The following is a 144,179-nucleotide window of genomic DNA, read 5'->3' as shown; positions in this document are numbered from 1 at the left end:
GCTCCAGGAGTGTCTACGACCAAAATCCGGACTTTGAGGACGGTCGAGTAGTACTGTACTTGGGCTGTAAACTGCTCATTGAAGTTAATGGTGTCACTTCTGTGACTACACAGCCGTGTGTCAACAGGCTGAATGGTTCAAATGGCTCTGAGCACTATGGGACTTAACATCAGAGGTCATCAGTCTCCTAGACTTAGAACTACTTAAACCTAACTAAGGACATCAGAAATATCCATGCCCGAGGCAGGATTAGAACCTGCGACCGAAGAAGCACTGCGGTTCCGGACAGAAGCGCCTAGAACCTCTCGGCCACAGCGGCCGGCTTCAACAGGTTGAAGTACAGGGGATTCCAGGTGGCGATAAGATTGCCAACCTGTGATGGTCACGAAGGTCTCTGTGTGTATCTACAGCTCGATGAGCTTGCTGTTAATGGCTACGATGGGCGACAGAGATTCCTCTGATTGGGGAAGCACATATAAATGTAGACTATGCTTGTTACAAATCTTTTCTTTCATCGACCACCCTTATCCTAGGGGTCCATATGTGTGCTGCAGCCATTAATTTTCAGCGGTGCTTGGCACATTTCACCCTATGTGGATTTTGTTGTTGTTGTGGTCTTCAGTCCTGAGACTGGTTTGATGCAGCTCTCCATGCTACTCTATCTTGTGCAAGCTGCTGCTTCTCCCAGTACGTATTGCAGCCTACATCCTTCTGAATCTCCTTAGTGTATTCATCTCTTGGTCTTCCTCTACGACTTTTACCCTCCACGCTGCTCTCCAGTACTAAACTGGTGATTCCCTGATGCGTCAGAACATATCCTACCAAGCGATCCCCTCTTCTAGTCAAGTTGTGCCACAAACTTCTCTTCTCCCCAATTCTATTCAATACCTCCTTATTAGTCATGTGATCTACCCATCTAATCTTCAGCATTCTCCTGTAAATGTAGAGCACACACTACGAGGCACACGAAAAAGCACATACTTTTTGAAGGTCACCTCGTGAGGGCGGTAAAGCCAACTGGAATCGTGCCCACGTTTTTAACCTGCGTCAGCAGGCCTTGACGAAGTGGTTTTACCGCACTCGGAGGCGCAGTGAATAAAGCGGGCTTCCGATCTCGCCGCGAGATAGGCTCTCATACTCTCCCGTGCGTACGATCGCTTAACGTCCTCCCTGGGAGACCGGAGTAATCCACGCTGGTACGTTTCGACGCGCATCCGGCGGAGCTTCTTCAGGGCGGATCAGCTGGGAGGCGCGGCCGGCGCTACCGCGAAGAATGGCCGCAGGAGAGGAGCAGAGCGCGCGATGGCCCGGCGAGATAGGGCGGCGGGATCTGGCGGAGATCGTCGTGCCGCCGCCGCCGCCGGAAGCCACGGCGCAGCTCTTCGTGACCGATCGGATTTAGTGGGTGGGCGGACCGCGGCGGGCCCACGGAGCGCCCACAAAGGCACCGCGGACGGCCCGCCTGCAGGTGCTCACGGCGCCGACCCGCAGCTCTCTGCCCGGTAACAAAGCCCGCCCCGCTCTGCTCCTCCGCCGACTTTTCCACGGCGTTCCGCCGCTAGGACCACCACTGTCGTCCGTGACATCATTTTAACCCCCACTCCCAGCCACTCTATCACGTTACTGGTGAAACAATAGGAGCCGTACTATTCGGCTAGCGGCTAAGTTCGTAGCGGTTTTCCACACATTTAATTAACACAACACATAGACGTGAGATACTTCAGTCATCTGTAATGTATTCCGCCTCACTACTATTTCTCGTTAGATCTGCCAGATACATTTTACAAAGAACAGATAAGATTAATATAGAATGAGATTTTCACTCTGCAGCGGAATGTGCGCTGATATGAAACTTCTTGGCAGATTAAAACTGTGTGCCGGACCGAGACTCGAACTCGGGACCTTTGCCTTTAACGGACAAGTGCTCTACCAACTGAGCTACCCAAGCACGACTCACGCCCCGTCCTGACAGCTTTACTTCTGCCAGTATCTCGTCTCCTACTTTACAGAAGCTCTCTTGCTATCCTTGCAGAACTATCACTCCTGAAAGAAATAAGGGCTTGTGGTTTGTGAAGAGCATGTAACGGCGGCCGTAGACATACTCACACAACTTTTTTATGACAAATATTATTATGTTCGAGTATAATGTCTTTTCTGGAGACTAGAAATCTACTCTGTAGGAATCAGCATGGGTTTCGAAAAAGACGGTCGTGTGAAACCCAGCTCGCGCTATTCGTCCACGAGACTCAGAGGGCCTTAGACACGGGTTGACAGGTAGATGCCGTGTTTCTTGACTTCTGCAAGGCGTTTGACACAGTTCCCCACAGTCGTTTAATGAACAAAGTAAGAGATTACGGACTATCAGATCAATTGTGTGATTGGATTGAGGAGTTCCTAGATAACAGAACGCAGGATGTCATTCTCAATGGAGAGAAGTCTTCCGAAGTAAAAGTGATTTCAGGTGTGCCGCAGGGGAGTGTCATAGGACCGTTGCTATTCACAATATACATAAATGACCCGGTGGATGACATCGGAAGTTCACTGAGGCTTTTTGCAGATGATGCTGTGGTGTATCGAGAGGTTGCAACAATAGAAAATTGTACTGAAATGCAGGAGGATCTTCAGCGAATTGACGCATGGTGCACTGAATGGCAATTGAATATCAATGTAGACAAGTGTAATGTGATGCGAATACATAGAAAGATAGGTCCCTTATCATTTAGCTACAAAATAGCAGGTCAGCAACTGAAAGCAGTTAATTCCATAAATTATCTGGGAGTACGCATTAGGAGTGATTTAAAATGGAATGATCATATAAGTTGATCGCCGGTAAAGCAGATGCCAGACTGAGATTCATTGGAAGAATCCTGAGGAAATGCAATCCGACAACAAAGGAAGTAGGTTACAGTACGCTTGTTCTCCCACTGCTTGAATACTGCTCAGCAGTGTGGCATCCGCACCAGATAGGGTTGATAGAAGAGATAGAGAAGATCCAACGGAGAGCAGCGCGCTTCGTTACAGGATCATTTAGTAATCGCGAAAGCGTTACGGACATGATAGATAAACTCCAGTGGAAGACTCTGTAGGAGAGACGCTCAGTAGCTCGGTACGGGCTTTTGTTAAAGTTTCGAGAACATACCTTCACCGAAGAGTCAAGCAGTATATTGCTCCCTTCTACGTATATCTCGCGAAGAGACCATGAGGATAAAATCAGAGAGATTAGAGCCCACACAGAAGCATACCGACAATCCTTCTTTCCACGTACAATACGAGACTGGAATAGAAGGGAGAACCGATAGAGGTACTCAGAGTACCCTCCGCCACACACCATCAGGTGGCTTGCGGAGTATGGATGTAGATGTAGATGTAGAAAAAAGGATACACCGGAGACATGGCTTAGCCACAGCCTGAGGAGCGTTTCCAGAATGAGATTTTCACTCTGCAGTAGAATGTGCGCTGATATGTTACATCCTGGCATATTACACTGTGTGCCGGACTGAGGCTCGAACTCGGGACTTTTGCTTTTAGCAGGCAAGTGCTCTACCAACTGAGCTACCCAAGCACGACTCACGCCCCGTCCTCACAGCGCACATTCATATCAGCGCATATTCCGCTGCAGAGTGAAAATCTCATTCTGGAAACACCCCCCAGGCTGTGGCTAAGCCATGTCTCCGCAGTATCCTTTGTTTCAGGAGTGCTAGTCCTCCAAGGTTAGCAGGAGAGCTTCTGTAAAGTTTGGAAGGTATGGGACGAGGTACTGGCGGAAGTAAAGCTGTGAGCACGGGGCGTGAGTCGTGCTTGGGTAGCTCAGATGGTAGAGCATTTGCCCGCGAAAGGCAAAGTTCCCTAGTACAAGTCTCGGTCCGGCACACAGTTTTAATCTGCCAGGAAGTTTCAATGTTAATATAAATCACAATAAACGTTTGGAACTTACAATGTGGAACCAAATTATATCAGTTATTACATTACAATTATGTCAGGGAAACTACCTTATTACATTGAATGGAACAAAAATCACATAAATTGAAGACAATTAATTACACAGTAACATTAAGATTATGGAGCCATTTCCTGGCATTGTCCGTTAACTTGTGGAGCGACATCAGAGAGCCGTCTCTGAAACCATGAATGTTACGTACCAGAATATGGTCCATTATTTGTACCTCTCCACAGTCACAACACGAATCGACTGTATAGCCCCATTTGATTGTTTGCTGTCTGCATCGTCCAACTGCCGTGCGAAACCTGTTTAGAGCCGACCAGTATTTCCTGTTGAGATTGAAGCCTTCAATCCTTTGCGAGTGCCAATGTATAAACAAAACATTATCTCCACATATTATGTTACAGGTCCACTGCCACATTACTACGTTGGGCAGAGTAGTCTTGTATGGCGGCAGCAGCAGAAGTAGCAGTACTTTTATTCACCTATGTAGCACTTTTACGATGATACTGGACGTGTGGTATTACACTGTAGCGACACGAAGAAAGAAACGAGAAAAACGTAATTTACCGGCACTTCCCAACGGAAAATTCAACTAGCATCACGTAGGATCTTTCGCTGCTTACTCACGAGTGCGTTGCGAAAGCCCACTTGGGGTCCAAAGTGCGGCCGTAGTCATGTCGGAATTCTTTTCACATGAATCATCTGAGTACTAATGACAACTCTGCCAATGCACTGCTCTTTTATACCTCGTGTACCCGATACTATCGACATATGGATATGTGGGTATTGTTATCCGATTTCTTTTGTCGCTATAGTGTATATTAAGCGATCTAGACGGTTTTACTATCAAAATGTTGGCCGCTTTGCCAATTTTGTCATCCAGAGATCTGGCACGGGCAAAACGAAGCAGTAGAATTTGCCGTCCCCAGTCTTAAGGCACGGAAATCTTTACATCGTTAGGCTGTAACCACGGTCTTCTCTCCACTTACAGACATAGAAAATAGTTTGCACGTAGTGGCAGATTTATCCACAAGCCTTTGAAAGGTCGACTTCGACATGTGTTACGATTGCTGCATCTCAGCGAATAAAATGCTGTTTACACGATAGCAAATTGATCTGAGTAACGAGTTGTAAAGTTTCATTGTGGATGGATGAACAAGTTTGTTTTGCCGAGAGGAACTCTGAGAAGAAGCAAAAAGAATATAGCAAAAACAAGGCAAGGGCTGGTACAGCATTGACCAACTCTTCTCTGCACAACCAACGGATCAGACGTACTTTAACCAAAAATATCAGCACGCTCCTTGTCGTCACGAAAAGCTGGAATTTTTTAAGGACACCCCATCATCACTAGAAAAATATTCAGTCTCTCTGCTGCCTGTGTCAAATGCCTTATTTAGCGCAATGAAAGCAATAAACAATGAGGTCTTCTATGTACTGGATTTTTCCTGAATTTGATGAATTGTGAAGGTCGTGCTACATGTACAAGCACGTGCAGCCTCTGAGGTCTTGTTTGACAACGATGGGCAGCAGGTAGGTCGCCGTGCCCTACTAGTGCAAACCATCACCGCATTCAGTTGAAGTAATTTACGGAAACCACATGAAACCTAAATCAAGACGGTAGCGTGGCGACTGGGACGTGCATCACTCCATATATAAGCCCAGTCCGTGTAAAACAGCATAAGCCATTCACTTTATCCCTAATGTACAATACCGTTCGGCAAGGAAGTTAGTTAATAAAGTAAGTAGCCAATGCTACACTGTTCATTCGCTACTGAATACCGAACACCGAACACCGCACCCACACTACACACACCAATATATACGTTATTTCATCGTGAGTCATGCCTGGATATTGCAGTTGCTACATACCACCAGTGTTTGCGGACCCCTGACAATTGTTGTGACATTTCCCCCTCCCCACCCACTCCCGCACCCCCCCCCCCCCCCCACCACCCAAAAAAGGTTGGTAGAGCTCTTGTCCATGAAAGGTAAAGGTTCCGAGTTCGAGTTTCGGTCCGGCACAGAGTTTTAACCCGCAACGAAGTTTGACATCATCGCACACTCCGCTCCAGAGTGAAAATTCATTCTGGATTCCGATTACTGTTTTTGGTTAATATTGCTACTGCACCTGGTCCACATGTTAAGTGAGGGTTCGAATCGTTTAGAGACCACCTCTGCAGAGGTTGCTGTTTCTGTTGTTGCTGTCTTCATTACGAACATAGATTTCGTGCAGTTCTTAATGTTGTATATGAGAAGTTAGCATTACACCTCACGAAGGCCTCCAGTCCAGTTTGCATTTGCAGTCACGTTACTTTCAGAGTATGGCGAGACAACATCACCATACTTATGAATGATGTCGCTCGTCGAAATATCCGTATCTAAAGACTTGAAAGCTGCACAAGTCACACGAATAATTAAGAAATGAAACAGGAGTAATCAGCTGAATTACAGCCCCATATCAGTAACGTCGATTTGGAGTAGGGCATCGGAACATACACTGTGTTCGAACATTAAGAATTTCTTTAAAGAAAACTATTTATTGGCAAACAGCCAACTCGAATTGAGAAAATATCATTCTTGTGAAAGACAATTAGCTCTTTATTTCAGAAAGTAATGGGTGCTGTTGACGGGGCATCTCAAATTGATTCCATATTTTTAGATTTCCAGAAGGATTTTGATACCGTTCCTCACAAGCAACTTCTACTCAAACTGCGTGGCTACGGAATATCGTCTCAGTTGTGCGACTGGAGCCTACAAAACAATCTTAGCAACAACAGTGCAGGTATGTATTACACTGTCATAGGTTTGAGAACTATTTCCCTTATAACTTTCGACTTATTATAGATTTCTCCTTCTCCATCATCCCTGAAAGTCTGTAACATCATTAAGGAATCACCCTGTGTGTTCACATACGTATACCGGCGCCGACGCCTGTACCTTTGACGCTCTGGAGCGTTGTTGGACGACGTTTCCCGTCACGGTTTCCTGTCCTTATTTTGTTTCCCAAGACTGCTTCTACATCTGATCGAAGTCTGTCGGTGTAATTCTGAAACACCTTGTATATATGACAGGAAGACATGGAAATGGGAGGTAGTCCGTCACAATGTTTTGTAGAAAACATCCACAATTCTGGATTACTGGACGAGATGCCTCTTCGCTGTATGACAAGGGATGAGACTAGAAAACCACATCAAACACAAGAGGTCTAAACGAGAATACATGGAGTCCCTGAAGAGAGCAAGAGATGTTTAACTGAAACGAATCGAGAGACGAAGTTGATAGCCAAGCGTTGCCTACTATCTGCACAGAGGCCAAACGGCGGGTCTTACCACATTGTGATCAGTGGAGTTGCATTGTCTGATTCTCACGGTGAAAATTCCCATGAGAGCAGCCACCGTAACTGCTGCAAGTTATGTATTATGAACATGCTGACTAAACAGGATGGTTTTAACCATAGGCTATTCCTAAGACGACGGAAGGCCAAAATGGGGATAGATGTCGCACTCATGCTGTCCGAGATGTGTGCTCGTCCAAGATCAGCAACTGGAGCTGGAGACTGGTTCACTGTGCGCCGGCCTCTGTGGCCGAGCAGTTCTAGGTGCCAGTTCTAGGCGCTTCAGTCCGGAACCACGCAGCTGCTACGGTCGCAGGTGCGTGAGATGTCCTTAGGTTAGTTAGGTTTAAGTAGTTTTAAGTCTAGGCAACTGATGACCTCAGATGTTAAGTCCCATGGTGCTCAGAGCCATTTGAACCCTTGGCTCTCCGTGCTGTTTGTAATGTCAGGCGCCGCACTGTAATGTGCTTATACAGTTAACAAATAGGCTCTCGTTTCCATCACGACAGGGAGAGAAAACAAACCGCTCCTACGGGTGGGGCATGGTCTCTTTGAATCTCATGCTCTGATAACTGTTTGAGCGAGATTATTTGTCATTACGCTCAGCTTGGCGGGGCCGTGCCGTGTGCCTGGTGTGCCGTCAAAAAGTCTCCACATTATATCAGGTGGTTATAATTAAAGTGCAGCTACTCACAGAGATCCTGTGAGAGCTGTAATTATCGCCGACAGCGAAACTTCGCAGATATTCTAAGGCGCTAACGCCGAACCGATTCACGCTGCAAAAAAAGTTCAAATTTCAGCCGCCAGATGAAAATCTATGTAGAACAAAAACCAAAAAACAGGCGTGTTTAATCAGTTGTTATTCGTTTTCGTTGAAGCTACCAGTTTTCACTTTTCTGGTGCCAACCTCAGATCATTGTACATTACAACATCAACAAGTGTACAGTGTGGAGTGTGTCTGGTGTATAACAAAAGATAGTATACTGATACCAAGCAAGACCGAGGAAAGTCGCTACATTGTACAAAATGTAACCTAGAGAGATGTAGATAGTTAAACGTGCATACATACCACACTATAACAGAACATGTTCACATGCTCATTGGCGTCAACAAAAACCCACACTACAGAAAAGATATCCGACAGAAGGTAAAAAAGATCTAAATCTACATCTACATTTATACTCCGCAAGCCACCCAACTGTGTGTGACGGAGGGCACTTTACATGCCACTGTCATTACCTCACTTTCCTGTTCCAGTCGCGTATAGTTCGCGGGAAGAACGACTGCCGGAAAGCCTCCACGCGCAATCGAATCTCTCTAATTTTACATTCGTGATCTCTTCTGGAAGTATAAGTAGGGGGAAGCAATATATTCGATACCTCATCCAGAAACGCACCCTCTCGAAATTGGATAGCAAGCTGCACCGCGATGCAGAGCGCCTCTCTCGCAGAGTCTGCCCCTTGAGTTTGCTAAACATCTCCGTAACGCTATCACGCTTACCAAATAGCCCTGTGACGAAACGCACCGCTCTTCTTTGGATCTTCTATACCTCCTCTGTCAACCCGACCTGGTACGGATCCCACACTGATGAGCAATACGCAAGTACAGGTCGAATGAGTGTTTTGTAAGCCACCTCCTTTGTTGATGGACTACATTTTATAAGGAATCTTCCAATGAATCTCAACCTAGCACCCGCCTTACCATCAATTAATTTCATATGATCATTCCACTTCAAATCGTTCTGTACGCATACTCCCAGATGTTTTACAGAAGTAACAGATACCAGTGTTTGTTCCGCTGTCATATAATCATACAATAAAGGATCCTTCCTTCTATGTATTCGCAATATATTAGATTTGTCTATATTAAAGGTCAGTTGATACTCCCTACACCAAGTGCCTATCCGCTGCAGATACTCCTGCATTTCGTTGCAATTTTCTAATACTGCAACTTCTCAGTATACTACAGCATCATCCGCGGAAAGCCTTATGGAACTTCCGACACTATCTACTAGGTCATTTATGTATATTGTAAAAAGCAGTGGATTCATAACACTCCCCTGTGACATAATCAATTAAATGCATGATCATAAATCAGAAAACATGCTTATAGAGATTGTATTTTTTAAAATACAGAAGGTAAGAAACATTCAAGTCAAAGGCGAAAACAATCCTAATTCTATAAAGGAAACAACCATACTTCTTATAAAACGTACGGTTAAAACTTATGAAGTATATTGTGGTGCTAGTTACCTATCATCCACATATTATGCGCCACACATGAAGATAACTGAATCAGCAGTCGCACTATCAAAGAAAACGAATGCAGTGGCAACGCCAATAGTCCTCCCATTGTAATGCGAGGGACTGTACACAATAAACTAGCTTGCAGGAACTCATAAACCTGAACATCATAAAACTTTATACCAGACCGATAGTACGCGAAGCATACTTTTTACATAGATTAATCTCAACTAACTGGAAGACAGATTGTAGGGATGGTCTGACGAGAAGCTCCAGACATGATATCAACGAAGGAGGCAAATCACTTAAAACACATTTTTACAGTGTTGTAAGAAGATTGTGTAAGTACCATTTCTCTTGGTGAATACAAAGTGTCATACAAATTACATGTCTTGTAGAAACAACAATGAAAATGAACACAAGTAGAAACTTAATTGAAGAGGTATGTACGTACCGTAATGGAGATTTTGGGAAGAAAAAGGCTAAAGTAGCGTCGGAGGAGGGTTATATAAGAACCAACAAAAGTATACAAAGTATATGCATACCATTACAGGACCATGGTGGTACAAAAAGGAACCACTTGTGCCAGCATAAGCAGGAAAGTTGCTGAGCATGAAAAATGCCTGAACAGAATAAATACCAACTCTATAAACAAACGAAACGTTCATATATCACGCTCTGGCGGTGATACAAGGCCAAAGAAAAATATAGTGGATACAAGAAGTGAAAAATGGAACTGTGAATCCAAGAAAGACATATGTTAAGTTTCCACATGTAATGGATTGTGATTAAAACGTGGGCAGAAAAGGTGAAACAAACATATTATTGATTTTATTATAAACCACCTCTTATATAATTTGTTCAAGATGAGCACCACAGACGTCAACGAGATGCCATACAGCGCCAGATTTGTGCCTGGTGGCCAAAACTGGAACTATTTTTTTCAGTCTACATCGCTTCCGTATAAACGCATTAACATGTCTACCAAATTTCGCTGCCGTACTATTACTGCAGCCCACTCGTGACCTCTATGAATAGCTGCATTTTAATTATAACCACCCGGTACTTTGTCGCGTCTTGTAGAGTGCATGTTTGCAAGCGGCAGTTTTCTCGCTGCGGCAGTTCGCCGCCTGCTGGAGGGCAAGCGGCGGCAGACCCCAGCAACGGCAGCTTCCCCGGCAGAGCTTCTTAATTACCGCTTAGGCCGCCGCGCGGCGCTGCTCTCCGCTTAATGAGCCGCATCAAGGCGGCAGGCTCAGCGCAGTAGCTCAGCGCCTCGCACGGAGCAGAGTGGGAGCTGAGCGCCGGGTACTTGCTGCAGGACTCACTAGCGCCACGCTTCGTAAGCACCGTAATGCACTGCAACTTGGCGCCCTAAGTGTGTCGCCAAACGTTAAAGGGAGGCGGCACGTCACGGGATAACACAAAGCTTGCGGATCAGTTGGTTAAATAGTAAGACACCAAAAAAGCTCAAAAAACAACTCGTTTTGTGTTATAGCGAAAGAGGGAAGAGTGTCACGGATACGACACGCGCGTTGGAGCGGCAGTCATTAAAATAAAGGCTTTTCTCGTTGCGGCCAGATCTGATCACGAAATTTAAATTAAAAAACGTTCACATGTGTGTGAAATCTTACGGGACTTAACAGCTAAGGTCATCAGTTCCTAAGCTCACACACTACTTAACCTAAATTATCGTAAGTACATACATACTCAACCATGCCCGAGGGAGGACTCGAACCTCCGCCGGGACCAGCCGCACAGTCCATGACTGCAGTGCCCCAGATGGCTCGGCTAATCACGTGCGGCGAAATTTAAATCACCAACTTTCTCCTCCGAATGCGAAAGTATTTTCAAGGCGTACACTTACAAGGGAGAAATGACCATCGTAATAAAATAATAGAAATCACAGTTCTCACGGAAGGATTTAAATGCTTGTTTTTCATACGTGCAATTCGAGAGTGGAACGTTAGAGAGATTGCCTGAAAGTGGTTGATGAACCCTCTGTCAAGCATTTGATTCTGAAGTGTAATGTAGGCGTAGATGCAGTTTATCGGAATTAAGTGGAGCGAGGCAGTTTACAGATTGTGTCTGTGTGATCATGATATTGTATTATTACATGACTGCCATGTACATGCTATTAAATACTCCAGAGAGATAGCCCTGACGTCATGTTTGATAAGGGAAGCAAAACTGAAGAAAAATCAAGACATGTTCATGGAATTCGTCGACATGGAAAAGCGTTGGACAGAGTAACATGGTGAAAAATGCTGAAAATCTGAGAAAAAAGGGGTAAGCTATAGGAAAAGACTGGTAATATAGAATATGTCCGAGAACCAAGAGCGAACAATAAGACTGGAAAACCAGGTACTAAGTTCTCTGGTTAAAAATGGTGTGAGACACGGATGTAGTCTTTCGCCCCTACTAAACATCGAAATAGCAATGACGGAAATAAAAGAAAAGTTCAAAAATGGTTCAAATGGCTCTGAGCACAATGGGACTTAACTTCTGAGTTCATAAGTCCTCTAGAAATTAGAATCTAAGGACATCACAAACACGCCGGCCGCGGTGGTAAGCGGTTCTAGGCGCTTAGTCCGGAACCGCGCGACTGCTACGGTCGCAGGTTCGAATCCTGCTTCGGGCATGGATGTGTGTGATGTCCTTAGGTTAGTTAGGTTTAAGTAGTTCTGAGTTCTAGGGGACTGATGACCACAGCAGTTAAGTCCCATAGTGCTCAGAGCCATTTTGAACATCACACACAGCCATACCCGAGGCAGGATTCGAACCTGCGACCGTAGCTGTCGCGCGGTTCCAGACTGTAGCGCCTAGAACCGCTCAGCCACTCCGGCCGGCAGAAAAGTTCCAGAGTGGAATTAAAATTCAGGGAGAAAGGATATCAACGATAAGATTCCGCGACTGAATAGTCTAATAAGTACAGAGCGTGGATTGAGTGTTAACCGAAGAAAGACGAAAGTTCTGAGAAGTAGCGGAAATGAGAACAGCGATAAACTTAATATCGTAGCGTCGTAATCAGGAAGCATATGAAGTTAAGGAATTCTGCTACCTAGTCAGCAAAATAACCCATGGTTGGCGGAGTGAGGAGGACACAAAAAACAGAGAAGTGCCAGCAAACAGAGAATTCCTGGCCAAAAGAAGGCTGCTGTTATGAAACATAAAGCTCAATTTGATGAATAAATTTATAGGAATGTGCACTTGGAGCACAACATTGTGCTGTAATGAATCACGGACTAGGGGAAAATCGGAACAGAAGAGAACTGAAGCATTTGAAACATGGTGCTACAGGAAAATGTTGCAAATTAGGTGGGCTGATAAGGTAAGAAATGAGGAGATGCTCAGCAGAGTCGACAAGGAGAGGAATATACGGGAAACGGTGACAAGAAGAAGGGACAGGATGATAGGATATCTGGTAAGATAGCAGGGAATAACTTCCATGGCACTAGGGGGAGCTGTTGACTGCAAAAACTGTAGAGAAAGATAGTGATTAGAATACATCTAGCAAGTAACTGAGGTTGTTGTTCCAAGTGGTGTTCTGAGATGGAAAGTTTGGCGCAGGACAGGAATTCATTGCGGGCCGCATCAAACTAGTCAGATGACTGATGACTCAAAAAAGAAAAAAAAAGTAGCACACTGCCTTAAATTGAATAATAATGAATACACATTTTTTTTATTTTGTTACAAGTGTTGCTAGTTCTTAATCAAAAATTCGTCTGTGGAACAAAGAAATTGCACAGAATAAATGAGTGTAGGCTGGATTACTGTTTTTTTTTTTTCCTACCTGTCATATTTTGTGGTCTCGTCCGAAGAACCAGGTCCGATAGCAAAGCTGGCACCTCACGATGGAACCACAAGTAACAGCAGCCGCTGCCAAAAACAGCGACAAATCAGAGATGTGGGCTTAGCCACCCCCTCTTGAGTGTGGTGGCAGCCTATCTTGTCCCTGGTCTCTGGTTCCAGCTTTCATGGTGGGCGGTAAGCGGTAGGGATTTTAAAAATATTTTCATGAAATTTTTATGTCAGGCATTTGTTAAGTATTTATTATATTCTTTAATTTACTGCAATTCTACTTTACAAATACGAGTGTGTCCAGAAAATAAGTTCCAATCGGTAGTGAAATGTAAACTACAGCGGATATCCGATGTAAGCCATTCACGTTGGAACGCGCCCGGCGGTACAAATAGCGGTGAGGGACCCTTAAACTGGTTGTCGTTCATTGACCGTGCGCCCTGTCCACGCCACGTACCTGATAATCCCGCGGCGGTCGTACTATTCTCCTCCACAGCTGCCTGCTGGCTTGCCTGAAATCATCTATCGAAATACGCAAGCGGGTTTAGGGAAGCCACTCAACGTTAAAACGCAGCACTGCCCTGCGTCTGGTACGAACAACTACATTCTGAGATGATAAGAAATCACAGCTTGCTCTGCTTACATTCTAAGTCATAAGTTATGATGCCAAGTTCTATATGATTATCTGTCCATAAAATCACTTGGACGAGCGTACGCGTAACCGACACGACGCCGGTGATTGTCGATGATACGTAAGCCGAATGATCGCACGAAAGTTCAAACGGTCGTCACGCATACACAAATATTTGGTACCAGTCCTCCTTGACACTAGTAATACATTATAATACTATTCAGAAAGTTAAATTTACAGTTTACAGTTCTCAGTTGTACGAGCGAAACCGTCGCGGCGCGGTTGATTAATGATGATGCGGAACGCGATGATCGAACGCATGTTCTCACGATCGCTACAAGACGCTGCCACTTAAATGCTCTCTTTCGTGGTAAATAGTATTACCGATTCACATTAGTTCATTCCTGGAGATCGAACACGCCGCGGATGATTGATGCTGCGCGAAACGCAACGAGAGAATACACAGATACGTTATCGGCGGCATTGCTCATTTTTTAATTACGTCTTTACGCACTTTCCTCCGAATCATTTCCATATTTCGTCACTTTACTGTAATAGCACTTGTAGCGACACTTCAGCTTCCATACTAACACTGCTTCTCACGTGCAGAGCTACCCACAACACCACATAACAGTTCCGTGTCTTGCGGTCGACTCTACTGACGCGGCTGCCCGCAAAGATACACCGCAACCAATTCATGTAGAACGAAGTGCTAACTTCAAGTTACAGCGACAGTTACAAATACGTCATCTATATGGGCAGCCTCGTCTCAATCTCTGAGTCAACAGATGGGGACGTTTGAAGGCAACAACCATCTGAATCCAGGTTCTGTTTACAGCATCATGATGGTCGCATCCGTATTTGGCGACATCGCGGTGAACGCACATTGTAAGTGTGTATTCGTCACCGCCGTACTGGCGTATCACCCGGCGTGATTGTATGGGGTGCCATTGGTTACACGTCTCGGTCACCTCTTGTTCGCATTGACGGCACTTTGAACAGTGGACGTTACATTTCAGATGTGTTACGACCTGTAGCCCTACCCTTCATTCGATCACTGCGAAACCCTACATTTCAGCAGGATAATGTACGACCGTATGTTGTAGGTCCTGTACGGGCCCTTCTGGATGCAGATCTCTCACCAACTGAAATCGTCTGGTCAATGGTGGCCTAGCAACTGGCTCGTCACAATACGCCAGTCACTACTCTTGATGAACTGTGGCATAGTGTTGAAGATGCATGGGCAGCTGTACCTGTACACGCCACCCAATCTCTGTTTGGCTCCATGCACAGGCGTGGGTGAGTACGGAAAAGAACATCTGCTACGTTCTTTTTAAAATAATCGTCCCAGCAATTGCGTTAATCCTTACCTGGTTGATGGGATACATCTGTCCCACTAAAACAATACACAGTTCTGAGATTTGGGACGTCTACATCTAACATCTGTCTATGGATCGCATGCAGCGAGATGCTTTCAGAACTTGGAGAAAAACACTACGGTCTATAGGATGGATGTGTAGAAGGACTTGAACGATCAAATGGGACAGGGTGTGGTAGTAGGTAGCGCAGTGCGTCTGTTTCACGAAAATCAGATGAAATCACCATTTTCTCCATTTCAAGAATGTCTCCCCAAAACTGTTCTCTGCTGTATTGGAAATGGCTATTTCAAAGTTGAGCTGGGAAGGTAAGGGAATTATAATTAATGGAAGAAGGCTTACCAACTTGAGATTTGCTGATGATATTGCCTTACTGGCCAAAGGCTTCGCAGAGCTGCAAAACTTAGTTACAGATCTTACATCGGAATGTCAGCTGGTTGGCTTGAACATGAACCTTTCCATAACAAAAGTAATGTCTAACAAATGGATCCCAGCTGGAGATGTGAAAGTCAAGGACAGTCTACTAGAAGAGGTCAGTGAATATGTCTACCTTGGCCAGACTATAAATATGAAGGGAGACATAAGGCCAGAAATCTATTACGCACCAAGCTTGGCTGGCAACCATTTGGGAAGAATTCAACAGTATTCAGATCAAAAATGCCAGTAAATCTGAAGAAAGCAGTGTTTGATCAATGAATTTTCCCTGTGATGACGTATGGCTGCGAGAACTCATTTACAAAAGGGAAACTTAGGAGAGCACAGAGAGCCATGGAGAGATCAGTGCTGGGCTATACAAGAAACGATAGGAAAAGGCCAGATGACATCCGGTCTGTGACGAAGGTTAATGACATCTTAGAGACAGTAGGTTCCTTGAAATGGCAGTGGGCTGGCCACGTCGCAAGAAGAAAAGACAACAGATGGAAGAAGCTAGTACTGGAGTGGAATCCGAGAGAGCACCGGAGGCCTAGAGGAAGACCACCAGACAGATGGGACAAAGACATCAAGAAGATCACCGAGCGAGGTCAGGGGTTAGCACACTGGACTAGCATTCGGGAGGACGACGGTTCAATCCCGCGTCCGGCCATCCTGATTTAGCTTTTCCGTCCCTAAATCGCTCCAGGCAAATTCCGGGATGGTTCGTCTGAAAGATCACGGCCGACTTCATTCCCTGTCCTTCCCTAATCCGATGAGACCGATGACCTCGCTGTTTGGTCTCTTCCCCCAAACAACCCAACCCAACCCCAATCAAAAAGATCGCTGGTAACACCTGGCAGAGAACTGCCCAAGGCCGTCCCACTTGGAGAAGACTGCTGAAAGCCTACCTGAATCCACGACTCTAAGAGGCCACATCATTTAGATTGAATTGACTGATGATGATGATGATGATGATGATGATGACGATGAATGGCTGATGTAAGTATGTTTTCTTACACAACATAGACATTGTTTTGAAAGGTTACCACACACGTCAGTAATTCTGCTGGTTTGTACATAATTTGTATGCAGTGGAACGTTTATGTTCCACAAAATGTGGTAGAATGTAGAAAACATTGGTGTGTGATATGTTAGAGCCATCTTCAGAAGTTCGTAGAAAACTCATCTGAGGTATTTCATGTTTTTCATTGTCAGGAGAATAGCTGTGTTTTGGAACTGATTTGTTACAAAAATGGTTCAAATGGCTCTGAGCACTATGTGAGTTACCACCAGAGGTCATCATTCCCACCGAGCGGGGTGGCGCAGTGGTTAGCACACTGGACTCGCATTCGGGAGGACGACGGTTCAATCCCGCGTCCGGTCATCCTGATTTAGGTTTTCCGTTATTTCCCTAGATCACGTCAGGCAAATACCGGGATGGTTCCCTTAAAAGGGCACGGCCGATTTCCTTCTCCATCCCTCCCTACTTCAAGCTTGTGCTCCGTCTCTAATGACCTCGTTGTCGACGGGACGTTAAACACTAAATTCCTCCTCCTCCTCATCAGTCTTCTAGATTTTACAACTACTTAAACCTAAGTAACCTAAGGACATCACACCCACCCATGCCCGAGGCAGGATTCGAACCTGCAACCGCAGTGGTCATGCGGTGCCAGACTGAAGCGCCTAGAACGGCACGGCCAAGCGGACGGCTAATTTGTTACACTTTTTCCCATTTGTTTCATTTTGCTAAATCATTTTAAAATTTGAAATTTAACCCTGAAAATTGCAGGTTTACATGAAAACGTGGATCTAATTAGGTTCTTGGGATACATGTATCCCACTTCACTGGTTTGCGAAGTCGTTTTTGGTTGTGGCAGTGTATTATTTATCACGAAGGGAGACAGGTCTTGACCTTTTATGTTTCAAATGTATGCAAAATAAATTTTAACCACAATAGGGTTAAGCGAGTTAGTGAAATCACTAGGTGGATCAAGGCGACAGGTCAGGTACTTGGACATGCGGTTATGAAGATTTGGAGGTAACTTAAGTGAGTCGTGAATGAAGTTCTTGTCTCTGGTAGAGCGCTTGATATTCGCCCAAGCAACAACACGTGTCGACACCAGAACAGCGACGCCGGTGTCGCGACGGTGTAGCAACAGCGATTGGAGGCCTCGAATGATGCGGCTGTAGGACGTATGGAGCCGTCGCCGCCGCGGACACGTATACAATGGGCCAGATCTGGATCGCGCGCACGTGTAGGGCAGGTCGTCTGCGCGCCGTTGTGCGTGTCTCGCGTCTGGCAGCGCGGCCCGACCAGACGAGCGCCCACGAGGGCCCTTCATTACAGAACGGCGTGCTTACGAGGGCGCCGCTACCAGCTACGCACGGCCTGCCCCGCCTGCTGCGCTCCGGTACGGTCTAGTGGGCGGGGTGGGGGGCGCTGGAGGGCCCTCCATGTTCTGCTCTGCTCTGCAGCTGCCGGCGCCCTGAGTCCGTTAGGCGGCAGCGTGCTTGTAGTCGTAGTTGCAGTGGGAACGGCGTTGCTATCGTAGCTGAAGGGCGCGACACGTGTTGCTGCCACTGTCACGACACGGACACTTAGACGTCAGCTCGAGGCACCCATTCTGTGCAATACACCGTGTCCACAAGAAACCTCTCCGTTTTCCTTATACTATAAAATTCTAGACATAGATATTCCCGACATCAGGCAAAGCAAGTCGAAAACTTATGTTTACGTTTTTCTCCTAAAACAAATCCTTTTATTATGTTCTAGGTGCTAAGTAGAATTACTGTGAATATAAATGGATGCACTTCAAAGAGAGTCCAATATGTGATGAGGTCAAGAAGCAAAGAAAAGTCTTCCAGTCCAGATTGTATACCACTTAGGTTTCTTTCGGTCTAGGCTGAAGAAATAGCTTCATATTTGTTGTTGTTGTCTTCAATCCTGAGACAGGTTTGATGCAGCTCTCCATGCTACTCTATCCTGTGCAAGCTTTTTCATGTCCCAGTACCTACTGCAACCAACATCCTTCTGAATCTGTTTAGTGTATACATCTCTCGGCATCCCGCTACGAGTTTTACCCTCCACGTTGCCCTCCAGTACTAAACTGATGATCCCTTGAAGCCTCAGAATATGTCCTAACAACCGATCCCTTCTTCTAGTCAAGTTGTGACACAAATTTCTCCTCTCCCCAATTCTGTTCAATACCTCCTCATTAGTTATGTGATCTACCCATCTAATCTTCAGCATTGTTCTGTAGCACCACATTTCCAAGCTCCTATTCTCTTCTTGTTTAAACTACACTCCTGGAAATTGAAATAAGAACACCGTGAATTCATTGTCCCAGGAAGGGGAAACTTTATTGACACATTCCTGGGGTGAGATACATCACATGATCACACTGACAGAACCACAGGCACATAGCCACAGGCAACAGAGCATGCACAATGTCGGCACTAGTACTGTGTATATCCACCTTTCACAGCAATGCAGGCTGCTATTCTCCCATGGAGACGATCGTAGAGATGCTGGATGTAGTCCTGTGGAACGGCTTGCCATGCCATTTCCACTTGGCGCCTCAGTTGGACCAGCGTTCGTGCTGGAAGTGCAGACCGCGTGAGACGACGCTTCATCCAGTCCCAAACATGCTCATTGGGGGACAGATCCGGAGATCTTGCTGGCCAGGGTAGTTGACTTACACCTTCTAGATCACGTTGGGTGGCACGGGATACATGCGGACGTGCATTGTCCTGTTGGAACGGCAAGTTCCCTTGCCGGTCTAGGAATGGTAGAACGATGGGTTCGATGACGGTTTGGATGTACCGTGCACTATTCAGTGTCCCCTCGACGATCACCAGAGGTGTACGGCCAGTGTAGGAGATCGCTCCCCACACCATGATGCCGGGTGTTGGCCCTGTGTGCCTCGGTCGTATGCAGTCCTGATTGTGGCGCTCACCTGCACGGCGCCAAACACGCATACAACCATCATTGGCACCAAGGCAGAAGCGACTCTCATCGCTGAAGACGACACGTCTCCATTCGTCCCTCCATTCACGCCTGTCGCGACACCACTGGAGGCGGGCTGCACGATGTTGGGGCGTGAGCGGAAGACGGCCTAACGGTGTGCGGCACCGTAGCCCAGCTTCATGGAGACGGTTGCGAATGGTCCTCGCCGATACCCCAGGAGCAACAGTGTCCCTAATTTGCTGGGAAGTGGCGGTGAGGTCCCCTACGGCACTGCGTAGGATCCTACGGTCTTGGCGTGCATCCGTGCGTCGCTGCGGTCCGGTCCCAGGTCGACGGGCACGTGCACCTTCCGCCGACCACTGGCGACAACATCGATGTACTGTGGAGACCTCACGCCCACGTGTTGAGCAATTCGGCGGTACGTCCACCCGGCCTCCCGCTTGCCCACTATACGCCCTCGCTCAAAGTCCGTCAGCTGCACATACGGTTCACGTCCACGCTGTCGCGGCATGCTACCAGTGTTAAAGACTGCGATGGAGCTCCGTATGCCACGGCAAACTGGCTGACACTGACGGCGGCGGTGCACAAATGCTGCGCAGCTAGCGCCATTCGACGGCCAACACCGCGGTTCCTGGTGTGTCCGCTGTGCCGTGCGTGCGATCATTGCTTGTACAGCCCTCTCGCAGTGTCCGGAGCAAGTATGGTGGGTCTGACACACCGGTGTCGATGTGTTATTTTTTCCATTTCCAGGAGTGTATTTATCGTCCACGTTTTACTTCCATACATGGCTTCACTCCATACAAATACTTTCAGAAACGACTTCCAGAAACTTAGAGATCCATACTCGATGTTCTCTTCTTCAGAAACGCTTTCCTTGCCGTTGTAACTGTACATTTTATATCCTCTCTACTTCGACCATCATCAGTTATTTTGCTCCCCAAATAGCAAAACTCATTTACTACGTTAAGCGTCTCATTCCCTAATCTAATTCCCTCAGCATCACCCGATTTAGTTCGACTACATTCCATTATCATCGTTTTGATTTTGATGATGTTCAACTTATATCCTCCGTTCAAGACACTGTCCATTCCGTTCAGCTGCTCTTCCAGGTCCTTTGCTTTCTCTGACAGAATTCGGCGAACCTCAAAGTTTTTATTTCTTCTCCATGGATTTTAATTGCTACTCCGAATTATTCTTTTGTTCCCTTTACTGCTCGCTCAGTAAGCAGACTGAATAAAATCGGGGATAGGCTACAACCCTGTCTTACTCCCTTCCCAACCACTGCTTCCCTTTCATGCCCCTCGACTCTTATAACTGCCATCTGCTTTCTGTACAAATTGTAAATAGTTTTACCTTCCTGTAATTGACCCTTGCCACCTTCTGAATTGGAAAGAGAATATTCCAGTCAATACAAATTCTGTACAAATTGTTAATAACCTTTCGTCCCTGTATTTTGTCGCTGCCACATTCAGAATTTGAAAGAGAGTGTCAAAAGCTTTCTCCAAGTCTACAAGTGCTAGAAACGTAGGTTTGCCTTTCCTTAATCTATTTTCTAAAATACGTCGGAGGGCCAGTATTGCCTCACGTGATCCAACATTTCTAAATTCAATAACTCTTCTCTTACCCAATAGATTGTGGTCAGAGTCCACATGTGTCCCTGGAAATGTCTTACAATTCCTAAATCTCTTTGTTACCATCATATAATCTATCTGACACCTTCCAGTATCTCCAGGTTTCTTCCATGTATACAACCTTCTTTCATGATTCTTGAACGAAGTGCTAGCTGTGATTAAGTTGTTCTCTGTGCAAAGTTTTACCAGGCGGCTTCCTCTTTCATTCCCCAACCCCATTCCATATTCCCCTACTACCTTTCCCTCTCTTTCTTTTCCTACTGTTGAATTCCTGTCACTCATGACAATTAAATTTTCGTCTTCCTTCACTATCTGAATAATTTCTTTAATCTCATCAAACATTTCATCAATCTCTTCGTCATTTTCGGTGCTAGTTGGCATATAAACTTGTACTACTGTGGTAGGCGTGGACTTCGTATCTATCTTTGCTACAATAATGCGTTCACTACGCTGTTTGTAGTAGCTTACCCACATTCCAATTTTTTATTCATTATTAAACCTACTCCTGCATTACCCCTGTTTAAATTTGTATTTGTAACCCTTTATTCACCTGATCAGAAGTATTGTTCCCCCTGCCACCGAACTTCAGTAATTCTCACTATATCTATCTTTAACCTATCCGTTCCTCTTTTTAAATTTTCTAACCTAGCTACCCGATTAAAAGATCTGACATTCCACGCTCCGATCCGCAGAACGCCATTTTTCTTTCTCCTGATGACAACGTCCTCCTGAGTAGTCCCTGCACGGAGATCAGAATGGGGGACTATTTTACCTCCGGAATATTTTACCCAAGAGGATGCCATCATCACTTAACCATACAGTAAAGCTTCATGCCGTCGGGAAAAATTACGGCTGTAGTTTCCCCTTGTTTTCAGCCGTTCGCAGTACCAGCACAGCAAGGCCGTTTTGGTTAGTGTTAAAAGGCCATATCAGTCAGTCATCCAGACTGTTGCCCCTGTAACTATTGAAAAGGCTGCTGCCCTCTTCAGGAACGACACGTTTGTCTGGCCTCTCAACAGATACCCCTCCATTGTGGTTGCATCTACGGCACGGCTGCTGTCTGTATCACTGAGGGACACAAGCCTCCCCCACCAACGGAATGGTCCATTCAAGTTTTAATCAGTCATTGATAAGTGATGGTAGTGATGAAACAATGGAACAGGAAACAATGGATAAGGAGTTTGACTATTAATGACGAGCTATGTATTGTGTCTACACGTCAAGGATTTCATTTTCTGTACTTTAAAATGTATAAAGTGGCCTAATTTTTAATAGTATTGGCAAACCACCATTTTGTTACTGTAACAGGTGTTGGTATCACAGCAAGATTTCACATTACCATACAAAATCATATTTCCTCAATTTCCATTTCCTGACACAACATACACTAGTGGCATGTGCCATTTTTCCACTGGCCCCTCAATTACAGATAATGATTTGGCCACTCAGAGCGCCCTACATGAAACCCATCGGACACTTATGGGACATAACTGAGGTGTCAGTTGGTGCACAAAATCCTGCACCAGAAAGAGTTTCGCAACTACGGACGGCTATAGAGACAGCATGGCTCAGTATTTCCGCAGGGGACTTTCAAGAACTTGTTGAGCCCATTCCACGTCGAGTTGCTAAACCACGCTGGGCAAAAGGAGGTCCGACACGATATTAGGAGGTATCGCATGAGTTTTATCACCTCAGTGTATGTTGCATCACTCGACCGACTAAAATGCTGTTTCTCTTGTAATCTGGAAGCTCAGTATCTGTGTCTCCATCGGAATCACTTTCCTCTTGTCCAGGAAAAGACAGCCGTGACCCCACTAAGTTGTTTCTCTCCACGCAGCTGCCATGCCCAGCGCTGACCATTAGAATGGTCCCGAAAACAGGTCCTTGACCCACCAGCTTGAAGAAGTCTTTCCGTTATGAGTCCCAGTCAACAGACTGCCTCCGGACAGTATTGGCAGTCCTGCGTACAGAACACACAGCATCAGGAGCAGCCACTGGTGGCTGCAAGACAACTTCGTGTGGCTGTCCCTTGCACCACCGAAAAGAAATCGACTGCGCGCTGCCGATGGCATTCCAAGGCCAGACCAGCTGCGCTGTCTGGCTCGCCCGTCGTTCGGTACAAGATTTAGGCTTGAATGCTGGCCAGCGCATGCCTTGTTGCTCGGAGCGGCGTAACAGCGCTACAAACGCCACCCACTGCGTCATCTAACCTAGCGCCAACGCTAGTGTGGCCAGCTGGATGGTGCAGGGAACATGACGTTCCGGGAATTACACATGTATTGCGCGAAGCGTTTCAAAGATTCCAGGTCATATTACATCTCCATCAAATGTTTCGCAAGAAAGAGATTTGTTTGCATTGTTATGACGCTGAGAAAAAATAAAATAAATCTTATTGCAAGAGTCCCTGAACGAATGAGATTCAAAACCTGTCATTTTACAGTTGGCGGTCCACTGGAGCTGTGGGTATTCTAGTTCACACTCGCAACTTTGACCAGGAACTGCCCTTGGGCAGAATACTCAACGCATTTAAGCGCTGTACAACAGAGCATCGGTTGTTCAAATACTGTTCAATCTCTTCCACCCCTCCTAAGACTAAGTGGGTTGATTCAAGTATCTTTAGGATTTGAAGCCTTTTAGGAAAACAAGACTGGCTAAAGTGATGATAATGGCACTGGCTATGAAATGTTGACAGGCTATGAAGAAATTATCAGTGTCATAGATGACCGAAAGCTCTTGCAATGGCGACGAAGACCTTAGCGACAATAAGCGTTCTGAAAAAGAGCTATCAAGTTACGTTTTTCACTGCTTTCAGTCGTCACTGTCTGTCGTGTGTAATACAGTCACATTTAAGTCCTCACAATTTTTGTAAAGCCAATACTCACGGAAAGTTCCGGGTTCCATTTCTCGTCTAGCTCACGTTTACAATGTGTATGGAAGTGTCAGATCACCCACTGTAAACCAGAGGAGGATGCCTGGAGTCTATAAGCCAGTTGAGAACCCGTCCACTAATAAACGATCGATATGTAAGGAAAGTGAAACTTCTGTGGAGTCAGGGGAACACATTGTATAGTAAGACTAAAAATATGAAGCAGAAGAGTCTAAAGTTTCCATTAGTTTGTTATGAGCAAGGTATGTATCTGACAGTTATTAGTTAGAGTTTCGTCTGCAGTTCAGGACCTTCCTACACGGCACAAAAGAATTACAGAGTCACTGTTTCGAAACCCGTCATTTTCCACCACTGAATTGCAGAAGTTTGGGATTTGGCTCAAAGGTGCCTACAGTTTTCCTTTGAATGGTGCAAAAGCGCGCCGGCCGGAGTGGCCGAGCGGTTCTAGGCGCTACAGTCTGGAACCGCGCGACCCCTACGGTCGCAGGTTCCAATCGTGCCTCGGGCATGGATGTGTGTGATGTCCTTAGGTTAGTCAGGTTTAAGTAGTTCTAAGTTCTAGGGGACTGATGACCTTGGAAGATAAGTACCATAGTGCTCAGAGCCATTTGAACCTTTTTTTTTTTTTCAAAAGTCCGGCTCCCTGCGACTTCAGTATTGGGTTCAGTGACGCTTCAGACAGCTAAGTGTCGACACATGCGATAAAAAGAACAGAGCTGAGAAGTTCATTTGAGGTGTAACGTTGGTTAATGATGTCACGCTGGCACTAAATTTCACGACAGTCCTGCCGATGCTAACGTGGACGTGTCATATGATGGGAAGGTTGTCACACCCGTCCTCTCATCTTAACCACGTCTCACCCATTCTCTTGACGTCTATGCGACGAAGATAAGAATAGCGACATCTAGCGCTGAAACCACGTGGCTTTGTTAGGTGTGGTTGAGGAAAACATTTCAGGCACACAGCCACTCGAAAGAGGCGTAAAGGACGTTATTGTAACCACCTTTTCCCTTGCGGCGTTCATTTACACACATTTAGAGGTAGAAAACTGTAGTTTTCAATGAGGTGTCCAACGGAACAACGTTCTTGACAACTTTTGACACTGTGGATCTTCCTCCACCCTATGATTCACTCTTTCTCTGACCTTCTTAGGATGTATACTCCTTACAACTATTGGGCACTGTTAGAAACAATTCGATGAAATCTGAACATGATCTAAAGCAGATAAGAGTGTTTATGCTTTTTTGGCCTTTCTATGTGTCGCTCTCTTGTGGCATGATCACATGAGGGGGTGGCATTGCCAGGTGTATGAATAAAATGAAAAAGGGTCCACCTAAAGCCACTCATTCGGCAATACCCTCAGTTCCACTATCGCACCTCTATTTAGCATTTTAAAAATGTACCTGTACAGTGACCTATTCCTGGGTTCTTGTGGGCAGGCAGCCCGTTTGACACCATACAGCTTGGTGGCACTACGCTTCTGCTGTAGTGCCTGCTTCCCTGTGTGTTGAATCTGAGATGTGTGGAAGGGGTTGCCAGCCCACAGGCGCCTAGAAATCGGTCAAACGTTGTTTCTGTACAGGCAACTATTTAAAGTACTCAACACAGGTGGCGCTGAGAGTGCTGCCAAACTGTTGATCTTAGCAGGATCCTTTGCCGTTTTATTCATGCATGAGTCAATGCCACACCACATCATGATCACACCCAAGGGAAGGGCACGAAACAAAAGAGCTCAAAACCCATAAACACACCTTGCTACTTCGTATCACATCCCAGTTTTGCCGTTTTGAATGGCCCACAGCAGTTCCACGATCTATGCCAGGGCAAACACTGCGATTTCATTACACTCCAAAGGAGTCAATTCATGTTCAGTGGGTTTGCACCCCATGATGTCTTTAGAGAACGGTTGAATCGTCCGTTGGGCGTCAGCAGTGTCAAAGACTGTCAAGAACGTTGTTCCGTTGCGCAGCACACTGGAACTATTGCTTCCGGCCGCGAAATTTGTGTAAAGGAGCACTCCGAGGGAAGGGGTGGTTCCAGTGATACTTTTTATGCCTCTTCCTGAGGCCTTTTCGTGTCGAGCAGCGGTGTTCTGAAATGATTACCTCATCCACACAAAAGAAAACCGTGTGGTTTCAATGCTAGATGTCGCTATTCTGATCTCCATTGGAGAGGCGCAATGAGAAGGGGTGTGGTGTGAGTAAGGGGAGAAGTGGTGGTGTCAAGCTTCCCATCATGTGACATCTCCAAGATGATTTTGACAGAACTGTGGTGAAATTGGTGCCAATGTGACATAATTAACCAACCTTACACCTCACATTAAGTACTGAGCTCTGGCCCTTTTTTTTCATATGTGTCAGCACCTTGCCGACAGCTGTGGCCGAGCGGTTCTAGGTGCTTCAGTCCGGAATTACGCTGCTACGGTCGCGGGTTCGAATCCTGCCTTGGGCAGGTTAGTTAGGTTTAAATAGTTCTAAGTCTAGGGGACTGATGACCTCAGATGTTAAGTCCCATAGTGCTTAGAGCCATTTGAACCATTTTTTGTCGGCACCTTGCAGTTTAAAGCTGTTATAGGCACCTTTGAACCAAATTTCAAACTTCTACGTCGCAATGGGTGAATATTATGGAATTTCAAAATCGTGACTCTTTTACTTATTTTGTGCAGGGAATTTCTTTTATTTAATGTTTACCAGTTATTGTAATATTGAAAGTATCATTGATAAGATTGTTCTAAATTAACTATTCAGCAAACCTGCATCTGACTGAGTCCGTGAACTTGTTTCTTGCACTCCTCCATTTTGCCAGAAATTCAACATGTATCTGACTCAGCTATAAAATTTAAGAGGATAATGCCGTTTGTGCAACGGGAGTAAGATGGTACTGGAAAATTAACTTTTGGCCCTGATGTTGGTTCTTTCATTGGTGGGTAACTTTACTCTACCACTCGTTTTCATATTCAATTAAACAAAAGGATTTGGATTATGATTCAGTCTGTTAGAAACACAATGTTGATCTCAATATATATATTGTTAAAATTTTAAGTCATACACAAAACCTACCATAGCACGAAACACTCTTACAAAAATTTTACCAAACGGTTACTGTGTCAAACCTTGGACATGCAAATCCTAACTCTGAATATTTTCAAACAAAACCCAGTTTGAAATCATTATGTATCTTCTCTCATTTACGTGCTAAGGTTTGGTCTGGAGCAGCGAGCGCGACCTACCTTACAGCTGTCACCACACGTCTGCTTCCTCCGGGCACCTAGCTGCGACTCTTCGGTTTTTTACTGCACGCGCCCGGCTCTCTTAATCATCAAAGAACCTCCTACTCGAAGATATTATACTCGTTCAACCTTGCGGATGGCAACTACCGACTATTTTCTGGAGCTACCCTAATCAGACCTTAGCACATACCTTTCAATATTAGTCACACATCTTAAAGATACATTTAATCGTTGAATTGAAAATCATACGATAAAACAGGAAACAGGTGAATGTTTCTATACATTTCTTTTCACGCAGTTAGTCTGAATTTTCATAGGTTTTCTTTGTTGTTAACTTCAGATGTAAAGGTCTGGTCGAAAAGTTTCGTATGTGTATAGGAACGACTGAGTTCTCCTATAGCATTTAAGTTACATATGATCCAACACTTCTGTCAGAATACCAATCCTACAGCTTCCTCCTGAAATTGGAGTAATGTATTCTGGCGTGCTCAATGTGCCCGTGCAATGGATCGTCGGGAAAGGGGCTCATTGAGTCAGTCTGTCTGCAAAGAAATAGTCGAATTTTTGGTCTCATGTCCGTTGTTCGTCCTGAGTCCCGAGTCCCTTGCAGCAAGAGAGACAGCGCCTGTCTTTAATTACAGAAGACGCTCGTTCCGCGTTTTTCCCAGATTTTAATTAGGGAGTTACTCGGACTGCTAAGGCGTCGGCCGCTACACTTACATTGTGAACATTCATCCTCGTCTTACCCTCTGCAGCAGTCTGTAAAGAGAACTGTCTCTGCGTTTTGTAGCCGTCTCTCTCTCTCTCTCTTTCACTGCTCGAGGAAAACTACAAGGTAATATGTCTGTGTTTGATAATCGTAAAATATTCGTTTGAAAATGCGCCTCCTTGAGAGAATGTAGCCGTACAACAGCGAGGAAATATTCAGTGAGTAGAAAGTAGTCTTAGCTAATGACTTTCGTCTTTCCAGCGTTACTCTGCACTCTGCAGCCTGCAAAAGCGACATCTTTTTTGCGTCTCCAGTGCATCTTTGGTGTAAGGAGGGCCCTGCAATCAGCGCTGTTCGCGGGTACTTGAATAATGAAGTTGCAAAATTGACAGACGGTGACGTGAAGAAAATGTACACCAAGTCCGGACTAATCGTTCTCAGTGCACCTACGTGCCGGCCGGAGTGGCCGAGCGGTTCTAGGCGCTACAGTCTGGAACCGCGCGACCGCTGCGGTCGCAGGTTCGAATCCGGCCTCGGGCAGTGCTCAGAGCCATTTGAACCATTTTTTTTTCACCTACGTCTACACACATACTCTGCAACTCACTGAGAACTATATGGCAGAGCGTGCTTATCAAGGTACTTCACGTATGGCGTGCGGGAAGAATGATTCCTTGAATTTCTCTGTGCGTGCTGTAATTAATTTTAGTTTGTCTTCAAGGTCCCTACAGGAACGATGCGTGGGAGCGTCTATATACTTCCCTTAGTATTCGTTCTCAATTTTTTTTTAAGTGGGCTTTCGTGGGAAAAATTGCCTTATATCTTCATTATCTGCCAATACAGCGTTTTTAACATTTTCCCGACGCCTTCACATGATTCAAACCAACCTTTGACGACTTGTGCCTACCATTTCCCCCTTTTCTAAATTTCAGTGTCCCTTACTAGTCCTATATCATGTTACTTCCTCGCACTTGAGCAATATTATAAGATGGAGCACAGAAGTGATTGATGGACTGACTGCTTTCTCCTAGTAGTATTCTGTCAATGAACCGAAGTCTGTTACCTGCCTTATCTACGATGAGCCTGTGTATGTGATCACCCGACTTCACATCCCTACAAATATTACACCCAGGTATTTATTTGAGCTGTCTGTGTCTAACTGTGAATCACTGATAACCTATTCAAATGTTAGTTAGTTTTGTCGTTTTGTGTACATTTAAAGCTAGCTGCCAATCTTTGAACGACTTTGAAATGGTATCACGATCAAGTTGAATGTTTCTCCCGCTTCTTCCAGAAGGTACTCAATTACATAAAACTGCATCATCTCCAAAAATAAATTTTCAGCCAGATCATTAATGTACAACACGAGCAACAAGCGTCCAAACACATATCGGTAAAAGTTACCGTGTGAGGAGCGAGGAGTGGTAAGGTGCCCTGGCATAAAGAACTTAACAAGGCATCTCAGCCAGAAAAGATCAGCTACTTTTAATTAACGAGTTGTGAAATTTTAGTTTTAAGGCTTGTGAGATTTGACAGGCGCGAATGAGTGTAATTATTTATAACCACCCAAAAAAATCAGCAGTAAGGACTTATTATTTCAAATTTGAATATTAATTTCAAATTTCAAACCCTGACCTTCAGTAAAGTTCTTCATGCACACCGAATACATTTCTATTAACAATTGTTTCAGGTCAGTACATGAAGCATGTATAAACATTTGGTTAACACATTAGTTAACAGCCGTAAATAAATCAGGTCATACCAGGCAATGAGTAACGACAAAAGCAACATAAAATTAAACCTTTACCCAAATCAGAGCATGACTATTGGAACTCTCATGAACAGGTAACGGTTGCCTCCTTAAAGAGCCCGAGGAACAAATAACCAAACACGGAATTAGATGGAATGCAAGTCTCAGCTATGAGAGAATACACCAATGTACGTAACTTGGTTTTAGGTTATGATAACTGGGCTGGTTATAATAAAACGCATAAAGAAAATTTAAACAACAATGCCCATAGGACTTAAAATAAAACGGTAGATAGAAAAACTAAACTTACAGAAATTCTGGATGCCACATACAACCAGCACAAATAATATTCGTAAATTACCAACGGGGCTCAAATCCGACAGACAGTAATTAAACAACAATTTTAGCAATGTAAGTTAGTCAAGCCGGAACCGGTAACCTCTTTAAATAAATATATGAAGATGGTATCTGTTCTTTCGGACATTTACCAAAGAACAGATACCACCTTCATATAGTTTAGGGTAACCGGCCATTGAACTTCTTCTTCTGTTCGGATGCACACGTATTGCTCGAACTCTTACGGAACTCGGTAAGATTGTCTGCCGCGAGTAATGAGTGTAATGGGCAGAGGCACTACGAACGTATTGTGTGGACATCAAGTTGGGAATATGCGTCTCACGGGGAGCGTGCAAGGGATAAGTCCCTGCAGATGGTGCGTCTTCCATGTAAGCACGAGATCCCGGGTTCGAGTCCCGGTCGGAGCACACATTTTCAACTGTCCCTGTTGATGTATGTCAACGCCTGTCGGCAGTGTAGGGTCTTGATTTAATTAGCATTTCTTTAAATAAAATCCGGGTTAACTCAGACGTCCAAACATTGAAAGACACATAGTTGAATGAACCCTACGGCACAGAGGGTAGCTCCGAAAACCGATTCGTACAGTTTACACACTAAGGTGCCTCCAGATAAGTCCAATAAGTGCTCACTAATTCCATTTTATCTTTGAATTCCACAGCGATAAGTAGCAGTCTGATTTACAAGGCTGTCTTCCACCAAATCGAAGCGACGCGTTTCTCAGGCATGTAAGCTGGTAGAATACAGACACACACACACACACATCAGTCATATTATACTCGAGGAAATGCCCATAGCAACCAAGTGCCACATGACTGACAGCTCTTCTCCTTGGAAGGCCACCTGCAGTTAAGGGAAGATTTACTATCTCTTGGTTCAAAAAATCGATTTTTAAAATTGCATTTTTGGATCCATAAAAGTGTTTAGAATCCACCTCTGAAACGGTTTTCTCGAATACGGAACGGAAATGTTTGTTATTCGCGGTTGAACAAAAAGATGCACCTTCCTGAAATCGGCCTTTTTCATGCACCAGTTTTTTGCTTTCGGTGGACAAGTTATTGTACCGGTGCTTGGGAGGAAACACACAAAATTCAAATGAAAGTTTGAACGCGTGTGTTTGTAAGTTAACACCCAAGACTTTGCTTTCTGGTGCGAAGACTGTTGCGACTTTCCTGCCAGTGAGCAGCTTCAACGAGACGGTGTTCAGCAATTCTGAAAACCATGACAACGAGGGACGTCACCCTGGGACTCTATTCGATTCAGTTAGCCAAGCATTCGGACAAACACTGGATTCAAGCGGACGAAAACCGCTTGTCACCGGCCGTTCGAGTGGCTCTGGAGCAGCGCAGGATGGCCCAGATCGAGCAGAACCTCCTCTATGAGGAAGATTAAGGACTAGTTTATGGACCCGGAATAGAAGATTGAACATACGTTGCATAATATTACATTTATATGTAGTCAAAAACTTCAAACGCGTTTTTGTCGAAGTGACTTTTTTTATCGCACGGTATGGTAACTTCAAATCTACTGAACTAATTGGCATGATTCTTTGTTTCCTACGAAGCTAACTAAATTTTCTATGAGTTGTGCCACTTTTATTCCGATCCATCAACTATAGCTATTATTACTTGGCCGACGAAGTCGAAAAATCGATGAAAAAGACTCTTCTTTTTTCCAATGGCCTCCATTTTGTTTCCTATGGTCCAAACTAACTTAAGCTAATTACAGTTCCTAAAGAATCTTATATACTTCTCTAACATCAACTCAATTTTGATTTCAGACGAGCCGGGTGACCTGTGACATACCGCGCGTGAAGGTCTACATATAAATTTTGTTTCGTTCCAACCGTACTTCCGTCTTTGATCTTCGATATTTTCGGTCGAAAAAAATTCCAGTTTGTAGAGGAAATGTCAATAAACGTTTTGACGAAATTTGACATTGATGTGTATAGTACATTCCGAGAAAAAAATTCTCAAAGAATATGCTTTTTGCGGACCAAAGATAGGAAACCTCCCCATAAGTCGGTATAGTGGGGAGGGCAATCCCCCTGGCGTGATGCAAAGGAGGCAGTTGTTCAGCTACACAGACAAAGAGATTACACCAACCTTTCGAGATCATATCGTACGGACCAAAGTTAATTTTACTACTTTCGATGACTCTCCATCAAAGATAACATGCTGCACCTTGCTTACCAAGGGATAATGAAGCCAGTCCAAACAATTTGTTCGATACGCTATGTAATCGTGCTTTAGTTACTGAACGATGGGGCTATACCGAATCATACTGATTTGCTTGGTTGAGTATGACACGTGAAAAAAGGGAAAATTTGGTTTCGAATTATCGATGTTTTCGGAATCTATTCGATGGCATGGATGTCATTTTCTTTGAGATACCGCGTTCTGAGATTTGAAACCCGCGAAGATTAAATATTACAGTGTTAATATTACAGTGTTATTTTATCAGATGATTATGTTACGTAGCATTTTTTTTGTGTAAAATGCCAATTGACGCTAGGAAAAGGATGATAAATTGGACGAGTGGTTGCTGCAATGTTGGGCAGAATCGCTTGTGCGTCAAAGTAATGTGTAATAGACGGGGCTGCGTCCACTTTCAAATGTTCTTGAATTTTTTTCCCGCAGCTCCCCTAAGCGTGCAGCATGTGCCAAACACTTGGGATCAAAATTACGTATAAGGCAGAGGAGTACAAACTCAGTGCCGACATGATGAACTAATGGTTGGAAACATACACAAGTTACACTGTATAACAAAACCTTAAGGCTCATGTGAACTGTTCAAAGTGACGACCACCAGGCTGACGGTCAATTGCTACCTTCCATCTAGGATGACATGTAGTGGTACGAATATTTTGATTCTACACCATACAGCTTGGGTGCGTGATGCCGCGGCAATATTATGCGATTATAAATGTTCTGCCGAAAATAAACTGCAACGCCCTCAAGGACTGTGCTCGGAGGCACCAGGTAAAATAGGAGGGCGTGCTGAAAAGTAAAGCCTCTGAAATTCTTGTTCTGTTCTCAATATCGGTCGACGTATTACATGACACGCATATTACTCGGTCACCTTTCCTGCCTTGCTGACGCAAGTTGCAACCCTGTGGCTCTAGAGGGTTCCGAATTCTAGCGTTTAACATGTAAGTGTCTAACGTAACTATGTTGGGGCATGAGAAACTGCTTACTGTAATAGAGTTTCTAATAGCAGAAAACATGCCATCACTTGAAACCCAAAGAAGAATAAACGCCGTGTATGGTGATCATTGTATTGATATCAGAAAGGTGCGACGTTGGGTTGAGGGTGATCGTAATGATGGAAACGGTGGTGCATACGTCATCGCGTGTGACAGAGCTTCGAGTCTTTTTGAGTGTTAAAGAACACCTTCGATGGTTTCAGTTTGATAGTGACGAAGCGGTGCAAGCAGGGGAGAGGTTGTGGCTCTGTCAACAAAATCAGAAATTCAGGAAAACTGGTCTCTCGTTGGGAGGAATGTGTTTGACACCAGGGTGACTATGTTGAGAAATAAGTAAGTAAAAGTGAAGAATAAAGGTGTACAGCGTTAACAATGTTGGTTTTATTAAAAAAGTCGGAGGCATTACCGTTCAATACGCCGCCGTCGTATGTATATATTGTTGGCGTTAGGAGGCCTGTGTGTGCGCTGTCTGTCCTGACTCTGATGGCTTTACGTTTAAGATACAAACATGCCCCAATAATGTGTGTGTATTCCTGTTGATAAGATGTATCCATCTGAGGTGGGATTATGGACTTGCGGAAAGCTAGAAGCACGTATCGAGGGTTTGCAACTCATGATGAACACAGCGTATTGGTGGCGAGCCGCTGCTTTAAACAGTGATCTGTGGAACATTCCAACACCAGGTCCTGGACGCCCGCGAAGAACAGGAGCACGTCAAGATCGACGCAATCTATGAGCAATGAAGGCCGACCGAACATCATCAGGGGACGAAATCCGCACACTTACCGCACCTGGTTCGTCATAAGGCACCATCGGGAACAGACCTCTTGCAGTAGCACTAAGATCACGTTGCCAGTAGCCAGGCTACCACTAACACCACGGCACCGCCAAGCATAGCTACTCTGGTGTTGTGAAAGAGCTGACTATAGAGTGGAATGGCGCTCTGGTGTCTTCAGTGATTAGAACAGGTTCGGTCTGCATGCGAGTGTTCTACGTACTCATTTATGGCGTAGACTTGCCTATTTCAGAGTCCATTCACCCACGACGCACATGTCCCATCCCAGGCTTCATGGTGTGGGATTATCAGTTACAAGTCGCTCTCACATTTGACTTTTCTACAAGGTAAATCAGTGCCCCTCACACTGCATACTCTGTAAGATGTTCACACCTTGCTGTTAATATTTTAAAGCCGGCCTCGGTGGCAGAGCGGTTCTAGGCGCTACAGTCTAGAACCGCGCGACCGCTCCGGTCGCAGGCTCGAATCCTGCCTCAGGCATGGATGTGTGTTATGTCCTTAGATTAGTTAGGTTTAAGTAGTTCTAAGTTCTAGGGGACTGATGACCTTAGAAGTTAAGTCCCATAGTATTCAGAGCCATTTTGTGATATTTTAAAAACAGGAAGCCTGTTTGCACGGAATAGTACATGTCCGCGTTTTCGCCAGAGGGAGATACACTGGTGCGTTCATGCGACTGTCTGAGCAACCTTAACTGTGACATTCGTGTTTCGTTTGGTCTAAGGCGATATTACACAATGCTTGTATCTTATGGCGGGAAGTGACGGTGACGCCGTTAAGGTGGATGTTGGTGAAGATGACAAAATTCATGTCTCAAGCCTTGTGCGATATCGACATTATTAGCAAATTTGACGGACAGATACTTCTGTCGTACCGTTGGCAGGAATGTGCCTGTGATACCAATAGGATTGGTGGCCCGGGAGAAGCTAAAGCAACAGGTTTCTGGATTACACCGAACTCAGTTGTAGACAGACAGTGTTAGAGAGGGGATGGATCGTGCAACAGTCTCCATGAAGAACGGGGCTTTGCTTCCGACGCAATGTGCCTGAGGTCGGCATCGCTGCTGCAGAAGGTAAACTCCCGGTTTGTTGCAGAAACCTGGCGCAATAGTCATTTGATTTTTCCCACGTTCATAGAATTTCTCATGTGTGCCAGCTGTAGAGCCTGGGAAGTTGAGCGAAATGCAGATAAAAATTTGACAACAGAACCCCGCTGTTGGTCGTCACTTCAAATTAATTAATTGTACATGACACATTATTTCGACTGCGCCTGTATGGATAGCTCTGACAGAGCTACAGTTTGTGCAATAAATAAATGTAAACGTCATGTGACTAGGGCCTCCCGTCGGGTAGACCGTTCCCCGGGTGCAAGTCTTTCGATTTGACGCCACTTCGGCGACTTGAGAGTCGATGGGGATGAAATGATAATGAGTAGGACAACACAACACAACACCCAGTCCCTGAGTGGAGAAAATCTCCGACCCAGCCGGGAATCGAATAAGGGCCTTTAAGATTGATGTTTTGTTTCACTGACCACTCAGCTACCGGGGACGGACAGTTTGTGCAATGACATGCATTAAGAATATATAACATTACGATATAAATTATTCAAACTGAGGAGGTATATCAAGAACTAAGAGAGGCGATTCGAAGAGGGGAATAAACATGGAATTAGTTTTCTGGTGAAGCTTCGCAAAAGAGCAGTGAAGAACAGAAGAGATCCAGAATTGTTTAACGGCTGGTGGCAGCTACGTCGAGTTTGAAGAATTTTCAGTAACTATTTGCACTGTGAAGATGGGAGCGATGAAAGGAAAATAAATGGGCAATTGTATTCACAGGTAATTATTTTTTACTTCGACAACGCGGAAGATATAAGCAGACAGCGTCGTGAAGACAGACTTGCAAACGAATGAACCGTAATATGGGCTACTGTTACGTGAGTTTTCATGTTAGACAGACGAATTAATATCTGTGAGGACATAGTATTGGTTTTGTGGAAAATAATAGGTTAAAATAAATTAGCAAATGTATCAGTCATACAGCTCCACATTGTAAAAAATGAGTTGCATATTAGTCAAAATCCGCATCCTAAATTCCTTCAAGGGCTATCCACCAAGAACTACCCAAAACATTTTCTGTATATCCAACTATTGTTTCGAGGGGAATCTTCGCTGTGCCAATTTTCAGCCGAATTTTGGTATTCTAAATTTTCGCAGCCACCCCAGGCAAGCGACCGCAGAGCGGTCCAGCGATACGCCACATAGCATCCTGCAACCAACAACTGTCTTCAGCCAGAGGTAAGAACTTCTTGAAAATACAATTTTGACGGCATTCGGAAAAAGGTAAGAAAAACATATTCACTAAGAGTCCGAAAGTCGCTGTTATCAAGAAATAAGTTTAGATACATGAATTAACTGACCCTCAAGACATTTATATACAGCAGAAAATGAAATACTTACTTACGCTTCCTCTCCTGGCCTCATAAATCGCAGTCGGTTTTTGGCTTCGATAAGTGGGCTCTTCCACAGTATTCTGTCTTCGGCATCTTCTTTCCTTGCTCCCAGTACCTGGAGACCCTGGCCAACCTGATCTCTCCGTCTCATTTTCGGCCTGTCTTCCGATTTATTCTCAGACACTTCTCTCAGTAAAGATCCCTGCTCTCTTCTATAGACGTGGCCGGCCCTTCTTAGTCTTCTTGCCTCGGCTTCTTTAACTACATCTTGTTCAGTGTAAGGCTTCTTGAGCTCCATCTTCTTTCTTCTTCCTCACAGAATGGTCCAAATATCTTTCGCAGGCTTTTATTTTCATAAACTTCTATCTTTCACTCCGTGCCTTTCTCTCTCTTGAATTTGTCGGCGGTTCCACGAAGGGATCTGCACTCTGATAATCATGTTGTTGCTCCATTTCTGCACTTCTATCTTCAACATCTAGAAAATCCTAGCCGCGCGGGGTAGCCGCGCCGTCGGAGGCGTCTTGTCACGGTCCGTGCGGCTCCCCCGTCGGATGTTCGAGTCCTCCCTCGGGCCATGGTGTAGGTGTTGTCCTTAGCGTAAGTTAGTTTAAGTTAGATTAAGTGCTGTGTAAGCTTAGGGACCGATGACCTCAGCAGTTTGGTCCCATACAACCTTATTACAAATTTCGAAAATTTAGAAACTTCCCCCATGAACCATGGACCTTGCCGTTAGATTAAGTGCTATGTAAGCTTAGGGACCGATGACCTCAGCAGTTTGGTCCCATACAACCTTATTACAAATTTCCAAAATTTAGAAATTTCCCCCATGAACCAAGGACCTTGCCGTTGGTGGGGAGGCTTGCGTGCCTCAACGATACAGATAGCCGTACCGTAGGTGCAACAACAACGGAGGGGTGTCTGTTGAGAGGCCAAACAAACGTGTGGCTTCTGAAGAGGGGCAGCAGCCTTCAAGTAGTTGCAGGGACTACAGTCTGGATGATTGACTGATCTGGCTTGTAACACTAATCAAAATGGCCTCGCTGTTCTGGAACTGCAAAAGCCTGAAAGCAAGGGGAAACTACAGCCGTAATTTTTCCCGAGGGCATGCGGCTTTACTGTATGATTAAATGATGATGGCGTCCTCTTGGGTAAAATATTCCGGAGGTAAAATAGTCCGCCAATCGGATCTCCGGGCGGGGACTACTCAAGAGGACGTTGTTATCGAAAGAAAGAAAACTGGCGTTCTACGGGTCGGAGCGTGGAATGTCAGACCCCTTAATCGGGTAGGTAGGTTAGAAAGTTTAAAAAGGGAAGTGGATAGGTTAAAGTTAGATATAGTGGGAATTAGTGAAGTTCGGTGGCAGGAGGAACAAGACTTTTGGTCTGGTGATAACAGGGTTATAAATACAAAATAAAATAGGGGTAATGCAGGAGTAGGTTTAATTATGAAAAAAATAGGAGTACGGGTAAGCTACTTCAAACACCATAGTGAACGCATTATTGTGGCCAAGATAGACACGAAGCCCATGCCTACTACAGTAGTACAAGTTTATATGCCAACTAGCTCTGCAGATGATGAAGAAATTGATGAAATGTATGATGAGGTAAAAGAAATTATTCAGGTAGTGAAGGGAGACGAAAATTTTATAGTCATAGGTGACTGGAATTCTAGAGTAGAAAAAGGGGGAGAAGGAAACGTAGCAGGTGAATATGGACTGGGGCTAAGAAACGAAAGGGGAAGGCGCCTGGTAGAATCTTGCACAGAGCATAACTTCATCATAGCTAACACTTGGTTCAAGAATATTGAAAAAAAGGTTCTATACGTGGAAGAAGCCTGGAGATACTAAAAGGTATCAGATAGATTATATAATGGTAAGACAGAGATTTAGGAACCAGGTTTTAAATTGTAAGGCATTTCCAGGGTCAGATGTGCACTCTGACCACAATCTATTGGTTATGAACTGTAGATTAAAACTGAAGAAACTGAAAAAAGGTGGGAATTTAATGAGATGGGACCTGGATAAACTGAAAGAACCAGAGGTTGTACAGAGTTTCAGGGAGAGCACAAGGGAACAATTGTCAGAAATGGGAGAAAGAAATACAGTAGAAGAAGAATGGGTAGCCTTGAGGGATGAAATAGTGAAGGCAGCAGAGGATCAAATAGGTAAAAAGACGAGGGCTAGTAGAAACCCTTGGGTAACAGACTAAATATTGAATTTGATTGATGAAAGGAGAAAATATAAAAAAGCAGTAAATGAAGCAGGCAAAAAGGAATACAAATGTCTCAAAAATGATATCAACAGGAAGTGCAAAATGGGTAAGCAGGGATGGCTAGAGGACAAATGTAAGGATGTAGAGGCTTATCTCACTCGGGTTAACATAGATACTGCCTACAGGAAAATTAAAGAGACCTTTGGAGTAAGGAGAAGCACTAGCATGAATATAAGAGCTCTGATGGAAACCCAGTTCTAAGCAAAGAAGGAAAAGCAGAAAGGTGGAAGGAGTATATAGAGGGTCTATACAAGGGCGATGTACTTGAGGACAATATTCTGGAAATGGAAGAGGATGTAGATGAAGATGAAATGAAAGATACGATACTGTGTGAAGAGCTTGACAGAGCACTGAAAGACCTGAGCCGAAACTAGGCCCAGGGAGTAGACAACATTTCATTAGAACTACTGGCAGCCTTGGGAGAGCCAGTCCTGACAAATCTCTACCATCTGGCGAGCAAGGTGTATGAGACAGGCGAAATACCCTCAGACTTCAAGAAGAATATAATAATTCCAATCCCAAAGATAGCAGGTGTTGACAAATGTGAAAATTACCGAACTATGAGTTTAATAAGTCACAGCTGCAAAATACTAACACGAATTCTTTACAGACGAATGGAATAACTGGAAGAAGGCCCCTCGGGGACGATCAGTTTGGATTCCGTAGAAATGTCGGATCACGTGAGGCAATACTGGCCCTCCGACATATTTTATAAAATAGATTAAGGAAAGGCAAACCTACGTTTGTAGCACTTGTAGACTTGGAGAAAGCTTTTGACAATGTTGACTTCAACACTCTCTTTCAAATTCTGAAGGTGGCAGCGACAAAATACAGGGACGAAAGGTTATTAACAATTTGTACAGAAACCAGATGGCAGTTATAAGAGTCGAGGGGCATGAAAGGGAAGCAGTGGTTGGGAAGGGAGTGAGACAGGGTGGTAGCCTATCCCCGATGTTACACAGTCTGTATATTGAGCAAGCAGTAAAGGAAACAAAAGAAGAATTCGGAGTAGGTATTAAAATCCACGGAGAAGAAATAAAAACTTTGAGGTTCGCCGATGGCATTGTAATTCTGTCAGAGACAGCAGAGGACTTGGAACAGCAGTTGAACGGAATGGGCAGTGCCTTGAAAGGAGGGTAGAAAATGAACATCAACAAAAGCAAAACGAGGATAATAGGATGTAGTCGAATTAAATCGGGTGATGCTGAGGGAATTAGATTAGGAAAGGAGACACTTAAAGTAGTAAGGGAGTTTTGCTATTTGGGGAGCAAAATAGCTGATGATGGTCGAAGTAGAGAGGATATAAAACGTAGACTGGCAATGGCAAGGAAAGCGTTTCTGAAGGAGAAGAATTTGTTAACATCGAGTATAGATTTAAATGTCAGGAAGTCGTTTCTGAAAGTATTTGTACGGAGTGTAGCCTTGTATGGTAGTGAAACGTGGACGATAAATAGTTTAGACAAGAAGAGAATAGAAGCTTTCGAAATGTGGTGCTACAGAAGAATGCTGAAGGTTACATGGGTAGATCACATAACTAATGAGGAGATATTGAATAGAATTGGGGAGAAGAGGAGCTTGTGGCACAACTTTACTAGAAGAAGGGCTCGGTCGGTAGGACATGTTCTGAGACATCGAGGGTTCACCAATCTAGCATCGGAGGGCAGAGTGGAGGGTAAAAATTGTAGAGGGAGACCAAGAGATGACTACACTAAGTAGATTCAGAAGGATGTAGGCTGCAGTAGGTACTGGGAGATGAAGAAGCTTGCACAGGATAGAGTAGCATGGAGCGCTGCATCAAACCAGTCTCTGGACTGAAGACCACAACAACAACAACAACAACAACAACTCGAAATATTGCCTGCAAATTTCCATGCCCTTGGATCTTACCATAACAGTATTGTCACTTTTATCTGTAATGCCATACATCCGTGGTATACAACTTTTCTGGGAAATCTGACTGATCTGTAAAAGTCTCTTGCATTTCCTGCATTTTTGTCCTCCTCTGCTCTTTTGGTTAAACTATCCATATGTTCTCTCTTTTTCCTTCTGAGAACATTTTTGGTTTCTCTACTAACATTATCATATGCCTCTTTACTTTCGTTGGAATCCTCTTGTACGTGTTTTTCCTTCGCTCCTCTTCCTTCTTTCGCATTTGCTCACATTCTTCTGAAAACCACAGATTTTTCTTCCTTCTTTTTCTTTTTCCTCGTACTTCTAGTGTCGCTTCTTCTACATTTGTTTTTATCCTTTCACAGTGGGCTTCATTGTCAACGTTGGCTTCCATTGTTAGAACATAAAATTTGTTTTGCATCTTAATGACAAACTCCTGCGCTTTGTCGTTATCCTTCAATCAGTGTCTGTCAGTGTTATGGTCTGTTGTATCCCCCCTCCTCCCCCCACCCTTGGATTTTCTATGGCTTTTGTTTGGCGTACCTCTGCTACGAGTAGATAATGGACTGTGCCTGCCTCTGCTCCCTTTATAGTTTTCACATTCACTATACTGCTTTTATGTATTTAATCTACAGGACATGGTCTATTTTGTTTTTTGTTCTTCCATCTGGTGATACCAAGTTACATTGTGGATGTTACTCCCAGGAAAGTATGTGCTCATAATCCTTAGATTGACTGCACTTGCACAGCTTAGTAGCCTCATTCCACTTAATCTACCAGGACATGATCTATTTGGGTTTTTGTTCTTCCATCTGGTGATACCCAAGTCACCTTGTTGAAGTCCTTCCCAGGAAAATTGTGCTCATAACCCTTAGGTTTACTGCACATGCACAACTTAGTAGCCTCACTCCATTACCATTACTTTCAACATGTATGATTTCAGTCCCAGCTTTCCTTTCCAGATGATATCCATTGAAGCTTCAGCATGGGCACCTCGCCCAATGAGTTTCTTACCATGTTCTTGTGTCTTACTAATTACGTCTTCGAGAATTTCATAAAACTGTCTTTCTTTTCGTTCTCCGTTTCCTCGGTCTGAGTAACTATTGTTATATTTGTGAATCTACCTTTTAGTCTCATGACAGCTATTCTGTTATCAGTCGGGTGGAACTCATTTCCTGTCGCTGCTAAACTTTTACTGATTATAAAACCTACTCCTTTCTGGAACTTTCCATCTTCCGATCCAATGTAGTATGGAGTGTGCCTATCCGTTTCCTGTTTTCCTGTTCCTGGATGTCTAACTTCCTGTAATCCTACAAGATCCATTTCATAACTATATGAAGATAGTAACTGATTTCGAAAGAACAGATACCATTGACGACGGGGCAGCTTCTCCAGAATAAATGATAATTACTTGAAACCCTCAGCTTCCGACAGGTGTTGATGATATACCTCGATGGGGACAGCTGAAAATGTGTGCCCCGACCGGGACTCGAATCCGGGATTTCCTGCTTACATGGCAGACGCTCTATCCATCTGAGCCACCGAGGACACAGATGAATAGCGCGACTGCAGGCACTTATCCCTTGCACGCTTCCCGTGAAACTCACATTCACAATTGTCCACAATCTGCATACGTAATGTACCTAATAGTTATTTGCCTATCCACTTGTTACTAGCGCACACTAACGTCACGATTTCCGTAAGAGTTCGGACAACCTGTGCGCGTTCGCACAGACGAAGGTCTATGGTTGGGTAGCCTTTAGCTGTATACATGAAGATAGTAACTGTTCTCGAAAGAAGAGATAACATTGACGACAGTGAAGCTTCTCTAGAATAAATCATAATTAATTGAAACCATCACCTGCCGACAGGTGTTGTTGATATACGTCGATGGGGACATCTGAAAATGAGTGCCCCGACCGAGACTCGAACCTGGAATCTCCTGCTTACGTGGTAGACGCTCTGTCCATTTTTTTTTTTTTTAGTTCGCTTTCGTTCGTTGCATTGGCTCGGGGCGGACGCTGTAAGACATCCGTTTCAGTTCGTTGTTGATTGGTGCACGCTGTTTTTTATTACAGAGGGCAGCTAACTCTCTGACCGAACATGCTGAGCCACCGTGCCGGCGACCATTTGAGCCACCGAGGACACAGATAAAAAGCGCGAATGCAGGAACTTACCCCTTGCACGCTTCGAGCCCTTCTGACGAAATAGTGAGAGCTCCATGTGTTTCGAAAGTCCTAATGGTACTCGTTCCAAATCGTAAGCCCTTGTTCGTAAGCCTTTTCTATATTCCTTATTTCTATATTCCTCCGAGGCATTATCTTGACGTTTCGTAACACGTTCTATTTTACGGGACGAGTTTTCAGCCCAGTGTCCAACCCCTAACCTGGCGGAACAGTCCAGTTACTTTTTCACGGTGAGTATTTTATTTCCTCACTACCCTCCGACTCCTCTGGTGGCAGAGCCAGCCAGCTTTCCCCAGTTCTAATGTGGATGCGTCCTATGGAGGTAACTGGCAAATCCCCACATGGGAGAAAATGAAATAGGAAAAATAAATGAACTTTGAAAGTAGGCACAAGTTAACGGTAGCTAGTTTGACTTTAGTAGAATGCAGAGACACTGAGTGTTTGTTCATATTTGTATTGTCCATATAGAAAGTGTGAGGAAGTGCAGTATCAGGAAAGAGAGCGACGTTAGTACAGGCATAGTAAAGGACACACTGAAATAAATTCAGTGAAGACAGTATAAAGATAATACGGAGAGAGCTCAACCCCTTTCTATTTATTTGGTATAAGCCATTTCGTCCAAAATATCATTGTTTCACTTAATTTTTAGAAACTAGGGTTAACATGAAAACAACTGTCCAACGGTTGGTTAGTTTTTTTATGCACTTGCAAGAACTGAGAACTTAAGTGTATTCGCTGTCTGTCTTTTCCTGTGTTACACAGGGTGTTTCTTGTTACTTCACACAATTAAATACTTTGAAAATAACGCATGGTACTAAAATAATGTTCGAGGTGAAAAGTTAATATCAGTGAACGGGACATCGTCTGTGCTACAACTGGCCATCTCCTAACCACCCCTCCTCAGAGGGCGTGGCCGATTTTGTATTTTCAAATGGGAACCCTATTTTTAAAGCATATACGGATTATAGGCCAAAACGTACTTACGTTTTACCCAAATCATTGTTTGCCATTAGTGTTGGATGGCGCTGTAACCGACATATATCAAGTCTGTCTGTTTTTGCTGTTAAGAATGGACGCATCTGACTGCACATCTCTTACGACGTAAATGCAAGCCTTTGAGGTCTATGCGCTAATATTTATGTTCAAAATTTACTTTAGTGTTGCAAATCTGATTGTACAGTGCAATATCGTTAGCCGTTTCAGTGTCTGGTTAGAAACTACGATTAGCGTGATCCAGGAGCAACGACGTGGATGTAATAATTTTCTATTACTAGCGGGTGGTTGATATTGTTGAGTCCTCTTTCCTCTCACCATTGGGGTGCTTGATTTCGGTGAGTCTCCTTGCAGCTCATCGTGACTGTAATTCACAATAAATACTGAAACTGAAGACCTTGCATTTCGATACATTTGTTTATTCAGGTTACACAACTTAAAAGTATGTCTGGTGGACTGCTCGGGCAAGCATTCCTGTCGAGCAGTTGGTACTTCTGCATACACTTCGTCCTTCAAATAACTTCAGAAGAAAACATCTGGCAACGTAAGGTCGGTTGACCTGCTGGACTAGGTTACGGACCCCCTCTGCCCACCCAGCGACCATTGAAATCGCCATTCAACGCTTGTTTGGCTCCTGCGACCAATGTTCCGAAAACAAATGTTTACATTTACATCGAAAATGAAATGCCGAATCAAATGGTAGGTCCTCACCCACAAAAAGGCATACCAATTTGTCGATTACAGCACCAGCTGCTACGTATGGGAAGCAATGTTTTAGTTAGCTGTACGTGTTGTTTGGCGTAGAATCCGGCAGTAAAATGGGGGTTCTCTGATGAAAATTCCCAAGCTGACTCCACAAACGCAGGAGGGTTCGTTAGGAGGTACCCAGTCGTAGCACAGACAATGTTTCCTTCACTAATATTAAATTTCCATCTACAAATTTTTTTTCCGTACGACGAGTCGCTTTCTACATGTTTAGGTGTCTTAAGTCAAAGCAAACACGTGAATAATTTGGTTGCGCAGTTTTGTGTATTGAAATTTGTAGGTTTTGTAGGATGAGAGAGCGAAGATGAAGAAAGAACCATAAGAATTTACCTCATTATTTAAATTTCAGAAAGTATTTTTGGATACATTATGGGAGTGTGATCAATGTGTTACAAATGTTTACTATCACAAACAGTCTTCATCACTAGTAGTGATTCTCCAGCAGAAGGGTCCGCAGCTCGTGGTCGTGAGGTAGCGTTCTCGCTTCCCACGCCCGGGTTCCCGGGTTCGATTCCCGGCGGGGTCAGGGATTTTCTCTGCCTCGTGATGACTGGGTGTTGTGTGCTGTCCTTAGGTAAGTTAGGTTTAAGTAGTTCTAAGTTCTAGGGGACTGATGACCATAGATGTTAAGTCCCATAGTGCTCAGAGCCACTTGAACCATCCAGCACAAGGAGGTTCTTACTCAACGGTCTGAAGATGACCACAGTAGTGGTCGAAACCGATCACCGTAATAAATAAATTGTGATCAAGACTGTTTTTGATAGTAAATAAAGCAGAAAGTATTTATCTGAAATTTCTGTAACAAAAAACAAACGAAATCTAAGTGTGACAATAAGAACAGTAATAAATTACAGGAAATGCAAAACAATGATTACGAGCTCCCCTCTACAAAAAACCGTTAAAATTTATGCCTTAATGTCCGTTATTTTTCTTACGATTGTGAACTCCTGGCGTGTTGATGTGTCCATGTAGGCATTGCTTCCGTTCACACAATTCTTTCGTTTTGTGATTTATTAATTTCATCCTGAAAGTGTGTAGCAGCTGTCGGGGTTAATCCTCTCCCAGTACTCTGTACGTAACTGTCTACGAAACCCCAGGGCGGCCAGTGCGATTACGACGCCGCCAGTGAGATTTCGTGCGGAGAGATCCGGCATTCGACATCGACCATCGCCTGCCGATGACCGCTTGGCCCGATGACGCGTTCTGCAAAGGACATCGCCCCCTTGTCTCGTCCTTTGTCCCTCGCCAGTATTTATAGTTAATTACCGCAGCTACCCGACCAGCGAAGAGAGATAGATACAGAGAGAGAGAGAGAGAGAGAGAGAGAGAGAGAGGGGGGGAGGAGGGGAGGGAGGGAGAGAGAGAGGAATAGAGGAGACGTGCAGAGCTCGCGGGCAGACTCGTGAGTGGCCGGTCACTTTTTGCCGCGTTGTTTAATTAGGATGCCGGCTCCTCTGCTCGGCTGGTGGTTAGGGGCCGTACGTGTCCCCGGCAGAGGGCGTCGTGCGGCGCGGGCATGTTCTGCGGCAGAGGCGCTAGGCGGAGAGATAAGACGGAGCCCAGCCTATTCGCCGTGGGAGAGGGAGCCGGCGGCTCTTCCGGGAGGAAGCAGCAGCTCGCAGAAGCCCGAGCCAAAGGCGCTCCAGAGGCGCAGGTCGTGCACGCGCTCCGCTACGTCGCCAAACCGGTACTCACATATCGGCTTACATTCCGGCCGTGAGCGACAAGGTGTCCTGCCGCCACTGTGTCGCACAGAAGGGACACACCACATTTACACGTGACACGAGCAGACAAGTTGCGGAAGATGAAGATCAGCTTTGTAAAACAGATTTTATGTTGTGTTTACATGTTAGGCTTGAATATATTCCGCTGAAAAATAGTGTGGTATCGTCCAAAGATCACGGTGCCACACCAACGCACATAGATACCACAGACATTAGCGATGTTTCGGTGCAGTCCGTCAAGGACAGATGGTACGCGCTCCTGAAAACACGCCCTCTCTCTCGGCACCGCACGGCCATCACACGGAGGACGATATAGAGCCGAGCGTGGGCTCGCTCCCCTCAGTTTGTGACCGACGATGAAGCAGTTAACATCGTCCAGTTGGGACACCAATACTCTTGAAGTTTCAGACGAAACTGTGCTTTTGTAAATGTTGAACTAGTACTTCAAGGGAAGCTTTTGTAATTTTGTGCATCAAATAATACTTTACTCTTTAAGGACCGTTGTAAGACCGAAAAGTTCATTCTTACTGTCCAACTTTCATCTATCCAAAAATTCAACAAAGAGGGCAAGACTCCGCGATGTTGCCAATGTGACAGAGAGAAATATAACACAGTTTATGAATAAATGGGAAAAGAACAGGAAACTTCCCACTTCTTGAGTACAAGATCCACATTTTACCATCACTAATTTGGCACGGGAATGAACCAGCGTTATTTTAACTGGTTGGGCCACGCTCTCAGTGTGCTCTGTGGCACTATGCATTCTCAAGGGTCAAACCAACTGACGCACACACGCTAGCCGGACAGCGCTATAGTGTCTGGGTCTTTGAAGTTAGTGCAGAAAAGCAAAAGTCTTGTGAATGCTGGCACAGCGTTTGGTGTCCTGTCCAAGGATCAGAGCTGTCCCTATTCATACCGTAGCAGAGAAAGCCACAGCCCGGGTTCCGCAAAAGTTGCTCGACACCCCAGGGAGCCGCGACTGATCTAAAGAGATTTACGGACTACCCTTTGCCGACAAAGCTGACTTGAGGCCATACTGGGGGCCCACATACACCGGCAAGAGCGCATGAAGCTTCCTCTTCAAGTACACTGTTCAAGAGCCCAGAAGTCTGACTGCAAATTAGTGGACGAGAAACGAAATGATGTTGCCTAGCCATTTGTGACCGGTGAAAGGACCAACAAATGACTTGTAAAATTCAAAATTTTCCCGGCGAATCAACTGTTCAAAGAGATTTCGGGATTGCAGCCGGTCGTCGTAAACTTCATTCCACGATATTTCGGCTAGACAAGTAACACCCATCTTCAGGTGAGCCGAACGAGGACTGACAAAGATGTTCTCCGCTCCGTCTTATACAGGGTGCTGATGGTACTGCCGCAATGCGTATCTAATGAACCGTGATAGTGGTTACCAACTGAATAACGCGTGGAATCCCGTCATCTCCTAAATTTGCTAGAGACGAAGACGCCAGAAGACTTCGATAGCTGCGGCCAGCGATAATACCGACGGCATGTGAGTGGTGCAGTTCCACCAGCGAGGGCGCTGCCGCTGGGCGGTGTGGTCCTTCTGTCTCCGCGACTTCAACGCATGTGCAACAGTACCATCAGCGCACTGTGTAAGACGGAGCGGAGGACGTCTTCGTCAGTCCTCGTTCGGCTCACCTGAAGATGGGTGGTAGTTGTCCAGCAGAAATATCGTGCAATGAAGTTTACGACGACCGGCTGCAATCCCGAAATCTCTTTGAACAATAAATGGCTCATAAAACGCCAGTGTTCAGCCGTTAGACAGAGAAAATATCAGTTTTCTGTGTCTGAGTTGTTGTTGTGGTCTTCAGTGTGAAGACTGGTATGGTGCAGTGCTTCTGGCTACTCTATCCTGTGCGAACCACTTTATTTCTGTATAACTAGTACATCCATTTGAACCTGCTTACTGTAGTCAAGCATTAGACTCTCTCTACGATTTTTCCCCCTACTGTCCTCCACTCACGCACATCTTACAACTACCAAACAAGCGATTCCTTAATACCTCAGGATGTGTCGCGTTAACCAACACCTTTTTTAAACAGCTTTTGTTACCAGATTTCTTTTTTCCTCAGTTCAGTTCAGCGTCTCCCGATCTGGTATTCCATGTATCATTCTTCTTTAATAATACTGTAAAATATCTTTTCCGTCTGGCAGATAGCAAAGTAAAAAATAAATTTAAATCTTGCAAAAAGTATGCAGTGTATGAGTAAAGGTTTGTCTCTGGAAAGACACATCTCAAATGCTATGGCTCGATGTGGTTCATACTACAACACATCAAAAAGCAGTTAGATTTTTGGTATACTGAATCACCTTTATTATATCTTTAGGTAATCGTATATTATGCTCTTATGATGTATCATGCCCTGGTGATTACTGTACATCGTCAGTGTTTGAAAGCTTGCTGGCAGTGAAAACATTGTATTGACTTATGCGCAGCCCTAAAGCATCGACTGTACACCGACCTGCTCAGAGCCGCGAAACGCCATCAAGAAGACGCTTACCCGAGTGCCAGAGGAAAGAGTGGGCAGCCCCACATCTCCAGGAAGACAGAATTCAGCGCCCCTTGTCAAGGCCGACAGTACTGAGTAATATGATGATACTTAGCCTGTATTCTGCGAGTAATAGGAAGACGATACTTAGTCTGCGTTCTGCGAGTAGTAATAGTGTGTAAAAGTAATTGCTTGAAGGAGGCATAGAAAGCACATCAAGCCGCTTCATAACGAAAAGTTATGTTTCTTTCCTTTTAGAAAGATGTGATTTATCAATTTGCAAGTATTATGTACAGATCATTTAGGATTCCTGCTACCGGCCATCGCTACTTATTTCCTTACTTGTTTGCGTTAGTGCTGGCTCCCACAGTAGCGGACACATCTTCCATGTCGTGTGACTAGGGCCTCCCGGCGGGTAGAAGGTTCGAAGGGTACAAGTCTTTCGATTTGACGCCACTTCGGCGACAACACCCAGTTCCTGAGCGGAGAAAATCTCCCACCCAGCTGGGAATCGAACTCGAGTCTTTGGATTGACATTCTGTCGCGCTGACCACACAGTTACCGGGGCCAGACATCTTCCACGTAAAAACTAGTAATGAATATATGATTCGACGTCGTAGAAATAAATCTGCACGTTCGATTAGTTAATAATGCAATATTTAAATGACACAACGCGATAATAAGTCGGTCGATCTGCTTCCGAACAATGTGTGCACAATTCGTGAGATATTCATCTGAAAAATAAGAGCTCATCAAATAAAAAATTAATATGTTAGTGATCAAGAATTTCTACAATAAATGCAAACACTATGACAATTATTATTCGATAAATTAGATATTTTAGGGAGCTTAGAACGCGTACCTCCTAAAAGGTTGTAGACAAGATCCGAAGTAAGTTAAGAAGAAAAGGAAGTCCTCTCTTAAGTACCTTCCGTTTTTAAAAAACTGAATGTGAATACATAGTTTCTATGACATTTCTTATCACACTGTCTGTGAACTATAATTAATATTCGTTCTCTAATCTTTAGTGTTACATTCATATTTTATGACATAATAATAAAAATAAAAATAAAATAAATAAAGTAGTACTGCTTTTATAAGATACGTTTCAACACATTTCAAAAGCTTCTATTCTCTTCTTGTCTGAACTGTTTGGTGCCCATATTTCAGTTCCACACAAGACAGATACCTTTAGAAAGCAATTCTTCACATTTAAATTTGGATTGTATCCTAACTAATTGGCTTTTCTTGTTATTACCAGTTTGAATTATTTTATATCCTCTCCACTTCAGACATCATCAATTATCTTACAGTCCAAATAGCAAAACTCCTTTACTATTTTTAGTGACTCATTTCCTAATCTAATTCCTTCTGCATCACCTGATTTAGTTCGACTAGTTTCCATTACCCTTGTTTTGCATTTGTAGTGGGTAAGTCTAGGTACCGACCACCTCAGCAGTTTGATCCATTAGGAATTCACACACATTTGTACACATTCAGTTCTGCACACGAGCTCTTTCAAGTGCTTGACCGTTTGTGACACAATTACGATGTCTTAGGGTTCAAATCGCACAGTTATTCTTTTTATTTCCTGAACGTTAATCCCCCTTGCAAAATTCCCTAGGCATGATGAAGTGAGGTTATCTCTGACTTCGTAATATCTTAGTAGTTTATCTGTAACTTTAAATTTTTTATTAACAAGTGCTGTGCATAAATCTTTTTAATGTTATTATAGATGTCACTGAACTAAGGACGGAAGAGGAGAATGAAGAGATTTTTCAGGAAGATGTGTTTAAGAATCTTATCCACACTATTATTGTGTAAAAAATATCAACATAGTAACACATATTGTAGAAAAATTGCGAAATTGTCTTTGGTGAATTCTATTTTTTTTAAATAAAATTAGTTCTATAGGTTTTTACAGTCATCCTGTCTGGTCATTGACATCCACACACTATTATAGCTATTTTGAAGAGAAGATGATTTACAGTTTGTAAAAAATATTGAAAATACACACAGCCTTAGTAATCAATTTATTACACAACCAGTTTCAGTCATAGACAGACCATGTTTAGGTGCATTGTGCCATTGTAATCATATGTGTGACGGCGAATAACTACTCTCAGGCATCAGGTCACAAACCAAAATCAGCACTTCATTATGAACCAGGAGCACAATTAGGGTACAGTAAATCTGTGCTACAGTTCTTGTGTTTGAAATGACTTTTACTGGATTTCTGAGACCAAGTTTTAGGATAAATATTCTTCATTTCAGTAACTCCGAAAGTATGATAGTAGCTCAAAAGTTTGTGAGACAAATGTTGCATGGGACAACGGGGCCATAATATGACTTTGGTTATTTGTTGTTAGGTGGGGTCACATAAGATATATGAAGGTCAACTTTTTTTTTTAATGGGATGCTATAGTTTGGTACTCATTTTCTGATCGCGGCTATAGAGACGAATCCAATGATGTGCAACAGTAAGGTCTTTGAAGGTCAACGAAGGTCGAAAAGGTGGCATGAACGTCCATTTACAGGTGTTCGAAGTGACGACCATTGGTTTCAATGCAGTGGTGCAATATTCTTATCATGGATTAAGTGGTATTCCTTTGCATTTCGACACTTTTCGAAGCACATGCTTCTTTCGAAGAACATGTCAATATGCTTCTCATTTACGGAGAATACCAACGAAATTCAGTGAGAGCTAGAGACTTATACACTGAAAGATATCCCCAACGTACTCACCCTACACGTCGTACATTTAAATATGTCTATGATAAATTTAGAACAACTGTGTCTTTAACACATCGGAAACATATCCGGTAAAAGAAAGTTACTAACGAGGAAACGAAAATTGGTACTCTTGCCACTGTGGTTCGAGATCCTTATGTTAGTTCGTGTCAAATCGCAAGGGATCTGGCTTGAACCAGAGCAGTGTTGTTCGTATTCTGCATCAGCATAAGTATCATCCTTACCATACTAGTCTCTACCAAGAATAAACTGGTACGGAGTGCATGCGTCGCATTGAATTCTGCCGATGGGCTCAACTTCAGATTCAGAGGGATGACACATTTATTAACTTGATTTTATTTACTGACGAGGCTACATTCACGAACCGTGGAAATGTTTGTTTGCATAACATGCGTTATTGGGCAACTGAAAATCCACGTTGACTGCGGTAACTTGCACATCAAAAACCGTTCTCGGTGAATGTATGGTGTGGGATTCTGGAGGACAGAATTATAGTCTCCTATTTGATCGAAGGAAATCTTAATGGTAGGAAGTACACCACATTCCCGAAAGAAACACTAGGTCTGTTATTTGAAGAAATACGTTTAGGAACAAGGAACAGAATGTGGTATCAACAGCATGAGTGTCCGGCACATTTTTTGCTGATGGCTAGAAATGAGTTGCTGAGACAATTCCCAAACCGTTGGACTGGACGAGGAGGAGATGTGTCGTGGCCTGCTCGTTCGCCAGACTTGACGTCTCTAAGTTCTTTATTGTGGCGATTCGTAAAAGACATTGTTTATAAAAACGTTCCAGCTACACATGAAGATATGCGAACCTCCACTAGCTTCAACAGTCTCCTGCTGAGAAGCAGGGTCACCTGCTGACATGCAAGGTCCATGGATTCATGAGGTTGCCTCCATACCCGTATACGTCCATCCGCTCGATACAATTTGAACCGAGACTCATCCGACCAGGCAACATCTTTCCTGTCTTGAACAATTCAATGTCGTGTTGACGCGCCCAGCTGAGGCGTACAGCTTTCTGTCGTGCAGTAATCAAAAGTACACGAGTGGGCCTTCGGCTCCGAAGGCCCATATCGATGATGTTTCGTTGAATGGCTAGTACGCTCACACTTGTTGATGGCCCAGCACTGAAATCAGCTGCAATTTGGGGAAGGGTTGCACTTGGTCTCGTTCAACGATTCTCTTCAGTCGTCTCTGGTCCCGTTCTTGCAGGATTTTTTCCCGGCCTCAGCGTTGTCAGAGATTTTATGTTTTACCGGATTCCTAATACTCACGGTACACTCGTGGTATGGTCGTAAGGGAAAACCCCCACTTCATCGTTACCTCAGAGATGCTGTGTCCCATCGCTCGTGCGCCGACTATAACACCACGTTCAATCTCACTTAAATCTTGACAAGCTGCCATTGTAGCAGCACTAACCGATCTAACAATTGCACCACACACTTGTTGTCCTATACAGGCGTTGCCGATCTCAGAGCAGTATTGTGTCCTTAACGTATCTCTGTATTTGAATACGCCCAATATACGCATGCCGATACCAGTTTCTGTGGCGCTTCGGTGTATATTCGTAAAACAATGTTTAACTGGACAGCTTCCTTTGAGCGCCTGAGAAATAGGTGACTTTGTGACTTTTTTTTTCAAGTAACTGCAAAGTAATGCTAAATCTGATAATAGAGTTTTATTTCTCACACTTTCTCTCTTAAAGAAATCACTTTTGCGTCCATATCGGACGGTCCTTGTAACAGATACACGAGGTGGGAGGAGTCCTTGCAGCAGGAACATTGTTCATCGGCGGGAATTCCAAAGCCTCGTAACAAAACAATTTTGTATACGTCATTTGAAAATACTTCTATCAGCACATATAGGATAACTGAAAAATTTAAAAATTGTTACGTATTGAACAAATGTTATTCTCTTCGTCCACAAAATAAAGACAAAAGCTTGCGCCGCAAATGGACTTTCAAAGATATCACAAAATGGATAATTATGCTGACAGAGAATTCAGTTCAAAATGCTGGTATCAAATTCCGATGAAAAGCAAATTTACGTTTCTAGAGTCATGTTTCCGGCAAATTTGAAAAATACGATTTCTAAGAAAACGCTTTTTATGTTTTCGGTCATATTTTTTGTAGTTAAGTTAAACGTATCTTTACTCACTAACACCTGGACCAAACAGCAATCCTTCCAGAAGCAGAAGGAGGTCTCTTCCATCTCATTCTTAGCCATGGCGGTCCTGCGGGCCTCTTCGGCAGCTCCTTTCATCCGCTACTCCGCTTGCTCGATACGCTTCTTGTTCGCGTTTGTACAGAAGTTGTAGCTTGCTTACTCTACTTCATTTTCCAGCACCTTCATAATTTTCATAATGCCTGTTAGGTCGTAGTTGAAATAACATGTCGACTATTTTGTTTCCGCTGTGAATGACTTTCGGAGACACTTTTTAACATATTACTTTCGGACTCGAGAACGGAGTTTGCGGCGAACTTGGGGTAAAAACTGCAGTTAACTAGTTATCACAGAGAACGTTTTAACCAAAAAAAAAATTAAAGAACAGACTTTTTGAAATTTTCAAAGAGGGCTACCTCTTTAAAATTCTGAGGTCGAAACAACTACACCAAAGAAGACGAAGTAAATATTCCAGAATTCGAATCTAGAACACCTGATAGTAATGAATGTTATCGACAGGGGATATCAAATTGATTCCATATTTTTAAATTTCCAGAAAGCTTTTGACTCCGTTTCTCAGAAGCGACTTCTAGTCAAGTTGCGTGCCTATGGACTATCGTTGTGCGACTGAATTCGTGAGCTCCTGTTAGAAACGTTATCGAGTAAACAGAAGTAATATCTGGCGTTCCCCAAGCAAGTATTACAGACCCTTTGCTATTCTTGATCTACATAATCGATTTAGGAGACAATGTGAGCAGCCCTCTTAGAGTGTTTGCTGCTGATGCTTTCATTTACTATCGTATGAGGTTATCAGACCATCAAAACAAATTGCAAAACGATTTAGACAAGATACCTGTAAAGTAATTGACTTTAAATAATGAAAAGTGTGAAGTCATCCATATGAATATTAATAGGAATAACCAAAATGTAGGTTACAGGATAAACCACATACATCTAAAGGCAGTAAATTCGGCTAAATATGTAAGGATTTCAATTGCGGATAACTTAAACTGGAACAATCACAAATCTGTGATGTAAACCAAACTAAAAACTGTGCTTTATTGGCAGAACACCTAGAAAATCCAACAGATTTACTAAAGAGACGGCTTACACTACACTTGTCCGCCCTATTCTGGAGTACGGCTGCGTAGCATGGGACCCGCATCGGATAGATTTGTCGGATGACACTGAAAACGTTCAAAGAACGACAGCTCGTTTTGTATTACTTGGAAATAAGGGAGAAAGTGCCATGTATATGATACGTGAATTGGGGTGGCAGTCATTAAAACGAAGGTGTTTTTCGTTTCGGCAGGATCTTCTAGCGATATTTGAGTCACCAAATTTTACCTCCGATTTATTAGCGTCCAACTACGAGGGAGAAAAGATCATAATAACAAAATTAGAAAAAATCAGAGCTCTCACGGAAAGGTGTAAGTGCTCGTCTTTCCTGCGCTCCGTTGGAGAGTGGAAAGGTAGAGAAATAGTTCGAAGGTTACTTGATAAAATCTCTGATACGCACTTAGTTGCGAATTGCAAAGTAATCATGAAGATGAAGATGTTGATGTAGGTCATTCGAGACAAAGCAATGGTTCGCACCGGACAAGGAAATAGGAAGATCCCGCTGTGACATTTTCAGCGGAACCTTTACAGCTATCACCTGTGAGCTGTGAGTTGAGCAAATCGAGAGAACCATAAGTGTACACTCACGCATCGGCCATAGCTAATTAGGACTCCACTACTTTTAACTACTGCGCTCCATGTCGAGGAGAACCACTGCTGGCACGGAGACGATGCCGCCACAGAATGCTTAGTCCGAGACTGCGAAAAGTAAAGGGGAAACGGAGGTACCAGAGAACATCACACCCTTCACATTACACGGCATTGGCCGCCCATTGTTACCCCCACCCCCACCCCAGTGCAAGAAAAAATGGAGGACGACGAGGATCTGTATATGCTGGAATGCGAGGCAATAAATTATACAAGGAGATGAAAGGAATCCCGAAAGCAAGAAAGAGCTGGTTAGATGCAGTTTCTCTCAGACATTGTGGAGAAGTGTGTGGAGGAGGGGGCGGGGAAAGTAGTCACGTGGAGGAGGGAGGGCAGAGGAAGGAAACCGTAAAGCAGCATATGGCAGCGGTCCCTGCCGAGTTTTACAGTCTTCACGCTCGATTTGACCGTTGCGCTCGGCTCCCTTATTTCCGAGTGGCACAGCACTGCCGACGAGCCCACTCTAAGGGGATGGGGCGGGGGTGGAGGAGGTCACGGGCACACCCCTCCCGAGCGCTTACCCCCCCTCCGCCCCTGTACGGTGAGCGCAGCCTCCCATCAGGAAGAGATCCCGACAAGGAAGGATGGACGTCTTCGCAGCGCGGCGATCCCTCGTCTCGTCTCGCTGTTTGCCGTCGGAGCGGGCCATTTCTCGCCGCCAGCTTTACTGTTCTTTTAGCGCAGTAAAAACGTTTTAGGTCCCCGTAAATACGTCATCTGTCTCCCCCGCGCGCACGGCGAATACTTCGCGGGGCCCGCGAGGGCCGGTGGGGGTACGGCAGCGGTTCTGCGCTTTGTTCTTTTTGAAAGGGCCAAAACGGGAACACTTTTTTTTTTTTATTTTACGTGTGGGCTTTCTGGAATGAATTCAGTCGTTCCTCTCACGCGCGAGGAATACGCGAAGGACAATTCATTTCGCGGCTGTCGCAGGTGTCAACACGGAGGACTTTTACCCCGAGAAGCCTCACTTTTCTTCCTTTCTTTTCTTCTACTCTTTCGGCCCTCATTCTTATGCCTCTCGGAGCGCAAGCAAAGCTTTTGAACGGCGCGCTACGTCAAATTTTGCAACTGATGACAGCAATTCATTAAACGTTTTACATCGAAGTAAAAACTTCCTTCGGCGAAGAGGTTTGCAGCTCTTTTTCTGGTGGTATTCCAGCGCACTCTGTCTAAAGGATACGTTCTTTGTGATTATGTAAGACAGGGATGCAGTTTCTCGCCCCCATAGTACATCTATGAAAAATATGTATAATCTGCAAAAGGGTGGATAGTTAGCTGAGGGAAGAATCATTGACTGAATGACTTTATGAATCCAGCAAGATACACTTCAGTGTTTGCCATCATCAGACATTATGAAACATCGAGCAACCAGTGGACATAACAGTTGCCTGTTCTTGTAGTAATCAACAAGGGAAGACTCTCACTGCTCACTAATGGATCAATGAAAAGATTCGCTGATGACAATGCTATCCTCACTGAACATAAAGAATAATTTCGGGGCATGTTAAATGGAATCGACAGTCTTGCACACACTATGGATTGAGGGAAAACGAAATAAAGATGACAGTAATGAGTAGTGGCTGAAATGATATTATCGGTTAACTTGGGTGCCATGAAGAAGAAGGAGAGAAGGAACTGTGTTACATTCGAAGCAAAACAACACATAAACGTAGAAATGACGACAAAAAGTCTGACTAGCACAGGTTAACAGATCATACCTGGCCGAAAGTATCGAATATTAGGTTCAATTTGAAGAAGAAATTTCTGAGAATCTATCTTTAACCACGTTGAAAGGCGTCTGTTACTAATTTCTTTCATCATGTGTATCAATGCCCGATTTTCGAACAACTCGAATGACTCTAAGACCTCCTAGCTCACGTTTTCACCTGGTGCAGGATTCATATCTTTGTTTGAGTAGAGAGGTATGTTTAAAAATGGTTCAAATGCCTCTGAGCACTATGGGACTCAACTGCTGTGGTCATCAGTCCCCTAGAACTTAGAACTACTTAAACCTAACTAACCTAAGGACATCACACACATCCATGCCCGAGGCAGGATTCGAACCTGCGACCGTAGCAGTCTCACGGTTCCGGACTGCGCGCCTAGAACCGCAAGACCACCGCGGCCGGCCAGGTATGTCCTCAAGCAGTTCTTTGAGGACAGAACCTTGTCAGCCCATTAGTTGGCACGCCACAGTGTTCCAGGTTCAGTTGGGCGGTGTGCCCTGCCGGACATTCTTCTAGCCCACGTTTCCATCTCGTGTAGAATTCATATCTTTCGTTGATTAGAGAGAAGTATGTCTTCACGCAGTTCTTTGAGGGCAGAACCTTGTTAACCCATCAGGTTGCACGCCGCAGTGTTCCAAGTTCAGCTGGGCAATGCGATCTGCCGGACATTCCATTCTTCTCTTCCGCTTCGCTTGGTTCGGCCGTACACTGCTTATGTAGTTCTGAATGCCGACGTTTTGTACAGTTCAGAATTTTATCCTATGAGTTACTTGAGATGGACACGACTAAACTGCAGCGTCTAGGATTATTGGAGAGACCATCGTTCAATTGCTTTACTTTCTTGAAGTTCAGGATTACGTGGTATTTCAGATGTTGCTGCGAGAAATGCTTTTGAACTGTGTATTCGTGCGAGTACAGTTAGCTCTCTGTCCAGACTGAGTCTTTGTTTGAAAATGCGAGACTCAATACTTGCTTATCAGTGAGTAATTCGAAGACATTGGTCGTATTTCAGATCACCCTCCAATCCTTTAAATACTATTACGGGGATACTGAAAAGTATGGTGTACTTCATGCCTTTTGTGAATGTGTGGTAATGTACACCCACGTCGTCTGTAAGAGAACATTCAGTATCATGAATTTTTTTGTCTGCTTCCTGAATAGTAACGGATGCTAAGTAAAAATATCTTACGAATTATTTTCCTCTCGAAGTCGTTTTTAATCCAACAACTGATTTTCAACTTTCACATGTGCTCAATTGTTTTTGTTCTTGCTAGTGTCATGTGTGAGCACAACACGTTTAAGAAGAATCACCTTCTGCAGAATTAATAAAGCGTTAATCAGTTTTCTGCAGGCACACTATGTTCCTAGTTCATACACAATTTTTCAACCGAAAAAGGTAAGTATGGACTGTAGAGAACTTCAAGACAAGTAAGTGTTGCAGCAATGAATGATTCGAGACTTTAGAATATTACGAACCATCTTCATGTTGTTAGGCATTTGGGACATTCCACATAGAGTGAAATCTTCACAGCACTCGTCTCTTCTATAAAGAGAGAGGTATTTGCACACACAGGCTGTGTTAGGTTGAAAAATTGTTAGCAAATTATCGTCCTCTAATTTATGTTAAAGTTCCATATGATAACTTCTATCGTCCGCAGCTCGTGGTCGTGCGGTAGCGTTCTCGCTTCCCACGCCCGGGTTCCCGGGTTCGATTACCGGTGGGGTCAGGGCTTTTCTCTGCCTCGTGATGACTTGGTGTTGTGTGTTGTCCTTAGGTTAGTTAGGTTTAAGTAGTTCTAAATTCTAGGGGACTGATGACCATAGATGTTAAGTCCCATAGTAGTCAGAGCCATTTGAACCATTTGATAACTTCTATCGTGCCATGAAAGTTTGCCTATTTTCCTATTACATAATAATTTATTAACTGTAGTCAGATGGCATTGATGCTCATTCATGGGCCATATTTCACGCAAGGGAGAATAATTTGACGGCATCAGTACCAGAGTTACAAGATGCTATGCACTCAGGTTAAAGTACAACCACTTGTTGGCCACTTTCAACATCTTTCTATGGTGGGAGCATTATGCGGAAACAGGAAAAAAAGATAATCGAAGCGTTAAAGATGTAGTGCTATAGAAGGCTGTAGACAACTGGTGAAAGATAAGAAATGAGAAGGTTATTTGCCGGCCGGAGTGCCCGTGTGGTTCTAGGCGCTACAGTCTGGAACCGAGTGAGCGCTACGGTAGCAGGTTCGAATCTTGCCACGGGCATGGATGTGTGTGATGTCCTTAGGTTAGTTAGGTTTAATTAGTTCTAAGTTATAGGCGACTAATGACCTCAGAAATTAAGTCGCATAGTGCTCAGAGATATTTGAACCATTTTGAGAAGGTTATTTGCAAATAACAGATTGAACAGTAGGGGTGAAAGGATACATCCTTGTCTGACACCCTTTTTAATACGAGCACTCTTATTATTCCCTCTTGGCTGTTGTACATATTATATATTACCCGTCTCTCCCTATAGTTTTTCCCTACTTTTGTAAGAGATTCGAACATCTTGTACCATTTTACACTGTCGAACACTTTTTCCAGGTCCACTAATCCTATGAACGTGTCTTGATTTTTCCTTAGTCGTGCTTCCATTATTGACCGAAACGTCAGAATTTCCTCTCTCGTGCCTTTACTTCTCCTAATGCCAAACTGATCGTCATCTAAGGCATCCTCAATTTTCTTTTCCATTCGTCTGTATATTTTTCTCGAAAATGTTAGTCTTGGCGCCTTCGGAATTGTGTGGATGATGCTTTTCCGAAAGTCAGACAGTATAGCGCCAGACTGATACATTGTACACACCAATGTGAATAGTCGTTTTGTTGCCACTTCCTTCAATGACTTTAGAAATTCTAATTGAATGTTATCTATTAAAAAAATTGTTCAAATGGCTCTAAGCACTATGGGACTTAACATCTGAGGTCATCAGTCACCTAGAACTTAGAACTACTTAAACCTAACTAACCGGAGGACATCACACACATCCACGCCCAACGCAGGATTCGAACCTGCAACCGTAGCAGCAGCGCGATTCCGGACTGTTGCGCCTAGAATGTTATCTATCCCTGCTGCCTTATTTGATCTTAAGTCATCCAAAACTCTTTTAAATTCTGATTTTAATACTGGATCGCCTATCTCTTCTAAATCGACCCCTATTTTTTATTCTATCACATCAACAAATCTCCTCCCTCATAGAGGCTTTCAATGTATTCTTTCCTCCTATCCGCTCTCTACTCCATTTTACTGTGGAATTCTCGCTGCACTCTTAATGTTACCATCCTTGCTTTTAATGTCAGCAAAGGCTGTTTTGACTTTGCTATATGCTGTGTCTGTCATTCCGACAATCATTTCTTTTTCGATGTCTTCGCATTTTTCGTGCAGCCATTTCATCTAAGCTTCCCTACACTTCCTATTTATTTCAGTCCTCAGCGACTTGTATTTCTGTATTCCTGAGTTTCCTGGAACATTTTTGTACTTCCTCCTTTCATCAATCAACTGAAGTATTTCTTCTGTTTCTTCACAGTTACCTTCTTTGTACCTATGTCTTCCTTCCCAACTTCTGTTATGGCCTTTTTTAGAGATGTCCATTCCTCTTCAATTGTACCTGACTAATGTCTAATGTCTTAAGCTTCAGCCTATTCTCCATCACTACTATATTGTGATCTGAATCTGTACCGGCTCCTGGGTACGCCGTGCAATCCAGTATCTGATTTCGGAATCTCTGTCTGACCATGATGTAATCTAACTGAAATCTTCCCGCATAACCCGGCCTTATCCAAGTCTATCTCCTCCTCTTGTGATTCTTGGGGTGTTCGCTGTTACTAGCTGGAACTTGTTATAGAACTCAATTAGTATTTCTTCTTTCTCATTCCTTGTCCCAAGCCCATATTTGCCTGTAGCCTTTTCTTCTACTCCTTCACCTACAACTGTATCCCAGTTTCCCTTGACTATTATTTTTTCATCCCCAATTACATAGTGTATTACTCTTTCAATATTCTCGTACAATTTCTCTATCTCTTCATCTTCAACTTTCGACGTCGGCATGTATATCTGGACTCTCATTGTCGGTGTTGGTTTACTGTCGATTCTGATAAGAACAACCCTGTCACTGAGCTCATCACAGTAACACACACTCTGCCCCATCTTCCTATTCATAACGAATTCTACTCCTGTTATACCATTTTCTGCTGCTCTTGACACTTACCCTATAATCATCTGACCACAAATCCTTGCCTTCTTTCCACTTTACTTCACTGACCCCTACTATATATAGATTGAGCCTTTGCAACTCCCTTTTCAGATTTTCTAGTTTCCCTACCACGTTCGAGCTTCTGACATTTCGCGCCCCGACTCGTAGAACATTAATCTTCCGTTGACTATTCTATCTTTTTCTCATGGTAATCTCTCCCTTGGCAGTCCCCTCCTGGAGATCCAACTGGCGGACAATTCCGGAATCTTTTGCCAATGGAGAGCTCATCACGACACTTCTTCAATTACAGGCGACATGTCCCGTGGATAACGTTACGTGTCTTTAATACAGTGGTTTCCATTGCCTTCTGCATCCTGATGCCGTTGATTATTGCTGATTCTTCCGCGTTTAGGAGCAGTTTCTCTGCCCTAGGACAACAGTGTCGTGAACCTCTGGCCGCTCCTCCGCCCTCTGTGACAAGGCCGTTGGCAGAATAAAGGTGACTTCTTATGCCCGAAGTCTTCGGCCGCCAATGCTGATTATTAATCAAAATTTAAGCAATGGTAGGACCGAGAGTTTTTTGATTATGAATCAAAGACGCTACCCCCTTCCTTTTTTTTCTATTTTACTCATTTTGTTCGTTGAATTTATTCGGGGCGGGCGTCCGATGACAACCGTTCAGGTCGTTCGTTGGTCCGTTCACTCATTTCTTTACTACAGATGGTAGCTAACCCTCTGACCGAACACGCTGGGCTACCGTACCGGCGGAAAATGTGTATCGGACCGTGTTTCGAACCCGGAACCTCCTGCTTGCTAGGCAGGTGCGGTAAGCACTGCGCCACCGGGGACGACGTTATTGGTTATGAATCAAAGACATTACACTTAGACCACAGCACGAAATTCCAGTTGCCACTCTTCGCCACCGAACGCAAAAATGTTTTATTGATTCCCACTTGCGTAGGAAGAAATGATCACTGCAATAAAACAAAAGAAATGAGAGGTCGCACGGAAATATTTAGGCGTTAGTGTTTTCCACGTGTTGTTAGAGAGTGGAAAGGTCGAGAAATACTCTGTAAGTAGTCCTGTGAACCGTTTGCGAAGCACTTAAATATGAATTGCCTAGTAGTCATGAAGACAACCTATTTAAAAATTTCTCATCAGCGTCATAATTGTCATCGTATTCTTCGTTGTAGTCATCATCGTTGAGGTCGTATTTGATAGCCTCATTGTCGTCGGTTTCCTCAACATTACAGACTATATGTGTCATCAATATAATGAAGGTATGCAGTATTTTCGTGTGTTCGGTCGAGTTATGGACTCAATTTTTCTGCATGATACTTAGATAACTGACCCAGCCGTCTCCTTCCGTGTTGTGAGCTTCGTTACTATGCGCCATCAATGTCTACATTTGAACGGCTGTGTAGTTGACGTCATACTTTATTTATAGGCGAGTTCGACTCACTGGGTCTTCTACACACTTTCATGCTTATTTCTCGCCCTTTTGATGGTGGCTATTCCGAGGAAGCATGTTTCCCTGCTTTGATGGATGAGATGGCCAACGAGACATTAATAAACGGAGCGTCGCGTCCCAGTCCTTGCTTGGACTGAATGCTCTGTATCGGTTTCCGACGTCTTTATTTCTAGAAGCTCTTTAGCGCTCGTAGTACCACTGTAGTCAATGCGACCCCATAAGCACGTTTGATATATATATATATATATATATATATATATATATATATATATATATATATATATATATATATATATATAACTTTCTTCCTCTGAGACAGTTGTATGGAATGAAAATTTATTCCATTTTTTTATTTACAAACCATTACAATTTATTCATGGTTTTCACACTAACACTGGGGATCTACATGACCCAAATCTAATTTTTTGTTGGTTTCTTGAATGTAACATTATGAAAAGAGAGCGATTGGTATAAGGTAAACAACCACTGTACGAAACACCTGCCACAATGAAAGTATCATTTCCCACTTATTTTTGTACAGACACTGAATCCACTGATATTCTGATGATGATACTGGAGACTTGTAAACCATAGCACCGGCAGTTGGTAGCATCGCACATCAGCATGTTTTCAAGTAAGCATATTTCGTCTTCCAGTTGTTTGCAACAACAGAAATAACAATAGCACTAATAATAATGCTTTCATGCTTTGGCTGGACTTAAATCTTTACTGGAAGAAAGGAACCAATTACAAAAGCCGGCCGCGGTGGTCTCGCGGTTCTAGGCGCGCATTCCGGAACGGTGTGACTGCTATGGTCGCAGGTTCGAATCCTGCCTCGGGCATGGATGTGTGTGATGTCCTTAGGTTAGTTAGGTTTAAGTAGTTCTAAGTTCTAGGGGACTAATGACCACAGCAGTTGAGTCCCATAGTGCTCAGAGCCATTTGAACCATTTGAACCAATTACAAAAGAAGAGAATTTCTTACTGAACTGTTATCATCTCTAGAAAAGAAAAACGGAAGATGGGGCAGCAGAGTTCCTCCTCTTCCTCCTCCTTCTTGAGCACGAGTGCAAAGGGGAGCAAAACGTGGATGGTTCTCCCTATGCGAACTTTCCGTGGGTAGAAAGAATCCAGAAAGGTACGGAAGATATGTTTCTTTTGCCTGTAAACAACATTGAGAATTGCTTTTTTATAAATATAAGGATGTTTAAGTTGTAGGAAAAGACATCTAAAAGTTTTTCTGTTCGACTCAGTAAAGTAAGTTCTCAAGGCATTTTATTAAAATAAGAGAAATATTGCCAACACATACCGTGTAGATTAAATGGTTCAAATGGCTCTAAGCACTATGGTACTTAACATCTGAGGCCATCAGTCCCCTAGACTTAGAACTACTTAAACCAACCTAAGGATATCACACACATCCATGCCCGAAGCAGGATTCTAACCTGCGACCGTAGCAGCAGCGCGGTTCCTGACTGAAGCGCCTAGAAGGGTTCGGCCACAGCGGCTGGCTACTGTGCAACTTTCTTAAGGTCAATATGACACCAGTGGTGCTGAGCGAAACAAAAATGTCTTGGCAATAGGAGGACGACGACGCTGTCCCAAAAACTTGGCGACTTTGCCACGGCACTAATCGTATTTCATTTCACCATTAAACTCGAGCACTGTGCAGGGAAAACTCATTTGCCTGCATGTTTGAATCAGATGTGTCAGTGATGTTCCTCGCACCTCTCCTCGACCTAATACTCTGTCTCACATGGGACATGCGACAATCCCGTGGAATGCGGAAAACTCTCAGCTCACGGAGACCTGGATAGTCTTTAACATTAGAAATCAGCTTTCACCGAGCATTTCCCTGACTTCCGCGATGAAATAAAATGCTACGAGACCAGTACTGGTCCAATTTCTACAGCTCTGTGACACGGCAATTAAGGAGTCTACTGAAGTAAAAATCTCAAAAAATATTATAAGCCACACAAGGCTTAGGATCCGGCACCCAACTTATTAACATCTAGTAAGCTCTCTCGTCTCTCAAAAGCTGAGAGCTCTGGAAGAATGTTGATTTCAGGGAATAACAGAGGGGGTTCATAAAAACAAGTGAGCTACAAATGAGCATCAAAAGTCTTAGCTGTCGCCAGGGGTGGATCTAGGCTACACACAGTGTTGTGACACCAACAATAGCTCACAGTCTGGTTGGAGCCTAGGCTGTGAGTACACATAATGTCACTGTTCGCAGCTTCTGAAGAACATAACTGGATGGTTCAGCGACAGTTTGGCTGAACATCCATAAATACAGCGTTAATCAATCACAGCGAGGAAACCTGAGGGATCACTACGAGTTTTATTGCGAGATGTAGAATAACGTTGTCAGCAAGCGACAGCGTGTTTCTGAAGCGCGTACCGGCCACTGTTAGACCACCGCCAACTTCTATTTCGGCAGCTGTAACTGATATATGCAGTGTTGGGAGAGGGAAGCGACCTTAGGTCCTGGGATGCTATGCTGCTCGACTCCCACCCTACCGACGTCCCAGCGCCACAACGCCGGCACCTCTCCGGCGGCACGCTACGAAGCATTCGTCATGTCTGCCACGTGATTGATAGTCCGACCATAATTTCTGTGAAATGAGGAACAGGGACCGCCGCCCCGGGCGTGGCAGGTGGCTGCGAGGAGTCAGTCGTTTGTTTCGGCCCGCCTCACCCTTCTGAGGGACACAGTGCACACCCTGACTCTCCACTCTCAGTCATTCATCATCTGCATGAGTCATTCTCCAAAAAAATTAACTCTTTCTTCTCCTGTCTTAACTGTACATCAGTCTGTGTTAAGATACTATCTGCATAATGCAGATACCTTGAACTTATTATGAAAATTTATGATCTCCCATGTTACTAATCGGTTAACGCGAACTCTATGACCGTGATCGTGTGAGCCTAACAGTAACAAGAAATTTTTTGAAGGAATCGTTGCCGAAGAGAAATTGCAGTTAGCGGGACAATTAGAGTACAACAAGTGTACGAAACAACAACTTATCCCAATTCCTAGCCTTCTAGCTTACTTGAATTTTGATAAATATTCTAAAAATGTTGCAGTCATGCGCTGTGAAGGGCGGAACGTGAAGGATACCAAGAAGTTGAATATATTCCACAATAAAACTTAAGTGACATAATTTAGAAATATTTAACCGGTCACCATCCAGTTGGACAACATTTGTTCTCTACAGAAACAACAATTACAACAGCATAGATTATGTATCTGTTTTGTGACAACAAAAGGTTCGCAGACACGTTTCAAACACAACGCGGACCAATGTCAAGATGGGAAGTATTATCAATAGTTCTGAAAGGGCAATGAAGTCAGCAGACGTAATTTGGTAATGTAACTTTCTTCTATAAAAGGAAATAGAAAGATTACCATTACGTTGAATGAATGTCTGATCTGTAGAATGAGTACTGAACTCGAATTGTCGTGCTGCGTGTTGTAAGTGCAAGTGGTGTGCTTACTCTGTGTTATCCTTAGCAAAACATTACACAAATTGATTGGGCAACGTAACTCCCAATACCAATAAAGGAACACAGTTTCTGTAAAATACATTCAACCCCTTAGGCACTGAATCATCAGGTCCTGTTCAAAACTGGTAACTTTGATTCCCGTGCACATAGCAAATAACTTAAATTGTCGCACCTCCAAAACTGGAACGAAGTAACGTGATGTATTCTGGTCTCTCATAAAAACATATAAATATGCTAGCTACAGGCTAAGCAGTGCGTAATGCTGGCCATAATACTTGAAACGGGCATGAAATTCATTTGGCTGATGAACGAGAACATTTAAGAAAGTTCACCTTCTTTGAAAAACACACGACCTGGACTGGAAGGTGGTACTGATTATGGTGAATTAAGAACACTCGTTTCTTTTTAGCAAAATTATATTGCAAGTTAAGTTTACCTTTTCAAAAATATCTGACAATTGAAGTTAAATTACTCACAACTGGTTCACAAACAATTAGATTTAAACAGGAAATATTACTAATTACATTAATCCAAAATAAATGCAATTCATCAAATTACGCATATCTCTGTTAATAAATCATAAAAGCATTACAAAAGCGAAATATCTAACTAGCCTTTTCATCAAAACAGTTTACGTATATTGGCGTTACTCAGCAATTACAAATTGTAATTTGTAATTGTTGCACACCGTCAGCGGTCCTCATTATCGAGCCTATCAGAGACTTTCATCGTTTATAGTATACTACTTTCATTTTAATTTATTAATATTCTCATCTTATTCTGGTGTCACATACAAGTGTGCCCCAGTATACACCTCAGAGGTAATAAACACTTGCTATTGAAAATGATTGACTAATCAAAGTCATTTTTGTTATAGTAATAATTACGTAACGGCACAGTAACATTTACTTACATGAACAGAATTTCGGGAATTTTGAAGTGGATATCATTTAGATTTCCCATTGTTCCTAGTTTAGAAGTAGATTTGATGCACATAGCGCTACTGCAATTGCATTTAATTTAGTTTACTTTATTTCTCATTTAGATTTCACGAATGAAATTTGCCTCTGATTGTTATTATAGAACACTTAACTTATTGAGGCATGGTTAATGGTTACTATCAGCTATACTTTCAACAAGAAAGCGTACTGGCGTTATAATTCTTTCTTAGTAATTCTTTTCGCTTTGCACATCGACACTCGGTTGTTTGACAGTGGAAAGGATTTGGAGCCTATGTAGATGACAGTGTGCTTGGATGATAGCTAGAAGGAGGCTCTAAAGTTTTGACATAAAACACTAACTATTATAATCGAAAAGTTCACTCAAAGTCACTGGGTAATGTATCGCAATGTTTCAGACATGAATGAAACAAAACGATCTTATAGTTCGTCCTAGGTATCGAGACGCTGTCTTTACTGCTGCCGACAATGCTCCTGTTACTCCATACTCACGGTCAAGTCATATTAACCTGACCACACGTCAAAAGCTCAAATAACCACCTTTCGCAGCACAGACGTGCACGAAGAGAGTCATAGAGATTCTAGAAGGTATAGAGAGGGAGTTGCAGCCATGACGACTTCAGTGCTGTGACCAGATGCGCCAACTTTCTCTGTTGAGAATCCAGGGCGCGAACAGCCTGATGGTGGTGGGTTTTAATCCGGTGAGTTTGGACGCCTCCTCGCAAATGCGATCTTCCCGAATAAAAAACAAATTGGATGTAGGGGTGAAGGACAGATGCATACATGTGTTGATCCGTTGTGCCTTCCAGAATGACGAAATCACATTCCAGATACCATTAATCCGCGGCCTTGACACTTCCGACGACTGTTGCAGGGCTGAACATGCTAACGGCCATCTGTTCGATGGCGCGTGAAACGTGGTTCATGTGAAAAGGCTAGTCGTCGCCTTTCAGGGGACACCCAGTTGCAGTACTGGAGTGCAAATTCTAATCTTCGTCACTGATGAACAGCGGTCACCATGGGTGCATCAACCACGTGCCTGCTGCGGTAACCACTGCGTGGCGAAATTCGCTGAAAGGTCGTGGAGGAGACACTACTGGTAGCCCCTTGTTTCATCTGGGCGTACTGGTGTTCGACAGCTGCGCGTCTGTCCCCCCGTACACATATCTGCAGATGTAGTTCGGCCATGTCATTTATGGCCCATGGTGAACCACACTTGCCTCGGCGCCGATTTTGGATAGCGCCATTATTCTATGCGCACTAAACTTTAACCTCGTTGACATGCGAACAGGTTACATACCTAGTTGTTTCGGTAATGCTTCCACCCTTGGCCCGAAAGCCAATGATAGTGCTATTTTGGAGGTCAGATAAATCACTCCGTTTCCGCATTACAGGAATGACTGCGCAATTTCCCGCGTCTCACCCACAAGCTGGATACTGTGTGCCAGTGCTGCCACCTGTCGTCTATGGGTGGTTATTACACATTGACGTCGAATATAGGTGGTGGTCACGTTAATGTGACTGAACCGTGTAATACAATGGCACGTCATTAGCAACGGCCAATTATGGGGCAAGATCTTGATGTTCCTGGATCCTCGTGCATATTACCCCCTCTTACCATACCCTTGCGCCTCGCCGTTTACAAAATAATGGTTCAAATGACTCTGAGCACTATGGGACTTAACATCTGAGGTCATCAGTCCCCTAGAATTTAGAATTACTTAAACCTAACTAACCTAGGGACATCACACACATCCATGCCCGAGACATGTTTCGAACCTGCGACCGTAGCAGTCTCGCAGTTCCAGAGCAAAGCTCCTAGAACCGCTCGGCCACTCTGGCCGGCCCCAGTTTACAACTTGGCCTTGCACAGGCTTGATTTTCCATTATACACACAGTTCGTGTGGCTACTTACTCTAGAATCCCACACTGCAGTCCCATACCGTGCGCCCGCTCTGACGACACACAATTCATCCAGTGAGTTGCTAGCATTATACCTTCATTCTCTGACAAACGGTACATTTTCATAAACTTTGCTATCAATTTCAGTCCAGTATAAAATACATCGTTTTACAAAAATATCCTCATAGTTGACACGGGTGCATTACATGCAAAAACATTCCATTGTCAATTTAGAAATGACATTTTAAGATGTAGAGAAAAAAAAATCAGATAATATCTACAATATACAGAAACCGCAAAAAAATTTCATGTGAAAAATATTTTTTACCGTGCCGCAGACCTTTCTACGTAATCTGAAGAACGTTTGAGACTACGATGAGTGAATGAGCATAATGAGAGACAGGGCGCCACTACATGAAATGGTACAGTTAGATATGTAATTTTATTCCGAAATAAAGTATAGCTTTAAAATAATATTCATTCCGAATTGTTGCAGAGTGATAACAGAACGCAGTGCTAAAAAACCCTTTTATCAATAATTGTGGAAAAAATCCATACCCATATCGTCGACAGAGAGCTTTTGAGTAGTCACCCAGCTCCGAGCTCTTAGGAATGCTATACCCAGAAGACTGATGATCATGACGAGGAAAAGCGGAACAATGGGCCCAACAGCATGGAAGCCACCGCTCGCTGTTGTCATGCTGAAACAAGGAAAATATTACAAAATCTCTCCCAGTAGTAGACTTGTATCCATTTTGGTGTATTTTTGCTTCAATAAGGCTATGGCTACTGCTATCATCACTGATCTTGATTTAAAACAATTACAGTCAAAATTAATAGCCGCCGTGACTGTGTTTGTCTTTAAAGAATATGTGACTTCATTTGTTTTCTAATTTCAATTGAATGAAGTGTGCAGTTTTTACTGGATATTTCTGTGTGGAAATATGGTATTTATTTATTGCACGTTATCGCAATGTAACATCAGTATTCTCTGGAGTTCAGTCAGACCCAAATTGGAAGAACATTGTTCACCTAAGTAGATATGTATTGTAGGGGCCCAGTCTTGTTTACATGTTGGTAAATTAATATTTCCTGGGAGTTTTATTTTAGGCCCCTAACCACGATGGCCTACTCCAGTCGGATTTTATAAAAACTTCTTCAGATTTATCTTGGGCTGTATACCCTCTTCAAACTTATTGAAAAAGGGAGCCAATATACTGCTGATCTTTCCTGACAAGATCCAACTGGAGTTAAAGGGAATTTGTCTTGACTAGCAAATGAGTTGAAGGTTTAGGATTTTGAGTCAGCATGGCGAACATAAGCTGCACGAGAATTGTGGGACTGTTGCACACTCTCATTGCATCTACTCCACCACTTGGGAAACTAAACAATGCTGGCTGCCCAGAGAGAGATCCAGTAATGGGCTACACATACTTCGAGGCAGAAATGGGCAATAAAACTATTACCAGTCTCGAGGTGGCTGTCTGTTCATTGACTCGCTCATACTGGTGTGGCACGCTGAGACTTTTTGTGATGTCTCAAGGGCTTACCACAGCCTGATGGGCGCCTAACTAACGTGGAAAAAGTGCTATGTTCCCTCTCCTACTCACTGGTGTGAGTCGCTGAAAACTCAATAAAACTTTAACACTTTTGATGATTTTCAGTTAGCTTTTAAAACAGGTTCTAGTCAGAGGGAGCTCAGAATAGATTATGTTTAGGAATTCTGACTCCTGGTACGAATACTAAAATGTACGCTAGTTTCTTGAAATATATTTGAATCTTAGAATGTGCTTTGGTGTTTCAATATGTTCTGAAGCTCTGTACATGATTTATGTTAATTGCCATTCTTCATAAAGGGTAGATATTTCAGTTATCTGCAAGATTTGTTACACTGCTTAAATGTATTAGATGAGGAAAGCAATTTGTCTGATAGATATGATGGACAGAGAATCAGTAAATGTATCTACTGCCCCAACCCAGTTGGAGCGAGGATATTTTTATGGAGGGCTCCAAGATCTGTTACTTTAGTGGTATTCCACACAGTAACCAGTGATGAGACTAGAAAGGACTTCTTTTTATTTAGTTGGAAACAATTTTTATGAAATAATGTACACAAATTATAAACAGACAAGTAAGGCAAGTTGTCATTAATCGTTTATATATTTACCTTACGAAAGAGGCTTATGTTAAAAATATTTTTCTGTTTATATTTCAAGGTTAATGTCAATAGAATGCAACTGTTTTAACTGGTATAGTTGCTTGAGCTTGTTCCAAAATTATCGCTGACAGAGCACAACAAAGACAGGAATCAAAATCCGAAACATTGTCTGAGATAAAATGTGAACTTGAGCGAGTTTCTCGAAGACTATTGGCAGAATTAAATAATAAAGAACAGAAGGAATACTGATATTAATATCAATTTGGCAGCAAGAGAGGGGAAGAAAACCAATGTGCACTCCGTGTGCATACCGGCGGGAGTAATTACAGATGTGGAAAGGGTCCTTCCGTTTGCCATGAAGGGTACAGGGTGCACAAATCTGCAGGTGGTCGCTCATGTCGACACCAATGATGTGTGTCGCTATGGATCGGAGGAAATCCTCTCTGGCTTCCGGCGGCTATCTGATTTGGTGAAGACTGCCAGTCTCGCTAGCGAGATGAAAGCAGAGCTCACCATCTGCAGCATCGTCGACAGGAGTGACTGCGGACCTTTGGTACAGAGCCGAGTGGAGGGTCTGAATCAGAGTCTGAGACGGTTCTGCGACCGTGTGGGCTGCAGATTCCTCGACTTGCGCCATAGGGTGGTGGGGTTTCGGGTTCCGCTGGATAGGTCAGGAGTCCACTACACGCATCAAGCGGCTACTCGGGTAGCAGGGGCTGTGTGGCGTGGACTGGGCGGTTTTTTAGGTTAGATGGCCTCGGGCATAGTACAGAGAGGGCAACAGCCTCAAAGGGTGCGGGGCAAAGTCAAGACATACGGGGAGCAAGCAGCAATCGGTATTGTAATTGTAAACTGTCGAAGGTGCATTGGTAAAGTACCGGAACTTCAAGCGCTGATAGAAAGCACCGAAGCTGAAATCGTTATAGGTACAGAAAGCTGGCTGAAGCCAGAGATAAATTCAGCCGAAATTTTTACAAAGGCACAGACGATGTTTAGAAAGGAAAAATTGCTTGCAACCGGTGGTGGCGTGTTTGTCGCTGTTAGTCGTAGATTATCCTGTAGTGAAGTAGAAGTGGATAGTTCCTGTGAAATATTATGGGTGGAGGTTACACTCAACAACCGAGCTAGGTTAATAATTGGCTCCTTTTACCGACCTCCCGACTCAGCAGCATTAGTGGCAGAACAGCTACGAGAAAATTTGGAATACATTTTACATAAATTTTCTCAGCATATTATAGTCTTAGGTGGAGATTTCAATTTACCAGATATAGACTGGGACACTCAGATGTTTAGGACATGTGGTAGGGACAGAGGATCGAGTGACATTATTCTGAGTGTACTATCCGAAAATTACCTCGAGCAATTAAACAGAGAACCGACTCGTGGAGATAACAGACCTACTGATAACAAACAGACCCGAACTTTTCGACTCTGTAAGTGCAGAACAGTGAATCAGTGATCATAAGGCCGTTGCAGCATCCCTGAATATGGAAGTTAATAGGAATATAAAAAAAGGGAGGAAGGTTTATCTGTTTAGCAAGAGTAATAGAAGGCTGATTTCAGACTACCTAACAGATCAAAACGAAAATTTCTGTTCCGACACTGACAATGTTGAGTGTTTATGGAAAAAGTTTAAGGTAGTCGTAAAATGCGTTTTAGACAGGTACGTGCCGAGTAAAACTGTGAGGGACGGAAAAAACCCACCGTGGTTCAACAACAAAGTTAGGAAACTACTGCGGAAGCAAAGAGAGCTTCACTCCAAGTTTAAACGCAGCCAAAACCTCTCAGACAAACAGAACCTAAACGATGTCAAAGTTAGCGTAAGGAGGGCTATGCGTGAAGCGTTCAGTGAATTCGAAAGTAAAATTCTATGTACCGACTTGACAGAAAATCCTAGGAAGTTCTGGTCTTACGTTAAATCAGTAAGTGGCTCGAAACGGCATATCCAGACACTCCGGGATGATGATGGCTTTGAAACAGAGGTTGACACGCGTAAAGCAGAAATACTAAACACCTTTTTCCAAAGCTGTTTCACAGAGGAAGACTGCACTGCAGTTCCTTCTCTAAATCCTCGCAGAAATGAAAAAATGGCTGACATATAAATAAGTGTCCAAGGAATAGAAAAGCAACTGAAATCACTCAACAGAGGAAATTCCACTGGACCTGACGGAATACCAATTCGATTCTACACAGAGTACGCGAAAGAACTTGCCCCCCTTCTAACAGCCGTGTACCGCAAGTCTCTAGAGGAACGGAAGGTTCCAAATGATTGGAAAAGAGCACAAGTAGTCCTAGTCTTCAAGAAGGGTCATCGAGCAGATGCGCAAAACTATAGACCTATATCTCTGACGTCGATCTGTTGTAGAATTTTCGAACATCTTCTTTGCTCGAGTATCATGTCGTTTTTGGAAACCCAGAATCTACTCTGTAGGAATCAACATGGATTCCGGAAACAGCGATCGTGTGAGACCCAACTCGCATTATTTGTTCATGAGACCCAGAAAATATTAGATACAGGCTCCCATGTAGATGCTATTTTCCTTGACTTCCGGAAGGCGTTCGATACAGTTCCGCACTGTTGCCTGATAAACAAAGTAAGAGCCTACGGAATATCAGAACAGCTGTGTGGCTGGATTGAAGAGTTTTTAGCAAACAGAACACAGCATGTTGTTATCAATGGAGAGACGTCTACAGACGTTAAAGTAACCTCTGGCGTGCCACAGGGGAGTGTTATGGGACCATTGCTTTTCACAATATATATAAATGACCTAGTAGATAGAAAATTGTAGCGAAATGCAGGAAAAGCTGCAGCGGATAGGCACTTATTGTAGGGAGTGGCAACTGACACTTAACATAGACAAATGTAATGTGTTGCGAATACATATAAAGAGGGATCCTTTATTGTATGATTATATGATAGCGGAACAAACACTGGTAGCAGTTACTTCTGTTAAATATCTGGGAGTAAGCGTGCGCAACGATTTGAAATGGAATGATCATATAAAATTAATCGTTGGTAAGGCGGGTACCAGGTTGAGATTCATTGGGAGAGTCCTTAGAAAATGTAGTCCATCAACAAAGGAGGTGGCTTACAAAACACCCGTTCGACCTATACTTGAGTATTGCTCATCAGTGTGGGATCCGTACCAGATCGGGTTGACGGAGGAGATAGAGAAGATCCAAAGAAGAGCGGCGCGTTTCGTCACAGGGTTATTTCGTACGCGTGATAGCGTTACGGAGATGTTTAGCAAACTCAAGTGGCAGACTCTGCAAGAGAGGCGCTCTGCATCGCGGTGTAGCTTGCTCGCCAGGTTACGAGAGGGTGCGTTCCTGGATGAGGTATCGAATATACTGCTTCCCCCTACTTATACCTCCCGAGGAGATCACGAATGTAAAATTAGAGAGATTCGAGCGCACACGGAAGCTTTCAGACAGTCGTTCTTCCCGCGAACCATACGCGACTGGAACAGAAAAGGGAGGTAATGACAGTGGCACGTAAAGTGCCCTCCGCCACACACCGTTGGGTGGCTTGCGGAGTATGAATGTAGATGTAGATGTAGAATTTTAAGAGAACGAGTTTTTTATGATACTTGCTTGAAAATGCTTGAGAATTAATTTCAAATGTAAGAGAAGAGATTTCAGACATGACAGTTAATTGATAGTGTACGGAGTGAGTGGTGTTTACTCCTGCTAGCGGCATTTATTACTGACAAATTAAAAGAAACTTTCTTTAGCGGGTGGCCAGTAAAATGGTTACACCACAGATGGTGATATTTAAAAGATCTTGTAAATAGCAACTGAGCAGTAATTTATCTGTGTAATGTAAAGAGAGAAAAATATGCTTCCATTAAGAATTATAGAAAGAACTTCATGAATTGATCATTTCCCCCCGCGAGTTAGACTGAAGCTGATTGGCATGATGTGGTGAGGAAGTACTGTATATGTATTGATGGATGTGCATTTTGTGGAATTAAATGTTTGTGCGAGTACAGAAATGGTTATTTATAATAGTGTGGGAGTCCAAGACCTAGTGAGTGGGTTTGTATATATTGCGATATAATAAACAAACAAACACCATCCGAAGAGGCCTCGAATGCCCAACAGTACGACCAGATTCCGTGTCTTCCTCTGCTTGTAGGCATCACTGGTTGCTGATACGGAAGGGAATGGTTGGTTCGTTGGTTGCTTTGGGGAAGGAGACCAGACAGCGAGGTCATCGGTCTCATTGGATGAGGGAAGGATGGGGAAGGAAGACAGCCGTGCCCTTTCAAAGGAACCATCCCGGCATTTGCCTGGACCGATTTAGGGACGGAAAACCTAAATCAGGATGGCCGGACGCGGGACTGAACCGTCGTCCTCCCGAATGCGAGTCCAGTGTCTAACCACTGCGCCACCTCACTCGGTACGGAAGGGCATATGGTCAGCCACACAGCTCTCCTGACCGTTGCCAGTTTTCCTGACCAGTGCCGCTACTTATCCATCAAGTAGCTCCTCAATTGGACTCACAAGGGCTATGTGCACCCCACTTTCCTACAGCACTTTGCAGACCCGGACGGTAACCCATGTAAGTCTGGCCAAGCCCGACAGCGCTTAACTCCGGTGATCTGATGGGAACCGGTCTTACCACTGTGACAGTCTTTGACATGGTGATCTATTTTATTACACTGGCCATAGATGCTGACTTAGAATGACCTTAAAGTCGTGTTGGAATATAGCCATGAATTAATAACATAGGGACGTACTGGAATGTGATTTTTAGGTAGAGCACAATTACATGTCTAAGAAAGATTTCACTAATAGCATATGAAGGTGGTGGTAGTTAGTGATTAACGTCCCGTCGACAACTAGGTCATTAGAGACGGAGTGCAAGCTCGGGTTAGGGAAGGATTGGGAAGGAAATCGGCCGTGCCCTTTCAAAGGAACCATCCTGGCATTTGCCTGAAACGATTTCGGCAAATCATGGAAAACCTAAATCAGGATTGCTGGGGACGGGATTGAACCGTCTTCCTCCCGAATGCGAGAACAGTGTGCTAACCACTGTGGCACCTCGCTCGGTAATAGCATATGAAAGCATGATATGATTCGTTGATTATGGTTTCGTATGTAGCTAATGAAACATATTACGATATTCAGCGTTGTCGAGTGGTGGCCCAGAAAGAGAAGTAGGTCGTACATCTGTAGACACATGCTGATATTCCACTGCAGCTGTGTTACATGGCTGCGAATGGTACATCGTTTGTTCGCAACATTTTGTCCCAAAGCGTTCAGTGTTCTATTATACGGGTTTTATTGTTATCTTTTCCACTGATCTTATTTATTTATTTGTGTATGCATGTATCTAATCAACGATCTTTGTTTCTGTGTGGCTGTTTAGCTGGTCGAAACCTGATTATTAGTTTCCGAGAAAAGGAATTTCGTTTCCCCCGTTGCGACTCAGAATCTTAAGAATTCGTCTGGGAGCTGAATTCAGTCATTGACGTGTAGGTCCCCCATCCATGAACCATGGACCTTGCTGTTGATGGGGAGGCTTGCGTGCCTCAGCGATACAGATAGCCGTTCCGTAGGTGCAACCACAACGGAGGGGTATCTGTTGAGAGGTCAAACAAACGTGTGGTTCCTGAAGAGAAGCTGCAGCCTTTTCAGTGGTTGCAGGGGCAACAGTCTGGATGATTGACTAATCTGTCCTTGTAATGCTAACCAAAACGGCCTTGCTGTTGTGGTACTGCGAACGGCTGAAAGCAAGTGGAAACTACAGCCGTAATTTTTCCCCAGGGCATGCAACTTTACTGTATGATTAAATGATGGCATCATCTTGGGTAAAATATTTCGGAGGTAAAATAGTCCCTCATTCGGATCTCCGGGCGGGGACTACTCAGGAGGACGTCGTTATCAGAAGAAAGAAAACTAGTGTTCTACGGATCGGAGTGGGAAATGTCAGTTACCTTAATCGGGCAGGTGGGTTAGATAATTTAAAAAGGGAAATAGATAGGTTATAGTTAGATATAGTGGGAATTAGTGAAGTTCGGTGGCAGGAGGAACAAGGCTTTTGGTCAGGTGAATACAGGGTTATAAATACAAAATCAAATAGGGGTAATGCAGGAGTAGATTTAATAATGAATAAAAAATTGGAGTGTGGGTAAGCTACTACAAACAGCACAATGAAGGCATTATTGGGGCCAAGATAGATACGAAACCCACGCCTACTACAGTAGTACAAGTTTATATGCCAACTAACTCTGCAGATGACGAAGAAATTGATGAAATGTATGATTAGATAAAAGAAATTATTCAGGTATGGAAGGGAGATGAAAATCTCATAGTAATTGGGGACTGGAATCCAACACTAGGAAAAGGAAGACAAGGAAACGTAGAAGGTGAATATGGATTGGGGCTAAGAAACGAAAGAGGAAGGCGCCTGGTAGAATTTTGCACGGAACATAACTTAATCATAGCTAACACTTGCTTCAAGAATCATGAAAGAAGGTTGTATACATGGAAGAACCCTGGAGATACTAGAAGTATTCAGATATAATGGTAAGACAGAGATTTAGGAACCAGATTTTAAATTGTAAGATATTTCCAGGGGCAGATGTGGACTCTGACCACAATCTATTGGTTATGAACTGTAGATTAAAACTGAAGAAACTGCAAAAAGGTGGTAATTTAGGGAGATGGGACATGGGTAAACTGAAAGGGCCAGAGATTGTACAGAGTGTCAGGGAGAGCATAAGGGAGCAATTGACAGGAATGGGGGAAAGAAATACAGTAGAAGAATGGGTAGCTTTGAGGGATGAAATAGTGAAGGCAGCAGAGGATCAGGTAGGTAAAAAGACGAGGGCTAGTAGAAATCCTTGGGTAACAGAAGAGATACTGCATTTAATTGATGAAAGGAGAAAATACAAAAATGCAGTAAATGAAGCAGGCAAAAAGGAATACAAACGTCTCAAAAATGAGATCGACAGGAAGTGCAAAATGGCTAAGCAGGGATGGCTAGAGGACAAATGTAAGGATGCAGAGGCTTATATCACGAGGGTGAAGATAGATACTGCCTACAGGAAAATTAAAGAGACCTTTGGGGAAAAGAGAACCACTTGCATGAATATCAAGAACTCAGATGGAAACTCAGTTCTAGGCAAAGAAGGGAAAGCAGAAAGGTGGAAGGAGTATACCTGTATAGAGGGTCTATACAAGGGCGATGTTCTGGAGGGACCATATTGTGGAAATGGAAGAGGATGTAGATGAAGATGAAATAGGAGATAAGATACTGCGTGAAGAGTTGGACAGAGCACTGAAAGACCTAAGTCGAAACAAGGCCCCCGGAGTAGACAACAATCCATTAGAACTACTGACAGCCTTGGGGAGCCAGTCCTGACAAAACACTACCATCTGGTGAGCAAGATGTACGAGACAGGCGAAATTCTCTCAGACTTCAAGAAGAATGTAATAATTCCAATCCCAAAGAGAGCAGGTGTTGACAGATGTGAAAATTACCGAACTATCAGTTTAATAAGTCACAGCTGCAAATTACTAACGCGAATTCTTTACAGACGGATGGAAAAACTGGTAGAAGCTGACATCGGGAAAGATAAGTTTGGATTCCGTAGAAATGTTGGAACACGCGAAGCAATACTGACCCTATGACTTTATCTTAGAAGAAAGATTAAGGAAAGGCAAACCTACGTTTCTAGCATTTGTAGACTTAGAGAAAGCTTTTGACAATGTTGGCTGGAATACTCTCTTTCAAATTCAAAAGGTGGCAGGGGTAAAATACAGGGAGCGAAAAGCTATTTACAACTTGTACAGAAACCATATGGCAGTTATAAGAGTCGAGTGATATGAAAGGGAAGCAGTAGTCGGGAAGGAAGTAAGACAGGGTTGTAGCCTCTCCCCGATGTTATTCAATCTGTACATTGAGCAAGCAGTAAAGGAAACAAAAGAAGAATTCGGAGTAGGTATTAAAATCCACGGAGAAGAAATAAAAACTTTGAGGTTCGCCGATGGCATTGTAATTCTGTCAGAGACAGCAATTGAACGGAATGGGCAGTGCCTTGAAAGGAGGGTAGAAGATGAACATCAACAAAAGCAAAACGAGGATAATAGGATGTAGTCGAATTAAATCGGGTGATGCTGAGGGAATTAGATTAGGAAAGGAGACACTTAAAGTAGTAAGGGAGTTTTGCTATTTGGGGAGCTAAATAACTGATGATGGTCGAAGTAGAGAGGATATAAAATGTAGACTGGCAATGGCAAGGAAAGCGTTTCTGAAGAAGAGAAATTTGTTATCATCGATTTAAGTGCCAGGAAAGGGTTTCTGAAAGTATTTGTATGGAGTGTGGCCAGGATAGACGGACTTGGGCAGTTCCAGCAGGACCGAATTGCTAGAGACTGGCTCCAGGAACACTCCTCGAGTTTAAACACTTCCGCTGCCCACCAAACTCGTGCTGTTCAGAAGTGATCTCCAACTCATCGTACTCTTACGGATTTATGGACAGCCCTCCAGGATACATGGTTTCAGTTCCCTCCAGCACTACTTGAGACGTTAGCCGAGTCTATGCCACGTCGTACTGCGGCAATTCTGCGTGCTTGCGGGGGCGCTGAACGCCATTGTGCTGGAGTATCAGTTTCTTTGGCTATTCGGTGTAATTGCTTGGTGACTGTGGATTGCAAGGGAATGAGGCATTTATAAATTTTTGGAGCCATATTAATCGACACGAACAAACGAGAGCACTGTGCTGTAATGGGATTCTATTCGAGAACTTTGAATTTCGCAGCATCCCAAACAAGACTCTCACTACCCTCTCTTACAGCTTTACTTCCACCGGTATCTCTCTCATACTGGAGTAAGTGATGCTGCGAGGGAGGGTCGTGAGAGTGTGCAAGGTGAGAGATTCATTCTGGAAGCAATAGCTAGCGAATAAACCACGGAGGTGGCTCAATATGTGAGGCACTGGACACACATTCTGAAGCACAAAACTTGTAATCTACGTGTGAATCTACAATTTTCTTAAAGAGGGTAAATGCCAAGTTCGTTTCCTTGTAAAGGACGTGCCAGACTGCCGACCCGTATTTGTTCTAACGAAGCCCGCGTTCTGAATTTAGTAACCTCGGGATCAGTGGGGACTTTTGCTTCTTCCTTCGTTTTAGGTTATACAACGTTACCATGTATCCAGGATGAGCAAAACCGATTACTTTGTTACCAAACCGAGTACTACGCTACCAGACACATGTATGTGAGCAAATGAAGGATCTGGAACTTTACAATATGGCTCGTTTGAGGTCAGTAGAGGACGGTGGTGAGCCGCCGCTTTTAAGACCGAATCTTATACAAATAAATATTTATTAAACCTTTTCATAACAGAAAAACTAGTTATCAGAAATGAAAATGTATAATAAACAATGTCATATGCAAAATCTTTGGTATGTGTTAGTGAATTTAACTGAATCTGAGTTAAACCTGTATCAAGCACACCCTAGACACTCAGTGCAACGTATTTACGAACACTATAATTTATTTAGGCCCTAGCAGCGAATCTGAAAATGCGGAACTGACGAAATACTTGTCACTGCAAGGGATTGAATGTGATAATAGACTCAAGACTTAAATACATTCTCTGGTTTACTACAAAAGACATTTGAAAAATAAAGTATCGAAAACAATTACGTGAATATCAATGTTACATGGACATACGTTTCCAATACTTGTTCAAAAATGTTCAAATTTGTGTGAAATCTTATGGGACTAAACTGCTAAGGTCATCAGTCCCTAAGCTTACACACTACTTGACCTAAATTATCCTAAGGACAAACACACACACCCATGCCCGAGGGAGGAATCGAACCTCCGCCGGGACCCAATGCTCGTTAACGTTACTCAGTGTGAAGGAGTTGCTTAATTATCTGGTATCTGGCTCTGTGAAATTTTTTGTAATTTGAGTATATGAGGGCCACGGTGACAGTCTGTCTGCAACAAGAACGGGAGAATCACAAAGATGTTACGATGCACTGATGAATACGAAACAGTGAAACTTACCATGAATTTGAACTACACCCCTCGTGTGTCCTAATATGCTGGAGCTGTAAGTGATGCTTACCATAATGTAACACATATGGAGAAGCTGCACCTTTCTAGTGTGAAGTGCAGTTTTACGATCGAGCAGCTGAGGACTGAAACACTGGATTCCAGTGAGACCTCCAGTCTGGAGTGCAGCCTGCAGAGCGCCAGTCTCCTTAGCTCTCAGCTCCGCAACTTCTAAACCCATTTTCTGCATCCGCCTGCTGTCGCTTCTTCTTTTAAGCTCCATGATGCAGCCTGCTTTTTTCTTCCCACTAAGAAAACACATGCACCAATCCTCCCACAACTTGCTATATTCTACCAATGGTTTAACTGTTTCTCCGACAAAATAGCGCCCCAAGAAAAGGCAAAACATTTTTAAGCCAATGAACTGAATTTCCTCCCCCCCCCCCCCCCCCCCCCCGTTCTCTAAAAGACTTCCCACTAAGTGTTACGTTCTCCCATTGCCGCTTCTGTCACAGCAATCGGTGCTCATTCAGCCACCAGCTACACTCACATTACGGTTCATACGAAATCTTAAAATACTGTCCATGATGCTAATCACTGATTCTGCTGCAGTTCCTGACCCTTAACTATGTCACAGCTGTTTATCTGCTCAAGTATTTCTTTTAACATGATCCGAGTGTCTGCCATCAGTTGACAGAGCTCCACCCTCTGGAACGAAAGCTTTTATCTAGGTCGTCCCACAGGCCATACCATAAACCGCAAAACAGTTTCTCTGCCCTCTCATCATTCAGCAAAGCAACTTTCGCCCCGACATGGCAACACAGATATACCTGCTCCTCTCTTCTGTAAAGTTCTGTGAAATTTGGCGGACCTGTGGTTCCCCATGCCTATTTTCGCCAGGTCTCGCAACAAGTCACCTGTCTCATATTCACAGCAGTTCTCAGTTCTAAAGTTCACCCACACCGAGTACCTCGCTAGATGACAGTAGCTGAGAAGAGGAAATTAAATATGTTCATACAAAAATCATCATGCTCTTATGACTCCAATTAAACTAATTAGTGCCCTCACTTGCATAATAAAGCAATGACAAATAAATGAAAACACATGCTGCCTTTCAAATGATCCAACTATCTCGACCGTACGCGCGTCTTTTTATTTCTTCCTGCAAAGTGATAATGCTGAGTGAGGGAATTAAAGCTTAAAATGGGGAATAATCTTTTTCCGGTTTACTCTCAATCCATATTCTGTACTCATTAGGCTGTTCATTCCATTCAAAGGATCCCGTAAGTCTTATTCACTCCCACTGAGGATAGTAATGTCATTAGCAATTCTCCCTCGCACCCTGAATTTTATTCTCTCTTGACTAAATCTTTTTTTTTTATAGTTTCTATCGATGTATAGATTTAACAGTGTGAGAGAAAGACTGCACCCCTGTCTTCACACTATTTAATACGAGCATTTCTTTCTGCGTCTTCCAGTCTTATTGTTTCCTCTTGGTTCTCGTACGTATTGTACATTACTCGTCTTTGATTATAGCTTTCTCTCAGAATTTTGAACATCTTGCACTACGTCGACAAATCCTGTGAGCCAGTCAGCCTTACTTCCATTGTGGGTGCCTTTGTTAAAGCCAAAGCGATCGTCATCACACAGATCCTCAATTTACTTTTCCATTCTTCTGTGTATTATTCTTGTCAGAAATTTGGATGCTTGAGCTGTTAAGTTGATTATGCGGTCGTTTTTGCACGTGTAGGCTCTTGCAGTCTTCGGAATTGTGTGGATGACATTTTTCCAAAAATCTGATGGCACGGTCTCCAGTCTCATATGTTGTAGAAACCAACTTAAATAGTCGTTTGGTTACCACTTCCCCCAGTGACATACGAAATTCCTATAGAATGTTATCTGTACTTCAGGCTGATGTGATCTCTTGTTTGCCAGAGCTCTTTTCAAATCTAACTCTAATGCTGGATACCTTGTCTCTTCCACTTGGACTAGAATTTCATCCCCTACCACGTCATCAGACAAGTGCTCTTCGTCATAGGGGCTTTCAGTGCAGTCTTTCCGCCTGTTCGCTCTTTTCCTTACGTTTAACAGTGAAATACCCAGTGAACTCTTAACGTTATCAGCCTTGCTTTAAATTTCACCGAAGGTTGTTTTGACATTTCTGTATGCTGAGTCAATCTTTCCAACGATCACTTCTTTTTCGATTTATTGACGTCCTTACCCTAGCTATATTGTATCGTCTGTCCTAGCTTTGTTATGTATTTCATTCCTATTCTTTTGGTTCTCTGAACTTTCCTGCACAGCCTTATTTCGTCGACCAACTGAAATATTTCACCTGTTACCCAAAGTTGCTTCGCTCATTTCCTCTTATTAACAAAGGTGATGCTCCAAAATCTGTGACTGCTCGTTGTAGACATATCCACCCTTCTTCAACCGAACTTCCCACTCTGGTGTTCCTTATCTCCGTATCGACATCCTCAGCGAACCTCAAACGCGTCTTTTATTCCTCAGTACTTCATTCTCCCGTTTCCTTGCACACTGATTGTTTAGCACGATTCTCTGAAACTTCAGTCTACTATTCATCGTTACTACATTGTGATGTGAGTTTATATCTGTACCTGGGTAAGACTTCAACAAAATACGTGATTTTGGAACCTCTGTCTGACCATAACATAAGCTAGCTAAAACCCTCCTGTGCCTTAGGCTGGTTTACAGGTATACATTCCTCTATTGTGATTTTTGACCAGAGTATTCGCTATTGCCACCTGAAATTTATTGCAGTACTCAATTAGACTTTTATTCCCTGATTCCTACTGCCAAGCCCATTATCTCCGATTATCCTGTAGTCTATTCGTTACCCTACAATGGCGTTCAAATGAAAGTGGTTGCACTAAGAATTGATCATAAATCGATGTTCGAATTTATTGTAATATGGTAACATGCGAGCCTGTGGATTGTGATTCCTAGGTGTAGTACCATCACATACGCAAGGAAGATCTTACGTTGAAATATTATATGAAGACACGATATGGTTAGATAACTATTATTTCTTATGTAGTCTTTTGAGTCGAAACTACGCCCCGGGAGAAGACAACATTCCATTAGAAATACTGACTGCCTTGGGAGAGCCAGTCCTGACAAAACCCTACCATCTGGTGAGCAAGATGTATGAGACAGGTGAAATACCCTTAGACCTTAAGAAGACTATAATAATTCCAATCCCAAAGAAAGCAGGTGTTAACAGATGTGAAAATTACCAAACTATCTGTTTAATAAGTCACAGCTTCAAAATACTAACACGAATTCTTTACAGACGAATGGAAAAACTGGTAGAACCCGACCTCGGGAAAGATCAGTTTGGATTCCGTAGAAATATTGGAACACGTGAGTCAATACTGACCCTACGACTTATCTTAGAAGAAAGATTAAGGAAAGGCACACCTACGTTTCCAGCATTTGTAGACTTAGAGAAAGCTTTTGACAATGTTGACTGGAATACTCTCTTTCAAATTCTAAAGGTGGCAGGGGTAAAATACAGGGAGCAAAAGGCTATTTACAACTAGTACAGAAACCAGATGCCAGTTATAAGAGTCGAGGGACATGAAATGGAAGCAGTAGTTGGGAAGGGAGTGAGATAGGGTGTTAGCCTCTCCACGATGTTATTCAATCTGTATATTGAGCAAGCAGTAAAGGAAACCAAAGAAAAATTCGGAGTAGGTATTAAAATCCACGGAGAAGAAATAAAAACTTTGAGGTTCGCCGATGACATTGTAATTCTGTCAGAGACAGCAAAGGACTTGGAAGAGCAGTTGAACGGAATGGACAGTATCTTGAAAGGAGGATATAAAATGAACATCAACAAAGGCAAAACTAGGATAATGGCATGTGGTCGAATTAAGTCGGGTGATGCTGAGGGAATTAGATTAGGAAATGAGACACTTCAAGTAGTAAATGAGTTTTGCTATTTAGGGAGCAAAATAATTGATGATGGTCGAAGTAGAGAGGATACAAAATGTCGACTGGCAATGCAAACGAAAGCGTTTCTGAAGATATTCAGCGTTGGCGAGTGGTTCCCAGAGGAAATGGTAGGTCCTACATTTGTAGAGACATGCTGATGTTCTGCTGCAGTGATGTTACATGGCGGCAAACGGTACGTATTTCTCAAAGACATGTTGCTTTAAAGGGGCCAGTTTTCTGTGCTATGGAGATTACTAGTATTCTGTGCACTGATCTTGTTTATGCATTTATTTACGTACTTACGCATCTCCCTAGTTACCATTGTATGTACCTGGCTATTAGTTGGTCAAAACCTAATTAACAGTTTTCGAAACTAGAAACTTCTTTTCGGCTTAGAGTCTAAAGAATTTGTCTCGCAGCCGAACTCACAGTTCTTGAAGCAGAGATGTTAGTGATACCCGTGGCTTCTTAGGTACTGAGAAGCGAACATTCTTCGTAGTACAGCATTGCCCCGAAATCTATAGTGCTCGGCAAATAGTCTACAGAATTTATAGAACAGGCAAACCCCTCAATGACGTCCAGTACATACTCCTGTAGCGCCAAAAGTACGGTAAAGAGGACTCATTCTAGAGAAAACAACATTCCGTTTGCGTGGAAGTTGATTTACTTTCTATAAGGTATTTTTTTAGGTTTTTTATTTTTGTTTCTTTTACTCAGTCACATTTTTATGATACAATTATAACCGGTTACGGCCTTCAAGAACCATCTTTAGATGCTGTGGGTGGTATTCGACGAACAAGTGTTCATGCGTCGCCAACTAAAGCTACAGCTGGCAGCGCATGAACACTTATTCATCAAATGTCGGCCATAGCATCATGAAAAAGTGATTAAGTCAGAAAGAAGAGGTCTCATTCTAATGGGTCCCAAGAAACATGAAACCGATGGTAATGCAGTGACAGAGGCTGCAGCTAAAGGGTTGTGAGGAAGACTGTGACACCGGGGGTGTAACAGCTTCGTACGACTGAGGCTAAGAGTCGGGCGAACTGTCAGGGACGTCGATGCAAGCTTCAGGGACCACCGCAAAAGCCACGACACCATTGAACATATAGCCGGTTTGGCAGCGGTGGATCATATAAGAATCATCCGTAACCGAAAGCACTGTATAATAGAACATCAGTAAGAGAAACAGCCCTCCCACTTACATGAGCCAGTATTGTAAATGTGACGATACAACATATGCACAGAAATCAAAGCATATTGTTTAGCATTTAAACAAAGTATGTTTGTCCAGATTTAATCATGTTTTTACAGAGAAATGGAACATGAATGTTTAATAGTACAGAGAACAAAAAATGAAAGCTTTTAAAATTTCGCATTGCATAAGAAGGGATACTGCTGGGGTAATGAGCAGCTTGACTTCAGTAAAAGGGATAGTTTGACATGATACCTCTGAGTATTTAATTTGATAATAGAGAAAATTGTGAGGGGTGTAAATAGCAGGGGGGGGGGGGGGGGGAGGGCGCCAGGGGCTACCTGCAACATACAGGTTCAACTGAATGTAGGTGACAGAGATGAAGAAAGTTAGACAGAATGGACTAGCATAGTGATCTGTATCAAACTTGTCTTTAAACTGAACAAACAACAACAACAATAATAATAATAATAATTAGATTGGAATCCTCGTGATCCAAATGTGCACAGCGATCGTTGAAGACAGACAGTGGAGCAAAGAACAGCATCTATCGCGAAATCAGCGGTTTTATTACAGCAGATATAGATTTAAACTATTACACTGGCATCTTCAGTGGATATATCAAGAAGTGTCACATAGTAAACAATATTGGTTGATGTAGAGCATACACGTTGCAACATGTTACACTACTGTATCCTCAACATCAACCAATATTATTTTCTACGTAACACTTTGGACTAATGTCACCTGTTTTATATGCGCTGAAGATGACTATGTAACATGTGGAATATAAATCTGCTGTAACAAAATGACGGATTTCACGATAGATTGCTGTTATTTTCTCCATTGCCAACATTAAGAATGTTAGTTATGATTAGTTTAGGCACCGCCATCATCAGGTGCGTAAAGAAGAGGTATAAAGGAAAAAAAACACATCTCGTTAAAGCGAATCATGTAGCATACACAGAACTGAGAAACACTTTTAATATAACACTCAGCTGTCCAAGTTTCCTGTAGGTCACTATAGAATGAGAACATTCAATTCAGATTTTACAATGAACGTTTTGACTAACACGCATATTACAGAAAATATCTCTATCTCCATTTACCCTCCCCTTTACCTTTTTCGTCTGACTGCGCTCCTCGACAATCCGATACAGAGCGCATAAAGAACAGATTTCACTCTCCAAGTCAGGATGGAAACACGTAGCCCATTTAATTTACGTGTACGATGCAAATGTTGATAGGTATTTTAATTTCAGCTTTGTCGCGTAACTTTCCAGGCATAGCTATTTTATAGTCCGATAAGAGACTGCCACGAAATTTTCAGGTTTATCACTCTCGCTCACGACAGTATTTTCCGCCATTCCCCGAGAACGTTTAAGCTGCAGCGTGACGGATGTTGTAGCAATTTCGCAGAACGCGAACATTAAAATTTCTCTCGCATCGGCGAAATTTATTTTCAAGCTAGTTTCTTTTATTTACTTTTGCTAACTGTGAAACCAACATTAGAGAGGGAATAACTTACAAGTTAGAATTATTTGTACGTGTAATCAAATATATTTTGGCTTTCTGCGCTATTTCCGCATTATGATATAAGAAAAAACTGCTGGTAGGTGTTTTCGATAATATTCCTCTTATTGTAGCAGTGACATCCGACAGTGCTTTTCTAGCGTTGGATAAAACTAATCTGGTGACTCTAGATTGTGAGCGAAGTAGGATCTCATGCTCTGTAGTGGCAGCTGTACTAATCGGCGCTAACAAGTGAGAACCATGTGTCGGAAAGGGACTCTTCCCGGGAACGTTACCTTTCGCAGCAATCCAGACGCAACTCTCATGATCCTTTCTCACAGCTTTACTCTACTACTGGCTGAATTAAATAGGTGACAGAGGTTCGTGAAAGTCGTTCTTGGATAGCTGAGTCGGTAAGACCATTTCGCTGAAACACAAGGTTCCAGGAAGTTTCCAAACAGCCCACAGTCCACTACGGAGCGAAAGACTAATTTTGGAAGCCATAACTATCAAATAAACCATGCGATGTGGCTCAGTCGATGAGGCACTACAGGGGATAGGCAGAATAATGTGAACACCTATACTTACTTGGGAAGTGATTGCACCCCCATTTTTCGTAATACAGCTGCGATTCTGGAATACTGGCATAAAATGATGGTATTGTCTTCAGTGAAATGTTATGCCGCTCTTCGCAGAGAACCTCTTCTGACTTCCTGCTGTGAGGAGGGAGGTGGAAGTCTGCTCCAGAATCTGCACTCTAATACCACCCACAAGGGTTCGATAATGTCCAAGTCCGTGGATTGTGCTGGCCAGGGAAAACGCTCCAGTCCAGTTGTATGATCATCCTATCACGAATGTACTATCCTGGCTGTGTGAATGGGTGCATTATCGCCCTGAAATATGATATCATTGTTGGGGAACAACATTTGAATCAGGGTTGCACCTGATTACCTGAACTGTTCACTTAATCGTTGGCTGTAACACTTCCTCTGAGAGTAATGACTGGACCAGCACAATACCATGATATGGCTGCTCACACCATAACACTTCCACCTCCATACTTAACCGTTTGAACCAAGCAATCAGGATGGAAGGCTTCTTTTGGCGTTCTCCAGATCTAAACCCGGCCCGATATTGAAAATAACTTTGGAACTCTGTTAGGTCTTTCATTGCACGTCGACCTCGGTCTCTGAGTGCAAATACGAAGAGTGCGCTCCTCGTGAACAACCTGCGCTGATGACTAGTCCGTACCGACCACGCACAGTCCAGCACGACACGTGCCTTACCTGCGTTGTTGACCATCAAACACAACCATCCCATTATTAACAATATTCACATTATTTTGACTGTTCCCTGTAAGTGTCCGATGACTTACCAACTCGACCAATGCGCACTAGACACACATTTTGGAGGAGCGCGCTTGCAATTTACGTCTGGGCGTACAATCTTAGGACACACACGATTTCCTTAAATCGACTGAGGTCGAAGCAAAGTTTTGTTTTAAGGACAACGTGGATTACCGCTCACTTCTTTGTTGCAGCCAAACTGGTCCTCTGAATTTAAAGACCTCGAGTTCCATGGGGCGTTTAAGCCTAATCTTGGGTCTTCCTTTCTTCTGAGTTGTGGAACTAACGTGCAACCCCCTGTACAGGATGAGAAAAACCAAAGCTGTCTGAGAGAGATCGGTGTGGACAGCTCACTACCTAGGAATTAATAGCAAGGCTCGCTGGCTCAAATGGTTCAAATGGCTCTGAGCATTATGGAACTTAACACCTGAGGTCATCAGTCCCCTAGAACTTAGAACTACTTAAACCTAGGTAACCAAAGGACATCACACCCATCCATGCCCAAGGCAGGATTCGAACCTGCGACCGTAGCAGTCGCGCGGTTCCGGACTGAAGCGCCTAGAACCGCTCGTCCACCGCGGCCGGCAAGGCCCGCTGGAAGTCAGTAGGTGGTTGTGGTGCACCATCGCTTTTAAGCCCAGACCAAAACATAAATATTCATCTAACCTTATAATAGCAGAAAGACTAGTGAGAAAAAAAGAAAATATGTAATAAAAATGCTATGTTCCGACTATATCAGCCGTGCATGATCAAGACTTCCTGGGTGATGGGATTAAAGCTGCAAGTGGGAGATAACCTTGGTATTGATATTGTTGGAAAGATGTTTCATCTTGAGTAACGGGCCGGAAATGAGCATTTTGAGCCGTCGAGGGAGCAGTACCTCGTCATAAACAGAGTGAGTAGTGTCACTAACCTGAAAATCGCCTGGACTGCAAGGAACTTTTCAAAAGAAGACATGAATACTTTCTAAATGTAAGCAAGATTTCGAAACCACAATATACCTGTCTACATCCTGACATCGACTATGCTTCCCTTCGTTGTAGTCTATAGACTATTATAAAATGCAGTAAACGTATCCCTATGAGATGTAATACCTCGTTCAGCATATTATGAGGTCCAATGGACCTTTCTTGATAATACAAATTTATCTTGCCATAATTCAATATTCTATATGTTTGTTCAGCAATACATTGTTTTTATCTGCAAGTTGAGAGTATATGTATGAATGTGAGATGAACTTAGTTCGAATGTGTTTTCAGGTGCAGTGAAAGAAGATTCAGAATTACTTACACTAGTGGCCATTAAAATTGCTACACCAAGAAGAAATGCAGATGATAAACGGGTATTCATTGGACAAATATATTATTCTAGAACTGACATGTGATTACATTTTCACCCACCTTGGGCGCATAGAGCGAAATAATGGCCTTGATACGCCTGGGCACAGAGTCAAACAGAGCTTGGATGGCGTGTACAGGTACAGCTTCCCATGCAGCTTCAACACGATACCACAGTTCATCAAGAGTAGTGACTGGCGTATTGTGACAAGCCAGTTGCTCGGCCACCATTGACCACACGTTTTCAGTTGGTGAGAGATCTAGAGAATGTGCTGGCCAGAGCAGCGGTCGAACATTTTCTGTATCCAGAAAGACCCGTACAAGACCTGCAACATGAGATCGTGCATTATCCTGCTGAAATGTAGGGTTTCGCAGGGATCGAATTAAGGGTAGAGCCACGGGTCGTAACACATCTGAAATGTAACGTCCACTGTTCAAAGTGCCGCCAATGCGAACAAGAAGAGGTGACCGAGACGTGTAACCAAAGGCACCCCATACCATTACGCCGGGTGATACGCCAGTATGGCGATGACGAATACACGCTTCCAATGTGCGTTCGCCGCGATGTCACCAAACACAGATGCGGCCATCTTTATGCTGGAAACAGAACCTGGATTCACATGAAAAAAATGACGTTTTGGCATTCGTGCACCCAGGTTCGTCGTTGAGTGCACCATCGCAGGCGCTCCTGTCTGTGATGCACCGTCAAGGGTAACCGCAGCCATGGTCTCCGAGCTGATGGTGCTGCAAACGTTGTTGAACTGTTCGTGCAGATGGTTGTTGTCTTGCAAACTTCCCCATCTATTGACTCAGAGATTGAGACGTGGCTGCACGATCCGTTACTGCCATGCGGGTAAGATGCGTGTCATCTCGACTGATAGTGACACGAGGCCGTTGGGATCCAGCACGGCATTCCGTATTACCCTCCTGAACCCACCGATTCCATATTCTGCTAATAGTCATTGGATCTAGACCAACGCGAGCAGCAATATCGCAATACGATAAACCGCAAAAGTGCTAGGCTACAATACGACCTTTATCAAAGACGGAAACGTGATGTTACGCATTTCTCCTCCTTATACGAGGCATCACAACAACGTTTCACCAGACAACACCAGTCAACTGCTGTTTGAGTATGAGAAATCGGTTGGAAACGTTCCTCATGTCAGACCGTTGTAGGTGTCGCCACCGGCGCGAACCTTGTTTGAATGCTCTGAAAAGCTAATCATTTGCATAACACAGCATCTTCTTCCTGCCGGTTAAATTTCGCGTCTGTAGCACGTCATCTTCGTGGTGTAACAATTTTAATGGCCAGTAGTGCACTTATTTAATTAAAAATACAGGTAGCTTCCAGACTCTTGGTTGATATCGTCTGTCAATGCCCGCTGAGGAACCGCGATGTAAGGAGCCTTCAGCTCGCTCAAGGCAGCTGACACCACACACTTCGTTCCAGCCGGCTGCTGCACTGGCGTTTCGCGGCTTGTGGTGGCCCCCCTGCACCGGCTGTATCGCGACGCAGCGGCAGTGAGTGATGGCGGCACGAGTGTTGAACTTACAGACGGCGACTTGGGAGGCGCGTGCTGTGTCCACTCCAGCTCACCACCCTTCTTCTTCATCCGTCGTACCGCGATGACGGTAACCGTGTAGCCGTGAAGTTGGAAGATATTGGTCTGCCGTCCAGGTAGGCCAAATTCAGTCCTCCGTAATATCAGGAACGCTGGTATCCTGATACTGGTGAGAGGGGATGATCTCCACATCCTCCCATGCTCGACAGAGGCCCACTGTGGTGTTAAGCTCTGCGATTCGTCATTATGTCGATGTAGCCATCTGTCCCTGTAGCGGCTGTTGTATGTAGCGCGCAAGAAATCTGCAGCGCGCCCGGGCCAGACGTCACTTCTCTGCAATCAGGGAATCGAGTGTGAACGTCGTTTACGCCATCGACGCGTCTAGCCGACTGCCTTACGAGCTGATGTGCTGGGGTATTTATGGAGCGAAGTAGTGGCTAATGTTTACCCGACTTCATAGCTATTATGGAAGTACCAGCGGTTTTTCTTCTGTCGTGTTTGCTTTGCGAGTTTGTAAAAGCTCTTGGTACCCTTCGCTGTATTCGCCTTAGCCTTTCTTTTGCTGCTCTGACCCAACACATTCTGCTGCCTGGTTCGCCAGAAACGCGTATGTTTTGTTTTGCCTTGACCCTGTGTCGGTGGCGAAATGTTTTTGTTACGGCGTAAAGCGATGACATTATCGTATGGCACTGTTGGCTGGGAGGTCTCAGGCGGGGCAGTTTGACCGCCGTATTACAAGTTCTTTTTAGCTGACACTACTTCGGCGACTTGAGAGTCAATGATGATGAATGACACACATTACTCAGTCATCTCGAAACAGAGAAAATTCCTGACCCCTCCGGGAATCGAACTCGGGACTCGGTGCGCGGGAAGCGAGAACGCTACCGTAAGGGACCACGAGCTGCGGACACGGCGTAACGTCATGCGCCGGCACGCCAGTCGAGAATGAGAGAGCAGAGAGGGCTGTGAAGAAGACGTTAGCCAATTGCACGCTGACCGACCCCTATGCTGGACGATAACGCGACAGCAGCGGTGTCTATGCGAAGAGGACATAAGCGCCGAGCTCGAATGGTCGAGGCCCAGTCGAAGAGACGCTTCAAGACTAGCGATCTGAATAGAAGCGTCAGCTGTATTACATCACTTGCATTAGCAATTGTATATACTGAAGAAGCTTGTTTATTTTGGACGTCGCCCTTTGCTTGCGACATATCTACGTAATTCTCAAAGTTAGGTATTGTCATTTACTTTCCGTAATAAAACTCATTAATACGATTTGTTTGAAATATCTAGCGATCCGAGGAAGCAGGTTTCCTAGGCACCCAATATTCGACGACTAGGCACGATTTAATAGTTTTCATTGCGGCAGCCTCGTGTTGACACTGCCATAATGTAGAGAGATAGCTTCGCTCTAGGACATAGAAAATTTTACCCGTTTTACTGACGTAAGCAAAGTTGGCGTACGAAATTGGCAGTGGGGAAGGTTCTGGTCGTACGGGTACTGCAGGCTCTAAGCCAAAAACACAAAAGTGAGCAGCTGGCCAGATGTGTACCTCTGCTTCGTCGTCATCATTTGGCTCGTGAACAACACCGACTATTCCTAACTTGGATCGTTACTGGTGAAGAAGAATGGTGTCTCTATGCTGAAATTAGGAAACGAAGGGAATAGTTGAGCCCAAACATAGCAGCAACTTCCATTACACAGAACTGCGCGCAACCGCAAAAGGTAATGTTATGTATCTGGTGAAACAGCATCGATGTGGTGTACTACGGATTGCTTCTCCGATGTGTAACTATCATTGCTCACATTTATTGTCAACAACTGAGACGTCTTACAGACGCAGTCTAAGACCAACGACAATGAAGACTATGTGAAGCGATGCTACTTCACCAAAATCACCACCCGCGTTCTGCTAGACTGACAAAAAGCCCTATACAGGAGTGGGATTGAGAAATCATACGGCATCCACCTTATTCACCTGATGTTGCGCCCTTAGATTTTCACTTTTCCGCTCTCTGCCAAACATTGTAATTTTTCTAGGAAACTGAGGAAGAAAATTTCTGTTTACTGTCACACATCACTAATCACCCTTGGACAGGTGTGTCTTCAAGACCTTCGAGACACAATACTTTGAGATGGCAACAAGAAGGCACTAAGGAAATTCCAAAACCCTAATGGGCAAAGTTAATTTGAACTGCATTTTCGGCGAAGCATGGCTGCCAACTGTTTCATTCCAGTTATCTGTTAGTGGATTTTCCTGTCCGTGGATGTACCCATTTAACGGAGATGGAACTGAGAATTCATGCCTTGAAATTAGTGGAGTCCTGAGAGAAACCACGGAAACAGCCACAGAAAACGGTGCAACAAGCAGTAGTCTTTCAACAGCTCCCTCAGAAGTCTCCATTCGGTTGTCACTCCTTCTCTACAGAAACAACCTGAAAGAAAAACCTCCAGAGCTGTACCGAACGCTCCTCACACAACAACTCCGGAAAACATTGTTGTAGTAAGGGCAAATAAGGAGTGACTGTTGCAAAACGAAGGAACGAAAAAGAGTTTCTGAAGCTAATGGTAACAGAAAAAAGGCACCGGTACCAGAAATAGAGCGAATGTAAATCTGTTCTAGAAGACGGCTACCAAATTTATTTTTTAAAAAAATTGACACTGATTCAGATTGCAGTTTCGACGATGGTGTGACCCTAAATGGTTCTGAAGAAGAAATGGTGTAATGGTAATGTGGATTCTTCTATGGAAGATAGTGACGTGTTGTCGATGAAGATAAAAATGAGTGGGTCCAAAGCCAAAACTGTACCATCTGGTATCACAATACTGTATCAGTGCGAGAGTTCCTAAGCAATTTCTCTGTGGATGCTACAGCTGATTTATACCAGAACAGGATAATTTCATGAAGGTAACTTTTATTAATGTGAATTGACTCTTTAGGACCAATCAGTATTGAATTAGTAATGTTTTCAGTTAAAGATTCCTGCCAGTTAATTGTATATATGCCTTAATTATCCTTATTGAAATAGCTCCGGCCACTGCCCAAATAGCCCTACTCAAAAGCATTTTTCCCCAATCGAATGGCTAAATCGAATATGAGCATAACATAAATATTTGACAATTTTGAACAACCACGTTCCATAGACAGTATTGCTACGCCCCTGAAAGGAACATTTAGTTAATAATTTCTTCGAAAAATTTTATGTATGTTGAAATTATTCTTTTATAGCCCCGCTACTCCCTACTTGAGGTTTTATCCACCAGACATGTCTGCAAGCATGTGGTTCGAATTTACTGTTAGTAGATGCCGAATTATTAACATTTCACTTGTAAATTTGATGAGGCGTTAATCGTTCGATAGCTAAATCAATGAGAACTTCACACAAGATTTTCTTTAAGAAAACATTTGTTCATTTAAGATACCTCGAAGCATTTCTGTGGGGTGAGGAAATCCCGAGAATACCAGCTTATCTAAAGTGTAAAGGTGAATCATGAGTTCCGTTTTATGTGTAATTTTGATCAGATTTTACATCAAGTGAACAAGAAGTCGCCATGAGCCTCAGAAGACCCTACGGAGAACAGAGACCTTGGTTCGTATCCGGACTAATGTGTGAGTTCCCTTTGTCACCAAACCAAAATATGTATATATAAATTCCTGCCGTAAAATTTCTTCCCCAAACTTTAATGAAACCATTTATTCAAGAGATACATCCTTCACAGGACAAAAAAGATTACGTTTGCATTTTGAATAATAGTGCAGCTGTAGCTAATGAAGTGTTGCCCGAAAGTCGGACTGATACAAATTTGTCTTAAAATTAGGACTATGTTCCCAGTAATGAAATAGAGAGTTGCTGGACACATATTATACCCTGAGTCGTTGCTGAAAACTGTAGGTGCTGAGATGGTGGAAAAATCGTGAGCAGGTAGTCGATGATAAGAGATGCAGCCGTTATTATGGTTTGAGAAGTGTGGCTAACGAGGGAGAGGAATGGAGAACTCCAGTAAAAGGATCGTCGGGCTCATGATCGAACCAACAGTTACGCTGGACTATAACCGTGTGCCTAGGACAGACCATTCATTGTGTCTGAGATCTATTGCGATGTAAACTGTCACGGGGCACATTTTTCCACTCTATATCTACACTCCGCAAGCCACCTCTCGGAATGTGGCTGAGAATACCTCTGATACCCCTACCATTTTCTCCTGTCTTGCTCCATTCGCGAATGATGTGTGGGAGAAAGGTCTGTTTATAAACTTTGGTATCAGCTCTAATTTCTCTGATGTTTTCGTTGTGGTCTTTTGCCCAACTCCTCTCCGACAGTATGCTGTTCGAGTTTCAACAGTAACCCTCTCCGTGAACACAACGTCTCTTTTGGAACGACAAACACGAGGTTTGTTGTGCATCCCCTTAACGCTCTCTTTCCTAGTAAACGATTGCGTGACGAAACTAAAAGCTCTTAGTAGGGTCTTCCCTAACTATTCTCTTAAACCTACTTGATGAGGGTCCCAGACATGTTACAACAATATTTATCAATCGGCCGAACAAGTGTTTTGTAAGCCACTTCATTCGTGGGTGAATTACATTTCAATAAGATCTTTCTGGTGAATCTAAATCTTGTTTTTCTTACAATTGAGTATATGTTGTCATTCTACTTTAGTTCGCTCTGAACAGCTATTCATAGGTTGTTATTTTTTCCAGCGATTTTTCGCCAATAGTGTAATCGAAAGATATCGGATTTCTTCCTCTATTTGCGTGTGATATGTAACATTTATTTACGTTCGGAGTCGACTCTAAATTCCTGCCGCAATCATCGTTCGTCGGCACTTCGTTTTAGTAATCAGGCTTTGCAACTCTCATACAGACGGCAGCGTCATCTGAAGAAAATTACAAAGTGTTTTCTTGGGTTACTTCAGAAATTACGTCTACTACCAGTTAAGGTAGTTTTTTTCTCTTAAACAGTCCTAAAAACAGTCACAGTCCAATATTCGCATTTTGTTCACTTAACGACAGTGCGGAACTGTATTGAAAGAACAAATCTGGTGGTTGTTGCGTACGGTAATTTCAGGAGCGAAAAGAGCGATCTGTGAATCACAACATCTCGGTTTACGGAATCCATACTGTCTTTGTAGTGGAGATCCTAGTTCTCCTTAGCCGTCTTAATGAGCGAGCACGGAACATGTTCCACAATTCTACGACATATTGAAGTCAGCATTATATACCTATAACTATGGGCATCACTTCCGTTCATGTGTCACAAAAAATTACACCACTCAACAAAATGAAAGGATTTCTATTTCGAAACCACATAATTGTCTCCTACACCGCAGTGTAAGTTTTAAACGCAGCTCATAGCTGCGTACAACTACCACCGTAATGGTGGAAAAAGGCGTGACATCTTGCGACATTATCTTCGGGCTCAGCGACGCTTCAAACACCAATGTGTCAACAAATGAGGAAAAAAGGCTACAGCTCAGAAGGTAATGTGACATATAAGTTGGTTTAATGAGGCCACATTGGCCTCAAATTTCACCACAACTAGGCCTAACGCCGCCGTGGACGTGCCATAAGACAGGAAAGACGTAACACCTCCTCTCAGCTACAGTTCACCGCTTCTTCTGCCGACTCTGCCATGAAGGTCAGAACCATGACTCACAGAGCTGAAATCACGCAATTTTGTAATGAGTGGCCAAGGGAACGTTTCAGATACTACCACTCTGAACGAAAACGACAAAATTTGTACGTGACGTAAAACAACGAATAGGTTTTACGCTTTTTCAGCGCTTGTGTTTCGCGCTTTCCTGTGGAGTGATCACAGTGGTCGCTAAATTATCATGTGTGTGAATAAAACAGCAAGGGGTTCCTCTAGCCCACTCCACCCTCGTCTCGAAACCCCCCTCCTCCCTCCAGTCGGTAACAACATCGGTGCCACCTACCCACTCTTCGAAAAAATAAGTGTTGAGAACTTAATCGCGAGACTAAACTGACGCTTAAGTTGAAACGTCCCCTTAGAAAAATTATACACGATTGGTCTATGTGAAACGTCCTCTCTGAAAAATTATACAAGACTGTGCTTAAACTGAAACACAATATTTTTGGCGCAACGCAATCTGACTTCCAAAAATCCCTACGAAAGAATGGCCCTGACTAACATTAACCTATACGTTTCACAAATCACTTACCTCACAAAAATCTTCGTTACTCAAGCTACTGCAATACAGCGAGCGCCACTACTGCCAGCTAAATAAAAGATTCAAACTACTGAAGGCACTAACTACTGATAGGCATAGTTAGCAAATGAAAGATTTTAATACAGAACAAACAATGTATTTACCTTAATAGTCATAATATATATATATATATATATATATATATATATATATATATATATATATCAGTTCATGACACCAATTCTTACAAATTTCAAAACTCCGCCATCTCTCTGCCCACGTCCACCACTGCTGGCGGCTCACCTCCAACTGCACAACGCTACGCGCTGTTAGCATCCAGCTGCCGCTGCCCAACACTACAATGGCAGACAACAATGCAAACTAGCCACAGACTGCGCACAGCACAGCCAGTGATTTTTCATACAGAGCGCTATGTGGCGTTACCAATAAGAAACCTAAACAGCCTACTTACATAGCCCCCATGCTCCCCACAAAAAATTTTTACAAATTGTTTGGCAGTGGCCAATAATGATTTGATAAAATCTTTCATAATTACTATAACAAAGATATCAAATGCACACGCTTATTGATACAATGTTGGTCAGAAGCTAAAATTTTCTCACAGTCCATAAAGACAGTCATGATCGTTCATCACAGTAAAATTGCAGGGTTTTTTTCAAAGTCTGAGCAATAAAAGAAATTGCTCTTGGAAGTAGTGGATTTCTAAGCATTCTTTAAGAAGTAGTGTTGTCCTTCCAACGAAAGACAGTGCTGACTCTTGACATGCAGACAGGTAATGGGCCACCGCAGAGTCAGTCGACGTTGAAGACTATCATTAGGTAGGTCATGACAGAGCAGACCCACTGTAGTCGTGGTAGAGATTACGGTATTGGTGGGCCACCAGAGGTGCAGACCCGCTGCAGTCCTTGTAGAAATAATGGTACTGGTGGGTCATCAAAGGTGTAGACCCACTGTAGTCCTTGTAGAGATGGCCAACAGCCATCTGTTGCGACTGTGCAGGTGCAAAATCACCCTTGAAGAGTCTTGCGGATAATATAGCAAGTCCATAACCACCACTTGTGCACTCACAGAAATTGTTTTTGAAATGTCCTTAGAACCAGCAATGCTGTTATCCAATCCCTTACTGAATTATTAACACACGTGCAAACACTATCAGTCCCTACTTCTCACATATTGTCCATATACTATGACCAACAGAAACGTGTGCAGTAGAATGTAATTTACAAGTTACTTAATTTGATGAACTGGTGTCAATTACAATTTTATAACATGAGAATACAATAACAAAAGTACAAAATATATCACTAAAGAACATAATAGTACAGATAACATTTGCAGTAATACAGGCTTTAGAAAAGAATAGAAATAAACATGCACATCTGTCTTACAAAAATTATGACATAAGTACATACATAAAGGTCAGAATAACTTTTGAAACATCAACTTCACATATGAGCAACAAAACAGAACAAATAAATAATGTCTAAATATCTTTACAAAGTAAATAACATATTATTAATGCAAATTATATTTGAGGATAACAGTATTCCTCATCATATTATATGTAGCTTAGTATTACAAAAATTCTGCAACATAAGTCTTATCAGATAAACATATAAAGACTGGTAGAACATAAATACACAAACACATATTGAGATAACACAAGGAAAGGACAGGGTTTGTTTTCAGTGTAAAATTTGGTACTGCAGTCCAACCCAAAACTTCATTCTGTAAATCTTTCGTCATATCTCAACATTTGTTTCCACCAAAAAAATCCTATCAAAGCGTGCTTTCTGTATTTATATGTTTACATATTTCTTTCAAAAATAGTTTTTCTCCACTGTACACTACTTTTGTGGCCATACCATTTTCTTATAGCTTCTCAATGCATTTCTTCCAATTCATCATAGTTAGTTTCTTATATAGTCTACCCCCTCTTAAGCTAACTTAAATCTACTGAGCTCAGATGCTAAACTAAGGGACGAGGCAATGCAGCAGCACAAAACAATCAATACAAACAGCAATGACAAAAAAATGCAAGTAAAAAAGCAAGCAGCAATAAGTGTAATAACTTATACCTAAACATGACAAACCCACAAGCAGAAAAAAATAGTACACTAAAGACAACAATGCAGATAAGGGAAATGTATATTCACATCTTAATGTCTATATAATTAAAGTGGTGCACCACAAAAATTTATCGTAAAAAAAAATATTACCATGTACTTGAAAAGAAAATTCTGTATGCAATTCCTGTGAAGGGAAATGTCTTTTTGAGCTCCTTCATTTTTTTTAAGTACATCATAAAGTTATTATTTACTGTATCTGTAGGCATAAAATATTTATATTAGTACATCCATTAAATTTTATAGTAACCAATGCTGCAGTGCAGCTAGAAACTAGGTATTAAACAAAATAGGCAAAGTAAGGTCTGAAACGTCATTCACTAGCCATATGGCGTTTCATAATGCAGTAAACAATCTTTCAACTAGCAAGACAATAGACGTGAAATGATTCTCGTCGTTTCATTAGGCATTTTAATGAATATCATCAATTAAGAGCTCCACAGTATAATCATATGTTTTCAAGTTTGAGCGTGTCGTATTTGGGATGCTTTCTACAAAGGAATGAATGTCAATAGCGAGGATAATGGCCTCTTTTTTTTTTTACCTGTGCCTCTGAAAGGTACACACTAATGACTCTTTCTCAAGGCGGCTGGCACACCTGGCCGCTCAAAACGCATTACGTCACGGTCACTTACCTTTCTTACCGAAATATTTACGGCACCAGTTTCCGCTACAGTGGCAGTCTCATATAAAAAATTTCACAGGTCAAGAAATTGTGTTACACATCTGTAGAAACAAAATCCTATTGATATAACAGTGCAAAAAAAAATTTCGTCGGCATTGTAATACATTCACGCATGTACACACATTTCATAACTCTTAAAGTACGATTCTTGGTTTCCAACAACCTTTTTCACAAACCAGAGTCCCTAACCACTACTCATTATTCCTTACCTTATTCGTCGACACTTCTTCAATATTTCATCATAACAGATACGTAGCATAACCAAATAACTCATATAGAATCAGCTTAAACATACCTCAGCAGCATAATTCACATCGTCGTCCTTATTATAACATAAATACACCTCAGTGAAATCTCAAAATCGTCGTAGTTTCCTCCAATAGTTTCAAAACCTAAAAAAAATCTCTGCTCATGTCAAAAGTGTCACCTGCCTCAAACGTACTTTAAAAATCATGATCCCTTACCAAATACATCATTCAAAGCTCTCATAGCATCACAATGGTTCCGAAAAAAATATGAAGGATTCACACAGTACAGACAAAATACAATTTCATAAGTGTGAAGTTATCCAACTGTGTAACTACGTAAACATCTGTCACTGATGTAGTAAAAAAAGTTTTTCTCTCAGTTAAATTATCAGATAGCTGTGTAATTTATGTGTTAGAGAAATAGGGTACCGATGTGTAATGTTGTATAAGTAAATACCATATTAGCTAGGCTCCTTGTGCTTGCAAAACACATGGTACACAAAGTAAGCGTGTACCCCCCTGAGGATTAATGTAATTATACCCTCAGGTGTTACAGATTACAGCAATGGTATGAAATGTATCACAAAAAACTTTCTTTTTAATTCAACAATATTGATAAATAAATGGTTTAAGTACCAAATTAATCACTCAAATGCGTGCCCTGTAGTGCTAAATGTGCGTTTTACTGTAAGATAATTCTGTGGAACTGTCGTAGTTATCGTCCTCTGTAAGCAAAGTTCTGCTGAAGTCAATGTACTTACCTCATCCTAAACGAAGGTGAAATGCTTTCCGTATAGATATCGTAGTTATTACGTACCTTACCGTGATCAAGAAAGTACTAGAATGTAACGTATTGTTGTGCTACGATAAAGGCTGTCTCATTGTAGCTATACCACAAAAGTTACTACTAAAACATGTTTTACTTTCCAGAATAATACAGAAAAACTGTGCACATATAAAACAGAAACACCGCAAAAGCAACAATGTAAATCGTGTCACATATTAGTAGCGTCGTGATATAATCGTGTAGCTATTAGAGAAACCAAATGGTAAGTCATCTTTAATCTCACCGAATGAACTTCAAATAAAGAATGTGTTTTCAAGTAAACCAAAATGTTGCATTACAATCTCATTAGCAGTACTGGTAAATGTTCTAAGTATGTAAGCCTTATAGTCGTTACGTAATCTTGCAACTGACAAGCAAGAATGTACACACACAATAACACTGTGACGTCTGTTCACTATAACAATGCACTCGTAAATACTGTCTAAATAAGTTCTCTATGTTCTAGACTGGATAGTTAACTTCAAAACATTGTTGCATGTTAACAGATTCTTAGTGTGACAAAGCATACTAGTAATGTGAAGTGAAAAGTTATATGGCAAAGACCAAGTTAAAAAGCAAATTATCTTTCAATAAACGGTTTTACATGTGAAATGTAGTACAATCTTTTACTCTTCATAGTACTCAAGAGTTTCAGCTTGAACGCAATTATCATGCCGTATACGTCGGTAAGGAATACTGGAATTTTTCTCAAGGTTAGCGTCTGTTAATTTTCTCTGAGCCAGCCGGCGCACGCGGCTGCCTGCGGTGCGAGTCATTGTCTGTCTCTTTGTTGGCGTGCGCCGTTATTGGGATTAGGAGACCTAACTTCTACAAATTCACCTTGACGAGAAGGCCCTGCTCTGTTTGAATCCCGCCAGTTCTGCTGCAATTCAGGTCTGTCGTTACGATCATATCATGTGTCGTCATGTCGGTAGATTCCATAGTTTCTTTCTTGTCGGTCACGTGGTGGAGAATTTCTCCCTAAATCGTAACTGCGCGCTGGACGGTTGCGTCTTAAGTTATTCTGTCTCCCTTGATAATAATTATTTTGGTTTCCATATTGTCTGTTTCTCTGATTGTCTCTGTGATAGTCATTACCGCGGAGAGGTGATCTTTTCCTGTAATAATTACTACTCTGCCAACGCTTGTCATACGGGTGGTGTCTGTTTTGGTCACGATTTACGTTGTACGAATAGCCTTGTCGTGTATTATGTCTGCCATTGCGGAATTGTGACAGGTGTGACCAGTAATTGTTGTGCTCCTGTTTTCGCGTTCCGCGATTGTCAGTGTCAATTTCCAGTTCTTGTAACAGTCCCTGAAAAGCTTCAATGTCATCTTTGCATCGTCCTGCTAAAATAATCTGTCGTAAATGTTCAGATAATTTGATTAAGCAAATGCGGATGAGTTCTAAGGGGCTGTATGGGTTCGAAAGATGCTGATTCTTATGTAACATGTCTTCAAAATATTTGACAAGACTGGAAAATTCAGACTGTTCGAAATGTTTCATCATTATGATGCTATGTTTTACTCGGTCTTGTGTAGCTTGAGACCAATATGCTGAGAGGAAGGCATGATAAAATTCTCCTTCACTATGACAATCGTGAATGACCGATCGCATTCTTACAGCTGGTTCATTCTCCAAGTAGCCACACATAAATTCTAATCTGTGCTCTAATGACCAGTTGGGAGGAAAACAATGAGAGAATTGATGGAGCCACGCTTGTGGATGAATGTCGTTGCCAGAATTCTTAAATGTTTTGAATTTACGTGCAGTAATGAACAGCTTATAGTCAAAATCATCGTGTCGGCGGGTAGCATATCGTTCATTGTTACGTCGCGTCGGCAGTTCCATCTCAAAATTCGGTGCACCTTGCCAATTTCTTTCACAATTTCCGAAATGCCCTGTGTTATTATTTTGTGGCTTTTCCGTATTTCTAAGTCCCTCTTCCCGTGTTGGAGCGCGAGTGTCCTCTGAAATACGTAATTCTTGTATTACCTGTGTCAGCTGATCTTGCACTTCCCGGATTTCTCTTTGGTGTTGTGTATTAATTTGATTCTGATTTTGTTTGAATTTCCTAATTTGTTCGCACTCTTCTGTATCATTCAGATCATCATCTACCTTTGTAGATAAGTTAGTGAACTGATCTGAAAGTTCGGCTACTTTCTCCGATAGTGAACACATTTCCTCAGTGTGTTTTTCTGAACCAAGTTTCAGAGTGTCCATTTGTGTTGAAATTGAATCTACTGTGACCTTTAAGTTTTCCTGAGTTCTTGCAAGTTGCGTAACCGAATCAGTGGATGCAACTGAGTCCATTTTAGCTTGCAAGGTGTCGTGATTTTCACGAACAATAGTTTGCACTTCTTTTATGGCTGCTTCATGATTCTGTAATGTATTTTCATGCCGCGAAAAAATAGGTTGAAAATGCTCACAAATTTGTGTTTTTACGTCATTACAGATTTTTTGGCATTTCGATTCAATGTTATGTAACTCAGTAGTTAAATCGTCACGTGTTTGTTCAAGTGTGCTGTCTAACTTCCGAAGATTTTGTTCCATTGTGTCCAACTTTCGAAGTTTTGTTCCATTGTGTCTAACTTTTGAAGACTTTGTCTCATTTGTTTCTGATTTTGTTCAAGCGTTGTGTCTAACTTTTGTAGCCTTTGACCCATTTGTTGAATTAACTGTAATAACAGTGCACTGGTGTCTGAAACATGTTCCTCAGTGCTTTTCGGCAGTGCATTTGAACCGGCAATATTCGCATTTTGAAAAGCAGAAAATGTATCTTGATTTATTTGAGAAATCGGTGAGGACGCAAAATCTGAAACTACAGTATTTGCAAGATTGTGTCCCGTCATTTCGGAATCCTGAGGCGAGCTGTTGCCGACCGATCGATCGATAATGCTTCCCTGTTCACTAATTGTTTCACTGCCTACACCATTATTTGCAGCCCGCTCCATTTCCCTATGCGCTATTACCAAATTACTACTTTGAATGTTAGTGAATTCATTACATGGTAACGCTAACACACTGCTTTCGTCTTCACTGTCATTTCTCAGTTTACTTTGGAGCCTAGTGTTACGTTTTTCACACGCCATTATTGTCACAATTTTTCACATGACAACACAGAGAAACACAATTTGAAGAACAAAAATAAGAGAACACATTAACACAGCACTGAAAATAATATCTAGTTAATTGCAAGCGCAGCTGCGAAGTACTTCGTGCAAAACTACATGCATGCCACAACTATTTTACTGTACAACAATGAAAGACTGCAACTACAAAGGAAATTCTCTCTATGATTACGCGCTAGCAATAAACAAAAGCTACACTAATTACACAAACTACAAGGAAAAAATCAAAAGATTCCAGTGAGGTATCCTTGGCTAAGGGTCGACATATGAAACGTCCCCTTAGAAAAATTATACACGATTGGTCTATGTGAAACGTCCTCTTTGAAAAATTATACAAGACGGTGCTTAAACTGAAACACAATATTTTTGGCGCAACGCAATCTGACTTCCAAAAATCCCTACGAAAGAATGGCCCTGACTAACATTAACCTATACGTTTCACAAATCGCTTACCTCACAAAAATCTTCGTTACTCAAGCTACTGCAATACAGCGAGCGCCACTACTGCCAGCTAAATAAAAGATTCAAACTACTGAAGGCACTAACTACTGATAGGCATAGTTAGCAAATGAAAGATTTTAATACAGAACAAACAATGTATTTACCTTAATAGTCATAATATATATATATATCAGTTCATGACACCAATTCTTACAAATTTCAAAACTCCGCCATCTCTCTCCCCACGTCCACCACTGCTGGCGGTTCACCTCCAACTGCGCAACGCTACGCGCTGTTAGCATCCAGCTGCCGCTGCCCAACACTACAGTGGCAGACAACAATGCAAACTAGCCACAGACTGCGCACAGCACAGCCAGTGATTTTTCATACAGAGCGCTATGTGGCGTTACCAATAAGAAACCTAATCAGCCTACTTACAAAGTTCCTTACAGGTACATTTTTAAAGTACTCGACAAAAGTGCTTGGGTAGCACCGAAGGTGTTGCATAACTAGGGGGTGACCGATCGTAGAGGGACTCTGTGCCAATTTATTCACACACATGATAATGTTGCACCGTCTCGTCATCGCGCCACAGGGTTGCGCGCAACAGGGGCGTCGAAAAAGCATAATATCACTTCGCTGTTTTGGATCAAGTTCAAATTTCGTCGAATGGTCCTGAACAGTCCATAGTGGTTCTCCCCTGTGTAGGGGAGCAAAAATTGCGGTCGCACTACACGACATAGGGGTCAGATCACGTTCAGTGGGGTTTCAGTCCAACGATGTCCTTAGTGTAGGTCTGAAACGCCCAGGGAGTCGTAGCAGTGTCGGGCGTTGTCAAAAACGTCGTCATTTTGCATATCGCTCTGCAATTTTTATTTATTTATTTATTTATTTATTTTTACTGCGCAATGTGTGGGAATCAACACCCTAAAGGAAGCCGTCTTCATTGAAGCCATTTATGCCACCCTTTGAGACCTTTTAGTGTCAATTCTGAGCGGCACTGTCTCTCAGATGTTTCCCTCGCCCACCTTTAAGAAAACCGCATGCCTTCAACGTTGGGTGTCGCGGTACAGACCTCCATCGCAGAGGTGACAAAAGAAGGAGTGAGACGAAGGTAAGTGTCTGACGACCTTCGCATCGTGTGACACGTTCACAGTGGCGTTGGGCCAAATTGTGGTGAAATTTGGTGCTGATGAGACGTCACTGGCCCACCTTAAAGCTCACATATACGTCTGAGCTGTCGCATTTATCGACAGTTTGCAGTTTGAAGCGCCGTTCAGTCCGAGAATAACGTCGCAGGTCGTCATGCCTTTGCACCACAACAAAGGAAGCTTGTAGGCATCTTTGAACCAAATGCAAAACCTAAGCTTTGTAATGGAAGACAATTAGGAGGTTTCGAAAAAGTGATCCTTTAACTCTGTTGCACATATTAATACAATTCCACCGTTTGTCACCCGTATGAAATGCAGCGAGAAGTCTCCGTATTACTGCTAACATTCATTTCTGAATGATAAAACGAGTTGAAAAATCTGTCTAGGCTCTCTAGTTATTTATAGAAGGTGGTCTTTATTTCAAGGTGGTATTTATTTCACCATGTAATACGAGAAAATAAAGGTCACACTGCACAAAGAACTTGACACCAGAGGTGGGTATTTAAAATGCTTTTATCGCTCACAGATTAAGTCGTAAAAAGATTAATCACACACAATAAAATAGAAACGAAGAAATAGGCACCACAAAATTTCAAACAACTCATAGAGAAATCAAATGAATTAATTTGTAAAATTAAACGATCGCCAGTCCACCTGTTCGTTACGTAATCGATGATCGGATAAGTAACAACTACGTACTGGTTTAGGTAAACGTAGGCCAACAGAAGATTTACGCGTAGGGAACCAATATAATATGTTACAAATAATACCCAGAAAACGTTAATAATTATGTCATTATGAAAACCAAAAGTAGCAACTTTAAACAATTGGTAAACAGTCATTACTGTACTTGAAGCACAACTGCAACGCCGCAACAATTAACCCAACACAAAATAACAGTCTGACAAACAGCTTGAAATAAAACTGTGCAAAATTTATACAGCTTTAACTTGAATCTTAATTCGCCAATATTACTTTAGATGAATTTAATTCACTGTTACTTCAGTTAAACTTTGGTAGCAAACTTCGCTTCCGATCATTGTGGAACAGAGTAGCTAACATATTGATTCGTCATTACTGATCAGTCATAATCATATTTTTAACAAGAAAATGGAACTGATAGTATTACTTCTTCTTAACATTGGTTTTGTTTGGTAAGTTTACAGAAAAGATACAGGACCCTAGTCAAGATGATAATAACATAAGGGAATGGTGAGCTCAGAGAGCTAGACTTTTAACATACAACAATTATTATTTAATAGATCATCACATTCACTCTAATTTGAACGTAAATGAAGTCTTAGAATTGGTCGGAGATGTTGACACGATAGCTTCGATGTCTGCGAGAATGCTCCTTATGCTCCATTTACAGCGGACACACTTTCATTAGCAATGAAAAATTATGGGAACAAGATCTTGATGTCCCTGGAGTCTTATATTAGGTAGGTGCAAAATTTCGTATCTTTTCTGTTTTCCATGTTGGTATTCCGGTTGCTGTGAGTTTATTCATCGATGTACAGTTTTCGTCACTTCCGTGTATTGTCATTCTGTCATTTGCAAATATTGAGTGGAGCTATTGACGCTAGAAATGGAATGCCAAGTGGAAAAATCGAACATTCCCGAGATATTCTTCTGTTTGTGTTCAGTAAAGGGCTGGCAGTAGAAGAGACATTATGTCGCTTGTGGAGATAATGCCACTGAACAAAGCACGGCAAGAAAATGATTTTCTCGTTTTAAGGAGGGTCATTTTGGCATTAGTGACTCAGAAAGAGTTTGGCGCTTTGATGAAGACCGTTTAAACGCATTAATCCACAATGATTAACGTCACTGTGCTCTAGAACTGGCTAATGTGGTGAACTGTGATCATTCCACCATCGTGCGACATTTGCATGCACTGGCGAAGGTTCAAAACTCGGGTGTGTGGATACCGCATGCCTGAAGCAAAATCACATGAATCAATTGGCTCGTGATTAACACCATGTATTCCTATTAAGGACCGTTTCTGGTGACGAGGAATGCTGTTGTTATGCTAACACAAGCAAAAGAAGGGGATAGCTGAGCCCAAACAAATCAGAAACTTCCCACACAGAAATCTGCGCGGATCCCCAAAAGATAATGTTATGCGTCTGGTGAAATAGCGAAGATGTGGTGTACTATGAATTTCTTCCCCGAGGTGTAACTATTACTACTGACATTTCTTGTCATCAGCTGATTGCAGATGCAATCCAACTCCAACGACCAGGAAGCCAGAGGGAAGCGATGCTACTCCAAGATAACGCCCGCCCACATTCTGGTAGACTGACAAAAAACACTGTACCCGAGTTTTCTTGGGAAGCCATTCTGCACCCACCTTGTTCACCTGATCCAGCATCCTCAGATGATCACGTTTTCCAATTATAATCTACACCCTCCTTCCTAATTCCATGTAGTTTGGTTCCTTTATCCGTCAAACCAACCAACCAACCAACCTAATTCCATCTATTGACCACATTAGTCTTTTATAAAGATTTGAGGGGAGCGAAGATTACAATAAATTTTCTAGTTTACTGAGCTTATCGTGTAGAGTTCGTTCCAGTTCTTCTTGTCTAGGAGTCTGATTCTTGAAGCTGGAAACGTCACATTTTAGATCGTCACGATTGGATTGATCTAAACAAATTTGAAGATTGTTGTAGCAGAATTTTTATTTTTACATAAATCTGTTTTCTCACATTGTAGTATACCATACAGTCTTTTGATTTGTCACGTTAACAAAGCTGAAATTACATTCTTGGTACAAAATAAAAAAAAGACTTCCGATAATATCAGAGGCATGCTTATGTCTCCACACACTGCGGAAACAGCCATATTCCAAAAGGGTTTGCAATTATTCTTGACAAATGAATTTCTATTAGTTTCTGTTACATTATCACTTTCGATTATTGTTGCATAAATGAGTCAAGAAATAAACGTAGTAACCAGTACAGTATTGCGTAATTAATAATACAAATTTTAAGTGTGCCAATGGATCACAATTTCAAATATTTCTAAAAAATAATTTTAAGTGTATATTCAGAACTAGTACTTATCGATTATAACGTCGAGACTAAAACATTTTATAAAGTAATTCATTTTCATAAAGTTTAGCTTTAAGTATAACATAGCGTTTGTAAAATTATATATGTGTTTTAGAAAAGGAACAGAGATAATACTGATCCGTTCAAAATCCGAAAAATAATACTGGTATCGACAACTACTGCTGAGGATTATAAAGCTAGAGGAGTATGTCCCGTTCCACGCTCTCTGTCGAACAATCTTCAAGGAACTTCCTTGCGCTTTGAACGTGGCTCGGCGAGTTGTGCGCCTCAAAATCACGAGATTTCTATGGTTGCGGAGTCTAAATGTTTCCCCAGCAGTGACAGACTTTTGTAGACAGTGAAGGAGCGTATATTATTGATGATTTAAGTCTCTGTTATGTTTATCTGCAGCGGATAGGCAATTGGTGCAGGGAGTGACATCTGACCCTTAACTTATAGAAATGTAATGTATTGCGAATACATAGAATTGTATGATTATATGATAGCGGAACAAACACTGGCAGCAGTTACCTCTGTAAAATATCTGGGTGTATGCGTGCGGAACGATTTGAAGTGGAATGATCACTTAAAATTAATCGTTGGTAAGACAGGTGCCAGGTTGACATTCATGGGGAGAGTCCTTAAAAAATGTAGTCCATCAACAAAGGAGGTGGCTTACAAAACACTCGTTCGACCTATACTTGAGTATTGCTCATCAGTGTGGGATCCGTACCAGGTTGGGTTGACGGAGGAGATAGAGAAGATCCAAAGAAGAGCGGCGTATTTCGTCACAGGGCTGTTTGGTGAGCGTGATAGTTTAGCGGAGATGTTTACCAAACTTAAGTGGCAGTCCCTGCAAGAGAGACGCTCTGCATCGCGGTGTAGCTTGCTGACAGGTTTCGAAAGGGTGCGTTTCTGGATGAGGTATCGAATATATTGCTTCCTCTATTTATACCTCCCTAGGAGATCACGAATGTAAAATTAGAGAGATTCGAGCGAGCACGGAGGCTTTCCGGCAGTTGTTCTTCCCGCGAACCATACGCGACTGGAACAGGAAAGGGAGGTAATGACAGAGGCTCGTAAAGTGCCCTCCGCCACACACAGTTGGGTGGCTTGCGGAGTATAAATGTAGATGTAGATGTTATGTGTATCTCATGTGTTTATTTAACTTATGGGAAAACGCTACGAACTTGTGCTCTACTCCAGTACATCCGGCGACATTTATCACGCTCGTAGTGCCTCACCATTTCACTTTACCCATTAAAAAAATTCAAAATTTACCTATCATTCTCTACTGGAATTAACCGGTGTACTCACAATACACATCACACTGCGAAAGTTATTTACATTGTTTCAACAAATTTGTATTAATTACACAAACATATTTCACTTTCAGCCACTCGTTAACATTTTAAAATTTACAGAAAACATTAATCAGATAATATTCACAGGATACAACGGCAAAAAATAGTTAGGTTTTTTGTGTTGTAGTGTTGCAACGCGGCCGCAAAGTTCGGCGGATAAAACTCTGCTTAGATGGGCCAAAAACTCCTGTATATAGGTAGGAGGGGTTAGGGAGGAGGCAAGTGGGTAGTAAGATGGGCGAAGGGAGTGGTCGAAGTTTGTGCTGCAGCAACAAATACTTGCTTGGCAACTATGCTCGGTGCTTCACACTTTTTTCGGCGCTAGTTAAGCCTTGATACTTAAACCATGGAGAGCTTCGGAAAACCACCCACTCGCCGTCTCGAGAATGTAGACTAATCAGCAAGTAAATCTGCAGCCGCCTACTCGTCAGACAGCTGTACTGTCACGTTTTGCAGAATCTCTCTCTCTCTCTCTCTCTCTCTCTCTCTCTCTCTCTCTCTCTGTGTGTGTGTGTGTGTGTGTGTGTGTGTGTGTGTGTGTGTGTGTGTGTGTGTCTTGCTCGCTTCGGAGCAGAACAGCACGGCAGCAGGCTGTTACGAGCTCACTAATTGGAGCACAACAATTTGTTACAGTGGAGGGCGTCGCCGTCGTGCAGAAAGTAACGGCCCCGCGGTGGAGCAGGCTGTCCACCGATCGCGGACCAGCCAGAGGAGAGGGCGGAGAGGAGCGGAGCTGTGGCAAGAACAGGGCCGGCAGGCAGGGCAAACACGTGCGACACACGGCGCAGCGCGACTCCTATAAAACACCGGGCGAGACACCGCAGGGCAAAAAGATGCGCGCGGCGGTGCTTTTCCAGCAGGAACTGGCGCTCCCTGCGGCAGCTGCGAATTCCCTGAACTGCCCGAATATATTTAGGATAAAGCTGGAAGAGAAGGAGAGAGAGAGAGAGAGAGAGCAATCGGACTAGTGTTTTTGCTTTGAAACGTCGACAACATGAAGGATAGCAGATGACAATATTGGTCGTGGGTGTACAGTGAAGTAGGAGGAAGAGATGATTAACTTTGAAAGAGATTTGGTGGTGTAGAAGGCGCGCAATTTACTCGGTCCAGTCACATTATTGCGACCACTGCCTAAGTTCGAAGTCAACATTCAATAATCAATCACAACGGCACGCGGCAGCACTACCTGCGAAAGGTATACTCGTATAAAGCGCTTAGGGGGATGCGGAAAGCACAGCATTCGTTATTGTAATGTGGAAACGGAGCGATATACGTGACCTCCAAAAGAGCATAGCAGTATTATGTGTGCCTCTCTGCTTTTTTTTCTTTAAGTAATTTGTGCCTGACTTTATTCTGAGAAGCTCAGTAATGAAGTAAATACCGTAAATATAAATGTGATTCAAAAAGTACTTGAAATGAAGTGAAGCGCAGCTGGACAGCAAGAAACTCTTTAGGGCTCAATCCCCGCAACGATTGTGTTAGAGACTCTTTGAGTATGGACTAAAAAAAAAAAAAAAAGTTAATCTGTATCTTGTGGAAAAAGGACGTGTTGCTGGGGCGTCGCTCAGAACGTATTGTTACATTTAATGAAAACGGATATTTTAGTGATAAAACGAGTGAAATACGTGTAATAATTGCCGAAAAATTTATGTATACAAATTTTCTGGAAGTGAAGAATAGAAATATCTTGTTTTTGGAAAAGGAGGTGAACTTCATAGTCGTTGCCGTCTATCAATCGACAGAATTGTAAGTGTACAAAGTTCACTAAAATACAAGAAAAGAAATGCATTCTGTACAGTTTTCATTCAATAAGTAACAACCTCTCATAATTTCTTAATTACAGTAATTGGATTATGTTCTTGTACAATAATATGGTGCTGCAGTCCACTGACCAGTTTTGACGTAGCAGGACGTGTAGATTGAAGGAAGTTTGTGTACCAAGCAATCTCCTTTTCTCACGAAAAGCAGGTTGCTGTTTGATCTTGCTTACTTACAACAGTGGTCCCTTAGGTATGAAAACCTACGAAAACTTGGGCTCAAAGCTATCCGTAATATGGCCAAATAACTAACAGAGACGTATTTTAAACCTTAAACAAGAATAACTTCCTCCAAATTGCAACTGGTAGGTATGAAAACCTACGAAAACGTATGCTCAAAGCAATCCGTAATATGGCCAAGTAACTAACAGAGACGTATTTTAAACCTTAAAGAAGAATAACGTCCTCCAAATTGCAACTGGTGCACAAGCTGGTCATTCAAGAAGGCAGCAACCAAAATTCCGGTACCAGTTACGACTTAAAGTAAAAATGTCAATCAAAAATCAATCTCTCTCTCTCCAAACACATATATAAATATTGATATTATTATTTTAAAAAAGTCATTTTTATAGCATGATCATTGCCTTGCAGTCCAAGGGTGGACACACTTCGGAAATGGTTCGTATGTCGCCGTAGTTAAAGTGTGCTGTATATGGCCGTATGGCCAGGGTGAACGACAGCTGCAGAAATGTCTACGGCCGAATAGACGTGCAACTGTTGAGTAACAGACTGCCCAGATCAACAAACGGGCTACCAAAAGCGTCAGCGAAAGTGCTGCGTATGGACGTCCGCGGGGGGCGCCTTGTCCGTGCACCCACGCTGCTGCAAAGGGTGGAATTTTCACCGCAGTACCGCAACAGGACGCTCACTGACTGCACAGATGACCTTTTTAGATGAATAATGTTTAGTGCTCCACTGGACAGATGGTCATTGGCGTGTACGCCCATGTAGCAATCGTCGGGAGCGTCCACGGTGGAGATTGGAGCATTATGGTCTGGGGAATGTTTTCGTGACATTCCCTGGGTGGTTTCGTCATTCTGGAAGGCACAAGCAGCACAAGTAGGCCTTTATCCTTAGCGACCGTGTCCACTCCTACGTGTAGTTTGTTTTTCCTTGCCACGATCACACCTAACAGCAGGACAATGCCATGTCTCACAGAGATAACACTTTACGTGCGTGGCTCACAGAGCAACAGGATGAGTTTACCGTACTCCCCTGGCCACCGAACTCCCCGGATTCAAATCCAGTGGTGAGTCTGTTCACGCCTTGGATCCTCTTCCAAGAAATGAAGTCCAGCTGGCCTTGGAAATGGAGTCAGTATGGCTCTACGTCTCAGTGTGTACCTTCCTGAACCTCATTGACTCCTTGTCTGCAGGTTTCATAGCGGTCCGCACTGCAAAATGCGATTACTGAGGATTTTGACAAGTGATCACATTGATGTGGCTGGACAATGACTACATTGTCCAGCCACATCAATGTGATCACCTGCTCGACAAGTCATGTGGCTGTAGTTACCTAGTGCTACCCATGCAGAGCCATTTCAGGTCTTTAGCCTTTCAATGATACTACTCCATACCACATTTTACCCCCATCTATCAACACAAACGGCTCCAGCGAGCACATTCTCCACATCTCTCACACACTGAAAAACATTTGGTCTTGAATTTTTGAGGGAGTGGTTACCTATGGCCGCAACTGTGACAATAACCTGGCTAGACTTGAGTCGAGCTGAGCTTGGATGAGAGTTTCTTTTGCTAGCTGTAAGTCTAACCCCATACGTCCATCTAATTACAGATTCTAATACTTAGTAGCTTACTTAACTGGAAATTTGGAAATTTATGGTAAGTACTATGGGACCAGACTGCTGAGGTCATCGGTCCCTAGTCTTAAACACTACTTAATCTAACATAAACTAACTTACACTAAGGAAAACACGCACACCCTTGCCCAAGGGAGGACTCGAACCTCCGACGGGGGGAGCCGCGCGAACAGTGGCAAGGTGCCTCAGGCCACACGGCTACCCTGCGCGGCCCTACTTAATTCCTCACAGATTCTTAGTATGTTTTTAGCGGATTAGGTAGGTCGGATACAGTACCTTTTCGTAATAACAAGGAGAGCTATAAACAGAACGAAAGTTCAGAATCAGACAATTTGTGATATTTCATTCATCATATGAGTCATTTACTCATTACCGAGTGTCGTGACCTCATTTCTTTCCATTTCTTATGTAACAGAATCATCCAGTAGAGGTCTCGATCCACAGCGATCATCAGCTCCTCTTAATATGGTATGAAGAGACAGACCAGTAATTTTGTTCGCTTGTTCCAACCATCTAATTCTTGCTCGTCTTCTGCATTCGAATTTGACTAGGAAGATGATCTTTTTCTAAATTATCCCCTTCTCCTCTCAAAATGCGTCCAAGGAATAGGGAAGTATCTTTGATTGACTCGCAGAGATAAACTTCTCGTTATGTTAAGCCCTTCTGTAATGGTAGCATTAGATATTCTTTCTGTCCATTGTGCACGTAACATCTTCCATCAACACAACACTTTGAAGCCAACAATTCAGTTCTTGTCCCTAGCTGTCATGGTCCAGGTCACACAGCTGTACAAGAACTGAAGAAATACCACTGATTCCACTTAACGCAGATTCGTAGGTATTTGTCTTTTTTGCTTAAAGGAAGAGAGAGAGTCCCTTGCATACCCTATAGTCTCTTGTCACCAGAAGTATCAGGGCACATGCTGGAAGACAACATTTTAGCACCATTGAGACAGAATCAAACTCTTCGATTATTGTCTTCGGGTGTCCACATCCACAAAGTGATGACTCGAGAGCATGAATGCGATGTAGACGTTGGATGAGATGTTTCAATCCATAGTGCTTCAGCTCAGTGCTCAGTGCATAAATTGTAATGGCTGGGAAGTGATGGCGTGCGAGTTCCTCAGAAATTCATGACCAGATGTTTTCCAGTGGGTGAGAGATCTGGAAATTGTGCTCGCGAGAACCCTTTGTGTTGATAGATGGGGAAAAATGTGGTATGACGTAGTCTCATTGAAAGGCTTAAGACCAGAAATGGCTCTGCATGGGTAGCAAAAATGGTTTAAATGGCTCTGAGCGCTATGGGACATACCATCTATGGTCATCAGTCCCCTAGAACAGAACTACTTAAACCTAACTAACCTAAAGACAGCACACAACACACAGTCATCACGAGGCAGAGAAAATCCCTGACCCCGCCGGGAATCGAACCCAGAAACCCGGGCGCGGGAATCGAGAACGCTACCGCACGACCAAAAGCTGCGGACTCTGCATGGGTAGCACTAAGTACCTACAGCCAGATTACTTGTCGAGTGGCAAGTTACGTAACAAACCTTCCTCAAGAGTCAGTCAGACAACATTGGTACAAAGCACTTCTAAACACACAACACTGGTATGGAGCACCCTCTGCCACATAACATTTTTTAAGAAGCAAAATTGGCATGAAGTACCCTCAGAATTAACTTCGCTACGAATTACACCATGCCACTCACAGTCGGTATGGAGCACCCTCCACCATGCAGCATGGTACGCAGCGCCCTCCGACGCGCAGCATGGTACGATGCACTCTGTGCCATGTCACATCGGTAGGTTGCACTTTCCACTATGTAACATTGGTACGAAATACCATACGCCATTCGATATTGGTAAGAAGAAGTATCTGACATACGTCATGGATACGAAGCATGCTCAGGCATGCAACACTAGTGTGAGGCACATTCTCCCATGCAATACCTGTATGTAGCAACCTCTGCCACACAATATAAGCACAAACCCCCTCTTCCACAAACAATTCGTAGGAAGTACACTCTGCCATGCAACATTGGGACAGAGCGCCGTCTGCCATCCAGTATCGATATTAAGCATTCTTCTCCACGTAACATCGGTACACCTGCCATGTAACATTGGTAGCTGCACCTCAACAGTGTCTCCCCATGCGAGCAACTTTGATTCCAAGTTCTGCTTTTCTGTGCTAGGTGGTAATTGCAGGGACATTAATTCGTCGTATTCACCCAATCTGCATGAAATAGTTACTGTGTACCAGGCGTTACCAGGGTATATACACTACTGCCCATTAAAATTGCTACACCACGAAGAAGACGCGTTAGAGGCGCGAAATTTAAACGACAGGAAGAAGAAGATGCTGTGACATGCAAATGATTAGCTTTTCAGAGCATTCATACAAGGTTGGCGCCGGTGGCGACACCTACAACGTGCTAACGTGAGGAACGTTTCCAACCGATTTCTCATGCACAAACAGCAGTTGACCTGCGATGCCTGGTGAAATGTTGTGATGCCTCGTGTAAGGAGGAGAAATGCGTACCGTCACATTTCCGACTTTGATAAAGGTAGGATTGTAGCCTATAGCGTTGAGGTTTCTCGTATCGCGACATTACTGCTCGCGTTGGTCGAGATCCGAGATCCAATGACTGCTAGCAGAATATGGAATCGGTGGGTTCAGGAGGGTAATACGGAACGCCTTGCTGGATCCCAACGGCCTCGTATCATTAGCAGTCGAGATGACAGGCATCTTATCCATATGGCTGTAGCGGATCGTGCAACCACGTCTCGATCTCTGAGTCAAGAGATGGAGACGTTTGCAGGACAACAACCATCTTCACGAACAGTTCGACACGTTTGCAGCAGCACGGACTATCAGCTGGGAGACCACGGCTGCTATTACCCTTGACACTGCATCTCAGACAGGAGCGCCTGCGATGGTGTACTCAACGACGAACCTGGGTGCACGAATGGCAAAATGTCATTTTTTCGGACGAATTCAGGATCTGTTTGCAGCATCATGATGGTCGCATCCGTGTTTGGCGACATCACGGCAATGCACATTGGAAGCGTGTATTCGTCATCGCCATACTGGCAAATCACCCGCCGTGATGGTATGGGGTGCCATTGGTTACACGCATTGACGGCGCTTTGAACGGTGGACGTTACATTTGAGATGTGTTACGACCCGTGTCTCTACCCTTCATTCGATCCCAGCGAAACCCTACATTTTAGCAGGATAATGCACGACCGCATGTTGCAGGTCCTGTACGGGCCTTTCTGGGTACAGAAAATGTTGGAATGCTGCGTGGCCAGCACATTCTCCAGATCTCTCTCCAAATGAAAACGTCTGGTCAATGGCGGCCGCGCAACTGGATCGTCACAATACGTCAGTCACTAGTCTTGATTAATTGTGGTATCGTGTTGAAGCTGCATGGGCAGCTGTACCTGTACACACCATCCAATCTCTGTTTGACTCAATGCCCAGGCGTGTCAAGGCCGTTATTACGGCCAGAGGTGGTTCTTCTGGGTACTGATTTCTCAGGATGTATGCACCCAAATTGTGTGACAATGTAATCACATGTCAGTTCTAGTATAATATATTTATCCAGTGAATACCCATAGCAATTTTAATAGCCAGTATTGTATTTATTCTAATGTTGTATTGGTCCAGTTCCTCTTCCCCCCCCCCTGTCTCTATTTGTTCATTTCCTCCTTCACCCCCCCCCTACCTTTCTGTCCCCCTCTCCACCTCCTCCAACCCTCTGTCTGTCCACCTCCTACAGCCCCTCCTGTCTCTCTCTGTCCTCCTACCATTGTGTCTGTCTATTTGCCCCCTCTTTAATCCACCTCCTCATCACTCCTTTCTTTGTCCCTTTCCCCCTTTCTTACTCCTTGTCCATCATGTTCTGCCCCTTTCTCTGTCCATCTCTTCCTCATCCTCTCTGTGTTCATTCCCTGCTCTTTCCTTTCTTCGTCCATCTCCTCCTCACCGTTTCTCAGCTTTCTTTCCCTTCCCTGTCTCATGCCATCTCCTCCTCTCCCCTCTCTGTGTCCATTTCCCCCTCGCTCTGTTTGTCCATCTCATCTTCTCCCCCAGTTTTTCCCCTCTTCTCCTTCCCCCTCAGTGTCTGTCCATCTCCTCCTCATTCCCTCTCTCTCCACATTACCACACTCACTGAATATGAAGCTGGTGGCTCTCAATCCCACAATATTTCTTTCCAGATTTTAATATGTGTATGAAATTAGTTTCAGTCTCTTCAGGAGTTGAGGATGAGCTTTTTACCCTTGGATTTGCATACAGTTAACAAATTTCTCAACATATGTTTCGCCTTGCACTTTCATTTTCACGAAACTCAATGTTTACGACGCTGTTTCTCGTGAACGATACACTGTACAACGATACAGTTTTGCTGGTACATCCAGGAGTATATGTGATAGCGTCTGCGAAAGATTCTGTGAATAAAGTTACAAGCAACGAAATAATAAATTAAAATATCATACTTGATGCCGCAGAATGAAATTTCCACTCTGCAGCGGAGTGCTCGCTGATATGAATCTTCCTGGCAGATTAAAATTGTGTGCCGCGCCGGTGTTGTACCATTTTTTTTATGAGATGCTAGAACCTGGTGAAACCATTAACACTGAACCGTACTACCAGCAAATGATCTATTTAAATCGAGCATTACGTGAAAAACTACCAGAATATGGAAAAAGGCAACAAAAAAGTCGTATTTCTCCATGATAACGCCCCATCACACACAACAAAACTGGTCTGGGAATCGTTCGAGACGTTCAGTTGGGAAATGCTAGGGCGTACGACTTGTTGTCTAGACTTGGCTCCTTTCGATTATCATCTATTTGCATCACTGGGGCACGCTCTCACTGAAACACGCTTTAATTCGTATGAAAATGTACGGCAATGGCTCGCTGACTGGTTCACTTCAAAAGAAGAAGTGTTTTTTGGGGGGATGGCATTCATAGCATACCGGAGAGATGGAAGAAATTTATAAATATCTATGGAGATAATATTGTTTATCAGTTTCAAAAAACAGACCTGTAATTATTGCAACCAAATTCCTGTTTCATACTTCTACGACTGGTATCACATATAATAGTACAGATGGACTTATAAATCCCTTTACATAAAAAGCTATGATTTGCCATTCTGTCCTTTTTTTTTTTTTTTTGCTACTACCCATTTGCGAACCAGTATACCTTCGTACCACCTTCCCACGCGCTAACCACTTTTTTTCTCTTTTTTATTTCTCTTTTTTATTTTTAAATTTTTATTTGTTGTTTTTCATTGTCTTTTTTGTTTTTTTGTTTATTTTTTTTTAAATAGTAAATTATTTCCTCTGCAACCCTTTTCTATATATATATATATATATATATATATATATATATATATATATATATATATATATATATATATGGAAAAAGGCGTCTTTCAGTTACGACAAACAAAATTAGAATGTACATCCGTAGCAACAACAGAACAAAAGTTCCTTCTGAACTCTGACATAGAATTTGAAACTAATAGTGTGTTGATAAATAATAAAGAAAGAAAAATGTAACCAAATCCCGCACGCCATTCCATGTGCATGGCCCATCGGCGTACTGAACCATGTTCCAAATTGGTACAACATATCGCAGCGTATGGAGCCCCATGAAGGCGGTCATCCTCTGCCCGGTACTCCCCAACTGTGAGGGGGGTAATCGAAGACACTGCGCAAATAGTTGTCGTTATCGGGGTGTACACTCAAGTGTGCTATGACTGTCCTGGAGAAATTGCCAGTAATCAAGCACCATCTTCTCATCATCTCGAAACAGGTAGTATATGGACATGCTTTTAAACCATGTGAGAGCGTGAGTCTTCGCAGGTGGGAAACTAGTATCCTCTGGACAAAGGAGGAGCCATGGCTCAATTGTGCGAGGTGCGATACGTAGGTAGCAGGCGAGGATCTTCTGCACTAGCAGCCATACCTCTAAACGACGATCCACATGTTAAACGGTGTTCGTCAGTATCCACGAGGTGGCAACGTGGGCAAAGGGGGGAATCCGTCATACCAATAGCGTGCAGCCTTTGTCGTGTTACAACCTTCCCGTTCACCACCTGGTACCACGTGGCTCGTGCCCGCGTGGGGAGGAACGGCTTCTGGACCGCTCTCCACACTGCAGGCCATAGGGTCATAGGGCTCTTCCTCTCAATCACATTGCGAGGGATGGACCTTAGCAGCAGTCTGTAAACGTCTCTCGCCTTGGGAATGCGAGTGTTGGGAAGGTCTGGGTGCACGTAACTATACTCAAGAATAAATGCCGAGAGGTGCGAGAGTGAGGGTGTAATGTGCGCAACCGTGACAGGTGGCAGAAGAGACGCCGCAGCAATTCCTCTAACAGACGTCCCATAAGGAAAGCATCTGTGTGGGTCTACAATTTCATTAATGTGCACAAGTATAATGCTGTAGCCCTCGTTCGTACATTTATAAGTCCCAGTCCTCCATCAAGCGGAGGGAGGGTGAGTGTTTCGTAGCGGACTTTGAATAGGTGTCCAGCGGTAAGGTAATATCCAAACGCTGCTTGTAGTCTGTGTGCCATTGCTGTCCATATCGGTAGGACCTGGGCCATGTAGATCATCTTAGTCGCCACGTGACGGTTGAGGTATTCCACACGTTGTAGGAGATCCATCCGTCGAAGTAAGTTCCGGCGAACTTCTGTGCGTATTGCCTGTAGTAATCGTGCATAGTTCATGGCAGCTGTGCGGTGAACATCCTGTGTAAATGTTATGCCCAAGAACCAGATCTTGTTAACTAGTGGGAGTGGGGTTAAAGCGTCCTCCTGTAGACCTCTCCCATTGGGCATCGCTGCCGACTTGGCAACATTCATGAGGCTGCCCGCTGCTAATCCATAGCGATTGATCCATTGTATCACCGAGCGTACCTCGTCACTAGATCGGACAAGTAATAGAAGGTCATCAGCATAGATCCTGCAGTGAAAGGTGTGATCTCTCCATGACATGCGCGAGAGCCTGTTTTTCAACCCTCCGACAAGTGATTCGAGTGCGATCGCGTAAAGGATCATGGAGAGTGGGCATCCTTGTCGAACTGACCGTCGGATCGGAAAGGGACCAACAATCCGTCCATTCACCAGTACACGGGATGCAGCTCCACGAAAAAGGCGCTGAAAGATGTCGAGAAAGTCAGGTGGGAAGCCCTTGCGGGCCATAATGGACAGAAGGAACTTGTGGTGAACTCTGTCGAGGGCGTGGTCGAAATCAATGGAGATCAGAGCAGCTCGAAGGCGACAAGATGTGGCGATGGCTATTAAATCCCTGCATTCACTGGTTGCCGTTTGCATGTTGGTCACTCCGCCCTGTGTCGTTTGCTCCATGGAGAGGAGTAGGGGCAGAACCTTCTTTATGCGGCTGGCGAGTAGTCGGGCGAAGATTTTATAGTCCGAGTTGAGCATTATAATTGGCCTGTAGTCCTCGATGATCCGACCTCTGGAAGGCTTGTGTATTGGTATAAGGAGACCTTCCACGAATGCAGGTGGCACGTGGGACCCAGGGGTCATCAGTTCTTGGTACATGATGATCCATCGGGGCATCATTAAATCGCGAAAAGTCCGATAAAACTCGAGTGGCAGTCCGTCTGGCCCGGGAGATTTGTTGAGTGCTCCCTTGTTAAGCGCGTCCTCGATGTCGTCCCGTGTAATTCCACCTAACAGCGTCGCCGCTGGTGCTTTGTCGAGTGTGTGCGACACGTGCTGCAGTATGTCGTGATCGTCCGCTTCCTCGTCCTCTGCATTGACCTCGTCGTAAAACCGGCGATAGTGATCTGCGAAGGCTTCTGTAACCGTCACCTGAGTCATTACGACCCTACCACCTGGCAATACGAGGTCCGTGATCAGCTGCTGTCGGCATCGGCGGCTGTCGAGCACGATGTGATGCATAGACGGGTTTTCTCCTTCCGCTCGGTCTTGACGTCGCGTTCGCACTACGACCCCCGCCAAACTTTTCCTCGTAAGAGACAATATTTTACCTTTGATTCGGCGGCTTTCCATTTGTCGGTTTGGAGATGGTGGTTCGCGGAGCATCGTGTAATAAAAGTCCAACGTGTGACGATGCGAAGCTGCGATATCTTTTCCGAATTGTGTTAGCACACGCCGAAACGCTGGTTTTGCACAGTCCACCCACCATGCTAGAGTCGATGGGTATCGGGGAAGACGACGTTCGCAATCCAGCCATGTGTTGGCGATAATCTGACGGCATTCCGGGGATTGAAGATGTGCCACATTCAGCTTCCAGGGTCCTCGGCTGCGCCATACCCGCTGCTGTTGTAGAGTGAGTGTGCATATGAAAGCGCAATGATCGGAGAAGGCAAGCGGCCAACGTTCGGCATCCAATACTCCCGGCGCTAGAGCTCGTGAGACATAAATTCGGTCTAGGCGGCTGGCTGAGTGACTAGTAAGGTGTGTCGGCCCGCGACGGTCACCGTGCACTGTCTCCCACGTGTCGGTGAGAAGCAGATCTCGAACCAAGAGCCGAAGTTCGTGACAAGTCGAGAAATGTGGGACTTGGTCTTTGGGGTGGAGCACACAGTTAAAGCCGCCGCCGAAGATATATTGATCGAAGCGGTTGATAAAAAGGTGAGCGATATCCTCCGAGTAGAACAGCTATCGTTCGCGGCGTTGGTCAGTTCCTGATGGCGCGTAAATTTTAATGATGCGCGTGCCCAGTGCTGTGATCGCCAGCCCCCTTCCTGACGGAAGGTAAGTCACTTCTTCGATGGCAATTCCGTCGCGAAGTAGTATTGCCGTACCGCTGCCATTCTGGTCCGCCGGTGACACATATGTCACATAACCGTAGAAAACGGGGAGGGCCGCTATATACACTTCTTGCAACAAGGCAATGTCAACATCCGAAGAACGAAGCAACTCACGCAGCAACTGGATCTTCACTGCCGTTCGTATCGTGTTGAGGTTAAGCGTGGCGATACGATAAGCTTGATGCCGAACCGCAGGTGTTAAGTTATCCATTAAGACTGGAATTACCTATAACGCTTCTGACTGTATGACACCTCCGCATCACCCCAAACCTCACCTACAGTCCTTTCTAGAGAGCCGGCGCCAATGGCGTGGGCCCCGTTGGCGTGACTTGCATGGTGCCGTCGTCGTCGTGGTCATCCGCCCACGTCGGGGAACTCAAAGCAAGATCGGCCTCCCTAGCTTCCTCAGGACACGGCATGGGTGCTTGCACTCCAGAAGCTAATGGGTAGTATCTGTCCTGCATATCGGCATCCGATTTTGCCACTGTAGAGGTGTGTGGTTTGTCCTCAGTTCCGTTCGGTGGTGCCACATTGCAGCAAATGGCGGCTGCCTCTGTGGTAGCGTCGTCATTGAAGGTGGAGTCGTCATCCTCTGGTGGCTGTGTCGCATCCTATTCGGAAGTTGCTCTACGCCTCCGCTTCCGTCGCTTCGGAGAGCGTTGCTTCCTGGTGTATTCTTCTGTGTCAGACGACGTTCCGGCACAAAGGCAGCCGTAGGCACAATAAGCGAGTCGACGGCCATGCTATCGTCATGTAAGTTGTTATCCGTCGACGGGGGAGGCGGCATCGGAGTTGAATCAGTAGCTTGTGGAACGGGTGTGTCATCATAGCCCTGTACTGGAGCATGGAGCAGCGACCCAACAGTGGATGTCGGCTGTCGTGGTGCAGTGGTAGCTGTCGTGAGGGCTGCTGCATAAGTCACGGGAAGCAGCGTCGGCTGCGATGGCGGGTCCGCGTCAGCCGGCGGCAGTTGAGTGATTCGACGCTGGATACATTCTGATCTGAGGTGCCCCTCCTTCCCACAACCAGAGCAGGTCTTCGGTTGCCCATCGTAGATGACGATGACACGGCAGCCACCGATATTCAGATATGAAGGTACATGTCTTTTAAGTTCTATTCGGACCTGGTGGACTCCGTTCAGCACAGGATATGTCTGGAATTGTGTCCACTTTTCCGCAACATGATCATGGACCGTGCCGTAGGGGCGCAGCGCTTTCACGACGTCCTCCGCCGGTAGTTCGAAAGGAAGTTCGAAAATTCTGATCGTGTGAAATCCCATGCCAGAATAATCGACGTGCACAGTCCCCACATTGCCATAAGCATGGCAGAAACGGAGGCCCTGTTTCGTGTACTGAAGGATCCGTTCACATGTTGCATCGTTGATGATCTTGACATATACGATACTACTCACAATGGACAAGTGAATGACGAGAATGTCGGTCGCCGGGATTTTAACTTCTTCTCGTAGAAATCGTTCGACTTCGAGTGCTTCAGGCAGTGCAAATTCGTTAAGCGTCGATTTTCTGTATTGGTGCGCCATAGTGATCTATATGTTGAGTACGGCACTCGCGAAACGGCCGTGTACGATGTAAACAAACACGAGCGCTCGCTCCGCGGCAGGAACACAAACAGCGCGTCCTCATCGCAGCACAGCCAAAGGCCAACTGAATTGAGCTACTCAAGCACGACTCACGCCACGTCCTCACAGCTTTAATTCCGCCAGTACCTCGTCTCCTACGTTTCAAACTTCGCAGAAGCTCTCCTGCATACCTTGCAGAACTAGCACTCCTGGAAGAAAGATCTGTAGAGAAAAGCACACACATGCACATTGCCTAATGTATACCGAACAACATTACGTCATTTTCTGACTAATAAATACAGCAATTACAAGTCATATGTTTTCAGGTTGGTTACTACCTCTATGTACATGTGGCAAGAGCAAGTTATGAATGCTTGTTTTTCCCTGGGCAGCAGTTCGGCGCAACAACCAACCCCACTGGTGAATGTACATATTAGAGTAGAGTATATAAGAATATCTGTACTTACACCCATTACACAGCATTATAGCGTTATGTACAAAGGTTGCCCAGAAAGTAATGCACTGCTTTTGTTTCTTAAACAATTCTTTATTGAGCAAAGAGAATTACAAACACGAAAGAACGGTGTTTTGTATGCACACCCTATTTTTCAACTTATTCACCATCCCATACTATGGCCTTCCTACAGCGCAAAACAAGAGAGTGTATGCCCTGTCAGTACCAGTTCTTGTACTGGCCGTGGGGCCTGTGCTTCGCTGTGTGAATCGCCTCCTCATCGTCTTCAAAATGTCTTCCACGAAGGCCGGCCAGAGTGGCCGAGCGGTTCTAGGCGCTACAGTCTGGAACCGCGGGACCGCTATGGTCGCAGGTTCGAATCCTGCCTCGGGCATGGATGTGTGTGATGTCCTTAGGTTAGTTAGGTTTAAGTAGTTCTAAGTTCTAGGGGACTGATGACCACAGCAGTTAAGTCTCATAGTGCTCAGAGCCATTTGAACCATTTGAATCTTCGACGAATGGCAACCTTTAATGTCCCACACAAGCGGAGGTCCGAGGGGGTCAAGTCAGTGCTGTAGGGTGGATGGGGTAACACTGTCCAACCCAGTTTCGCGATGCGCTCAGCAGTCCTCAGACTTGTGTGGGGCCGAGAGTTATCGTGTTGCAGCAAAAGGTTACCTGGGTTGCTGTGGCGTCGATGTCGGCAAAAGTGCGTCTTAAGTTTTGTTAATGTGTTGACATATGCTTCTGAATTAATAGTGTCGCCTCTTGGCATCACATCAATGAGAATCGCACCTTCACAGCCCCAGAATAGGTGATCATGACATTAGACGTGGAAACAGTTACTTTGAATTTTTTCTTCTGTGGGGAGCTGGAATGGCGCCATTCCTTCGACTGTCGTTTCGTTCAGAATGGTGAGCACAGGTTTGATCATCTGTCTCGATCTGGGAAAAGAAGGCCTCCCCCTCAGCTTAAAAACGTTGCACAAATCAAGACAAATGTTTTTTCTCTGTGATTTGCGATGCACCATTAGACACTGTGGGAACCATCTTGCACACACTTTTGAATATCCTAGAGTGCAGGTAACTGCATCCACACCTCCTTTGCTACTTGACAGATGCACGGCCAGCTGCCGAGTCGTAATGCATCTGTCCTCGTGAATGACAACATCAGCTCTCCGCAACATGTCAAGTGTGAGCCGCGGATGGCCTCCCCGATCGCTGCTAATCGTGGAGTTCCGCCAAACAGTCTTCTGATGACCTCACCCTACGTGCCCAGCGACTAACTGTACTTTTGTCGACAGCAGATGCTCCACAGACTTCGTACAAACGTTTGTGAATATTTCCCACACTTTCTCTCTCTGAAGTGAGAATTCAATGACAGTACGTACATCACCCACAGGCGCCATTTTTAAACGAACGCAACTACGCTATCTGTCGGAAGTGACGGAAACTTCGCGCCCTCATTCAGGAGACTTCAAATAATACATACGTAACGTTACGCATTCGTAGCATTGTTTTCGGCTGAGGAAAAAAAAAAAAAACGCGATGCATTGCTTTCTGGGCAACCATCGTAAATATTTGAAGCAAATCAATCAAGAACTTTTCGAGATATTTGGTAACAACGTTTCCTTTTATGCAGGGTGCGACATGTAAAACCGGCCCATACAGTCAACACATGAACATAAAAAGAAATGTAACATATTGAATATGATTACCCCTCATGAACCATGGACCTTGCCGTTGGTGGAGAGCCTTGCGGGCCTCAGCGATACAGATAGCCGTACCGTAGGTTCAACCACAACGGAGGGGTATCTGTTGAGAGGCCAGACACAAGTGTGGTTCCTGAAGAGGGGCAGCAGCCTTTTCGGTAGTTGCAGTGGCAACAGTCTGGATGATTGACTGAGCTGGCCTTGTAACACTAACCAAAACGGCCTTGCTGTGCTGGTACTGCGAACGGCTGAATGCAAGGGGAAACTACAGCCGTCATTTTTCCTGAGGGCATGCAGCTTTACTGTAAAGTTAAATGATGATGGCGTCCTCTTGGGTAAAATATTCCGGAGGTAAAATAGTCTCCCATTCGGATCACCGGGTGGGGACTACTCAGGAGGACGTTGTTATCAGGAGAAAGAAAATTGGCGTTCTAAGGATCGGAGCGTGGAATGTCAGATCCCTTAATCGGGCAGGTAGGTTAGAAAGTTAAAAAGGGAAATGGATAAGTTAAAGTTAGATATAGTGGGAATTAGTGAAGTTCGGTAGCAGGAGGAACAAGACTTTTGGTCGGATGAATACAGGGTTATAAATACAAAATGAAAGAGGGGTAATGCAGGAGTAGGTTTAATAATGAATAAAAAACTAGGAGTGCGGGCAAGCCACTACAAACAGCATAGTGATCGCATTATTGCGGCCAAGATAGATACGAAGCCCACGCCTACCATAGTAGTACAAGTTCATATGCCAATTAGTTCAGCAGATGACGAAGAAACTAATGAAATGTATGACGAGATAAAAGAAATTATTCAGATAGTGAAGGGAGACGAAAATTTTATAGTCATGTGTGATTGGAACTCGATAGTAGGAAAAGGAAGAGAAGGAAATGTAGTAGGTGAATATGGAATGGGAGAAAGGAATGAAAGAGGAAGCCGCCTAGTAGAATTTTGCCCAGAGCATAACTTAATCATAGCTAACACTTGGTTCAAGAATCATAAAAAAAGGTTGTATATGTGGAAGAACCCTGGAGATGCTAGAAGGTATCAGATAGATTGTATAATGGTAAGACAGAGATTCGGGAAACAAGTTTTAAATTTTAAGATATTTCCAAGGGCAGATGTAGATTCTGACCACAATCTATTGGTTACGAACTGTAGATTAAAAATGAAGAAACTGCAAAAGGTGGGAAATTTGGGAGATGGGACCTGGATAAGCTGAAAGAACCAGAGGTTCTAGAGAGCTTCAGACAGAGCATTAGGGAACGATTGACAAGAATGGGGGAAAGAAATACAGTAGAAGAAGAATGGGTAGCTTTGAGAGACGAAACAGTGAAGCTAGCAGAGGATCGAGTTGATAAAAGGACGAGGGCCGATACAAATCCTTGGGTAACAGAGGAGATATTGAATTTAATTGATGAAATGAGAAAATATAAAAATGCAATAAATGAAGCAGGCAAAAAGGAATACAAAAGTCTCAAAAATGAGATTGACAGGAAGTGCAAAATAGCTAAGAAGGGATGGCTAGAGGACAAATGTAAGGATGTAGAAGCGAATATTACTAAGGGTAAGAGGAAAATTAAAGAGACCTTTGGAGAAAAGAGAACCACTTGCATGAATATCAAGAGCTCAGTTCTAAGCAAATAAGGAAAAGCAGAAATGTGGAAGGAGTATATACAGTGTCTATACAAGGGCAATGTTCTTGAGGACAATATCATAGAAATGGAAGAGAATATAGATGAAGATGAAATAGGAGATATTATACTGTGTGAAGAGTCTGCGAGAGCACTGGAAGAATTAAGTCGAAACAAGGCCCCAGGGGTAGACAACATTCCATTAGAATTACTGACAGCCTTGGGAGGGCCATGCCTAACAAAACTCTACCATCTAGTGAGCAAGATGTATGAGACAAGCGAAATACCCCCAGATTTCAAGAATTATATAATAATTCCAATCCAAAAGAAAGCAGGTGTTGACAGATGTGAAAATTACCCACCTTCACAGTAGGTACTTCATGCTTTAGGAGATTCATATACACCCTTGTCAGTTCTGGTGTTGTGGTGCTACTGATGACATCCTGTATCCTGGTGTTGAGTTCCTCAGTTTATGAGGATTTGTTTCGTATACTCTTTCCTTTAGCAATGTCCACAAGCAGAAGGCACAAGTCTTTGCTGGTTGTCCTCACTGGTGTAAACATCTCATGCACACTGGACAATGATGCAGCTGATGTGTGGCATGTTGCACCGTCTTGCTGAAAGTAACATAACTGTCGCTCCTTTTCTGTCAATTTTGATTAAAACTCCTGCAGGATTCCCCAATACACCTCACTGTTCACTGCCGTCTCAAAGAATATGGGCTCCATAGTACGTGTGACGGAAATGGCACACTAAACATCAATCTTATAATCATGCAAGGGCACCTGGTGGATCACGTGTGGATATTCTGTCGATCAGTACCGGTTGTTTTTGGAATTTATGTGTCCAGATAGGTGGAACCAAGCCTTGTCACTCATGATGAGGCGTAGTGATTCCAAGACACCACTGACAGTGTTTCTCAAAAGACATGAACAGAAATGCACTCTCTTCTGCAGGTCAGTTCTTGCACAACACCTGTCATCTACGGTTTTAACTTCAACCCCTTTAAAACATTTTTGCAGCTTCTCTCACTCGCATGAAACTGTTGAGACAGTCTCGTGGTTTACTTACGAGGATTCCTTGTCATTATCTCCTGCACTTGTCACTTTAATTCAGTTCTGCAATCAGGTGGTGGTCCGTTCCTGGAAGCATTTTGAACACATCCTGTACGCAACTATTTTTCAGAAAGTTCCTATATGGTGCTTTTTGCTGGCAGAGAACGTCCTGGAAATTTTTCCTGAAACAATTTCTTTGTTTTCACAACAGATCCTAAAAAAATGGCTCTGAGCACTATGGGACTTAACTTCTGAGGTCATCAGTCCCCTAGAACTTAGAACTACTTAAACCTAACTAACCTTTGGACATCACACACACCCATGCCTGAGGCAGGATGCGAACCTGTGACCGTAGCGGTCGCGCGGTTTCAGACTGTAGCGCCTAGAACCGCTCTGTCATCCCGGCCGGCCAAAAGATCCAGTGCGAATGAAAGCTTCAACAATGGCAACACACTCGGGTAACGAATACGACATTACCACATGTTTCCACTAACTCGTCTTCACATAACGAGGTCTTATTCTCAACTGGTTTCGACAGAGCTCTGCGTAGTTTCGCTAAATCAAGGTAAATGGTTAGTTCATGTGCGACTGTTTGGGCGGCATTTCTCGTTTTCCATTATTATTGACGCGCAAGCACGCTTTGGAACCTTATCGTTGGGCCATTTTTACCTGCCGCACGATATATATATATATATATATATATATATATATATATATATATATATATATATATATATATATATATTTCTAACATACAAACGTTTTCGATTACTAATCGAAAACGCTAACTCTAGAATACGTGTGTTCGTGTCTGCTACACTACCAACCTTTTTAAATGGGGTTCGCTAGCCTCGTTCTGAACTGCGAGACGTGGTTAAACTTCTCATAACTCAGAAGTCATTAATTAAAAGCTCAGTAGATGAGGAAAGATTCAGCGATCAGGACCGGAATACGTTCACCACTGATAGTTTAAACATGACCTCCATCTGGCTACAAGCAATCCCAGCCGGTAGTCCTCACAACAGAACAAGAATACAGTTCTGGGTCAACAGAGAAAGAGAGACACAAAAAGTCGATCTCAAATTTCTACGGAAACAAATATAATTTATTTTATATTAATGATTAATGATAACCATCACAGCTATATTAATATACATCCTTTATGTGATACAACAATTGTGGTGGTTTTCATTAATCTTTACTATTTGTGTCAGTCAGCTGTGGAACACAACATGATCAAGATTATAATTTACTTGCCTCAGTTAAACCTCACCAAGCCCTTACCACTCGTTCAATCGAACACTACCGTCCACTTAGTTACTAGCTCCGCCACCTGACTTGAGGGACTTACATACAAAGCAAGTGCACGCTCACTTAACCCTGCTAACATCCTTAAAAAGCCATACACATATGCTATTTTGGGTCATAATGATTCGGTATGATATATAAAGGGCATGACGATAAAAAATTGTTAAAATTATTATAAACTGCCAATCACATGAAAAATTGGAATAGTGTTTTACTTAGAATTCCATAATTTGGACAATGGTACCTAACGTGAGCCTTACAAATATATTTGATACAATTAGAACACTTCATTGGTGTCTTGTTGTCACAACCTTGCATCTGGCACGTTTGCAGTTTTGCTGGCCAGCGCTGGATCTTGCTGTTGATGGACTTCCTGTTTATATTCTTCTAACAATGGCCGCTGTCTGTCTATTTCGGGGCAGCATTTTTCTAGCTTCAATGTACGGAGTAGCTAGAAGTCTTCCCAGTTCATTGAGAAATATTCTTCCTTTATAAAGAACATTTTTTCCACCATGGATTTACTTCATTCCACAGTAAGAAAGCGTTATTGACAGAAGTATCAACAACAACAAAAAATGGTTCAAATGGCTCTGAGCACTATGGGGCTTAACTTCTGATGTCATCAGCTCCCTAGAACTTAGAACTACTTAAACCTAACTAACCTAAGAACATGACACACATCAATGCCCTAGGCAGGATTCTAACCTGCGACCGCAGCGGTCGCGCAGTTCCAGAATGTAGCGCCTAGAACCGCTCGGCCATTCCAACCGGCAGTATCAGTAACATTCTAGAGAAGATCACTGTCCAGCGGTTGCTGTTCCTATCGCATGTGTAGGTGCCAATAAGATGATCCATTATGGTATCTCCTCCCTTACATGCATTGTAGTCAATATCTTTTTAGTTTTCTTGTCCTCTCTCTCGCTTATTTCTACACTGTTGTGCATTTTGCTCATCATGACAACCTGTCAACTCTTCTTTATAACATAAGATACAACCGTAGTAGCCTTTGTAATTTATATACAGGGTGTTACAGAAAGGTACCGCCAAACTTTCAGGAAACATTCTTCACACACAAATAAAGAAAAGACGTTATATGGACATGTGTCCGGAAACGCTTAATTTCCATGTTAGAGCTCATTTTAGTTTCGTCAGTATGTACTGTACTTCCGCGATTCACCGCCATGATTTCATACGGGATACCCTACCTGTGCTGCTAGAACATGTGCCTTTACAAGTACGACACAGCATGTGGTTCATGCACGATGGGGCTCCTGCACATTTCAGTCGAAGTGTTCGTACGCTTCTCAACAACAGATTCGGTAACCGATGGATTGGTAGAGGCGGACCGAGTTCATGGCCTCCACGCTCTCCTGACCTCAACCCTCTCCCCATTCATTTATGGGGGGCATTTGAAAGCTCTTGTCTACGCAACCTCGTTACCAAATGCAGAGACTCTTCGTGCTCGTATTGTGGACGGCTGTGATACAAGACGCCATTCTCCAGGGCTGCATCAGCGCATCAGGGATTCCATGCGACGAAGGGTGGATGAATGTATCCTCGCTAACGGAGGACATTTTGAACATTTCCTGTAACAAAGTGAAGTCACGCTGGTACGTTCTGTTGCTGTGTGTTTCCATTCCATGATTAATGTGATTTGAAGAGAAGGAATAAAATGAGCTCTAACATGGAAAGTAAGCATTTCCGGACACATGTCCACATAACATATTTTCTTTCTTTGTGTGTGAGGAATGTTTCCTGAAAGTTTGGCCGTACCTTTTTGTAACACCCTGTATATATAAAAAGGAAAATTTGAAATGTGAACATCTTCTTTGCTTGACATATTATTAAGGAGTGGAGGTGTAGTTTTTCCTGAATAAATTGGTGTCTAAAAAACATAAAAATGGTCAGTATCACACAAAGACCATATATTTGCCACATATTTTGAGGATTTGCTCGGTATATATTGTTTAAACGGATAACGTCCTCATAAGGCCACCAGCTGTTCGTCCACGATTACATATGTGCCAGGATTATATAGTTTTCAAAGTATATCCACCAGCGCATTCTTTGTGCTCTTCCATCAGACTTGTCATCGAAATGTAACAAACATGAGATGCAACATAATCGTTTCAGTGACGTTAAGGCTGGAAACATGGCTCTGGATCCCACAGACTCTTTGTTGATTCACCATATGATTTATACACACCAGCGTGTAATAACAGGTGAATACAGGTGTCAACTGTAGTTTCATCTAATGATTCCCAGCTATCCCCACAAACTCTTCGACATTTAATATTAGTCAGTTCCATCACTGTATTCTGAATACTATCCATCAACATAATTTGAAAGGATGATTATATATTGATATATGGCCCGCCACTCTCTCATTTTTACAACAATGTCAGTGATATTAACGTTCATATTTTAGGTCGTGATCCTGGTCTCACACAGTCCCACATTTTGTATGTTTGGCTTATGACTTTTTTACATGGGGAAATTGTGGGCAGAACGTTCTTACAACTGCATGTGTAACCTGAACACAACTTGTACCCGAGGGGCCATAGTGAAGGAGATGGAGAGCAGGGAGACAGACGAACTGGGAGCCACAAATGCTGAATGCAGCGACCAGTATGTGTGAGTGATTCTGGGAAGGAGCACTTAGTTGATTGTACCTGCACAGGGACTTCTGGCTGAGGCCCTTTCCTTCTCCTGCTTAGGGTCAGATAGAAGGACGCCTATTTGCAAAACATCTCACCTGGGCCAGGCGGCGGTCTATCGCGAAGGTGGCCAGTTGTTCGAAAGTGGATGGAGAAAACAATTTGAGAGAGACTGCTGTACAATGGGCCTCAGTAGAAATGCCAGGAAGGTCATAAAACTCTGTGCATTCTCGTATTAGAAGCGGGAACGATATGGACAGAGTGGCTGGTATACGTGTTAAGTGGAGGCAAAACTGTAACCCCCTCACTGACGCCAGGAAGTCACCAGGTTGTTTCAACGAGCAGCAAAAACAAGTATTTCACAGGCACAACTTGTCTGAGAAGCTTAACAGCCTTCTTTCAGAAACTGGAAATGGTTGGCCTGGAAAGATTAGATCACTCCGTAAAAGAGGGACTGTGGTTACTTCTAGTTAGGTGCTTTTTGCCTAATAAAGCCCTGCATACCATGAGAACGACGCCCCTCTAGTATAAAATCTCCTTTTTTAAGACAAGAGGGATTTGAAGCCACTGATTAGCTCCTCTCAGGATATGCAAAGTGGAGGCTTCCTCTCCCTGTGAGGGAACCCCGATGTTGTGTCTGGATTGGCTACCAGTCCAACAGATCAGTCAAGATGGGACATTCAATGAACGGAGGGTAGTTTGATTCATTTGTGTAATATGCAGGGTCTAGTACCGAGGCTTGGTGGAAAATGATTGTGATTCATTTTTTTCTTCGTCTTCTGGACCTCTCCTGGTGCGGAACTTCAGGTCTTTCCCCAGTGGGTGAGACTTGTGATCTGTATCTTGTGGTGGAGCCAATGGGCCCTTTCAACTGCACCGATAGTGGAATTGCGTATCATCTCAGACATATCGCGTGTCTGACAATTCCAGCATGCACCGTCAAGCCTGTGAGACAAATTGGTCAGGTCAATCAGAACGTCGGACCGCGTAGTTTTCAAATGTTCGTAGACGAGTTAGAACATTACAGCTGCTGCAGGGCACCGCTCCTCGCCTACAGCGCGCCGTTTTCTGCTGCCTCCTGGATCAGGGTGAAAGATTAAAATTCTGTTCCATCGGCGTAGAATTTTTAAATTTTCACGGATGAACCATAGTTTGTGGTATATTTTGTCATAGTTGATTGCATTTGAATAGTGTTGGGCCTTGCAGTGGATTCATATAAACAAAGTCAGGCCTGCGTTGTAAAAGGGATTAATTCAGGGGAGAATTTGTATAGCTTCAACCCCAATGTATGCTTTGCCAACCAAACAACATTTCTTTTCTGATTTGTGTTTGTCATTTTTGTGTAAAATTTATCAACTAGTTGTAGCTACAAAAGGATTGACAACACTTTCCATTATTTTGTAAATTTAAATACGCCACTGTTCTCATTCATAATCTCTCCACCGAGCGAGGTGGCGCAGTGGTTAGCACACTGGACTCGCATTCGGGAGGACGACGGTTCAATCCCGTCTCCAGCCATCCTGATTTACGTTTTCCGTGATTTCCCTAAATCGTTTCATTCAAATGCCGGGATGGTTCCTTTGAAAGGGCAAGGCCAATTTCTTTCCCAATCCTTCCCTAACCCGAGCTCGCGCTCCGTCTCTAATGACCCCGTTGTCGACGGGACGTTAAACACTAACCACCACCCACCACCACCATAATCTCTCTGCTATTCACTGTTTTTATTTTATTGTGGTGGTACATGAATACACCAGAAATTTAAGATTCAGTCTTATTAAATTAGTTGTGAATTTTTGTCTGTAGATTGAATCAGGGTTGAACAGCTTGCACACTGTCATTTGAGGTGTCTGTGTTGAAATATCTTCTGAGTCAGATGAAGGATGGCATTGATTTTCTTCTTCAGAAGTATTCTCCTCACTGTCAAAAGCATTTGCTGATGCTTCCTAGTGCTCATCGGAAAGAACTCGTTTTGTCATGATAGCCACACAGAAATTGCTACACGACCTTCTTAGCAGGATTACGAAAATATTGCTCCCTCACCTACAGGCTGAAGAAAACCACCTTCTTCCTGATACTGGTTCTGGAGGACACCATAGCCACCTGACGAGCACTCATACTTGGCCAGTAAATGATGCGTTGCAACCTAACTGTCGGGCTTCTGCTGAAGCACTCAACTTTTCTCTCTCTCAAAGTTAATTTTGAACTGGTATAAAAAATGTTCAATTGTGTGTGAAATCTTATGGGACTTAACTGCTAAGGTCACCAGTCCCTAAGCTTACACACTACTTAACGTAAATTATCCCAAGGACAAACACACACACCCATGCCCGAGGGAGGATTCGACCTCCGCCGGGATCAGCCGCACAGTCCATGACTGGAGCGCCTTAGACCCCTCGGCTATTCCCGCACGGCCGAACTGGTATACTCAGTGCTGTTTTTCCGAGCGAAGGAGGTCGTTTGCCAGACAACAGTACCATACAACATATTCATTGCCATAACTAGCCCACCATCAAGTTGTGTCTTTTTATGTTAACTGTCTGGCAGGAAAGTGAAGCAACCAGAAGACATGATCAGACGTCAATGTAAGTTCGTACACGTACACACCAGTGGGACATATGTAAGTTATAAAAGTTGCAATTCTCTGTGACATCAGAAGCTCCACCAGAGTGCACCAGTGTTGTTCGTGTTTAATTTTGTAACCAGGCCTGGTAGGGCATACAAGGGGCGTGAACAGCTTCATAAGTTGTGTGATCGCTGTGAAGGACACTAGTGTCAGACAGCATTATTAGTACCTGAAAGAATTTGAAAGGAGCGTCATTATGGGTCTCCATTTGGCCGGCTGCCCGAATCGTGCAATATCCGTACTGGTGGGGTATTTGAGTGTGATTGGTGGGCCGATGTTGGATATTTGTCATTGAGATTCCAGTCTATCATGTCTGACCACCACGATGGAGGATCACCGTACTGCGCATCAAGTGCAATCTACGTCTGCACCTGATATCCGAGAACAAGTAGTGGATTTTCTGCCAATTCTGTGTGATCCTCTACCACTGGTCAGAGTCCAGAGACTGGATGCTGCTGCTCGTTCATCTTCATCTACATCTACATAGATGGTGCGGAAGCCACCGCAGGACGCGCCGCGGAGGGTATTCTGCATCACCACTAGTCATTTCCATTCCCGTTCCTCCCGCAAATAGAGAGAGGGAAAAACGACTATCCTTATGCCTCCATGTGAGCCCTAATTTCTAGAATCTTATCTTCGTGGTCCTTATGCGCAATGTACGTTGGCGGCAGTAGAATCGTTCGGCACTCAGCTTCGAATACCGGTTTCCTAAATTTTCCCAGAAGTGTTTCTCGAATAGAACGTCACCTTCTCTCCAGGGATTCCCATTTGAGTTCCCGAAGGATGTCCGTAACACTTGCGTGTTGTTCGACCCTACCAGTAAAAAAGCTAGCCTCTGAATTGCTTGTACGTCTTTCTTGAGTCCGACCTGGTACGGATCCGAAACATTCGAGCAGTACTCAAGAATAGGTCGCAGCAGCGTTCTATTTGCTTCCTCCTATACAGGTGAACTACTCTTTCCTAAAATTCTCCCAATAAACCGAAGTCGACCTTTAAGCTTCCCTAACGCTGTTCTGACATGCTTGCTCCATTTCATATTACGTAGTAACATTACGCTCAGATATTTAAAAATTTGAATGTGTCAAGCAGTACACTAGCAAGTAGCTTCTTCTCCCTATTCATCCGCATCAACTTACATTTTTCCACATTTGGAACTAGTTGCCGACACACCAGCTAGAAAAATTGTCTAAGTAGTCTTCTATCTTGCTACAGTCACTCAACGTCAACACACTACCGTACACCACAGTACCATAAAAAAATAACCGCAGATTGCTACCACCCTGTCCGACAAATCACTTACGTGTATAGAGAATAACAAAGGTCCTATCTCACTTCCCTGGGGCACTCCTGACGTACCCTTGTATGTGATGAAGACTCGCCGTCGAGGACAACATACAGGGTTCCATTACCTAAGAAGCGTTCAAGCCAGTCGCCTATCTGTGAACTTAATCAACGCGCTCGTACCTCCGTTAACGACCTGCAATGGGCCACCGTGTCGAATGCATTTCGGAGATCTGGAAATATAGAATCTGCTCGTTGTCCTTCATCCATAGTCCGCAGTTTATCATGTGACAAAATGGCAAGGGATTCTTTCTAAAACCATGCTGATACATAGACATAAGCTTCTCAATCTCGAGAAAATTGATTATGTTCGCCCCCTGAAAACACGTTCAAGGATTCGGCAGCAAACCGAGGTTTATAGTGTTTGTAAGTAATTTTGCTGGTCGTTCTTTCACCCTACTTGTATACTGGAGTCACCTGAGCCTTTTTTCCAGTGACTTCGGACTTTACGCTGGGCGAGAGATTCACAGTAAATGTAAGCTAGGTATGGGTCTAATGCCATAGAGTACTCTTCGCAAAGCCGAATTGGGATTCCATCCTGACCTGGTGATTTATTAGCTGTCAAATCTTTCAGCTGTTTCTTTACGCCAGGGATATGTATTACTATGTCGTCCATACAGGAGTCTTTCCGAGGGTCAAACGACGGTATGTCTGCACGATTCTCCTGTGTGAACGATTTCTTGAACGTGAAATTTAAAACTTTGGCTTTCATTTTGCTATCTTCAACTGCCACACCAGACTGGACAACAAGGGACTAATGGAAGCCTTAGACCCGCTTAGAGATTTTGTGTAGTACCATTAAGGGTGTAAGGAGACTGGACACCATATTTTCCCCTCTGCATCTAGAGATAATTCTATGTGCAAGTGTGAGAAGATATGCTAAATGTTTGCTACATGTATATCTGAGGTATGACGTGGGTATCAGCCCGGTATTCACCTAGTGGGCACGTGGAAAACCGACTACAAGCCACATCCAGGCTTACCGGTCCCTGCCGTTAATCCGTGAAGTGGGTTCAACCTGGGGCAGCCTCGCCTGTGCGAGTCTGGGAAGCGGCGGAGACTGGCAGCATCCGGTCAATTAGGTTATCGTTGCAAGAGTAATTGCGGACAGCGCCACAACACAACCGAGTGCGTTCCGGGAAGTGTCATTACAGGGAGACATGGACTGCTGATGAATCGTGTTGCCTTGTGTTCAGCTATGAATCGCGTTTCTGCACTAGTTCGGATGACTGTCGTCGGAGAGTATTCTTACAATGTTTTGTAGAGGCGTAACGATGTTAGTGCTGGCACAGTCGTCTGAGGACCCAACAGGTAAGGCTGCAGGTCATTGCTAAAAGACGTTAAGGGAACTTTGACCGTGCAATGGTAAGCACATCGTGCACTCTCAAACGTTCCTGCTCAGGAGTCAGTATAGTGTTGCCAACTTTTAACAGAACAATGCTCGTCCACTCATGGTATGTGTGTCTATGAAGTGTGTATGATGCTGAGGAACTACCATGGTCAGTAAAATCCTCACATCTGTCCCCAATAGAGCACTTGAGGGAACGGCTCAGTCGCTACTTCTGTCCCAGTGCTGTATCCAGGAAGTCAAGGACCAACAGCTGTTGGCCAGTTCGCCTCTGGAGACTATCCACGGCTTTATGACATCCTTTCCAGTCGAATAAGTGCATGCATCCAGCCCAGAGGGGATGCCAAGTCACACTGATAAGTGGGCTGATACTGCCAAGTTGTTTGTAAATGTGAAACTCGAATCACCAGCCAGGATGCTTCAGGTAATGTATATCACCAATGTCGTGCCGGCTTAGGTACAAGACACTTTCGATTCAAAAGGCTGACATCCATTATTCGTGAGGCACTAGTAACTTCATGGCTTTGAAAATCTTAGTTAGTTCTCGGACTTGGATTACAAGTGGAATGGAACCAACATAAGAAAATATAGGTGTGACTTAGCCATCACGAGCTAAGGTGGTGGAAAAGTTACTTGAGACGTGGAGAATTTGTAGCGAGCATTGCCCTTCTTGAGTAAGAACCACCTGCAGTGTTACCACTGGTCATTAGGGAAATGAGCAAGATGAAAGCAGAACGAGGAAATTATTTTCCTTGCGGCGAGTAATAGCCGGCACAGAAGCGCCTCCTGTGTCAAACGACTTTTTAATTGAATAATTGCTGGCGTAACGGGCCACGAAACTCAAGTCGTTGTCGGCCGTTAACGGGACCCGTGGTCGAACAAGAACAGCCGGCTGTCTTCCCTGTCCCCCGCAGCGGAGGATCCATTTCACAGTTCATTAGCCCAGGGCCTGGGATGCCTCCCATCACCACCACCGCACACTTCGGTCTCATTTCGCCCAAACAGAAGTTTCGTGAAGTCTCGACAGCCTCCGGTCTCGTCGGCAAACGAGTAATATAATGGATACTGCTATCGATAGTGATACGACGTACTTCTCTGGAACATGGAGCTGAGTGCACTTTGTCCTCTGTGCAGAAAGCATTGCCTTGCTGTTTTGTTCAACAACCACCAAGTGCTACTATTCGCACTATGGATGGGACATCGAACGACAAATATCGATATCCGACATAATTGAATATCGCTGCACTAATTACCGACATCTAGGATTAATATAATGAAAAATAACGATATTCCGTTATACATGCGCCAAAGATATTGGTTGATTATGACTGCACGCGTTATTCAAAACTGTGTGAAATAGGTTTACGAACTAATAAAAAATTAAGCAAATAAAATTTATTGATGTACTATTTTACATGTTGTTGTTGTGGTCTTCAGTCCTGACACTGGTTTGATGCACCTCTCCATGCTACTCTATCCTGTGCAAGCTTCTTCATCTCCCAGTACCTACTGCAACCTACGTCCTTCTGAATCTGCTTAGTGTACTATATCTAACTTTAACCTATCCATTTCCCTTTTTAAATTTTCTAACCTACCTGCCCGATTAAGGGATCTGACATTCCACGCTCCGATCCGCAGAACGCCAGTTTTCTTTCTCCTGATAACGACATCCTCTTGAGTAGTCCCCGCCCGGAGATCCGAATGGGGGACTGTTTTACCTCCGGAATATTTTACCCAAGAGGACGCCATCATCATTTAATCATGCAGTAAAGCTGCATGCCGTCGGGAAAAATTACGGCCGTAGTTTCCCCTTGCTTTCAGCCGTTCGCAGTACCAGCACAGCAAGGCCGTTTTGGTTATTGTTAGAAGGCCACATCAGTCAATCATCCAGACTGTTGCCCCTGAAACTACTGAAAAGGCTGCTGCCCCTCTTCAGAAACCACACGTTTGTCTGGCCTCTCAACAGATACCCCTCCGTTGTGGTTGCACCTACGGTACGGCTATCTGTATCGCTGAGGCACGCAAGCCTCCCCACCAACGGCAAGGTCCATGGTTCATGGGGGGTACAAATAGCAAAATCCCAGAAAAAAAACAAAAAAAGTTGTAGTACTCCATATGGAAATTAGACAGAAAAAATCATTCAAAATACAGATAATGTAAATGAAAAAAACATTAATTCCATAACTTAATTTTCTAAAGAACTTACAAAAATTTACTTATTCGCATGTTCTGCTTTTAATCTACTTCGTTGAGCAGAATCACTTCACTTGCTTTTGCCAACAGTCCTACGGTGGAACTGAAATTCTTGTTGTTGTGGTCTTCAGTCCTGAGACTGGTTTGATGCAGCTCTCCATGCTACCATATCCTGTGCAATCTTCTTCATCTCCCAGTACCTACTGCAGCCTACATCCTTCTGAATCTGCTTAGTGCATTCATCCCTTGGTCTCGCTCTACGATTTTTACCCTCCACGCTACTCTCCAATACTAAATTGGTGACACCTTGATGCCTCAGAACATGTCCTACCAACCGGTCCCTTCTTGTTGTCAAGTTGTGCCACGAACTCCTCTTCTCGCCAATTCTGTTCAATACCTCCTCATTAGTTATGTGATCTGCCCATCTAATCTTCAGCATTCATCTGTAGCACCACATTTCGAAAGCTTATATTCTCTTCTTGTCTAAACTATTTTTCGTCAATGTTTCACTTCCATACATGGCTACAACCATACAAATACTTTCAGAAACGACTTCCTGAGACTTAAGTCTATGCTCGATGTTAACAAATTTCTCTTTTCCAAAAACGCTTTCCTTGCCATTGCCAGTCTACATTTTATATCCTCTCTACTTCGTCCATCATCAGGTATTTTGCTCCCCAAGTGGCCGAAACTTATTTACTACTTTAAGTGTCTCGTTTCCTAATCTAATTCCCTAAGCATCACCCGAGTTAACTCGACTACATTCCATTATCCTTGTTTTGCTTTTGTTGATGTTCATCTTGTACCCTCCTTTCAAGACACTGTCCATTCCGTTCAACTGCTCTTCCAAGTCCTTTGTTGAAATTCTTATACCAACTGAATAATTTCTACCTATCTGACACAAGTTGAAGATAGGCTGTCATATTTCACTCCTGATTGTGGATGCGCTATCTCCTAACCATCCAGGGAATGCATTTCGTAAATATACTAATAAATGTGGAGAAGAGTCTTCAGTATCTAGGATTACTCTCTTTTTTTAGCTTCCGCATGTTGAATATTTCTGTCAGTCTTACAAAATGTTCAAATGTGTGTGAAATCTTATGGGACTTAACTGCTAAGATCATCAGTGCCTAAGCTTACACATTACTTAACCTAAATTATGCTAAGGACAAACACACATACCCATGCCTGAGGGAGGACTCGAACCTCCGCCGAGACCAGCCGCACAATCCATGACTGCAGCGTCGCAGACCGCTCGGCTAATCCCGCATGGCTCTGTCAGCCTTACTTTCGAGTGACAGGAGCTTACGAAAATACACAACTGACAACAATCAAAATCTCTCTACGAACTTCGATGTTAAAAAAATTGTTGGTGTCATTCCTATGTAGTAAATATTCCAAAATTCAAAAGACATTAAAGTGAGTTTTCTCTGTTATGAGTTGGATGCCGATAGTACTTATATTATCCGATTATGCCACCATAAAATGTCGACGTTGTTGACATATCGAGCGGACAAATAAATATTAAACATATCGCGCAATTCATTCCAATATATCGATATTTCGATATATTGCTGTCCGATATACCAATCGTAATTCACATCTGTTTATGCGAAGCGAGAGCAGGCGCATTCCAGGTTTTACGTGGATCGTATGTTGCCGATTCGCACCGAAAAAGGTATGAACAGACTGCAAATGTTGATAAAATATGAATTTGGAAGTTTGGCGTCGAATGGCAGGGTACCACGTGGTAAATCTGTTTCTTCGCGGAGTGTGCGAATGGTTGCACACTAACTCAGAAGAAAAGCCTTTGTCGTCATTTTTAAGCCAGTAGGATTCCTTCGCGGATTATATTATTATTTGAGCAATTATGATGGCTACCGTGAACTTTTATAGCAAGGCGCTTTGGTTAGGAAAACCAATACAAACAATATCAATAATTAGTGTGACAGTTGTATTAAGTTTAGTTTAATTGCTCAAATG

This window comes from Schistocerca gregaria, chromosome 8 (genome assembly GCF_023897955.1).
Source record: "Schistocerca gregaria isolate iqSchGreg1 chromosome 8, iqSchGreg1.2, whole genome shotgun sequence".
Classification (NCBI taxonomy): Eukaryota; Metazoa; Arthropoda; class Insecta; order Orthoptera; family Acrididae; genus Schistocerca; species Schistocerca gregaria.
Note: the sequence above shows the minus strand (reverse complement) of the source record.